General features: G+C 41.9%; 5 protein-coding genes and 1 long non-coding RNA gene across 7 annotated transcripts in view; 2 read left to right on the top strand and 4 right to left on the bottom strand.

The window, feature by feature from the left end:
- Positions 1–22,822: 22,822 nt before the first annotated feature.
- On the bottom strand, positions 22,823–50,670 carry CENPC (centromere protein C). Its single transcript, XM_088531500.1, has 19 exons — positions 50,656–50,670; positions 48,828–48,874; positions 48,156–48,217; positions 47,760–47,866; positions 46,598–46,688; positions 46,230–46,494; positions 45,427–45,621; positions 44,568–44,953; positions 43,077–43,911; positions 42,010–42,048; positions 40,856–40,935; positions 35,876–35,944; positions 35,053–35,157; positions 34,356–34,451; positions 32,350–32,445; positions 31,837–31,991; positions 31,226–31,316; positions 30,346–30,418; positions 22,823–22,934 (listed from the first exon to the last, which is right to left on the bottom strand). The coding sequence occupies exons 1-19, from the start codon at positions 50,668–50,670 to the stop codon at positions 22,892–22,894; spliced, it is 2,850 nt and encodes a 949-aa protein (XP_088387626.1). The 3' UTR covers positions 22,823–22,891.
- A 1,843-nt stretch (positions 50,671–52,513) lies between these two features.
- STAP1 (signal transducing adaptor family member 1) lies at positions 52,514–62,152 on the top strand. Its single transcript, XM_088531499.1, has 9 exons — positions 52,514–52,651; positions 55,312–55,383; positions 57,070–57,183; positions 57,864–57,920; positions 58,739–58,911; positions 59,387–59,515; positions 60,196–60,265; positions 60,779–60,890; positions 61,947–62,152. Exons 1-9 carry the CDS (start codon positions 52,529–52,531, stop codon positions 62,150–62,152), a joined length of 1,056 nt encoding a protein of 351 aa, XP_088387625.1. The 5' UTR covers positions 52,514–52,528.
- A 3,806-nt stretch (positions 62,153–65,958) lies between these two features.
- On the bottom strand, positions 65,959–91,157 carry UBA6 (ubiquitin like modifier activating enzyme 6). Its single transcript, XM_088531588.1, has 32 exons — positions 91,097–91,157; positions 89,702–89,796; positions 88,842–88,870; positions 88,099–88,193; positions 87,467–87,578; positions 86,709–86,789; positions 86,081–86,203; positions 84,077–84,200; positions 82,943–83,046; positions 82,035–82,097; positions 80,929–81,005; positions 80,437–80,503; positions 80,114–80,257; positions 79,468–79,535; positions 79,093–79,171; positions 78,400–78,480; positions 77,946–78,023; positions 76,419–76,600; positions 75,723–75,828; positions 74,557–74,646; positions 74,359–74,439; positions 73,607–73,735; positions 73,034–73,085; positions 72,868–72,931; positions 71,893–71,962; positions 71,165–71,236; positions 70,180–70,297; positions 68,324–68,517; positions 68,086–68,213; positions 67,162–67,249; positions 66,729–66,823; positions 65,959–66,248 (listed from the first exon to the last, which is right to left on the bottom strand). Exons 1-32 carry the CDS (start codon positions 91,135–91,137, stop codon positions 66,113–66,115), a joined length of 3,066 nt encoding a protein of 1,021 aa, XP_088387714.1. The 5' UTR covers positions 91,138–91,157; the 3' UTR covers positions 65,959–66,112.
- Positions 91,158–95,880: 4,723 nt separating this feature from the next.
- Positions 95,881–97,109, top strand: LOC148593263 (uncharacterized). Of its 2 annotated transcripts, none has more exons than XR_015913753.1 (3): positions 95,881–96,008; positions 96,208–96,385; positions 96,837–97,109. It is a non-coding gene; the product is annotated as an uncharacterized LOC148593263 (long non-coding RNA). The 2 variants fall into 2 exon arrangements; XR_015913752.1 differs by having other exon boundaries at positions 96,832–97,109.
- Positions 97,110–98,878: 1,769 nt separating this feature from the next.
- Positions 98,879–130,776, bottom strand: LOC104578396 (transmembrane protease serine 11E-like). Its single transcript, XM_010225952.2, has 10 exons — positions 130,598–130,776; positions 125,306–125,427; positions 124,473–124,591; positions 115,368–115,435; positions 112,145–112,308; positions 104,371–104,409; positions 102,315–102,510; positions 101,264–101,523; positions 100,392–100,534; positions 98,879–99,340 (listed from the first exon to the last, which is right to left on the bottom strand). The coding sequence occupies exons 1-10, from the start codon at positions 130,759–130,761 to the stop codon at positions 99,179–99,181; spliced, it is 1,437 nt and encodes a 478-aa protein (XP_010224254.1). The 5' UTR covers positions 130,762–130,776; the 3' UTR covers positions 98,879–99,178.
- A 9,122-nt stretch (positions 130,777–139,898) lies between these two features.
- The window catches only part of TMPRSS11E (transmembrane serine protease 11E), a 7,846-nt gene continuing 3,565 nt past the window's right edge, over positions 139,899–144,179 (bottom strand). The window contains exons 4-9 of the mRNA XM_010225950.2: positions 143,846–144,009; positions 142,877–142,915; positions 142,214–142,394; positions 141,729–141,994; positions 140,740–140,882; positions 139,899–140,226 (exon numbers count right to left, since the gene is read on the bottom strand). Of these exons, the coding sequence (XP_010224252.2) occupies positions 140,065–140,226; positions 140,740–140,882; positions 141,729–141,994; positions 142,214–142,394; positions 142,877–142,915; positions 143,846–144,009 (955 nt within the window). The 3' untranslated portion in view covers positions 139,899–140,064. The remainder of the gene's footprint in view (positions 140,227–140,739; positions 140,883–141,728; positions 141,995–142,213; positions 142,395–142,876; positions 142,916–143,845; positions 144,010–144,179) is intronic.

Here is a 144,179-nt window from a genome sequence, read left to right as displayed (position 1 = left end):
AGCAATCCATAAGTATTCCCGACCTTGGCACAGAACTCCTTTCTCCCTTGCCCCTGGGCTAGACAACACCAGGAATAGCAGCTGCCTGCAGATGTAGCTCAAACTGTCCTAGGTCTTTTATGGTTTATTGTATCAAAATGAAAATTTAACCAAAAACACATGAATGAACCCAAAGTTTATCACATTTCTGCTACTGGCTCCAGCTTCCCTGCAGTGGGCTGGCAGAGAGATGTGGGTTCTGCCCACATTTTGTCCTCAACCCAAGCCATAATTTAGGTGCCTCAAGAGATACCTATTTGGAATGTAAACCACTGAAACCTAACTGCCATCCTGAAACATCATCTCACGGCTGCTGCCTACACCTAAATTCTCCAGATGATATCTTAGTTTGACATAGTTTCCAGGTGCGTGAGTGCTGCTCCGCATGCCAGAGCCATTGTACAAGCTTGACTAGAACAAGCAGTTAAGTTTGTACTCACACGCAATCTCAAAAAATAGCCTAGAAACAAGCCGTTATTTCACCCCTCTCCCCTGGGAGGCTAAACCCAACTCCCATTTCACCGGATTTCATGCAAAATGTCATGAGATTGCTTGGTTTCTTCCCTCCTTCAAAACAGTAGAGCAAGTTAATGCAACAGAGGGGACTGTCACCTGGAAGGAACAGTCCCCTCTTCCCAAAGCTCTTTGCATTTTGTCCTTGTTCTTTCCATGGAGTAAAGATATAAATGCACTAACATAACTCTAGTCAAGAAGAACTGCTTAAGGGACTTCACATGCAAGTCAGCCAAAGGAGCTAAACTCTGAAAATAAAATATCAGCTGTGTGTATTGATGTTTGCAATGTGCATCACAGCCCAGCAGTCAATTCAGGCTTTTTGGAGAGTTTTGTAGGGACAGCCGAGACACTGCCACAAACCAGCAGTGAGGCCAGTGTCCCAGTGTCACCTATTCACAACAAGATTCATGTCCTTCCAGGTCCTGTTGTGGCGTAACCTTGCCTCAGCAGCACTGACAATTCAATGCCATGCCATGTATACGGGGGCAGCTTGGCAATCTTCCAGTGAGGCTTGGAAAAACCTGACCTGAACTCAGATCTCTGACCCAGCCTAACCCAGTCTAGTTAGTCTCCTTTGAGCCAAAGGCAGCTTAGTGCCTTCTTTCTGCCACTGCTACTATTTTGTACAATTTTCTCACTTTTCCCATTGTTTAGATTTGTGGAATTTGGGAGTATTCCTCCCTAGCTGACATTTGTTTAGCCGAGGCACATGTGGGTACAAAATATGCATGGAGCAGCCCCAGGGAATCCATGCAGGGGGGTCAGCTTCCTCTACACAGCACAGTTTGGGAAATGCAATCAGGGATGTTAACGGTGCCTGGAGGCGTGAAGGGATGTTGCTGTGGTCTGGCTGGGTGGCTAACAGGCCAAGAGGCTTATTCCCTGCATGCTTCTATCCCCCACACTTACGAAGAACAAAGCTTTTCTCCTTTGTTCAGGTGTAACCAGAAAGACCCCATATTCCTTCTTCTATTCCATAAATAAATGTACGCATTAAACATAATGCATGATTGGGCTGACCATTTACAGCTCATTGGGTGCAGAAAAGTATTTTTAAAATTACTTCAATACATATTTACTCAATGGACCAGAACGATTTGCTTTGGCATATGAATATGCCTTATTAAAAGTTGCTTACATCCAGGTTACTCAAGCTAGACATCTTTTCACCTCTGCAAAAGGCATCTGAAATATCATATTCATTACATGTGAATTCGAGAGACCCAAGTTACTTCCCTTATCATGTGCTAGAGAAAAGAGGAGGGGGCTAGGCTTAAAGAGAAAATAATAAAAATCCATACAGCTAATATTACAGGTGCAATAAACCAGCAGATGAAAGAACATTTGTAAATGAAGCTAAGCTGATGATCTAGCCTTGGGTAACAAGCCCAAGCATGGAAGTAACAGGCCTTCTTTCTACCCTCTGCAGAAAGAGCCTGGGCACCGGACTGAAGGGCAAGCATGGTGTTCTGCTCGTTGACCTTTGTAGACTATGGTGAAATGACAACGAATTCCAGCATCGCCGTCACTAACCGATCAGATTTGCAATAGCCAGTCTGGCTGATGCAGCTGTGCCAGGTGAAAGCCTCCAGGTGATAAATCCCAACCTAACTCCCAACCTCAGTTCCTTCAGTAGCGCCTCTTGGCCATCTATAGCTTAGTCATCTTGGAGAAAACAGACAGTTCAGTCTTGCAGCACGTGGCGATGGTTTAGGGATATAGCACTCTTACTTACAAAGCTCATTTTTCAATGCCAGAAGAAAATCTACCCATTAGCTTCAGCCCCTTTGACAGGTTCCCCTACCCGTTATGTGAGACTGCATCGTTTTAAGCGTTAAGCCAGGCAACACTTGAGCAGCCTCATGCCCTAATTGCTGGTAATGCAATATTGCCACTTAGCACCCACAAAGCAATTCAAAAAATGGAATCAAACACTTTCCTATTACACATTTAGGGAGCAGCAGGCTGTGCTGGCATGTTACTCCATTACTTAACCACTGGGTCATATATCCCTGACTACAGATGGCTTTTACATCCATGCCTCTTAAGCAGCATCTGATACCACCACAGAACCATGACCCAAGGGGAAGAAGGGATCTGTTCTGACCAGAAAGATTTTTTTTTTTGCCTTTAAATTGAACACTATCTTAGACCATCAAAAGGTTTTCTGCAGTCCCACTAGAGTCGTGGAACAAGCATTCTTCACCCACAGAGCATGAAGCACTGCTTGACCGCCTTCCTCCACAGCTCCGCCACACAATGAGCACAAAGTGCTAAATAAAAGTCTCCCATATCTGTTCTTCTCTCCCCAGGACACCTACACTGCTTACCACGGAGTATATCTGGCAGTATTTCTTATTTTCTTGAGCTCCCCTTCACCTAGCTCTCTTCTTGGAGGCATCTCAGAAGCATCTGCACCAGAAGAAGGGAATCTCTAACCTCTGTAACTCCATCTCTGTACCGCACAAATGTAAAAATCAGATACCACAGGGTATCTGCTTTCATGTTGTAAATATCAATATCCAAATAGCCATGTCACGAATCCAACTGTATGCTGGGGACTCTGTGACACAGATGAGAAACTCCCGATTCTTGACTTTCAACACATACACAGGCTTCAGCAAATGATGCTCTGGGTACTTGTCATCTCTCATCCACATCTTCAGCCAGAGATAAATACTGAAATGTCTGAAGTTCATTAGAATTAGTCATTTATCAAAACTGCTGGAGGACTGTGCTCTCAATGACCTGTGACATATTACTTGGCAGATCCCTGCCCATGCCTGCACCCATTTCCTCCCTTACTCTTTCCACCTTATCTCAGCAGGTTTTGACCTCTGGAGCTGGAGCAATCTATACAAAACATAGAATAAAGGAGCCTCCAGCTGCTACTATAATATAAAAAGCAAATACTTGCTGTAAAGTAGTCCTTCATATTTTCCCATGTTATTAAATGTCTACAATGCATAAAGTTGGGCATGAACAACACCATATATTTCAGGTTAACTAAAACAATTTGCCTCAGAATGAAACATTTCACTCTATTTTTCATGACAGACACTTCACCTTTCTGAAACAACTTGGTCTCAGAATTAAAAATAGAGGCATTCCTTTGTTATTGCTCATTTTTTAGCTTGTTCCTATATATTTATTGAAAACATCTATCCCTCTTTTTCTGTGGTTTCTTGAAGCTATGGAGTACCTCTCACTCTTACAGCAAATCCACAAAGGAGGGAAAAGACCTATAGAGGATACAAGCGAAATAAAAAACAAGCCATTTGAGAATCCTATGAAGAGAGAGGCAAAGAATGAGTAACTCTCATAATCTTCCTGGAGTTGCCTAAGGAGAGTAGAAGGAGCAGATTAGTATAATGAAGAGAATGGAGAAGGAGGATTTCTTTTTTTTTTTTTTTTTCTTCATCCAAGGGGTACAATTACACCTTTATTATGGGCTTACCTGGCTTGACTGCTAATAGGGTGAGTTAATTAACAGAAAGACCCAGGTTTTCAATGAAACACAACTCCCAGGCACCCCTGTTAACAACTGTAGGGGGGTTGCTGGGTACCCTTTTGAAAGTAAAGCTACTTGATTTAGAGGCTAAAATTAATGTTTCTTATAGTTTAGCATGGATAGAGAGAAATTTTCTATGCCACCAAAACGAGGGAATCTGGTCTCTGATAATGAAAAATCCAATTGCTTTAAAACCTTCTCTATTGAAAACTCATTCTCAAATCTCTCTATTGGAAGAGTGCTTCTTGCTAAAAAAAAAAGATCACAAATGAAAGAAAGGAATACAAACTCTATATTTCTATGGCAAAACAACATTTAAGTTAACATTTTGAAACAGGCATTAGAAAATATGTTAGGTTATGGTTGCCAGAGCAACTACAAATCAATTACTTTACGCACGGCTATTATAATATTAAAGTAAACAACATACACTGTCAAAAATACTCTGTAGCTTCATGGGGAGCAAGTTAAAATTGTTGTGGAGCCCAGAGCATCATAATATTGTAAATTGCAATGTAATCATATTGCATGATTACTCTTTTTTTTTTTTTTTCGCTTTGCATTTCAATCTATTTAAGCCTCTCAGCACTCAAGTATAGCAGTCAGATGGGGAGAATGGGATTAGAGGTGTTCCCACCCTCTGCCATCTGTAATGTAAACATATAGCATAATGACCTGTTGCTTCAGGACAGCATCTTATTTCTTAGCTCTCAAAGCAGCCCTATTTGGCCTTACACACAAGTGTAAACCTAAGACCAAGTTTCTGAGCCTTGTGCATCCAGTTCAGTCCTGATGTAACCCTTTGGACTTCCCCCAGACCAATAAAGGGTGAGCTCAGACCCATCTGTGTAATCTAATAGTTTGTGATGACATTCAGAAAGTCTGAAAGCTTATTGATTTGTTTTATAATCATATTGTCCATCCTTAGGAGATGAAGAAGTGCCTAATCTAAATGATTGGCCTTTTTATTTTTTTCCAAGTTCATTTTAGGAAAAGGTGATAGCAATTGCTCACCACTATTAGCACACACGCAATTCACATTTGGGCTTTCAAGTCCTCCACCCAAACAGAGGCAAATGGAAAAGCAAGAGGGGATGATGCCTGAAAAGTGCTATTCCACTCCCCTTTCCTCCTCTCCTGTTCTTCCACTCCTCCTCTTTTGGCATGAGGAGGGAGGTCCAATAGATCCCTTACAAGAAGATCTGTGCACCCAAACTACTTTCTTGGCTTTTTTTCTTTTTTTCTCTCTGTATTCTGCTGAGGGGAAATCTACATATCCAAAGGGAAAGAATAAGATGGGACACAGAGTCCCCACAGGAAAACGTCTTCAGCAGAAACGTTCAGCAGAACCTCCTAAGTGAGAAGAATCTCCTCTCTCAGCTAGCTCAACAGTGAAAATATAATACAATTTGGGTTCTACAGCTTAAGAAAAAAAAAAATCTTACCTAAACAACCTTTCCAGCACCATAAAGGGATTCTGTGATTAGCTTCAACCAAAAGACTACATACCTGCACCACTAATGAAGCTAGACAATGTTGTACTAGGGAAGCTGTATGAAACTTCTGCATAGTTACCTACATTCTGCTGGCTCTTGGGGCAAGCCTGCTCCTTGACCACAACTTTCCTAATCCATCAGGAAGCCTCTACTTTACGGGTATTCGGAACCAGTGAAGTACAGCACAGTCCCAGTTCCTCACTGGACTCGTCTTCATAACCTTCCTTCCCACTTCTCTGTACGCCAGTACTGGAATAGCACAGCACCAAGGTCCTCGAGCCACTTCTCTGCCACATTTCCAGATATGATCCCAATCCAAAGGTTATTTTGTAAATAAAGGAAGTTTCTAGCTTGTTTTCCTCTGGTTCTAAGAATTTATGCATGTTCTTCAGGCAAATAAACAGAAAAAAAAGTCAGGTTTCAGCCATTTAGCAAGGGTGACATTACACAAGCCACCTGAGCCAATCTAACAGCACATTGCTGCTGAAAGGCCTGTTTTCTTCTGCTGTCCCTCCTTTTGCAGTTACTCTGTGCCTGCACAGGAATAATCCAGGACAATCATCATCAGCTTTTATTTTCATTACAACAGCTTATCCAATAAGCTAGTGCTGTTCTTGCAGTGTACCTTGACTGTTTCTGGGAGCCTCATTTTTCAAATAGTGGGGCCTCATTTTTCAAATAGTGGGAAAAGTGCTGGCCCAAGTACTGATATCCAGAGGAGTCGCACAGAACAACATAACATCGAACACGAACAGCATCCACAGCATGGATGAACCGGGCAAACTCTTACCAAGAGGGATCCAGATGTTCACGTGCTACCTCTGGGACTCACTGCCACAGCTGTGCCGAGTTACAAGCTTTGGACAGTCCCAAGAAGGGCCATCACACAGCCAAACCTGCATCCCTACCCACGGAAACAAACGCAAAGGACCTTTGAAGGGAACATGCCCATGCTGAAATAGCACTTGCTCAGGGAAGAATAGTCTCATTGAAATATTTGCAGCCAGCTTTATTGGTACATAAATACAAGACCCTTTTAACTGCAGCTCTACAATTTGTTTGCTTTTCCAAGCACGACTGTTTCCACACCTCTTTTCCCTTATATACTCTCACATTCATGTTTATCAGTTATGCACAGATATAAAATTGTTTTATAGTCAATACCCTCATTAATGTGCTTTAAACACTGTTGACTTTAAAATGATCCACTCGAAAGCTCTAGAGGCATTTTGAGATTAAAAGTACTATTTCCCTTTTAGCACTAACAATGTAGAGAACCCAGGTAGAACGCTGAGATAGGAGAAAGCCATTTCCAAAGCTGAAAGGGATTCAGGAGATTTAGCTGCGTCCTACCCAGCTTAAAATAAAGTTACGGCCCTGTCCTTTCCTATGGCTTATGTCTCTGACAGCAAATGTAATTAAAGCTATACAGAGAGGAATCGCTGCTTGTTCTGAATCACTGAAACTTGACAACCAAGAAAATAATGCCAGCCAATGAGTCCCCCCTGGTCCCAAGTACTTTAAGCATTTATTCTCTCCTGACAGAAAATACTGTTAGGGGAAGCACTGTAAACAGAGGAGACTTCTCTGAGCACTGTGTGCAGCTTCACTGACATAGCCCCTCCGTTTGGGAGGATTCTGTCTCCCACACATGTAATGACACGCAAGTGGCTGTGAGGATGTAGTATCTAATGTCCACATCAAAATTTAGTGCTTGCCCCTTTCTCTGAGGATTGAGGCAATTTTTCCAAACAAGCTAAATTGCATTTAACTTCTTGGAGGCTTTAAATCTGGCTACCAAGATGTACCAAAATGACCTTCTACCTCCACATCTCAGAATAAGCCTTAAGCCCATTTGTGCATGTAGCCAAGAACAAAACCGCCTTTGTTTTCGAGCTAAGCTTCACTCTTACTAAAACCAGAAAATGGCATATTATTCATTTAGACATGAGCCACACAAGATTACTCTTAATCTTGACCCAAAGGTGCATCATAAGTGTCCCTCCACTTTGGGTTTGTACAAGGAGGCCAGCTACTGATTCTCCCCTTTCTCCCATTTGTTCTTTGTTCTCCCAGGAATTCACCCTTTACAGCACAGTAATATTGTACTTCCTGACACTCCCTGCTTCTGATTTTACCCCAAGCATGTGCAGGATGAGGAATAAACCTTGAGCGCTGAATCAAATCTTTCCATTCCTGCTGGCGTGCCCTTCTCCTGGCCCACTGCATTCATCACGTGTCTGCAGAGCAATAAAGAAGTTGTCAGCTGTGACCAGCCACTGCAGATTGCCGATATACAGTTTGCTCCTGTAAAGCCTCTATTAAGGATGCAATTCCATGATACATATTTAAGTCAGCTTCTCAGCACTATGGTCGCCCGTGTGAAAGAAACCTGGAAACTATTACTGTGAAATTGCCTCCAGCTCTCGAGCACAGGAGGTAGCGACTGACTAATAGTTTCTTAGACAGCCCTGGCAGATGTGTCAGGTTTCTTCACAACTGCGCACCTCGTGAGAGAGCAGTGCACACAAAGCTCCCTTTCTAATCATGTCCCCAGCTGCAATTAATCCATAGTATCATTCTATAGTGTCAGCGGCACCATATGGACCAAGCAGTATTTGAAGGACTAAGCACAGAGAACAAGTACTCTGAGAAGACTGCAATTAAGTGCCTGATTACTCTCCAGGGCAGCCACAAGGTGTTTTATCAAAGACATGAGTCAGGAGTGGTGTTGTCAGGGTCGTGGTCAAGAGGACACATGGGAGATAAACCAGCTGGCCTTTCCATGGGGCCTGCATAAACTCACCTCTCAACGTGTGGGCAGCTACTGTCCTACGTTACAGAGCTTCCAGTTCTGACAACGATTTTAATCCAAAAGCAGCTCCAGAGAAAAACACACTGCATTTGACATTAAACTCAACGGTTTGTGAGCAAACATTCAAGAAGCGTGCATGTACATAGCACACTTGCACAGACATAACATTCTCCTCTTCCCGAGGTTTGCAAAGAGGCTCCAGGAAGTTTCAAATCCAAGTTGAGGGCCCAGTTCCTCACAAGAATTTAGACTGGCTGAAATGATGAGCCTCAGGTGTAAAATTAATTGTCTTTGAAAGAAAACATACAAATATTTTTAAATGCAGAACTGCCTCTCTAACCACTTATTGAAATCATTTCATTGGCAATGCTATTATTTACTATCTGCTTAATTTATATGTCTATGTAATATGGTCTTATACATAATCAGATTACTTATAAGCTGATTTACTCAAGGATAGAACCACAAAAGATTAAACATTTGCGTTTTGCTGGTGGTGTCAGTTTTCCAGCAGCAAAAACACTCCAGAACTACAAAGGAGAGGACAGTTTGTCCTTAACACTCTCACAGACAGCTCCAGTTTGAGGAGAGCCATTACATTATTCATGATAGCAGCTCCTGTAGGAGCAGGAATGTGAGCAGGTGAGAAAAGGCTGGATTTAAAGAAAACCCAACCAAAATGTACAAGTTATATTATTTTTTTTTCCCCCGCTTCAGATTTGAAGTTTACCAGGATCTCTTTGCCATCCATTCAATGCACAAAAATAAAGTTTGCACTCAAAAAATAACAACTGGTTATATTTGACTATGCTTTATAGAGACAGTTGAAATAAAGCAGTTATGATCTCTGTGACAGTTGTTACTGCTAATGTCTATCATAAAAGCCAGTAAGAAGGCAGATATGTTGATTTATCACGCATTGCTGTTCCCACAGATCTACTTCCTAATAAAAATCTGTAGAATTATTACTTACTCTGAGCTTCATGTGCCCATATTTGTATTGTTAACCTCTCCTTTAAGATTTCAAAGCTGTATTTATGTGAGACTTTTATCTATGCCTCGGAAAAACGCCTGCAGTATGAGCTTGCCTGTCTCCAAAACTCAGACCCTTTACAGTTCAGATTTATACAAACTGACTTCTCTAGTGGAGAGACACAGCCTTTACCTGAGCTCTTGGCTGAAGCTCTGCTGCAGTTGGTACTCGCTACTGTTTGAGATGTTCACCTGCATGTCTGAGGAGCAGGAATTTCTCACAGGTCTTTCAGTGACCTGATGTGCAGCAACCAGCAACCTCTGAGCTCTTTCTCTTGTCTTAGCAAGTTCATCTTGGTCAGCTGTCAGACACAGGCCTCCTCCCAACCTCCTAACTGCAGAATACGCTGGCATAACTCAACCAGAAGGAAACAATTTGAGTTCACAGCCAACAAACAACCTCATTTTTACAGCTGGAGTACAGTGGAAACATGCACACCCTCAATTAAGATGTCTGAGAGAAGGAGCAGCAGCTACTTCAGCCCCTGAAAAACAGTTCACTGATGACTGCATTGCATACACATGCCTTTCTTAAGGTCTGCCCTTCTAAATACTCTGTGTCCTCCCTTCATAGGGTAATTTCCTTGTCTCCAGCACAGCCTCATGCTCTATATGGCAGTGACTATATGTCACTGCCTTCTGTCAGGACAGAGGATCAAGATCCTGCTCTAGCACAAGCCTGATTACCGTGCCAATAGGTGTCCGTTCAGCAGAGTCACTTGTGTACAAGCCTAGGCAAAGTTCTCCACCACAGCCTCTTTGGACCGCATATATTACATGAAGATTAAGCCCTCCTTCTAAAATATTTGTTTCACAGCTTTTTTTTTTCCTCCAAGACAGTATTTCTAGCTATTTTTCAATTGCATTTTATAAGGATTTCTTTTTTAAAAATTGTAGAATTGTTTTATTAGCTTTTATTAACTACACACAGCATGTGCTGAGAGGACTGATACGCTATTTTGAGGCAAACTGTGTTAGCTAACCTCTTGAGAACGAAGTGGTTTCTTATCTTTTCTGCCATTCTTGCAGAATATGATGAATTTTGCCTGGTTTTAAAACTGAAGGAGCACCTTAAGGGCCACGAGTAACAGCTACAAGGCAGCAAGACGGAAAGTACTAACACATTTGAGAAAAATGAAGATATTTTCCATGCAAGGCCTCCTTGAGGAGAGGGGTGGAGGTAGCGAGGAGCAAAGTTTCCAGCAGCACTGTGGGGCTGCATCCACCCAAAGTCACCCACGGAGCCCCTGAACGCGTGCTGAGGGCACATTACCTTGAACATATCAATCTTCAGCTGGTGCGTTGTCACAGTTTAGGAGATTTCAGTGGAGATAAGCTAATTACAGAGCTACCCTTTGTTCTTTTGACTCTGGTTACAGTGAGAGGTCAGCGCTCAGGGCTGAGCCTAAGTGGTTTCTTCTGGCACAATTAGCCTGAGCCAGAGCTCGCTGTAGAAGCGAGGGGCTCCTTTCCAGGGGTCTGGGACACCTTGTCCTCTGCATGGTTTTTGCACAATCCCAGCCATACATCATAAACACATTATCTTGCATGCACAGCACTGAAGGGGACACATGAAGGACAACATGTTTGATACAGGCCATAACTTCAGGGTCAGATTCATATACGGCTTGATCGCTCTTGTTTGAAATAGCAGGAGCTGATGAAAAATAGCACAGATCCTATCAAACAAAACACAACAAAGGCCTGCACATACACTGATTAATCAGACATTCTGCACAGGTGGATTTTCTGATCCATTGACGGCAACAACAGCCTGTAAGAAAACAAGGCTCGTGCACACACGCTGAATTGAGTCATTACTCCCTCACCAAAAGGGAAGGTAGAGTGGACCAGGGTCACTGCTCACCCAGCTGCTATCCAAATCAAGATGGAACAGGAATGAAACTGAGTAATGCTAAAAAACAATGGTTGTTTCTTTGAAGAGAGAAAATTACTTTTTCCTCCATCCCTGTAACACATCATGAGAAATCACTGCAGGCTATTGAGTAGGCCAAAAGATGAGGAGTCAGGAGCTTGATTTGTTTCTTACCTCTCTCACTGGCCCATGGCCTGGCCATGATAATGTGTGTGCTGCTACTTCAGGACTTCACGATGAGGGCAGTTAGATCCAAGGGTTCCTCAAAACGCTGGGAATATCCTGTTGATCTTGTAGACCTCTGCTCCGGGATGTGCCAGGAGGCTGTGACGGACGTTGAGGGGAGCCTGTCCCCAGTTACACAGAGGTGTAACAAGCAGGACATCTCTGGCAAAAGGACGGTAGCCACTGTTAAGAAAAGAGTGATATCGCCATTACCCAAAAGAACAAAAATTCCCCAAAGATGTTTAGATATTCAGCATTTCATTTAAATTACACCAGTGCCAAAAAATCAGTGCTGCTGAAATCAGAGCTCCACAGTGTTAGGTGCTCTGCCCAGGCACAGGTTGCCTAATTAATGAGACAGGGAGGGGTGAGGATTTGCCTGTGGTCACACAGATCACATCTAGGACCAGAGCCCACATTTGGAATGAATTTATTTTCTCTTTATTGAGTTAAAGAATGAGCCCCTGAATAATTTCATTTTTGGATTAGAGCAAGCAGGCAATGCACCAGCAAAGACCAAGACAGATACTCACAGTCATAATCCCATTCCAAAGTGATTTGTGCCAGTGGCCTGACAGAAGGATTGGAAAGCACTGCCCAGTTATTAAAACAACAGGCATAAATCAGGGTGTGTGACGCGAAAGGCACAAAGACTGAATGTGCTCTTGTGAAAATCATACGGTATTGAAAGGCAAATATTCACTTTCCCAAACCAGCGCACACACAGCAGACAACTGAAGCTCCTATTTAGCTTGTGAACCTGAGGTGAGAAAGATCTATATACGATATTATTTACCAGCAAGCTCCAGAGAAACCTAACCAGGGATTGTAACTGGTCGTGTATCACATAGGCAAGAGGAAGGGGCAGGCGGTCAAGGAGCAGTTAACCCGCCGGATCAGTCCTTATGGGTTGACTTAGGGTAGTATGTAAAGAAACTAGGATTGCCCTATAGGAGTCATTTATACCATACCAGAAAAATCACCACTGCCTAAGAAAAAAGCAACATAAATATTTGCAGGTGCTCAGAATTCGAGCCAGCCAGAAGAGTGTTTCTTGCACCTCCAACTTCTTGGCCAGTCCTTTGTGAAACACTGATGCAACCTGTGGAACTTGAGCCAGACTCAGCGGGAAGTCTGAGGTAAAGCACAACCCTGTGTATACGGCGGAGGAGATGCTAGGCACGAGTCACACTTGTGTTTATTCGCCTCTTAGTAACCTAATAACTGGAACTTGAAACCCCTGGTGAGAACAAGCTCTTGGAGAAGGCATTGGTTTGGGGGATGAAAATGGCCAGAACAGGACCCGTGAACAGGCACTGGACCCGAGACCTTATAAAAACACTCTTGTGTTGCAGATCTTCCCAAAATGAACTGCTTTTTTATCTGTGGTGGCAGAGACAGGACCATTGCCAAATCAGTGCGAGTTACAACAGTTGCCAAGCGGAGCCAAAGAGACCAATTTAATGCTCTCCAATCCAATGTAATGTTTTGATGAGGAAATTTTGGAAATGAACTGGGTGAAAGTGCCTCTCTCCGCTATAGGAACAGTTGACCACAGGAAAAAGACAGAACCTGTAATCACCCTCACACAAAACCTATTCTGAATATAAATGAGACAGTACCACAAGCAAAAAACTCTTGATAACTTAGCAACCCAAGCTGTGTGACATCATGGTTTCATTGAACTTCAGTGGAAAACATTTATTGTTGACTTCGATGATGCCATGAGTTTTCCTAGTCATTTTAACTGCAGAATGACTTAAAGAATAGGGTTAGGAAAAGAGTGAATGGCTTCCGTTCTCCCCACAAAAAGTTAATGTGGCAAGTCCTAAAATGACAAATGCCTTCGTCCACTTCAACTTGCAAAATCAAAAGGAGAAACAGTTTCAGCATGTTGTGTGTTTGTCTACTACATTTTATAGGGAGGAAGAAAAAAAAAAAAAAAAAAAGGAAAAACCATTTTCCCCTGAGACACTTTCATTTGTTATTACATCTACTCCTGATGTGCTCTGGGATGAAGCATATCAAGTTTATGAAATAAGTATGTGAGCAATTTCCAAGAATAAGCAGGATTTACCATGATCTTTTATTCTAGGCAAGCACTATGCTGTGTATGGGAAAGAATTACTGAGAAACAAGGAAATTTGCATCCAGTACCACTGACAGCAAAAGGGGAACTGAAATGTGCTGGCTTTACACAGAGGGATATAGTGTCGTGTTATTGCAGACAAATGAAGGGCTTGTATTAAAAATGCATAATTTAATCAAGAGAAAACTACTAATCAGATGGAAATATGCAGACCTGATATTGGTTTTTTAATATTAGTGTTATTAAATTCCGCTACAATTTCTTACAGAATCACCCAAATGTAAATTAATATAAGGAGAAACAGTTAACAAAATTAGGGGGCCAGATCAAACATTCCCGATCGTTCGTAGAATCTTGCTGACTTGTGATACTAGGTATGGCAGAAAAGACTCAGCATGAAATACTGCGTGGACTAATCCAATCATTTCCCCCTGGCCAGAGCAGCCTGAAACGAGTCTGTTCACTGAAGAGGAGCAAGGGTGACCGCTGGCCTCGGCCGAGTGGAGCGTCGCCTCCGTCCTGCCACAACGACAGACGCTCCTCGGCCTCCAGCACCCGAGCGCGGCCAGGGGCTGCGGGGGCACCCCCAAACCCCTGCTCTGCCCACACCGAGATGGCCAGGAGCTTATTCCTTCCAGTAATGGTATTTTACTCCCAACAGGAGCAAACAGATGCTGGCTTTGGGTTTGTGCAGGTAGGACAGCGGGCAAACCAATGCAGGACCCACAGCACTACCTATATATGGCAGTAGCAAAGGTAAGTGACCTCATCCTTTTTCCTTCCGAACCTTTCTTTTTAGCCAGTTATTTAAAGAATTGTTAATGTTATACATACTCAGCATCTCCAAGCACCTGATCCATGCTAGACCTACAGACACTATCCACTTTTTTATATGTGAGCAGGATATAAGTGCTGGAACAGACCGCATGGGAGTCCAGCCTCCTACTGCTCCCATCTAAGCACAGAATTAGCCTAAAGAATATCTGCCCTTAAAAAAACAACAGTGCTTCCAGGCTGAATGTTCTCCTGATTTAACATGTTAAAAAGCTTTAAAAACATCTCCCATTAACACAGACACAAACCAAGCACAAACAATGTGAGAATCACTGCGGTATTTCAACTATGCAGCTGCCTCAGCTTCTCCTGTGCAAGCAGCAACGTCAGTGCAAGCTCCCACTTACACCCAGGGCTCTGCCACGTCCACTGCCTAAGTGTGATTTACTAACAGCTAATAACTTCACTAATTTTGCAATAACTAATTATACAGGCAGGCAGAGCGGCTCTGCAAAAAGGGCATGTCACTTGCCAAGCCAAATGGCACCTCAGGGTTAAAGGCAGGACAAGAGCCCAAGTCCCACTTCTCATCTGAGCACTTCTGATGTGCCAAACGCTGGCAGAAAGAGGTATCCTGTGGGGAAACACTGCTAAGCAACTCTCTTTACTCTGTAACACTCTTTTTCTGCAAAATGAAGAATTATTAATATTGACTTAGTCTGACTTGGTTTGCAAGAGAACCTGACCTCACTGTTTCAAGTAATGTAGAAAAGCCCCCCTTCAGAGAAAAAAAGCCCACTTATACTTCCTTTTCCTTTGTTGATTAGGCTATAAACAGTCCGGAGCAGAGAATATTTTTCTTTTCAAGTTTGTATAGCACCTTGTACCACCAAGTCCTAATCTTTCTGGCATATCTAGAACACATACAGAAATAGGATCAAAGCAGGTACAAAGCATTTAAGGTTAACACCAATTCCTAGTGACATTTTATTTAATACACAGATAATAAGACAAGACGCACAGCAGAAAAGCTGTGGAAAGGAAAATTAAACAGCATGTGTGACCAGTTATGTACAAAGTTGCTCATTCTACAACAATGGCTGTAGACTTTTCTAACCAAAAACTGAATGCGTCATTGCCTTTCCTACTTCTTTTTCCTAGTTCTTTGTCCTTGTGATACCACTCGCACAAAGCTATAATAAAGCCAAGCCAGATTTCTTCTTCCTTTTGCTTCCCTCCCATTTTCAGCAGCTAGTACCTCCCCTTGATCACAGGTCCTGAAGAAGCAGGTAGCACTGCACTCCAGTAGCCACAGACAGCATCAGATAATGACCAAGAAGCTGTTGCTATTCCAGATTTCCTGCTATTTATATCAGTGTTAATGAGAAACAAATAATAACAATAATCATCTTTCTTTGGTTTCCAGTAAGACAATCAATATTCACTGCAGTTACCAGGAGCTCAAGAGAGGCTTCCAGGAGCCACGTGTCCTATCCCTAGCAGATCTGTGTGGCAATACTGCGAATTCCATCTCACAGAACAGCTCAGCGCTGCAAGCTTCCAAGCACTCCGTCGTGCCGGGCACCAAGGCTGGGAGATAAAGTGGGATGAAGCTGGAGGGCCTGTGCAGAGAGAGCCTGTGCTTGAGGGCACCCAGCGAGCACAAGCCCTGCCACGGCAAAGCCCCGCAGGCTCCGGGGGGTGGGATGGGGCCTGGTGGGTGCAGAGCAGCCCCGAGGGCTTGCAGACCCCTCACTGAGGGGGTTGCATTAAGCCCTTAGCAGCCCGCCTGCTCTGCAGTGGTTCCTCCACACGAGCACTGGTTTCATGCTCGAGCCTGCTCCGGCGGCCGCTCATTCTGCAAGAGCTAAAAGGCAACCCCTGACTCCCTCTAAAGGCAAGTCCCCAGCCGCGCTCAGAGAAGCCTCTCAACCTAGGAGAAGCAGCCAAAGCCCAGCTGCACGAGGAGACTCAGACGCGACGCGACAGGGGAGCTTACACATCTGCTCAGCTCACACAAGACACCCTGCTAAGCAGCAAAGAAATTCTGAAGAACTTTCCAGTTAATGCATGAAGCAGTGGCTGTGTCAGCCTATAGGCATTCCTGGCACTAAGCAACGTATTTCTTGCCAATTTGAGCCAGGAAACATGCAGGCAGTTCCCAGGTTTGCTTCTGCTGTCGAGGAGATACCTGGCCACATCATCCCAGTATTTGAGGGCTTCTACTGACATTAACGTCACCATAACTGTCAAAAAGGGCAGTGTCGTATGCCCAGGATCCAGAGAGAACCTAAGGAATGGGGAGGTTAAAGACTTGCTCAAAGACGAGATGACAGAGTGTGGGCAGGCTTTGCTGCTCAGCTGCAGTTTGACATCAGTGACATCTAGGATGATTCCCTCGTAAAACAGAGTTAAACAATGCCAAACATTAGTCCAAAACGATGCTTCATTGCACCGTGGAATAGCCCGAAAGCTGTGCTGCATAGTGGCTTACAACTGACAAATGCAAGGGCAAGGCTCGTGCTCTGGGACACACTGGGATTTGGCTGCAGTGTGCCCAGCCTGGGCCACCTTCACCACTGCCTCTCCCACAAGCTCCAAGTTCTAAATCAGCCTCGAGGGCTAAATGTAAAGGTTGTCTCAGCATTTTAAAAGCATATATACATATATATATATATATATACACACACACACACACAAAATAAAAAACGCCTCAGCTTTCCTGATTTCTTCATAACAGCAGTTGATCAGGGTGAGGCTGCACCTGGAGGACTGGGTGCAGTTCTGGGCTTCCCAGAGGGTTATGGAGCTTCTAGAGAGGGTCCAGCAGAGAGCAACCAAGATGATTAAGGGACTGGAGCATCTATCAAATGAGGAGAGACTAAGTGTTCTGGGCCTGTTTAGTCTGGAGAAAAGAAGATTGAGAGGGATCTGATGAATATGTGCAAGTACCTGAGGAGTGATTGTAGGGAAGATGGGGCCAGGCTCTTCTCAGTGGTGGCCAGTGACAGGACAAGGGGTAACAAGTGAGAGATGAAACACAGGAAGTTCCACCTCCATATGAGGAAGAACTTCTCTCCTGAGAGGGTGACAGAGCCCTGGCACAGGCTGCCCAGAGAGGTTGTGGAGTCTCCTTCACTGGAGACCTTCCAAACCTGTCTGGATGCTGCCCTGTGCCACGTGCTCTAGGTGTCCCTGCTGGAGCAAGGGGTTGGACTAGATGATCTCTAGAGGTCTCTTCCAACCTCAACCATTCTGTGATTCCGTGAACACACATTCTCTTTTACCACTACCAGTGAAAGTTACCAGCAATATCACCCACTTCCCATTGCCTTCTTGATGCCTCCCATGGTTCATGGAATTTGGAAGAGTGAACAACAGCTCAAACGGAAAATGTGGAAGGTACAAAGGTGAGGAATTATTTAATTCCTTTAAGTTTTAGATAAACAAACTCTAAAAGGAAGAATTTTTAGTTGAATTACAATTTGTAAGAGGATGAAGCATTTCCAAAAAAAAAAAATAATTATCCTGATGCAAACAGAGCAACTGAGCAACAGGTCTGTGACGAAAAAAATATGGGGCTTCCTGCTAAAGCCTTGCTGCAACACGTTACTGGCCTCTAGTGGAAAACAGAAGCTGTTACCTTGCGATGCCAAAAGTCATTCACAGAACGTGAGAAAGATACACCACTACCCATACAGTGTACACACACATATCTGCCAAACAAAGCAGTGCATACAGTTAAAACCATTGACTATTCTGCATCAGCGGTGTAAATAACTATTCTGCTGCTAACACTCACGGAGGATATTGAATAAAATCATATTTCTTATCTATACATGTGACTTCTCATTTAGGTGCTTTTCTTAACTATGTGTCATGAAAGAGATAAATAAAGCATTGCCTGGGGAGGCACAAAGTTTGAATGTGTTCGTGCTGGAATCTTTGGGTCTCTGCATGTGTCCCACTGAATATAACCCTTTCAGAACTCAGCCTGGCTATAAAGTAGACTCCAAGGAGTTGAATCCCCATCTTCCATAAACAGACTCTAGGAAGGCAACCACAAGAGCAGACAGCGATTGTCACGCCAGTCCTGCTGAAGCATAAATACACTCAGCCAGAACATTCGCTTCGGTTTCTATGGAAGACAACTTGTATCAATTCGTTAAAAAGAGAAATAAAACCAACAAACCTCTGAAAAGACAAGTCAGTGGAGGACAATAGGTGTAGTGCACACTTGTAGCTAACATAAAGAGCAAGGTATGTACATTTTGGAAAACGAAATGCACTCTTCTGACTTGTTTACTCTGCACTGTCGCCTTGGTCACTCCACACCCACCATCACAGAAAGGAAGCAAGAGACAACTACCTCCCAGAGACAGCACATTAATATTTTAACAAATAGAAGGCTTGATCTTCATGTCATAAGTTTAAAATAATCAACCAATGGACTTCCCGTCCATGAGTCATCAAGACTACCTGGACTCCATATCTAAATTCTAGGAATTTATTTTCTGTATTTATTTTCTCCAATGGTCAAAGCGGAAAAATGGGATGCATCTGAACTGGAAGCAGAATCTGAGATCCACAGGAGATTATCCTGTAGGTAAAACGGCTAGAGGGACCCATGCATCCTCGAGTTGGCTGAGGCAGCGCCAGAAGCAAAGCTTGGGCAGCGCTGACAAAAGCTTTTGCCTGTATCAAGAGAGGCAGCTGGAAAGCTCCCCACACATTTGCCTTTTGTTTTGCACACAGAAGCCCACACCTCCATCCTACAGTCTTAATTTCTTAGACTGCAAAATATTTAGCCCTGTTCTGATATATATTCTTTTACCTGATTTTGTATATGCAGGTCATACTCAGTTCAAAACAGAAAAAAAAAAGAAAAATCAACACGAACTTTAACAGATGAGTTAGTAGCAGCGGAAGCACATGAGAAAGTAATTAAACACCAGCACATACATACCAGTGTAACCAACTTTGCTTCCAAAGGAGAGGAGGATCCTTTTAAATACAGAGATATTTAGAACACATGAGGTAAAAATCAATCCAGAGCAGCCCAGCACCTGGGTGCCTGGACATCTGCCACACCTGAGCACACAGACAAGCACAGGAGCTCAGAGCTGACTAGATTACACCAGAGCAGTCATTTTGTAGCTCATGGCACATGCAGGTCCTCCAGCACCATCCCTGTAGCGGGGCTGCAGGGCAGCCCAGCACCTACCTAGCAACAACCTCAGTCCTGGTGGGAGAAATCCAGCCAGTGGGACAATTTCCAAGATCAATATTTATGGCCTGGAACTCTTCTGCACCGTCAGGTCACAACCATCCTGACATGAAATGAATACAGTTTTAATTTTTGAACATACCCGCAGGCATACTGAGCTGCCCAACGTCCCATCTCCCGAGCCAAGACCCCGACCGACCGTTAAACACAGCTTATATAGGGCCCGCCCTGCCCTGCCCGGCAACACGCGGAGCCCGGCAACCCAAGCAGCCAATCAGCGAGGGGATCACGTGCTGCCGCGCGCGAGGCCCCCCAATGAGCTGCCTGGTCACGCGCGGGCTGCCCAATGAGCTGCCTGGTCACGCGCGGGCCGCGTGGCTGCGGCTCCGCCCTCCTGCTCAGCGCGCGGTCTGCCGAGGAGACCCGCAGCGCCCCGGGCTGAGCCCAGCACCTCCCGCTTTGTTTGTTTCTTGGGCACTGTCGCCTATCTCTGTCCCTGTTCGGGCGCCATTTGCTGCACCTTGTGAAGGAACAGACTCAGTCTGGGCTGTTCCTTCGTTACGCATGAACCCGTAGTTTCCAGCCGCTTACCTCTTTCCTTTCAAGAGGCTTTTAGTGCACGCACAAAGGACGCTTCCTTTCAGCGTGATCCTTACGCTTCCTTTCAGCATGAACCCCAGAGTTCAGCTGGCCACTGCAACCAGAGACAGCTAGTCTTCAAGCCCCGCGTTGGGCACCATTTGCAGGCATAGGAGGAGCAGAGTCTCTGTGCTGGTGAGCCAAATTCATGTTTAAGACTGCAAGGTGGATGGCAGGCAGTTGACTTGAGGCAGGGCTGTTTCAGGTATGTGTTGCGGCCAGCCTGGGGCCGGTGCCGGGGAGCGTCTCCTGCTCAGCTCCCCCATCTGCCGAGGAGACACTCACATCAACTGCTTGCCATCCACCTTGCAGTCCTAAACATGTGCTTACGGTGTGATCAGATAGTTCATCTCTCCTGAACCTCCTTTGTTTTGCTCTGAAGGCTCAAAAGACACAACATAACAGCAAAAAAAACCCCTTATTTTAGTACCTGTTGCTCAGGAAGCTGCAATATTCTAGAAAGGGGAAGAATTTCACTGCATGTCTATAGAAGCATTTTGTTTCCAGTGGTTTATAAAGGCTTTGCTTTTTATCCACTAAAAGATAAAGAAGATAATTAAGACAAATTCTTTTAAATTCCAGAGAAATGCAGCCTCCCCTTCCTGTTGTGCTCTCTGAGTGGTCCACCAAACCTTCCTACAGCCCCTGAAACTCCTTAGGCCTTCCAGTGGCATGACAAACTGGGAACAAGAGATGTATAACCACTGGAAGACGTCTAAAAAACCCCAAAGAAAGCTTCCTCTCTTCCCCTCCACCAAAATACAAAAGGCTCCTTGCTTCCTAAATACTAACAGTGCGTCGTCATTTATATTTTAGTGAAGCCATCCTCCTGTTGTGAAGTTATGGCTGATTCTAAGTGGCATGAGAAGGGCATTAAAAAAAAAAAAACAGAGATGTATTAATTGACCTCCCTTCTTCATAAAATACACTACATGATGTGCACTATAGTGCATTGTTGCTTTCCAATGCATTGCTTTGACAAATTATCAAGAAATCCAATTAACAAGAAATCATTATGGACTGTTAGGGTTAAATGCATCCCCACTCCTTAAAATGTTTCACTGTGAAGAAAAGCAGCAACAGTTCCCTAAGTCAGACACACAGCACAAGAGAGCATGTCTTTTTGGGGGGAGTCTTCGTCTGGAGATTGATTCGCTCCTGCTTTAGTTACTTGTAACACTGGAATTGAGGGAAGGCTTTCAAAAATCACTAAAACTGCAAGTTAAAAGCCTGCACTTGAAACAAGGCCCTCACTGGCAAATTACTGGCAAGTGTTCTTGGGCAGGATTGACTGAAGTTAATTTGTTATAAACTGAGTTTATATAATATTGGAGTAGATTTCTTTTGCCCTCTTCTCTCAAACATTAAAATCCTTAAACCACAATCATCCATCGCATAGATCATTTGTTTTGCAAGTTGTTCTTAGCCATTCACCTTCAGAAATGCTTTCATTTCCAAAATTGTTCTGATTCTGATCCAGACTCCCAAGTTTTAAAGAGCGGACAATGCTACAAACAACATTCAATTGATAACAAAAGTAGTGGGTTCAATTGAGGGAAAGATACATATATATATATATATACACACACACATATAAATATATATTAAAGCACAACCCATCAGTATGGACTGCATAGCTGAACCCATTTTGGATTGAAAGTGCAGTGTCACGACTTTCAGAGAAAATGAACTCTTTGCTGCGAGATTAACAATAGATCTATGCAGATTGATATTCCCAGGAGATACAGGGAAAGGAAAAAAATATTAAAAGTTGATGCTCCTGGCAAATGAAAAACTAATGGACCAGAGTTTCCCAAAGGGATGGGAGGTGCTTTCATTTTATTTCTCTCTCATGACTATGTAAGACCTGCCATAATGGGTAAGGCACCACCAGGGTGCCTCAGGGAGCACCACCTCCTGCTAAAGGGAAACACCTTGAAAATTCCAGGGAGAAGGTGGAGGGTGCGAGACAAACCCCTGAATTCGAAGAGCACCGAATGCTCATGAATCTGCAGCAGAAGCGTTAGCTCCATTTATCATTTACTCAAAGTATAAGAATTCTTCAACACTTTCATTTCAGCCTGTGGTTCCTGTATGCACGTGAGCAGGAATAAAAGTTTTTTTTTTTTTTTTTTTTAGCAGGGATACAAATTGGAGCTAAAGCCTCTTCATCATTTAGGAACATTGTTTTTGAAAAACAATCAGTACTGGCTTATTCTACTTTCAAACTCACCTTGAGAGTTTTATTAACTCTGATACAACAGTTAAGAGATGGGCATCTGCATCCTCAAAAACACTCAGAAGTACCTCAGCTTATTTATAAATATTTATAGGCAGGAATCTGCTTGTTTTCATGCAATTAAAGGCATTCTCAAAATCTCACCAACTACTAGAAAATTTGTTCTTAAATGAATTAGGTGAAGAAATCAAAACCAATTTTCATTACTTAATATTTATTGATACAAAACAAACAAACAAACAACCTCCTAACAAACTACTTATTTACAATTTACACTGGAGGAAGATCCTTAAAGGTCAGTGAAACAGTGTACTCCCAGGACCAAGTCGCTTTCCAACTACTATCCCTTGGATAGTAGTTACAGTATTCTTCAGATTCTGTCACACTAGATGATCTTCAGTTTGCAGGTGAGTTTATGGGGAAGACGTCTCCAACATCTCCTTTTCTGATTTTGACCTAAAATACAAAAAAAAAAAAAAAAAAACTGAAGTTAGTTTATTCAGATTGACAGAATCTGTAGCAAAAAATCACAGTCTTCTCTGGTCATGCCATAATATTATAAAGTTACTGTAAAGCAGAAAAACAGCAAATTGTATCCACACCAGCAGAGGGTTATTTGAGCATACACACTCCAGGCACAAAGCAATAAAAAAATATTAGTATCATTTCAATTATGACTTTCAAAAAAGTGGATTACCTTAATAAAATATAACTAACCACGGTCTCTAATCTATTCCTTTATACAAAGTTCCTTTATACAAAAGTTGTCATAGTCACGCTTGCTTGTGGCATTTATACTTTGTAGATATTATTTGTACTGTCAATTATATGATTTTTTGTTTTGTGCACAACAAATAAAATTTAGAATAACAAGTAACAACTAAGAAGTAACTATATTTTAAAGTTTCATGCTATTTTTGTAAGAATCCAGTGCATGTTTTAATACACTTATATTCACTTCTAGACAAATGATCCACAATCCCTGAATTACAGTGCTAAGGCCATACAAAGCCACTAAGAGTCAAGAGTAGCACAAGGATCAAGCTGGTTGCCAACAAAGAGAATGAAGTCTGATGTAACCTACCATCAAGTGACAGCTAGGGACAGTTAGGGACTGCAGGTGTAGCTACATGGGAAAAACAGCCACATCATCATCTGGACTACACAAGATACCAAAATTTCAAACGGATTTTAAAGCCCGTATAAAAAAACTGGCATCATCAGTGGCCAAGGACTCTTTGGCACATCCCATACACTCTTTCAGCAGGTATGTTCTTGGTCTACTGCATGACCAAGATTGTTAAGATCTTGATGGGTACTTAGGGAATAAGAAGAAAAAGGCACCAGAACTGACAATTCTGTGTACTGAGCAAGATGATAGGAGGTATCAAGCAACTACTTCTCCCCAGGCAGCAAGTAGAAAGATTTCAAGAGTTAAGGGTTATCTGGGAATCTTGAACAGAAGAGAAGATCTCGTCCATTCCGGGGCCCCCCAAAATGGGAGATTCTGAGGAAATGTATCTGTCTGTAAAGAAAACTCAGGCAGCACGGGGTGTATGTGCACGCATGCAAATCTGCAGTGATGGGCACGTATCTCCATGCTAGGCCTCTGTGCCAAAACCAGGGAATGCCAAGCAGCATGGCCCTGGCAACGGGGGTGAAGGTATAAGAGCAGGTGAACATCTAGATCAAATGACAGGGTATGTCTCGGCACCCAGCTGGTGGCAAAGCCACAGCAAGATTGCATCAAGACGAAAGAAATCACCCGCATGCTCAATTAGTGCTATCAGGGTGGCAAAACACACAATCTTCTGATGTGCTACGTTAAGCTTAGCCAGGTGGGATGGTGCTGGAAAGGAGCTTTTCAGCACTGCAGAGCCAGACTCAACAGATGGATACTCGAGGGCAACCCTGTGGGCCTGAAGTGCTCTCAGTTCTGCTCCTGCAATCTGGAAAAAAAACAAAGATGATGACGATGATAAACATATTTCTAGAGATGTCTTAGGCCAGCCTTCCTGGGATTAAAACTATATTAGAGTCTTTCAAAGAATAGAATCCAAAGGAAGTTTTGCATTGCATCTCTGAACAAGAGAAATGGGAGCTTTACTAAACCTTGTATGAAGCTTTACAGAGAGGTAACCATTGAACTTTTAGGCCCAAGAAAACCTCTGAAAGAATTCAAATATTTGCAACTGGCTTGCAAACAATTAAACAGTCTTCACCAGTGGCACGAAGAAAGAAAAAAGGAATCTTTGATGAGGGCAATGAAACCCCAAATCAGCAAGATATTTAAGCAGCAAGGCAAAAAAAAATGTAGGAGCAAATATTAAAATTAAGTAAGACAGCTGAGAGGAACTGAAGCAGTGGCAGGTGAAAGCCTCTTCACATGGCTCCCTCCAAGGGAAAAGATGCAGCTTCAACAGATCCTGCGAGGAGAAAATTGCCAGTTCAAATGGCAGAACACTAAGCAGCTCATTGGCCACATGTGAATGTGCACGTTCATGAAGAAAAAGCAATTACAATACACATTTCTGTAATAGAAAAGTGGATCCTCTCTCCATAACTCCTAAAATAATTCAAATACTGTATGAGTGCCAAAAAGGTTGGATATCTAAGTAATTAGCACATGCATCCAATTAGTTAAAAATTTACTTCATTACCGCACTTGGATCCAGGGAAACATGTAAGGACGCATGTCATATGCTACCACCAGGATCTCACTGGAGAGATGAGCCTTGCGATGAAACAAATATAAGCTTACAGTACTGTTCAGAAGAGAAACTAAGTTATTTGCAGGAGAACAGAAGGGCTTTACTGCTAGCATTCTCCCCCCTCCCTTTCTCCCACCACAAAACAAAAGAGTGTTACCAAGAGTGAGTGTCAAATGTAAGCAAGAGAAGCCGTTTTATGAACAAGGTCGTGATTGCTGTGAATTTAACTGGGTTTAACAACCACATAAAATAAGACTATGCTAAATTCTAATGTGACAACTTACTCAACGGGATTTGCTTGAAGGGTTAAACAGAAGGCAAGGTTGGAATGTGTAAGCCACAAAGAGAAGAGGTGAATAAAGCAAACATTCAGCACAACTTTGTGTTTAAAAGCCCGGGTTGGAGGAGCTTGCTAGCCGAAATGCTGTTCCAGTCTGGCAGCTTGTCCTCATGCGCTCATGTAGCGACCTCTACGCTCTACCTATGAATTACCTCAAGAGCGTGCAGCAACACTGAACTCTTCAAAAGGGCAACGTCCGCTTTCACCAATATTAAGAAAATCAGCCATAATAAAAGTCAGAGAGCATTTGCTGGCTGCAAAAAGGCCTCTGCAATTATCACTTAATTGCCCTTCATGGGCCAATACAGCAAGTCTCGTACTTTTCCCTTAAGGTTGATGCCTCCTTCAGCACTTTTTCCTAAACTGGCTACCTAATTAGTCCTCTTTCCTGGACTTAATTATAAATCTGTTTTCATTAATTAGCCTCCGAGCTGACTTGGCACTTACTGAGATACAAGAGAAGTGCTTGGCTTCTTCAGTGTACAGGCTACTGTATCCTAAGGGAGTCCCCTCACTGGCAGCCATAAAGTTCAAATTGTGTTTTGGAAAAAAAAAAAATATAATTCCATAGGTTGTAATTGCCCACTCTGTTCTACAACACAGAAATGATGTTAACATGAAAAAAAGGATTGAATTAATTAAGTTCAGGCCTCTCTTTCAATGGATCATGTTCAGCAATTGAATCTTGCCATTTTAGGTAATATAGAATTACCAGATGCCCTTAAATGAAAGTGATAGTAGCATCTCTTTAACTCCCAGGAAGGGACTGCCAACACAGACAGCTGTGCTCTGATGGCACTAACGCTGTGAAGGTAACCCTCACCATCCAAACACCATGTTCAGTTCTTCAAGAAGTCATTGAACTTCATTAAAATTCCATGTGCCACCGAAACAACCCAGTCTGCTACATCTTCTGACCCCAGGACACTACAAATACTGTTGTTGTGCATTATGTTAACACACCATATTGCTTGTTTCCAATTGCTCTTTATGGTGTGTCAATGCCAATCGACACCCAAACCACTTTTTATCATACACCTGCAGTCTTGATCAATTTTCATTTCTACTAGTGATACTAAAAGGAGTGGGAAAAAAACAACTTCTAAAACCTGTAACCAAGAAACAGGATGAGCTAAATGAAATAACATAATATAATTTGTGTTACCAGCTATCCTATCAACCTCTCAAGTAATTATCATGAACATTACTGTTCTTCAAACTTAAGCTTTTAAAGTCCTTACCTATTGTTTCCTTCTTTTAGGAAGCTACAGTTTCCTTCTTTTAAGCTCATGTTTCATTCATTGCCCTCCTTGGGTATCCAACATAAGAAAAGTACTTAACAGGTGTAAAGCAAATGTGGCTTTACAACGTTTTGCAAACCCTTACTCAGGCAGAGCAATTTAAATCCAGCAAAACAAGGAAGACAAGTTTTGTGGATGAACTCAATAATACAGAAGATTTTGGCAGGCATTTCATTAACACAGATTTTCCCCAATAAGCAGTTGGCTAGCCAGCTCTTTTCCCTGATGATCAAATAATGTTCTAATCTTAGAACTGAATATCAATAATCAAATTTATTGTCAAATCCTAAAATAGGCTTTCACATGCAACCAGAGGAATGCCTGAGTAGGCTTAAATTCATGAACGCCATGAAGTGACGGGATATTCCAAAGAGCTGATGCACCAGTTTGGAAGGAGTAAGATACTCTCTTACAATAGCTGCCAAGAAGCAGGTTCTCTACCGTTCAGTTAGATATATTATCTGCAGTCAATCACCACTTAGAACAAATTTGGTATTACAATACACCATAGACAGAGTCTGCATCAGTAGAAATATAAATAAGATTTTCTTTTCATGCTGATTTTTTTCATGCCTTTCATCTGTTATTAAAATGAAAATATAGCTCCTTAGGTTTATTAATTTCCCCAATGTGGATTTAAAATCATCTGCAGATAACTGAGTTATGTATTTGAAAAAGAGAAAGAATTGTACATATGCCCCAGATTGTTTTATTTGCACTGTTTATTTTTCTTTAATTACTCAGCTCACATTCTGCCATTTTTTAAGTTGTATAAATATGTACGTGCACACAGATCTGACCCATTTGCAATCATTCTTCTGCTGCTCTAAACTGCGAAAACCCTTGTTCAGTAAAACAGGAACAGCTTTCTGGCCAAATAAAACTCCATTTTCAAAAGAACCTGCTAATCAGCAGAGTCTTTTTTTTTTTTTCTCAAAGCCTTTGAAAATCACACTTTTACATTTAGGCGAATAATTGTCAGTAAAGCTCTTTTAAAGTATTTATTATGATAAACACTAGAGGCAAATTTTAAACACAAGCATGTATTTACACTGAATATAAGCAAAAAGTTATGCCATCTGCACCGAATATATATGACACTGTAGTCTATGAAGAAACCTAAAAGATGTATTACAAACTCACACCATGCAAATGACATTATATAAATGCTAAGGATATATATTTAAGCTGTGGGACACAAAACAATGTGCATGGGCTATTATCTTAGCATTTTTGAAAGTCACATTTGTAGGCAAAATCATCATTAATCGGCTGAGGAAATTAGATTACTCAACACAGTAGAAAATATGCAAGAAGAATCACATCTTGGGCAAGGAGTAGAAAGGGATTTATGAAAGACAATTTCTCAGCTGTCAGAGAAATACCTGCCAGACTTTTGTCTTCTACAGAATTCCACTTTGTAAAATAAAAATTTAAACCACCAAAGGTCCCCCATGACTACTAACAGCCTGATAGACTCTAAAATACAGGAAGCAGAAGCCACAACAAAACAAAAATGAAACCTAGTGCTCTGACTAATGGCCAATTCTTGTTTGCCACCATTTATGCTGCAGAACACAGCACCCTTAGGAATAATGAAACTCAGACTCACAACAGAACTTCACAGAAATTAGGATCTGTCCTGCACCTGCTCACATGACATTCAGGCTAAAACCAGGGAAGTGAGTTTTGCACAAATGCCAAGCTGAAAAAAAAAAAACAGAATTCAACCCAGGCCAAGGTAAGCCAGCTTGCTCAGTTCAAATCCTTACACACTGTGTGCTCGTATTTTGGAAGTTTCAAGCGAATGGCTACAACTGTTACAACAAATAAATTCGCAAGGTAAAATGTCTAGTCCTTATGTGCATGGAAAATGATTTACATTTACTGGCAACAGGATTCAACTGAATTTTTATCTCCATCTGTAACAGATGCTTCTTCCTCCCTTTTAAAAGTCAAACCCTATTAAATATGGGTGCACAAATGTTTTTAAGGTGTGCTTAGAGCCCCATCTAATGGTAAATACTGAAATTGTTCTATAGATAAACTAGGCAAAAATCGGCATGTTTTTAATTCTTTTCTGCCTCTCAAGGATATCTTTTCATTTTTCATTATATCCTCATGAACCAACAGAATTCCACTTGAAAGGTTGCTGCCAAGCTGCAGTATAGTGCAGCGGGGGAAGACAGACTGGGGTAGGATACAGCAAGGCTGATACAACCTGGACCTACCTGTGTGCAGTGCTGCTGAGAAGGGCCAGGCTGCACGGACTTCCGTAGCAACACACACCCAGGCTTTCCATCTGAACTGTAAGCTATTGTGTTCACCAGCTCCTCTCCAAAGTCACCCTACTCTCCACCCCTGCAAAGTGAAGGGATAGCAAAGGTACACTCCTTTGCAAGGCCTCGCAGCGAGGCTTCTCTCATGGTGGGATAAAGCAAGGAGGGGAAAGTGTCTTCCACTTTCTTTGTGGAAGACAAGCGGTGCTTCGGGTCGCCAGTGAGCTCTTGGGCTCAGAGATCACATCCGTGCCCTGACTGCTGACGCACGTGAGAGAGGAATAATGATCTCTGGTGCAGTGCTGGCCCTGTACTGGCACGTTTCTCCTCTACAGGCCAGAGGAGTGGAAAGACTTATCCACTGAGCATTTTCCCAGGTGGGATTCCTTCAAGCAGGGGAGACAGCATGTGCGCCCATCTGGTAGCTAGTATGGCTCCAAAGAAGGGACAATATATGAATCTAGATGACTTTGAAGAGACCAACGCAAGCCCAGATTTCAAAAAAAAAAACCTGCCAACACCAAATTATCATTAGCTGCAACTGAATGACATCTTTAAAATTTCATGTTAAACTGCCTACTAAACTAGAGGCAGCAAACAGCAAATAAGTTGTATCGAGGCAAAGGATGAACTGAATGGTGTCTAGTGTATTCCTTTGTATTGCCTTCTCAGAGCTAAGCATGACAGTCATAAATACATACAAGTTACACAACTTCCACTGATCAGTATTTCCAAAGTCAGCCTATACATGCCCTGATAATAGGAATAAAAGCTCGAAAGTGCATGTTAAAAAAAATATCCATGACCACCCAATATGGGAGTGATCCTGCATTTAAACAGAGATTATTCTGATAGGTTTGTACTAGACACAGTTTAAGTCTACCAGATGTTATCTGAAGATGTCAAAACTTACTCAAATGCTAAACATCTTTGGAGTTGTTAAGCATATAAATACAATTTGGAAGAACAATATCTTTTACTTGTGAATTCTGTAAGTATACGTTTTTATTTTTGGATGAAAAAACAGCAGTATCAGACCCAGAGTAAGTTCTCTCATTATGTAATTTCAGTAAATTTCCGAACTGTTTAAATCATTTTTTACATTCACCTGCTCTGAGTTAATTTGTAGTGTTCAGCTGGACAAACTCTTTTTATATAAAAAGAATCCGTGAAAAAATCTATTATACAAAAGCTTGAAAAATATTTTAACAAACTTTTATATGCAAAGTTCTTTACCTATTTTTCTTCACTTGTGTGAACAGAAGAATGCTTTCTTCGTTCAGAATATTACGTATGTTATATCCATTTCCTACAAAGAAAAGTTTGATTTAGAAGCGATTAACAATTTTTGAGTTTTACACGTAAGAGCATTTTTCATTATTTCATATATTTTAACAAATAGGGAAGAAGAGCCCTTATTTTAGGATGCCACCCTTAGACCCGAGTTCACTGCATTTCGCAGTGAAAACATGTAGTAAACCTACATCTTGGGCCTCTTTCAGAACTACCTAAAAATTCTCCTGATTTCAGTCCTACACATGAAAGATAGCTTCTCTCATGAAATTCCTTCTTCAACTTCCAATTCAAGAAGGAAAAGTCAGAGGTACCTAATAATTCTTAAGCAGTATAAAGTTATAGCCCTTTCCACACATAGGCTGCACCTTCTGTAGATCAAGCACAGAGCATAATAGATATCCCAAATGATCCAGTGATTGGATTTTGATAATTTTATAGAGAAAACTATTAAAAGATGAAGACCAAAACAGTCATATTAATTACCACTGTATTAAGCTCTGTGTGAAGCTTCACAAACATTGTATTTTGGGATAGAAAGAGTATCAGAAAGGAATGTAACACTGGACTTGTCACTGGATTATGTAATCAAAAAGTTTGAAGAGAACCCCACAAAAGAACAGGCACTGTTGCATAACTGCCTTCAAACGTTAGGTCACCAGCCTATGTCCAGTGTTGGGTCCAAATCCTCCTTTCAAAATCCTGTTCTTTCCATTCCCTACTCAAAATCCTTTGGAACAACCGTTCTATTCAGTTTAAACTCCTAGCCTGCTAATTCAGTCTGTTCCGTTTCCAACAAAGTTTGTGAAACACACATACTTACCTGCTGGAACATAAAAAAAGTCCCCTGCAGTCAGATAATATGACGTCTTATGCAGGGTAAGAACGATTTTGCCTTTGAGAATATGGAAAGCCTTAATATAAGCAAAGGGTTCAAAGATTAGCAGTGATTTTCAAATATTTAAGAAAACTACTCGAGAAAATAAGCTCTTCGGTTTTCCAAAAAACACTTGCAAATGAAGGTAAATAAATAAACAAGTAATGAACTAAAGTAATAAGCACAGCTGCAACTGCTTTTCCCCACCTCTGTTAAAAAGTTGCACAACTTAAAAAGCAGAAAATACTATTTTCCTTTTGTTTATTTTTCTTTTTTTATACTTCTATTTTGCTCACACGTTCCAAATACTACAAGCATAGAAATACAGGCTTTATGTCAAAGAAAGCAAGGCAGTGTGCATACAAAACACTTGAACTACTTGAGCTAATTTCTATTTGATTTTCATAACTCAAATGATTATTTAATATTTCCTGTATTTATTTGTATTTTAAGACAGGAAAAAAAAAAACCACAAATCTGTCAACTTTATATGCAACTTTTAACCTTTCTAAGCATACACACAGTCCACCATATAAACAGAAAAAAGGCATACTTACTATTGTATCCATGTGAACAAACTGATGTCCCTTTTCTTTAAGAGGTTTCAAGATCAATTTACCCATTGCAAAATCAGAGGTATTCAGATTTTTATATACTTCTATTGATTCATCCTGAAAGAAGCAGGAATGGCTCTTTCCAGTGCCAATGCACTCTACAAAAGAAAAAAAGATTAACATTAAAGCCAACACATAATCAGTTTTGTTACCAGCTCAATAACCACTTTTTAAATTATATCCACTCTGCACGATCAGTGCAATACCCTAAAGAGCTAGATTCAATATTAAATGAAAAATCAGGACATTTCATCCCCAACTCTCTCTTTTCTGTCCCTCAGACTTTTTTTTTTTTCCAGAAAAAGAATTAATAATTCAACAGCTTTTTTTTTTATTTTAGAGCTTAAGGAGACACAGAAAATCTTTTTTTTTTCCTAGATCAGTCCAGAGGAAGACTCTTTTCTACATACTTACTACAGAAGTCCAAAAGGTCCTTTTCAAACCAGCTCAACTTACCTAGAACCACCTCCTTATTTGTTATTGGGTCCAGTACAACAGTTGGCTTAGAAATATCAGCTAGAGTTTGATCGAAATTTACAGCTATCTCACTCCCTGAGGAGAAAAAAGACCAGCAAAGTAAACACTCTATGTGTTTATACCAATGTTTATGTATTTATACTATACCAATCTATCTATCTATACTCTATATATACTATATACATATACACTCTCCATATATACTCTCTCTATGTATATAATACTCTCTATATATGTATATACTCTATATATATACTATACCAATACTACACCAATCACAGCATATACTCAAAAGAATGTACATTTTAAGAAAAGATCTTTTCCAGCAACAAATGCTGTTCCTAAATAAAAGAGGAATATTAAACACATGATGAACAAGGACAAATTTCCTTCTACACACTGTTGATGTTAAAGAGATGAAATGTTCCCAAGAATAAACACATGTTCTTTTTTTTTTTTTGAGAAATACCATTAAAGGAATCTAATTTAAGTTCTAAATCAGAAAGTTATTTCTATAAACGAAAAGGTTCTTTTTCCAGAGGAGACAATAGCCTAATAATTGATGTCAAAAGTAAAAGCAGCAATAGTGGCAATTTGGTAGATACAATCACTGATTTTTTGTAGTATCTATAACATTTGGAAAAATCTATTCCCCTCTTTATTTGTAGACCTTTTACATTTCCCTTAAAATTCAAGGATGCCAGCAAAAGAGCATCTCTCAAGATAAATGTGGCTTAAATAGCAAATCCTTCACTTATAGAGGCAGTTTAAATGCATTGAAAGCAGCAAATAATCTTACAAGATACAGTATGAACACTCAGCACCAGGCCAAGTTTACACGGACTGCAAAATGATTTGCATAAAAACTTAACAGTTGTGCTCGGAGCAAGGGGTTACCTAGACCAGGATCCTGACTCCAAGAACAAAAAAAGCAGGTACCTCTCCAACCTCCCAGAACAGTGTAATGAAGTAATGGCACTTCTCTGAAATCCTTGTCTCTAATAACATACAGTTCTATTTAAGAACTATCAATAATTAAGTATTCCGCTGATTTATCCAGCTCTCCCTTTGAATCTAAGTAAACTTTTTTTTATCCACAACCTTGTGTGGGAAGCAGTCCACAAGCTTAACTACACGTGGTCAGAACCACCACTTTATTATCTTTGAAAAACCTGGCTCCCACTAAGTTTCATTTGATCCTTTCTAGTTTTTAAAAAAGGAATAAAAAAGTGTTTTAGATTCCCCTTCTCCATGCCACTAAGCATTTAAAAGATCTTAGTTGGATCCCTACAATCACCTCTCTTTAAGACTAAGGAGCCCTTGCCTACATAGTTGCTCCTTGCACAGAAATCCTTCCATATCTTTGACAAGCCTTCTCTGAACCTTCTGATGCTGCTACTTTCTTAATAAGTAATTTCTCTTGTTGTTCCATCACACTTCAACATCCCGGAGAGATTTTGATATAAGAATCTGTCAAATACCCCCTGCACATCTCAATTTGTATTATCAACCTGATCTCCCTTCTCACACCATTGCTGACTTCCCTCACAGAATACCAACATTTAGCAAGGCATTATCTCCCTTCTCAAAACCATTTCTGAACTCAGTGTCCACTTATGCTATCCTTTAGCACGGGTTCTAATTCATTTGCTACCTCCACAGATCTCTCAGAGTCTTTTCTTTCCCCGAGAACCTATAGCAAAACACCATCTGACAACGCACAAGAACCAGGATGATTTTAATCAACAGACGAGACAACAATTAAGAGTATCCTCATCACACAGCATTGCTATAGCTACAGTAAAATCTGTATGTGTTTCTCACATCAGATCACATTAACAAATTTCATTATGTAAGGTTTTCACTTAGAGAGAGAACCTGTAAGATTTTTTCACAGGAAAAATCTTAAAGCAATACTGTGTTTGAGTATAGATTTTTTAAGCATTAAATAAAAAAGAAAGAAAAGCAGAAACCTGTATTTATACTTGTCTGATCTCTTTTTGGCTTATGACTAGGCTTCTTCCGTTTAATCTTCTTGCGAGGTTCTGTTTCAGGACACACTATTCCACTGATCACAAGTCCTGAAACAAAAGAAAGTGAAGTTCACTGACACATAATGATTATTCTAGAAGAACACAGATTTGCACAGCCTAAATCATTTTAGGTCAGAATACTGCAGAAATTTTCAGGCAGCTTAAAAAAAAATAAGAACAAAGAGAAGACCAAATTTGTATAAATTATCAGAAAAAAAAAGACTGAGAACAAGATGTATTCTAGCACTTGGGCACTTAACACTATGACTGGATAAAATATTATGGTATCTTTTCCAGAAAGGAATCCACACACCAAGAGAAATGTTCCAATGAATGATCCCGTAAGTTGGCTCTTTTCCCTACTTTCTACAGCATATTAACAAACACACTAATACTTAGAAACTATTTTGCTCTTCCCATCGCACTTAAAACAACTGTGCTTAACACTCTCTACTGATAATACCTCTATCTGAAGATAACGTCAGGAAGAAAATAAACACGGAAAGATGACTAAATAAGCACCTTAAGACTATAAACAATTTAACTTAATGAGCGAATAGCTAGTGTCTCAAAGCTCTTATGGCACAAAGTCTGCCCACACTAATGAACCCTTATCATGCTGTCAGGACAAAACAACTAGGACTAATACCTGAAGGCCCCACTGTATAGTTCACACGCTCTCCTCGCCAATATTCCAAAGGTCTCAGCCGTATCCTTTTTGTCCGACGAACATTAGGTGTGTTGGAGGGCATTACTAATTTAAAGAAAGGAAGCGGTCATATTGAATTAGAAAAAAATAAAAATCAAAAATAGAAAGCAAAACGTATTTTGTCCATTTGTTCTATATCAGCTGAAATAACCTAGCTGATATTTATACCACATTGTTTTTACGACAAGGGAAGAAAATCAAGAATCACCAAGAGTCTTCTTTCGCATACATCAGTACTTCACCCTAGTATTAAAACATACATCACACTACCTTTCTATCAAATGACATTCTACCTTGGTGAAGCAGTGAGATGGGACATTAGGGGTTTAAGCACAAAAAAACAGCAAAGATACTATAACCTTAAAGACAAAACTCTATGACAAGGACTAAGAATCCTACTCAGATCTGAGGGATTACATCAGCCACAGTGAAAATGCTTTGCCTTGGTTGTGGCAAAAAGAGAGTTATAGACAAAATGCACGAGTAGCCTCGTACAAATGAGGGAAGTAAATACTTTCTTCATTTTCCTGCCTCTTCTCCAAATATTTTTCAACATAAAATTAAAGTTTTGAGATGCAGCATTGCATAAAGTAATAACGATGCTTTGCTTAATAAATTAATACATGAGCCCTTTTATATGGGTTTTCCTGCATCTCCTTTAGTGTAATCTTCCTGCAAATCCTTTAGTGACTATACTTCCATGTAGTCAATATGGAAATGCATTTGCATAGGCTTACACAAAGGTATTTTAAAATAATCTTACCTATTTTATGTCTTGCTGTGTTGTTTGACAGCAGATCGTTGATTTGATAATCCATGTCTTCAGAGCTATCTGAAAATGCATTCAGAAAAAAAAAAATCCCTCACCATATTGCTCAATATTCAATTATCAATTATTACTGTGGCGACGCAGACCGATCCACCACAGAAACATGCGTCAGTCCGGGTCTCTGCACGTGGGCAGTGTCTGAGCCCCTCCGTGTTATCAGGGAGCAACAAAAATAACACTGCCTTAGGTGTGAGCAGGTGGATAACCTGCTTAGCCTGGTGGTGGAGGCGAAGGAGGAGGTGGAAAGGTTGAGGAGCATTAAAGAGTGTGAGAAACAGACTGGTGGAGCCACACTCTGCAGTTGTCCCAGGTAGTGTACCCAGAGAACCCCCTGGTTTGGTCTGAGAATCCACTACTCTCTTGCCATAGAGCAGAGGGGGCAGAATTAACAGTGTCAAGCCAAGAACAAGAATGGGAACACATCCCTCTTCGAGGTGGCAGGAGAACCCTTTCCCGGCCCACCTTGCCCCTGCAAGTGACCACATCCAGCAGGTATGAGACCCTGGAACTCGAGGACCAGACAAATGAGGTCAGTGACCAAGACCCATCTACAGGGTGGCCTAGGGTGAAGCAGTCAAATCCACACCTTAAGACTGCCCCCACTAAGGAGAAAAGGAGCACCCAGAAGAAGCAGTGTATGATTGTCGTGGGTGACTCCCTGCTGCAGGGCATGGAGGCACCAATCTGTAGACCTGACCCCTTGTCCAGAGAAGCCTGTTGCCTGCCATGGATATCACGGAGAGACTGCCAAGGCTTGTTCAAGCATCTCACTATTATCCCCTGTTAATGTTTCATGTGGGTGCTAACGATGCCATGGGGAAACTGAGTAACACCAAGCAAGATTTCAGAGCCCTAGGGAGGGCAGTCAAAGTCGGGGTGCCCAGGTTGTGTTCTCCTCTCTCCTGTCAATGAGGGGAATGGGTATGAGGATGAAAAGGCAGCTATTACAGGTTAACCACTGGCTGTGTCAGTGGTGTTGGCAATAGAGTTTGGTTTCTATGACTATGGGACCCTGTCTGAGGATCACCAGCTAGTGGGGAGCGATGAGAGCCATCTCAGCAAGAGGGGCACACGCATCTTTGTCAAAAGGTTGGCCAGCTTGGTTAGGAGGGCTTTAAACTAAGCATGAATGGGGACAGAGAATGTTATATGGACAGGGCAATCAGTGGCATGCAGCCAAAGCCAGAAGGCATCCAACACAAATATGCTACTGGGGAAGTGAGTATAGGAGATGATTACAGAGGGTCCACTTTCACTCCTCCAGGGAAACCTGCAGGCTCGACTACTTCCCTTAAATGCCTGTACACCAATGCACACAGCATGGGGAATAAACAGGAGGAACTGGAGATCTGTGTGCAGTCGCGGCATCATGATCTCGTTGGAATCACAGAGACACGGTGGGGCAGCTCACACGACTGGAGCGCTGCCATGGAAGGCTCTGTGCTCTTTAGGAAGGACAGGCTGGGAAGGTGAGGTGGTGGAGTTGCTCTTTATGTGAGGGAGCAACTGGAATGCATGGAGCTCAACCTGGGAGTCGAGGATGAGCGAGTTGAGAGCTTGGGGATAAGGATTAGAGGGCAGGCTAATGTGGGAGACACTGTGGTAGGCATTTGCTATAGGCTACTTGATGAGAAGAGGAAGGTGATGAGGCCTTCTACAGACAGCTGGAAGTAGCCTCATGGTCTCAGGCCCTAGTTTTCATGGGGGACTTCAACCACCCTGACATCAACTGGAAAGACAACATAGCCAGGCACAAACAGTCCTGGGGGTTTCTACAGAGAATTGATTATAACTTTTTAACACAGATTGTGGAGGAGCCAACGAGGGCAAGTGGGCTACAGGACCTCGTACTAACAAATAGAGAGGGACTTGTAGGAGATGTGAAGGTGGGGGGTAGCCTCAACTGCATGACCATGAGCTGGTTGAGTTTAGGATCCAACGAGGAGGAGGCAGGGCTAGAAGTAGCCTTGCAACCATGGAGTTCAGGAGGGCCAACTTGAGCCTCTTCAGAGACCTCCTCAGAAGAATCCCATGGGCTGGAGCTCTAGAAGGAAGGGGATCCAAGAGAGCTGGTCGGTATTCAGGCAGCCCTTCCTCCATGCTCAGGAGCGGTGCATCCCTGTGTGTAAGAAGTCAGGAAGAGGGGGCAGGAGACCTGTGTGGATGAGCAAGGAGCTGCTGGCAATGCTCAAACAGAAAAAGGCACCATCAGAAAGTAGAAAAAAGGATAGGCTCCTTGGGAGGAATATAGGAATGTTGTCAGGGAATGCAGGGATGAGACAAGGAAAGCTAAGGCACAACTGGAATTAATTCAAGGGATGTTAAAAATACCAAGAGGAGCTTTTTCAAGTATATCAATGGTAGAAGGAAGATTAGGCAAAACATGGGTCCGCTGGTGAATGGTGCTTACGAAAGACAAGGAAAAAGCAGAGCTCCTGAACGCCTTCTTGGCTTCAGTGTTTACCAAGGGCAGCCCTCTGGAACCCCAGATCCTAGAGAAGGTGCCTGGAGAGAGGAAAACCTGTCCTGGGTAGAGGAAGATGGGGTCAGAGAGCACCTAAGGAAACTCGATACCCACAAATCCATGGGCCCTGATGAGTGCTGCAGGAGGTGGCAGAGGTCATAGCTAAGCAGCTCTCCATCATCTTTGAAAGATCCTGGAGAACTGGGGAGGTGCCGGAGGACTGGAAGAAAGCCACTGTCACACTGATCTTCAAAAATGGCAAGAAGGAGGACCTCCGTCCCTGGAAAAGTGATGGAACGGCTCATAGTGGCTGTTGTCTCCAAACATGCGGAGCATAAGGAGGTGCTCAAGAGTAGTCAGCATGGATTCACCAAGGGGAAATCTTGCTTGACTAACCTGATAGCCTTCTATCATGGAATGACCAGCTGGATAGATGAGGGGAGAGCGGTGGATGTCGTCTATCTCGACCTCACCAAGGCTTTTGACACCGTCCCTCACAACATCCTCCTGGGCAAGCTCCGGAAGTGTGGGATAGATGAGTGCACAGTGAGGTGGATTAGGAACTGGCTGGATGGCAGAGCTCAGAGGGTGGTGATCAGCGGTGCAGGGTCTAGTTGGAGGCCTGTAGCTAGCGGGGTCCCCCAGGGGTCAGTCCTTGGTCCAGTCCTGTTCAATTTATTCATCAATTACCTGGATGAAGGCACAGAGTGCTCCCTCAGCAAGTTTGCTGATGATACCAAACTGGGAGGAGTAGCCGATACCCCAGAGGGACCTGGACAGACTGGACAACTGGGCAGTGAGAAGCCTCATGGAATTCAACAAGGCCAAATGCAAGGTCCTGCACCTGGGGAGGAATAACCCCAGACACCAGTACAGGTTGGGGACTGACCTTCTGGAGAGCAGCTCTGCAGAGAGGGACCTGGGTGTCATGGTGGACACCAAGTTGACCATGAAGTAGCAGGGTGCCCTTGTGGCCAAGAAGGCCAACGGGATCCTGGGGTGCGTTAAGAAGAGCGTTTCCAGCAGGTCGAGGGAGGTGATCCTGCCCCTCTACTCAGCCCTGGTGAGGCCGCATCTGGAGTACTGTGTCCAGTTCTGGGCTCCACAGTACAAGAGGGATGTGGAGCTGCTGGAGAGAGTCCAGTGCAGGGCCACAAGGATGATCAGGGGCCTGGAACATCTGCCCTATGAGGAGAGGCTGAGGGAGCTGGGCCTGTTCAGCCTGGAGAAGAGAAGGCTGAGAGGGGACCTGAGCAGTGTCTATAAATACCTCAAGGGAGGCAGTGAGGAGGATGGTGCTGGCCTCTTTTCAGTGGTGGCCACTGACAGAACCAGAGGTAATGGCCACAAACTAAAAGACCAAAAGTTCCACAGGAACTTAAGGAAAAATTTCTTAACAGTGAGGGTGACAGAGCCCTGGAACAGGCTGCCCAGAGAGGTTGTGGAGTCTCCTTCTCTGGAGATCTTCCAAACCCGCTTGGACACAGTCCTGTGCCACGTGCTCTAGGTGACCCTGCGTGTGCAGGGGGGTTGGGCTAGATGACCTCTACAGGTCTCTTCCAACCTTAACGATTCTATGATTCTATGAATTATCAATAGATCCGTTATCCAATAGATCTGCAATAAGTAACTGAAAGTGGGGACTTGAGAATTTTCCTCGTAACAATTTCTTTAAACATGTACAAAACTCTTAATGGAAATAAACAATATATGTAATATGATTTTATGTAGAATAAGCTTGAATATTATATGAAAATTAGGCATTGAAGTAAATATTCGTCAGATCTATTCCTCTGGGAAAAAAAAAGTATTAGCAAATTACAACTACACACACAGTTCTAGAGATCAAAGTGCAAGATCATTCAGCTTTATGTCACTTAAGTCTAGCTTCATAAGAAAGTTATTTTCAAAACATGCACAACACTATGTCTTTGAAGAAAGCATTACATAAAGTAACTAACACAACTGGCTCTAAAACATTGAAGAGAAGACTTTATAGCAAGTTTATACTTGCTATCGCAAGTGTATGTGTATGGAAATTCAATATAGAAAATGAAAATATCCTCAGCTAAATAGGCCCTGATTCAGTCAAGCTTTAAACTTTGATCTAGGGTTGTAGGAAGTGGTCAAAGACAGTACTACCACATGACAACACAGCAAATTGGTACAAACTGAGAATTTCACGTCTGTTCAAAACATTTTGGAAATACAATCTTATCTTGGTAGGCTTTATGTCAAACCACACAGTGCTTGCCCTTGCATAGCTAACATAATATAAAGCTGGCATCTATATCACATGACTGGACAGCAATGTGATCACTGCCTTTCCAGTTTGCATTTGCTAATCTGGACAAGGCAGGAGACCAGAGGTGCAAGAGAAATTACTCAAGAATCATAACCTAAGACACTTATATGGGAAAAGTAGGAAAAAAAACAACATTAAACATTACCTGAAGATGAATCATCCTCTTTAGAAGCCAAAGATCTTCTTCCGGAAGTAGATTTAACATCATGTTCTAGTAAAGGCCCACTTCAAAGTAAAGGAAAATGGCTTGAAAATGTTACATATCAAAGGAATATTATAGCAAAATGAGAAGGGCAAGTTAACTTTTTCCACAACACAGGGTTTTGCCTTTCAAATGGCTGTCTGTACTGACTAGGCATGGAAGGAAATGACTGCTACCTAGAAACCACAGGTATCGAATCCATCCTATAGAGCATCCCAGAAACTTCTGCTGAGCCAACACACAGCCAAATAGAGTATACATAACATCTTTAGCCAGTCTTAAAATCTCTTTCTTTTCTCTCTCCTTTTCTGGAAAAAAATACATCTTCTCCTTTTCTCTGCACCATGATTATAATAATCTTTAAAAAAAAGTTTTACATGCTGTAAAGGCAGAAAATTTGTTTATAGTTTAGCTGCACGTATCCCATCATAAAATCTCCAAAACTTGACAATAATTAATACATATGCACTTCTACCAGAGAAGAAATTCTTCAGAAATCAAGTTATTTATAACAGGACTTGAGTAAACAGACTTAGCATTAGTATCTCTTTCCCCTCATCCTTGGCTGCACTTCACTACAAAGTCAGAACACAGGCCCAGTTTGTCCAGTCCAAGTCTGCAGTAGGGTCATTTAAATTAAAATACCCAAGTTTTCAATAGAATTACAAGAAATCAGTAAATCTAGATGCAGACTGTCACTTCCATTTGCTTTCTTATTAAATTCCCTTCCCATGAAGGAGAAGCACATGCCTGTCTATCTGCGCAGAGCTTGCCTTCAAGATACTACTACATATTCTACTTAAGGGCAGCAAAGTTATTCATACAGTTGTTGCCAGATCCTGGAGTACAATATTTCTGTTTAAAAGCTTGCTTCCACATCAAAAAAATCCCTAAAGGAAAAAGCTTACTGTGACAGCTTATTCACCACAGAGAAAAAGGATTTTATTATTTCATTAGCTGTAAAAGAACAAATAGCTAGATGCCTCAAGCATGAATCATGATCCCTTTCTACTAAATTCTGTATTAATAAAGAATAGAACATAGTAAGTGTAACAGGTGGATTAAATGCAAATTTTACAGACAATTGAGGAAATTACCTTCTATAACTCACTGAATCCTCAGCTGCAGAGAAACGCCTAGAAGAGAGAATTATTATTACTGCGGGTACTGGAAGTAAATAATTTTACTTAGTAAAGGGATTATATTAAAGATATTTTCAAAAAACAGCAATAGAAAGAACACTAAGTACTCAGCTATTCCAGCGGGCAGAGAGTTCCTATTTTGATCAAAGTCACTTCCATTAAAAAATAAATAAATATTGTACAGTCTGAATTTATAAACAAAGTAACACACAGGCAAAAAATATTATACTTTTCTACTACTATGAAAGCTAATCTCACATAGCCATTTTGATTAGTTTTATCAATATTTACATTTATACTGAAGGAGTAGTTTCTAAACACATCCACATATCCAGAGCTTACTGGAAGGTGCACCTACTTGTCCCATTGCACTCCATTTCTCTAGCACCATTATTTCAGATTCTAGACATCTCTGCTAACATCCAAAGGCTCTGATTTTCTCCCAATTCTGCCTATCCTGCTAGAGGGACTGCCAGAAAAAAAAATAGATATGACAGCTGCCCACAAGGCAACAGAGCTCCAAGAATGTACCTCCTAATGACAGGTTATTCCTCAACAGTGCTTTTTAACTTCTGAAACCTTGGGCACTGGGAGGTTACTAAACTTGATGGATGACTCATGTCAGTTACCTGGCATACATTCACTGTTCTGAAAAAGGACTTCCCATGACCTGTATGAAAAAAAGAGCTCAAAATTCAACTGAATGGTACCACTCAATATCTTTGTGGTTGACTGAAATACAGCCAATAACATGGTTGTAATATTTTCTCTTGAGAAGTCTCCTCTGTGAATTTCCATACAAGCTTGTTTATGCAAGAGTGGTTACTGGATTCGGCAAACTACCTGCAGTAACAGGATGTTAATTACACCATTAAGTTTTCCTATTAGCTACTTTCTATTTAATCAGCTTGAAGCTGTCCTATATTTCAACTATGCAATTACTGTTTAAAAGTTGAGAAAGCAGGTTCCCTTAACTTTCAAGGTACACCACATTTTTTAAAGGAATTAAATACAGCACTTACTGTGAGCCACGTTGCATGTTACGTTTTCTTTTGTTGCTTTTTTTATTTGATGACACGGGGTTTTTTTCTACCTCGTCCTGCACAGGAGAACTCTCAGATTCCATTGTATTTTGAGGTTCGATGTCATCAGAGTTTGAACGCACATTTTTACGGGCTTTGTGATGAATCTTTTCAGGCTTCTTCCTTATACTCTTAGCTGATGATCTCTTCTCAGAATTCTGCACAGTGGATGTCAGATTCCGCAGTAGCTCTTTGGCTTTTACAGGAGTTTTGTTACTTGCACCACCAAGTGATTCCAACGAATGCAAAACATTTCTTCGTTTTTCAGAGTTAGCCAAATTCTGAATTTTAGAGGTCTTTAATTTTGAAGGCAACGGTGTTGAAAACACTTTATTTAAATCCACAGATTCTCTTTCAAGTCCTTCTTCACCAAGTTTACTTTCAGAACTCTCTACTGTTGGTAATAGTAGCCCTCTGTTGCTACTTTTCTTGCCAGAGGCTTTCGTTTTTTTCCTGGAGCTTTCTGCCAGTTTCTTAGATACCGTATCTTTTGAAAGTTTCTGCTTAACATTTTGTTTCTTGTGAACTAAATGTCGAGTTCTTAAGTTGGACTGCTTGTAGTTTGAAGACTTAAAACTCTTTTTTGACTGAAGCTCCTGTTGACCTCCAGCTGAAAGTATAGACAAATCCTCACTTGGCCTCACCCTTTTTTTACATTGCTCTGCATCAGAAGCTTTTTTGTCTAATTCGAACAATTCTTTGTCTTCTGGTTTCCAGGATGTGCCTCTTCTCTGTTTTGGAGAGTCTTGCCTAAGTGCTTCCTTTTTAGTCTTTTCTATCAATACACAAAACGCATAGATATTAATATTTTTTCCACATAATACTTTTGGAAGTAATACGTCTACATGTGAACACACAAAATTTAGTCAAAGATCATACAAAAATAAAGCATCACAAAAATAGGCTTTTCCCTAATGAATAAGGCTTTTTCAGCACTACGGTTCATGGAGAATTCAAAATAGATTTTTTTGGTGAACTTTCATATTTTGGGGTATTTCATGGCAGAAAAAAAATGGCAAGAAATGCTCACTTTCAATCTGCAATGAGCTTTTCTTGCTAAGAAACCCTTCCCAACTAATACTCACAACCTGAATCTCAATTCACAACACTCATCTTAATCTTTTTCCTAAAGTGATGGGGTAAAGGCTTGAAGGTACCATCCTTCCTCATTCCATTTGTAAGAAAATGAGGAAGTCACAGCTAACAATTTTTAACCTCTTAAAAAGGAGGAGTGCAAAAAGAAATGCGCAAAGACATTCTCTCTCACTGCCTTACATAAATCCAGAACTTCTAACTGTGCACCTGCAACAGCAATTAAGAAGCTGTTAACCTGTCTCATCTCCTTTATTCCCCATTTCTCATATAAAACCACAAAGTCCAGCAACACGATGACCTTAACATGTCTTTGGGCTTTTCCTTTAAGTAACTCACCCCTGGGAGTGCTGCTTTGCCTTTGAGATTTAAGAACTTTCCCCTTCTTGTCAGAAGAAGCTGTCTCTGATTCTGATGTAATTCTGAAGTCAGGTTGCGCTCTGACATCAAAATCAGGCATTTTCTGCTTATGAGGTGCTTCAGACTGCACCTTTCTGTTCTTTTCTTTCCTACTTTCTGTCTTCCGCCTTTCCAAGAACTGGGATTTCAAAGCAGGAGTTGCAGGGCCATTTGTTTTTGATGTTTTGTTCTTCTTTGGTATTGAAAACCAAGAATTAAAAGACACATCATTTGATTCATCAATTAAAAATTCACATTCATTTTCTATTTCTAAATCTTGATCTTTCACAAGAGGAGGAGATGGTGGCGATATCGAGGCCGAACACCTACAGGCAGGAGGGACAAATGATATATGATATATGAATTGGAAAAAAAAAATAATGAAGACTTTCAGTCTCGTAAATCCTGGTAAAGACTGCAGAACACAAAAGTCTACTAAAAATACTCTGCTCAGATCCATACTGCTCTAAAAAAGAGACTGCTTGATCACCACTAAGTTAAGAATCACATGCACTTTGTCTGCATTCTACATATAAAAACCTCTTAGGCTCACTCTTAAAAGCTTTTTAAAAGCTGTACACTATTTCACTGGCAAACAACAAAAATAAACCATTAACAAACCATAACTGCACAAAAATCTCATAAAACAATTTATAACTTTCCTGAAGAGGAGCTTTTCAGTAACGAGGGACTATTCCATCACATCATCCCACATCATACTTATTAGTGATATTACGTTATTCCAATACCTAGGACTGTATTACTTTACCAACAAATTATGTTCCATGCTAAGCCTCACCTTTTTCCAGCAGTTGTTACAGCTGCCAAGAATGCTGAAGAGAAAGACTTATTTTTCTGTAGAGAGGATATAGCAATATGGCCTGTTCCTTGCACCAGAGCAATCTGCTTTTTCCCACTTTGAGGCCCTCGCAAATTTTCAACTTCCACATGGCTCTTAACCACAGCTGCAGTATTTGGCTCATCAGACTGTAATCTAGATATGAGAAACAGTATTTAAATGCAAAGCTATACAATACAGAGTGCATACTGAAGCATCCTGGTGGCTCTCATTTTCTCCTAATGGCACTGTCTCACTTTTTATGAACAAATTTTCATTTGGCAATCTGCTGAAATGCAGGTTAGCATTGTGATTTCCAAAGGTAGCAGCTAGCGTCCTGATCACTACGGCATCAAGGGTAAACCTGAGACCTTGAGCAAAGTAAGGACTGCTCAAGAATTCAAATACCCAAATTTAAGACAAAGTGCTTCAAAAACTGTCAGGTCTCCTAGATCCTGGGTACATTCTTGGATAAGACTCTTCCCAGTCTCATCACACCATGGGTAATTTGGACCACTGCCTCTCCCTCTCTATGAGCATCCCAGAGATTCAGTCCTCCAAGAAAGCAAAACCATGGCCACAGCAGCTGGGCTGCCAACTTCCTAAGGAGGAAATCCCTCAGCTGACGATATTCTCCTTTTTTTCTTTTTAAATTCACAAGCCAAACTAATAAATGAGTAAGAACACTGTGTTAATTTACCCTAAAATGGATGGGGGGAGGGAAGGGAAAAAAAAAAAAAAAAAAAAAGTTCAACTCTACTTACATATGGACAGGAGAAGTTACAGCTTCCTTCACAAGGAGAGGCAATTCCCCAGACTCATGATCATCCCTAAAGGCCGAGAGGTTGGCAGGGCTTCTGCATTGTGCTTCAACATCTTTTAAAATGCTTCTTGTTTCACCAGGAGATCTAGCAAGTTCACTGATGTCTGCAGTGCCATTTTCACTTGGACTTTCTCCTTTGGACAGAGGACTCTCTATTTTGTTAGCATCACGTATTGCAGTCTTCGAGTGTGATTTAAGTGACCATCCTGCCATATATTTTAAATAGATTTAGTTCTTTCCCTCAAAACTCTGTAAAATTCCCAAGAAACAGCTAGCCCAAAACCTGAATTGAGTAATAACACTACTAACCTTTGCTGTTGACTGCTTTTAGTGGTGATGCAGATAGAGAGTCTGAAGAATTAGAGGTGTTTTTCAGAGAGTTAGTTAAACCAGCATTTGGCTGCCATATTTGAAAGAAAATAATGAGAAAAATATTTAATGCAGCAATAGAAATATTTTGACAAGAATATAAACTTTTAAGGACACAATTATCTTGCTCAATCCCTACTCAATGCCTTTAAAGCACAATTCTAATTCAATTAGATGCTTCACTTCCCTATCATTTGAGACTTTCAAGAAAGTAACTGTAAATTTCAGACAACAGGTGTATATTCTAATAATAAATTTGCATCCTTCTAGCCCAGAGGCAAGCTATTTATTCTCTTCATTACAGTGAATTCATTTTAACAACCTGATTTGCCTTTATTAAACATCATGCTGTGGTTTTGCAAGATTTACTTGAGAAAAATATAGTACTGTATCACTAGACTAACACACACAAATTCCATTACAAAAGCTGTTTTAAACACTCATATTAAAAGAATATCTCACTTAGAAAAACACTATATAATCAAAATATTAAAACCAGGTAGACCAGGCTGCAGACACAAACAATGATATTTACAATATTTGCTCAGGTAAGATTCTAACAAGTCCTTTGAATAATTTCTTCAGCTCTCAACAAGTTTACAGACATACAAGTTATTTTACAGATGGGCACCATTATCAGGAATTGACAGGCGCCTTTTAAAGAAGGATGATCTTTCAATTTTACTCTCTGTTTGCTAAAAAGAGAGACTTCTATTCATCTGGTTAAAAAATGGCTGGGGCCAAGTTCAGTGGATTTCAAAACAGCCATACTCAACACCTGCTATAAAGCAGTATGCTTGAACCTGAGGAACTTACTCCTCCCAATGAAACACAGAGAAAGATTCTCTTGGCAAAAGTCCATAAAAAGAGCCGCCCCCCACCCCCAAATGGCTTTGTTAAGTAAAATTTTCCTTTTATAATAGCGAAACATACTAAAAAAAAAAAAAAAACATTACCAAGAAGGACTAGTCCAGCCAATGGACTAGTACTTATGAGCTGATTCGCTCAACGCTCACAGGTTTCATCTCAATCCTCTTGAGCTATATACACACCACAGTAAAACTATGCACAGTAGGCTATGGCACCAACATCACAAACTTACCTTTTTGCTTTGTCCTGAAGCGCCCTTTTTGTTTCTAACAACAGGAGTTGAGCAACATGTTGTAACATCATTATTTTCAGAGTTTATTGTAACGTCATTACCACAACCTATAAAGAAAAATCTGTAAGTACAGGATACTTGGAATTGTACACAATGTGAGTTTGCTTCAACAAGCCACCAAGACTTGTTAAGTTCAAATAAATCCAAACAAGAAAGAAACCAGACATTTAAGAAAAATTACCTTCCAAGATGGCTAAACCCCTTTACCTTTTCTATTGATTTACCACTTCATTCGATACAGGAAGGATTTTTTTTTTTTTTTTTTTTTTTTTTTTAAAAAGCTTGAAATTTACTTGGCAAATTAAGCACAAACACAGATCACAGATAAATACTTACTTTCAAAGCAATCCTGTATGATTTTCAGTATATTCTGACCTGGTCGAACATCAATCTCTTTCCTAGAAAGAAAAGTTAAAACTTACTTAAAAAAAAAAAAAAAAAAAAAAAAAAGGCAATACTAAGTAGTCCTATCTAACCTGGCAATACAAGAGTATCTGCACCAAAACTAAAGTTGTTATAACTTAAAATTTTACACTATCATTTCTTTCCCCAGTCCAAAAATCCAAGAGCTTTCACATACCATTTTCACAGATAGACGCACACACAGAAATTTGTCTAAATAAGCACTGCAGGAGAAAAATGGATTCCAGTAACACAGAGCTTCCTCACTTCAGACATACCTTTTGAAAAGATTACACCAAAACAAAAACTCAAAATATTCTTCAACATTTATCAGGAATGGCCAAACAACAAAAGTAGGAACTCTGCACACACTTCATCATCTACCTCCTGAAAGGAAAACTGTTTGCACGGACTACTGTTTCTGTACTCCACTAGCCTAGCTAGGGCTAGCTTCGGTACCTCCAAACCAGAGTCTAGCCCTTAACACAGTCAGGCAAAGAAAAAGCAATATAATGAAATGAAGGGTCTAGGAAGAATAAATAAATAAATACAATTTTCCCGAATAGCACTCTCTAAAATGAGAATTTTAAATATAAGCGTAATTACCCTCCTCCATGGCAGAATCTTGCTCTGTAGTCTTTTTTTAAAAGATTCTGTTAAGAAAGAAAAATCATTTTTTTTACCAACCATGCTGCTACTTGATGAAAAAGCAAACCAAAAACAACTTTCCTCTTCTCATATAAGCAAATCTTGGGGGTTCTCAATTCATCATAAACTAGCAGGAGTTACTGCAGCTCCGTGATTCCAATAACCCCGCAGTTCTGAGAGATGTGCCTACCATCTCTCTAATAGCTGCCAGGAATTTATCTTTCCTTAAGAATCATCAATGATATGTTGTATTTAAATTAACTGTGAGATTTAATGAGAAAAATGTTACATAGCCTGAGGGTTTAGTTAACTTTTAAAACTATTACCAGTGTAGAAATACTCACCTTAATAAAGAAAAAGAATCAACAACCACAAAGTAACCTAGGAAATAACCTTACAACCCAACTACTGCTCTTTGGAAACTGCTCACAGGGAGATTCTTTATTCTTTTATATTCTTCTGTATTTATCGTCAACAAGAGCATGCTGACAGGCATTTATGGCTTAACCTATGTCTTCCAATAGTTGGTCAACTACTCAAAGACTAAATATAACTAAAGTCACTTGATTACCATGAGTTCATTCATCAGCTATCACAATCTGAGCATTAGCAATCCAAATATCAATTTATTAGAAGCATAACTCTCTACATCAACAAATGAAATAAAGCCTACTGAATTAGAAGCAGGGAAATGCTGTATAGAGAAAAACAGGAAGATAAACAAGTAAGATAAAATCACCAGGCTAAACAGAGTGTACTTTTTCACCAATGCGACTACGTGTATATATTTTTTTAATCTATATGTTTAACTGCAAGTTATGACCTCTTCCAATCTGCTGCTGCTGAAGCAAGTGTACATGCAGTATGAAGATGCAGTTTTAATGCCACAGAATTCAGCATGTTCTCCCTAATGGGCTCCACAGTACAAGAGGGATGTGGAGCTGCTGGAGAGAGTCCAGCGCAGGGCCACAAGGATCATCAGGGGCCTGGAACATCTGCCCTATGAGGAGAGGCTGAGGGAGCTGGGCCTGTTCAGCCTGGAGAAGAGAAGGCTGAGAGGGGACCTGATGAGTGTCTAGAAGTACCTCAAGGGAGGGAGTGCAGAGGACGGTGCTGGCCTCTTTTCAGTGGTGGCCACTGACAGAACCAGAGATAATGGCCACAACACCAAAAGTTCCACAGGAACTTAAGGAAAAATTTCTTGACAGTGAGGGTGACAGAGCACTGGAACAGGCTGCCCAGAGAGGTTGTGGAGTCTCCTTCTCTGGAGATCTTCAAACCCGCTTGGACACAGTCCTGTGCCACAAGCTCTAGGTGACCCTGCGTGTGCAGGGGGGTTGGACTAGATGACCTCTGGAGGTGCCTCCCAACCTTAAGGATTCTATGACTCTAATAATTTTGCCATACTGAAAACACTTCGTATCTTTCCTGACAGAAAAAAATGGTTTCTGAGAGGATTTATTTCAGATACTTCTGCAGATTTGCTTATGGCAACAAAAAGAAGACTGAAAAAGTAATTTTATTCCAACAACAACAACTGGGGATTGCATCAATGCACATAAGCAGCGTTTAGAACCCCACCCGCCCCTTTCTGACTGCGGTCCGCAGAAGTCAGGTACCTCTCTAGCGCGTTTAGACGAGAACCACCGACCCCTCACAGCGCCGCCCGCCTCGGCGCGCTCAGGGAGCTGGGGGAGGGGAGGGCGGCGCGCATCGACCGTTAGGGACGGTAACGGCCGCCCGCGCGCCCGCCGCTTCCCGCGCGCCCGGCCTCGCGCCCTCTCACCAGCGCCTCCGCCATCCCGCGCTGCCGCTGCTGAGGGAGAGCCGGCCCGGGGCGCGGGCGGACGCCGGCCACGCCGGCCCCTTCCCTCCTCCTCCTCCTTCCCCCGTCCTGGCTCCCTCCCGCCACTTCCCCCTTCCGCCGCTTTCAAACCCGGGGGCTCCCCCGCCGCGCGCGCGCAGGGCCGCGGCGCCGCCCCGCCCCCTTCCCCCGCGCCCATTGGACGGCGGCGGCGGCGGCCCCGCCCCGGCGAGGGCGGGTCCTCTGCGCGCGCCGGCCGTTGCCGCGCGTGCGCAGCAGCCTCCCTCGCCCGCCTCACGGGGGCGGTGCCTCTGCTCCCCTGCGCCGCCCTCGGGGGCCTTGTGGTGCCCCGAGGGTTCCTCCCCATCCCCTCCTTGGAGAGCTGTCCTGGCAGTCCCTCCCTCTTCTCCCTTTGATCCATAGTACAAAGATCCACTTCAGGAAAGTGGGAAGAATCAGGTTTCTAAACGCCCCAAAGTAGCTACAGTCCCCACAGAGTTTTTGATACTTTTTTCTTTAAGCGCAAGATTGCCCTGAGGTCTATCCCTAAACAAACCATTTGGGAGCAAATGCCGCTACCCAGCTTAAAAAGTATTTTTAAAAGACACTTTGAAGAGTGCACAACCCAGGACTGTTCGTCTGTTCCAGTGTGCGGTCATTTTCAGCATTGGCAAGATGTGACAGTGTTTATCTTCATGAGATCTTCTGCAACAAATCAGTCAGATTCTGACATTTAAATGAAATTGAGAACGCATGTGAAGTCCCACAGTCTGAAATGTGTATAAAACCTGAGACCATGGACCTGGCCACAGCAGTATTTAGATGACATGGACATCTGCACCTCTCATTTTTCCTAAGACTGGTGAGCAAGCAGCTATGTGATCCATCAAAGATCCCTTTATAGGCCAATGATGTACTCATTTTCAGGTACATACTGCTACTGAAAAGCAACAGCAAAAACAAAAAAAAAACCAAACAAACAAAAAGAAAATTTTCAGCAACAAGCGATCCATAGAAATTTCCTATGTTCACTTTGTCTCCTGTAGCACCAAGCACCAAAATACCATCTCTTGTTTCTAGAAAAAGGCCAGAAAACAACTAAAATGTAGTGGTTCTGTGAAATCAGCAGAAATTTCACCCATTATTTCAAAAGGACCGATGTTTCACTCCAGAACTACAATGGCCCTTCACAATTTTTAGAAGGCTTTGGTATATTAGTTCTTTCACTCCTGCACACTCATTAGAAATTTGACTGCCAATTATAAACAGCAGTGGGTAAAATTATTTACATATTATTCTGGGGTCCTGTAGTCCTGCTAGATGTCCAATTTCCTCAAGGAATTTCAGGTGGTCTTAAACACATAGTCACACAGAAAAATTGTAAATAATACTACGAAAGCAGCTAGGAACACAAGCAGCCTCCCTAGGTGGCAGGTAGCTCACGTAACTCTCGTGAGACCCAAGTCCAACTTTAAGTTGTCATAAACAAGCTTCTCTGGCATTATCTCTGAGCTACAGCGGTCATGGTAACGATGTCGGTTTTATACCCACAGAATCATCATTTGTCTGTTCTTCCTCGAGCAAATTGAGGAATTAACTCAAAGACACCAAGAGAGCTGAAAAAAATCTTTCAAATCCATTAAGTCTGGTTCCTCCCATGACGACATCTTGAGTAAAGAGTCTGCGGCATGTACTGACCTGAAAGTAAGCACAGAGACTTCCTCTTTAAGCTTTGCTTTTTCCCCCCTCTCACCAGGGCAAGTTCTTCTCCACCTGAGGCTGACACAAGGCAGACAAGAGCAGGAGAAGGGGGAGAAAAACCCTGTCTCATATCTGGAGGACACAGAGAAACATTATGGAGGAGTCTGAGAAAATTCCTAAACCAGCTCCCCGGCGGATCTTCCATGAGCGACAGAGGGTCACCCGGCTGCCTTTATACTTGGAAGGTTACCTGTGGGTCCGGCATCCAACATGCCAGGTAAGGTGACACTCCCCATCAGCAGATGCATTTAGATATTTTGGATAAAAGTCTGTCATTGTGAGCTAAAGACTAGGAGGAGAAACGTCTCCCAGTTCTGCCCAATATATATAGTTGCACTCGAAAAAAAAATCTATTTTAATTTGCACTTTCAGACATTTCTTTTCATGGTTCTTGACAAAAGTAACCTAAAGTATGAAATGTAACCATCCATATCACCAGGATCCATTATGATTTACTGTTACCTACTGAAATGCAGCCCGAGTGTCTGATTTCATAGTAAACACGACGGTAAAAGGTTAGTGTCATATTTTCAATATCAAAGGCAACGTTTGACATGGTAGTGTTGTTCTGATGCATCCTGTATTTACTGGAAAAAAATGTCCACGCTGAAATATCCAGTGACACACCACCTAAAGTATATGTGAGGTGTTCCACCACACATACCTCGGATATCTACTTTTTACTGTTTGTTACGGGCTGATCATTTAACATAGGCCGCCTAACTAGAGAAAAAAAAAATAGTACCTCGATTTTTTGACAAGAGATATACATTTAAGACCCAAATCCATAAATGCCTTCTTACTTTTCTGTGTGCTACAATAGCGTGTATTTTCAGAGCGTACCCTTAATGAAGTTGTCTTTGTTAGCCCTTGACAATGGTGATTCCTGCACTTGGGTTACAAAATAGTCTTTGCACTTATCCTGCCCTCATTCTCACCTCTGTAGAAACAGAAGCACAGACAGAGAAGAGAAAATGCGAGTTACAGAGGCTAAAGATGGACATAGTCATAGGACAAAAATAGCACAGTGGTTCACAAACACCAGAACAAACAGGTACCGCAGAAAACAGGAACTCCAAGAAACAAAAAGCAGCCAAAGGATGTCTGCAAGCACTCAAAATTATTCTGTGCATTGCTTTGCTGTATCAAACATGAGAATACCTGCATGTTTACTAAAGCACCCTCTCATATTGCTCCACTTATATGCGTCTGTGTAAAAATACAATTTTTTCCTGAAGATTACTCCTTCTGAAGCATATTATATGCTCTAATGGAATATGGAACAATACCAGATCAGAGCAGTAACACACAGTCTAGAGAGGGTTATGTGGGATCAGAAAAAAATAACACATTAATACATATTTCTTAACCAGATCTGACTTTTAAGAAATACCATGTTACTATCAGCCACTTCCAATCTTACCACACATTTTTGAAAAAAAAGGACGGATTCTGTGTGTGCATTACTTTTACAAATACTACTTTATTTTAAATATCCACAGATATCTTTGAATAATGGCCAGCTTCAGTTTTGCATAGGGCTGTTGCAAGTACTAGTTCCTCCTGTGATAATCGTTCTGCTGTCTAATTTGACAGAAACCACCAGAAAATCTAGTTAGGAGTTACCAGTGTAGGGACCAAGGATCACCTGCAGGCTACTCAAGGAAAAAAAAATGTTTTGTTTCCTCTAATTCATATGATCTTGCAGTTTTGAAGACTTTGTTTTTCCCTATTTCTGTGAAAATCTCCAGCTTTGTGTCAAAAAGAAAAAAAAACACAAAGGAAAAAAAGAAAACAAAAGATAACAAAGCAAAACAGGTAAGTAAACTTCAAACAGAGCAGAGCATCTCTTTTATAGGTTGGTATTCCCAATTCATAGTCCCATAACAGATAGATTTTTCAGTAACATAAGAAAAAAATATGTTTCTCATTCAGGGCATGATTGTATTAGGGAACATTTGTGACAGTGGGTCATACTTACCAATGGTGTGCTATTAATTTACAGACATCATCACATGTAATTTAAAGACAAAATACATAATATATCTCTTCAAGTGCAAGAAGTCTAATTACTAGGTCGGACTATTGACAAACTTTACAAGAAAGATGTTAACACAATTTAATCCCAAAAGCAAATTAACTACCATGGTCAAAACTAAATGCGGGTAAGCAATTCACGAGAAGAGTGTTCAGAAGATTGGTGAGATGTTCACCTCATGCTATTTTCTGCCTTCTAGAGAATGATGTGCTGAGGAAGTAGTTTGCTTTTTTTATATTGTCTGTTTGAAGCAGGATCAAGATCTTGCTTTTTTTGCCTTTCAACTTCAAAATTAAGCAAAAGTCCAACCCCCTTCTGTATTCGTGCAAAGTATGGGGTGTCATTTTTATGAAGAACAACAAGAGTTTTAAATGGTAATTGAAATACAGTTTTCTTTCATTACTCACAACTTTTAAATTAGCAAATGTTAAAAAAATTGTCAGTGTTGGTTAACTGGTAACCAGAAGAGAAAGTGTTTCTCAGGGCTACTCAAAATGCACAGATGCCAAGTAAAGGGATATAGTTTACTCATTGCCTAGATCAACATTATAATGATCAAGATCAACAAATGACAGGAAAATTTTCTCATTCCATGGCAGATTAGAACACTAGAAGATAAAGCCAGGAGTCTGTATATCTTTCTAGCTATCAACAAATTATTTAATAGACTTTTTTTTTTCTTACCTTGCTTGCAAAACAAATATATCCTCACTCTTCAACACTCTTTATAACACCGATATAAAAGCAAATGATGGCAGACATTTTTTATCAGTACTTTAAGCATTTGGTGGGAAAGGAAAAGATTATCTTGACAAACCAACATTTGCTCCTTTCAGCAGGATTTTAAAGTGTGTTGGACAGAGCTCAGAGGAACTACACTCTTCTTTTACAATGATAAGAAAGCCCCAACAGTGAGTAACATGCTATCTGTGTGATTATGCATTTAATGAAGTGCATCTGTTATTTACATCAACTAATCCTTTGGTGCTCCAGAGATTTCGCTGCATTCTTTTTCTCTCTCATCTGCATAACCAAGCAAATAGTGTCTGACATTGTAATGGAAAGACTGGGATTAAAATAAAGAAGAGAAACAAGCAACAACTTATTAATTTGTCTGTTGAAAAGAGAAACAAGGATTTTTGGCATCTGGGCTATAAATGTAACCACAGTGCTCCATAACGATGTTGAGTGCTCTTTCCTCAGGTTTGCAAGAGTGTAATATGTCTTCATGTGTAATATGACATTTTTTATGCAGCTAAGGAAAAAGTGCTTGACATCCCCCAGTACTGAGGCTGAGGCCTTAGTTAGAGTCACAGAACAAAATACTCAGGTGGATCTTGTGGGTTTATCATGCCAGGAATTATGAAGACCAGAATGGGAAAAATCCATCTTTAGTGGATAGTGATGGGCTTTGAGCTGACCATTGTCACTCAGGAACAAGACCTTAACTTTATAATAGATAATTCTATAAAAAGATCACGTCAGCACTCAACATTGGTCAAGACAACAAAGCAAATATTAGGAATTATTGTCAAGGGAGCACAGAATAAGACAGAAAAAAGATCATGAGGCCGCAGTAAAAGCCCACTTTTCACTTACACCTTGAATATGGCATGCGATTCTGACCCCTTCATCTCCAGAATAGGGAAGTAGACCTCAAAGAGATTCAAGCAGGGCAACACGACGGCAAGGAACAGCTCCTGCAAGCAATGACTGAGCAGGCCAGGACTGAAAAGAGGAGCTTATGGAGTATGGGAGAGAAACGGGATGTGATGGGAGTGTCTAGTTCCATTAACTGTTGGGAGGGGAGTGATAGAGATCTCCACTGCCTCTTCCCAGCGCAAGACTCAGGGGCCACCAAAGTTACGAGCTGAAGGAGGTGGTTCTTCACACGTGCCCAAGCAACTCCATCCTACAGGATGGAGGTGCCAGCAGTTCCCTTGCGGAGACTGAACAAGTCCCACAAACAAAACACACCCACTTCAAGAAATCCTCTGGGCGGCAAGTAGCAGGGGACTGGAAAAGTGCCAGGGTGCAGCTTTCATGTGCCTGTTTCGTTCCTGTGCAAGTGACCACCCCAGCTGCCATTACAGGAGAGGGAGCACTGGTCTGAACTAGCACAGCCATTTTGCTCTCTCTTGCTCCCAGCAGGCTCACAGGGGCTCCTGCTCTTGTGTGAGAGGCAAAGAGTCACTGTGGCCCATAGGGAGAGCCAGTAAAACAGGAGCATTGAAATGAGTCCAGCTGCTAGGCCCTTAAACAGCATGTCCCTCAAACCAGTTTTGGTGATGGGCAGCAGAGAGGTTATGCCCCTGTATTGTACATGAGGTAAAAGCCTTCCTGCTGACAGGAGGGCTACAGTAGGTGCTCAAAGTGGGGATGGATGGCCTGGATACCCAGAAAGTACATTGTTGCTGAAAAGAGCTTTTGTAAGCAGGTAGAACGGGCTAGCTTTGGCATGCATGCCACTGAACCTTAACCCAAACTCCAGGAAGGAAAAAGTCTTAACATGTTTTCTGCTAAACCAGTTTCTTTGGAACAGCTCGATTTTTGGTGAATTTTCTAACTTGTGTTATTTCTCTTTTTTTCCTCCTTAGTACTCACAGAAATTAGATATAGCATCTTTGATCTCAGTAACTAATATCCATCCAGATGAAAATGGCTTTGCACAGTTCATCCTGATGCTGTCGGATGAAGAGCTAGAAGTGAAGGTAAGAAAGGGAGAGCTGTGATTTGTAAACCACCCAGTGCTTTGCCATATTTCTTGCTGAGCTGCGTTTTAATATGGGGGGTACAAGCTGCCTTTGTGGTCTCACCATGTGCAGCCTGCAGAGAGAGAGTACCCAAAGGTAGTTAAAGGTAGAGCAGAGGGAACTAATATCAGGGAAATTCCCCCTGTAGGCATTGGAGAGTTTTATTGCGAGTATCTGGAAATATAAGTAAAGAATTGAACAAGAAAATATATGAGAGAAACCAGGAAGATCCACACGAATATACAACCCAAATGACTATAGATGCCTATAGCTTGGGTCATCTGTAAAACATAGAAGGGCAATAAAACATATATCTATACCCCCATCCAGAAGCCATAGTGGTCGGGTAGCCATAAGACTAGTTAGAAAGTTTTCTGCTGAGCCCCATCAGTCTCATTAGCTTTTTCTCCTGTTTGGATCCATACAAACTACTCCTTTTACACCAACACAGTCCCCGCTTTCTTACCTTCTCAGACCTGAAATTGGAGTATCAGGGAAGCAATGGGTTTCGGGACGTGAAAAAGGCTGGTGTGGTCCTTTTAAAGGGATGAGGGCTATGGGAATCTCCCAGGTGAAAACACGGTACGTTTTTTTATTTACTGCAGCCATTCTTAAACTGTCATTTTCTCTTCTCTCAGGCAGAGGACAGTGAACTTGGGAAAGAATGGAAGGATTTTATTCTCACTGTAACAAAGGTAGGGAAGAACATTGTATCTCACTCTATGTCCAAAGTGTCAGTGAGGGGTTTTTGTCTTTGTGCCTGCCACCAGTTGGCTTCCCAAGCCATGAAATCTTGCTGCTAAGGTGTTTGCACACACTAAACTGTTGGGTTGGTTATAACCACACCTAGGGTCTTTTTCTGAGGAGATCAAAATTCAAGATGATTTTATCCCACCTCATCTGTCATGGTATCTAATAGACATGTCCCAACCCACATCCCACCCAGGAAGAGTTTTAGCAAGTGTCTATTCCCCGGCAGAAAAAGTTTGTATTTCCCATAAATCTTCATGTGGCGCTTTTGAAGTGACTCAACTTACCTGCTGTTTCCATATTATTCTCCCTCAGGGCTGCTTTTATTGGTCCGACGGACAAAACTCACAGCATTTTGCCAGCCAAGCATTTTAAAATGAAAGGAACTAACATAAGTCATGCTAGTGCTAGAATTGCTTATTTGCTTCAGTCTCCTTAAATAGCTACATGTTTTTTCTCCCCTTTCCTAATGCCTAGGGAGTGGAAAATCTCATTTACGTGTTAAAAAAATACAATCACTAATAATTACTGTGGAATAACTATTCCAAAATAGTTTCATATAAACTCGTTCTTACACATCATCTTCTTCACTAAATGCTCTTTGAAAACAGCAAAACTCTCATTGATAATTATCAGTGGGAAACAAGGTTTCTAGGTGCATGGCAGCTGCACTTGGAAAGTAGTTGTGATTGACATAGAAACAATAGATCACGATGTTTGTCCACTCTTTCATTTCCTGTTTAACCTTGGTGTTAATTTGCAGATGTCAGTGCCCCTGGAGGAGTCATTATTGCCTAGCCAACTTACAAGAATGCATGAAGTGCTAGAGAAAGAAAAGAAGAGAAGGATGGTGCTTAAGGACTGTTCAAGCACATCCTTGGATGAAGAAGGCTCTCCTAACAGGAACTATAGCAGTATATTGACTGCTATGCCAGCGTAAGCTCTGACTGAACTATACCAACCCCAAACTGCCTGGAAAGCCTTCCCTTCTTCTTTCAAAGGACTATTTTCCTACAGAGGTTTAGCATTCAACTGTTGTGCAAGGGTTGCTCACAATGAAGCAAATGTCCCTTTAAATCTGATTCTACAGAGATTTCCTAAGGGAAGGATTATTGTTGAAGCTTTTCTACAATGCATTCTTGTTTTGAAAACATTGAGAGTGTAGCATCTTTCTGCTCTTCTAGAAGAAAAGCATCCCTGAGCCAAAGGTGCCATTTTCTCTTTGAGAAGGCCACTGCTATCTTTAATTATATTTCTATAATAGCCTTGTTCAGTGAGAGCCATTACAGATGTCCTGCAAATCCTCCCTGCACAAGCCTAGGACTGACAGGTTGCATTAGCCTGGTAGGCTGCACCACTCTGTACAGTGCCTTCCTAGCACTTATTTGTGCTCTTTCTCTCTTCTGCATAGGTGTTTCCACGCAGTATCTCGGCAGGAAGCAATAGAGATGTTAGGAAAGAATCCTTCCTATGGGAATTTGATCCTGCGGCCTGGCAGCAACAGTAAAAACTTCGCAGTCACCACTCGACAAGTGCTGGAGTAGGTAGATTGCACACGATATTATTCCAGGCTTAACTAGCACACGCTGTATTCAGAGCTGAAAGGGTAATATGCAGAGAGGATGTGTGAAGCATATCCCCTGCCCTCTGCCTTTGAGGAGGGCAATTTGAAGCAGCAGGGATGGGCCTGAGACTCATTTGTTAGTCCTCTCCCCTTTTAAAGCTCATTCAACTAAGCAAGAAGGCAAGAAAAGAACCAAAAGAAAAATAAAAATAATCAAAAATTGATTTCCTGGGCTGAGTGGCCTTTCCCTGTGTGCTTTCCAGCCATAAAAGCTTCCTGAGTTTAAGGATACATCACCAAGAACAGGTTTAAGAGTGAAACCAACCATATTCCTTTCTAAAATGAACAGCAACATTTTTCTTCTCAAATGGATATGTTTTCATACAGTAACTTAGTCTAAAACACACAGACATCAGCACATTGTAGCTTTTGCAGAGCTTCAAAACAAGTGTCTGAGAGACAGGAAAAATCACCTGCAATTCATAGCGCTCCTAAACTAGAACAAGGTCATAAAAAACCAAACCCTTCAGCAGACCCTGGGGATATTACAAAGCAGATCCATTGCTTCTATAAAGGAGTTGGTAATGACAGCAATTGTTCATCAAAAGGGATTTCATTTCTGGCAGCACACTAACTTCCCTTTTATTTCCTTTCAGTGCCCCATTCATAAAGCACTACAGAGTAATGACCAAAGAAAAAGGTTTTGTCATTGAATTGGAAAGACAGGTAAGTGAGCAGATCCTTTGCTCCAGATTCTTAAGTGGGTATAAGGAAAATTACAGAAAATTCAAAAAACTGGAGTAAATTTTTATCTCTTGCTGGTGTAACTTGATCATAAAGAACTCTTCTTCTAAGGACAGGAGAGCTGGAGAAGCAGAAAACAAACACATCAATCTCTTCTTTTTTTTTTCTTTTTACCAAAAATAAAATCATACAACCACCAACACCATTAAGACTACTTGAAAATGGCTTCAGTTCTTTCAACTCTTAACTTCAGTAATAAGTCTGCAAAGTAATGTCCTGTCCCAGCTGGACAAAGTTCAAGGTGCTTTTAATGTAGCTTTGTAAATGTAAATATAAATCCAATACACACTGTTTGAGAAACACCATTAGGAAACCCAGCCTGTCAGCAGTAGTAGTTTGTAGTTTGCAAACTACAAACTGTAACTTGCACAACGTTTTGAGTGCAGGGTGTCGTTTTTTTTTTGTTTTTTGTTTTTTTTTTTCTCCATGAAACAGGTGACGGTGATGAACCTTCATGATGTCATCGATTACTTTGTGACCCAGACCCGAGGGAACTTGAAACCATTTGTCGTGCCTGCAGGTGACAACGCGCTGCAGAGGGTCCCGTGTCTCGAAGGTGAGTCACTGCCGGAGGCCTGCACAGGAACTAGCTCACTGCAACACAGACACAGCAGCAGCACGCAAGGACCCTGCACTAAGGCTAAACATGAGGGTTTTTCCAAGGTTCTTGTTGCAGGATTTCTGGAACAGCTTTGTTAGCCTTAAACCAACAAGGCAGTGCTGATTCTCCCAAAAATACTTTTGAGATTTGGAGAAGTCATCACACAAATAGCTCTCAAAGCAGGGAAGCACAAATATCAATAACCCCCATTCCTACAGAAAACTAATTTCTAAGGAAAAAAGTGGTGCAGAGAGAGGACGCACTGCCCTGGTGAAATGTGATGGAAAATACTGCCTTGCAATGAGGAAGAGAACACCTTGCAGGTCACAGTGCAATAAACTCTTCATGGGACATCCCTGTACCCCGTCAACGTACTTGTAACAACAATAACACCCCACAGGGACTGCAGGGATGCCTCGTAGCTGCTGAGGCTTTCGGCACTGTCAAAGAAATCTGGATTATCCTAAAGCAGGGCTCCTCTGACAGCACTGGGGCAACAAGCACAGGGCTCACCTGACGACGGCTCCGTGTAGGTGCTCAAGCAGCTAGCAGCTCCCCTGCACCAACGGGGCATGTGCTAGGCTGGGGTACTCTTACTCACAGACCAAGAGTGAGCGTGGTGCACCCTGACAGCAGCTGGAAAATACAAACGTATTAACAGCTGCCTCAAGGATTGTGGAAGTCACTCAGGGTTGGGACAGTTAGTTTAGAAGAATGTCTGTGTGCTTCTAAAAAGTAAATAACATGACTGGAAAAAAGTGGACCCACTCATTTTTAAGATGGCAGCATAACATGGAGTGTGCAGTACTGTTGCCAGTATAAAAGTATTTGAGTTTAGAGTTCTTTATATGTTTTATTTGTAAAAACTTTAAACAATTGTCCTATCTCATCAATATTTTCACCAGAACAAAACCTTTACCCTTATGCAGCCCCTGAACCCTTCAAGGAACATTTTTATACGAAGTGAAATATTAAGACTTAATTCCTTTTTCCTCCATGCAGCTGTGTCAACCTCAGAGCAGGTGCCAACAGAAACCAAACAGGAAACTCTCCACGATCCAGGAGAAAGACCACTCATTGCCCCTGTAACTAACCACAAAGTACCGCTGAGTCAGGAATATACTGGCCCTACATCAAGAGCATCCAGAGAAACAAAGGGTAAGGAAAGAGCAGCTTTTGTTCCCTTTTATACTGAAAGGGATTTTTAGGAGACAAAGCGAGTCTACTACCATTTCTGAAAGTTAAGGGCCACATGCACTAAGTCCCACTGCTTATTTTAGACATCTGTAGGTATCACCACCATAAATATCATCAGGCCCTGTTTCTAATGGCCTCCTTCACTGCAACCCAAGGACTGGTGTAAAATTGAGGCTTCTAACACTGTGCTGTGACTCCTCCTACTTTCCCCCCCACCTCTTGTTTTTCCTCTCTGCTCCCAATTTAAGGTATTTCTGCAGCCTGATGTTATACTGAGTCCCCATTCTCTTGGGTACAAGGAGACAGAAATTGGAGAAGGACAGGTGCTCCAGGCCAGGGTGCAACTTTCTGAGCAGGGCCTGACACTCTGCAGCCTTTAGCCTAACTGGGGCCTCCTGCCACTGCTTTGCAGATAACAGACCCTATTCCACAGCCAGATGCAGCCTTTTCTTCCAAGAACCTAACAAAATATATTCAGGTTTTCTAAACAGCATGGCAACCATTTACAGTCCATAAGCTGGCACTGGCCCTACAGTTTTTGGGCAGGCAACTGCAAATCCGCAGTGGAAAATGGAAAGTACAAGCTCTGACTCTAGTCAAGTTGAGGCGATCGCAACGCATCTTACAGGGCATTTTCTCATTCTCTGATTTTGAAATTCTTCTCCTTTTTTCCTCCCCTCCTCTTCCAGAGTTTTCCAGAAGAGAAATGAAAAAAAGAACAAGACAGAGGCAAGAGGGGCTGGAAAAGGCATGAATCAACCATGAGTGCTGCAAGCAGCATCTCTCAGCAAGCCCTTGAGCAACAGCTCTGCTTGAGGCGGGGTGGAGAGGAAGGTGGCCTTGTCTTAGCTTTTGAAATCCCTTTGGTCCAATTAAAAACAAAGGACAATGACAACAACAACAACAAAAAATCAACCAACCAAACAAACCCCAAGATTCTTCAACTGGTGGAATGAACTGAAACCACTTTTATTCAAATCATTTTAAATCTGTACAACAAAACTCATAGCCAGTTGTCCAGGGCTATTTTGAAGCTCAACAGTTTTTCTGAGAGTAAAAAGGGGTGAGAGGTAAGGGAAAAAGAAGGAAAAATTTCAGGTTCACTCCTATAGAAATCTGAGAATTGCAGAACACCTCCCCAAAGGTGTAAGCAGCGTGTGTTACTAGATGTGGAAGCCTTCGCAAAGCATTTGCCCATCATTATTGCCTCCACGCCACACGCAAACAGAAGGGACCCGCTAGTGCAGTCTGTTGAAGAACAGGGCGCCAGGGGGTAGAAAAGCAGCACCCTCCTAAGTCTGCAGGCTACCAATTTCTTAAGCTCAAATGCCACATAGAAATCAGGCACCCAGTCTTCTTCAGGTAAGCTGCTACATTACGATGAATGTTCATTTCCAACTGCTTTAAACAACCCCAAGCCCCCAGGCCTCAGTAACAATCCCCTTGGAGCAGCAAAGTCTACCCTGGCACCATCACCCCACCCCACCTGTGCAAAGCACCAAAGATTGCTGTGGTTTTCCATCCAAGAGCAGCTCTGCCACTTCCAGCTTGCAGCTTCATCTCGTGCAAGAGCTTCCCTGCAGCTACATCCATCTGCTTTAATAAATAAAGCATATCATGTCAGATTCAGAATTTTCATATACTGGTGTTGAGAAATGATTTTTTTCTGCAACATTACAGCTTTCTTTTCATGAAAATACTTAGTTTTAGTGCTGCTCCACATGGACAAGGTTAGAGGCACAGCTTTTTCTTAGCAGGAAACTAAAACTTGTATGTTGCTGTTAGAAGTGAAAATATTTCTTTACCTTGCCTTCACCATGCAAAGTGATTCATTTCCTAACAGGATAAATAAAAACTTGTTCTTTTTTACTCACTAGATGCATAAAGTCTTAAATTCATTTGAACCAGGCTTTATTTATCAACAAAGTCTTTCTAACAGCAGCATCATGTTCACACAGAATCTCCGTGGCTCTTTGGAGATCAACCATGGAAAACAATCGAGCTGGCAGCAGAGTGCCTAGTGCTTTATATGCACGAACAATCCTGAGACTCTTAAGAGCTGTGAGAAATTAAGGAAAATGGAAAGCTAGCATGGAGCAGATACTGTAAGAAAGCAGAGGGGCGAGAGAGAAAGATTTTGACCACTGCTATTAAATTTGGTCTCTGCAAATCAACTTCTGTTGCCAAGAGTAATGTTTTGAAGGAAATATGTATAAAGGCTCCTTTTACTGTGGATCCTGCCAAACATCTGCTCAAACTACTGGTAAGAGGCAGACTTCGAAATGGAAGTATCCAGCAAATTCACACCGAATCCGCTCACCCCACTCTGCCAGCCTCCAACACGAATGCACTCACACATCACCATTCGCTTATCAGCAACTCACAACATTTTGAAACATGAACACTAATTTTTATCAGCCGCTTGGCAACACCTCACCAGTGCCCTTGCTCAAAATTTCATTAGTTCCTCACTCTCTGTGACAGATGATTGTGCTTTTGATTCGCCCTACATATTTTATATCAGTAATCACTGATTTCAGTTAGATGCTACACTGCAATACTGCCACAGGGAAATATGCTTCTGTTGCTCCTTAGAGGCAGCAGCTCACCTCCAGCTCGTGCCCTCTCTGCACCGCTCTCCAGGTGGTCCTCTCCTGTCCTCAAAAGTGTCTCTAACACAAATTCTTAAAAAATTTAAATAAGGTAGTTTACAAAGCAGTATTATTATTCTATAAAACTTTATCTATAAACAAAGACTGTAAAACTATACACACCTTCCAGAAGATATACTGCACATAAGATTAATTCCCAAATATTGGAACAATTGTGTGGATTCCAGCATTCCAGTTCCATGTGTCTTAGTGTCCTAGTGCCCAGCTTAGCGGCTGTTGTTCCTGATCTCACCTCTCTGAGAAGGAAAAAAAGGGGCAGAAGGGGTGCGTGTGTGTGTGTGTGTGTGTTTAATATTGACCTATAATGTTAACTAAATGTGAAAACATTAATAAATTATAATCAAGGATGAATTATTCTAAGCAGCCAAGAGCTTTAATAGCAGCTGCATGAAAATACTCTGCATCTGCTATTTCCAAAGCTTAAGAAAATTAAAAGCTTTTCCAGTTCAGTAGGTTTTTATTCTAATCTTTTTTCACTCTATTATCATCAGGGAGAGGAAAAAGAAACCAAAAAAAACACTAGCAGCTCCAGTGTTTAGGGAAAAATCAGGTGTTGTCACAGGTACTTCTGTATTTCACCTCCTCCTCAACACATCAGCAAAATTAGTCCTTAATTACTTCCAATTAAACAGATTATTGGCAGTCAGATAGCCGAGCTTGCTTGGCTTCAGGGGAGCTATGCCAATTTACCCCTTGCTGCATGAGAGCTGCCGTCAGCTCTTCCATGTCAAGGCTCACATGAGGGAGCTGCTCTAGCACTCAGCTTTACTATGAGTGCAGTTCATCTGCTTCCCTGTGCCATTTTTAGACATCTGGATGGATTATTTCTCATGTGTACACGGCAAGGCTGAAAGTCTAGTTTTAGAAGGACACAACACAGGGATTTGAGATGTTCTCAGAACACCAGAAATATCATAAAATGGCAGTTTCCCCAATTTTTGCACTCTTCTCTAAGCAGTGCTTTATTTGCACATGGGGATAATTTGTTAGGTTCACCATTCTTCTTATTTTCTTCAGCTTCCCATAAATTAATACAAATCTTGTCTTTATCATAAGGACTGCACTAGACATCCCATTTCATGGAATGGCCAATCCTCCTTTCAAGGAAACAAGTACGAAGAAAACAGGAGCAGATGAAACATAAATCCAGTTTGTCTTCAGTGCAAGTCACTGATTTTCACTGTTTGCTTTAATTAAGGCTTCACCAAAAAGAAACATATAGTACCACCTTTAATAGCTGAAAATTAGCACACTCCCTTCAAAACAAATGGTCCTGGAGTGACTTTTGCATCTCTACCATCAATTTTCTTCCTGAACAAAGTAGTATCTCACTGGTGGCCCTGGCAAGTCTTCATCTCCATCGGTCTCCGGAGCAAACGATACTGTCAAATCCACGTACTTTTTATCAGGAGATGGTTTCACAAGCTTTTGCATCCTATAAAGAAACAAAGAGTGGATCTTTAAGATAGCAAAAGGATTGTGTGTGGGGGGGGGGAATCTGTGCCATATTAAGATGTATTTTGTTCCTAGCTATGAAGTCCAACATTCAGATTAAAAGAGGAGAATGAGCCTTCTGCTAGTACAGACACACAAGTTGTTATTGTACCTGAGGCACTGCAGGTGGACTCCCACTTTTCTCACCAGACTTCTCAGCCTGTTACTGAGCTATTACACTGCTTACTAACAAGTACTCCATACAAAAGAAAAGATAAAATGGCCACACCAGTATGGGATTCCTCACCTGCGTGGTTTTTCTTTAGCTTCCTACTAAGGAACAAGGCCAAAACCAGCTTCTGCTGCAGGATTCTGGACAACAAGTATGACCAAATTCCCAGCCTACCAACAGCAGCAGTTTCAATACCTCTCCTGCACAGAAAGAGCCAGAGCCCTGTATCCACTGCTCAGTTATACTTACGTCAGCTTTAATCTTTTAATATGACCTGGCATCACAGGAACATAAAGCATTTTGACTCCCTGTACAACCATAGTTGGTTCAATTCCATATTTCTCCTGGAATTCACAAATTAAAACATATTAGAACAGGGTCATCTGTACAAGCCAGCAGAAGCAACTAGCACTCGCACTACGAGCTAGCTACTCAAAAAACACCAAATCCTAACCAGAAAAAAAAAATCAAATGCATAAAAGATGACAATCTAATAAGATACATTTAAATAAAAGGAATTACCAGGTTTGGACATGTTTACTGAGAGACTAATGCTACCACTGCTATTAATTCTTCCTAGAATTATTCTGATTTCAACATTAACTTTAGAAAGGCCTAAACAACAACAACAAAATCTTTCTCTTCATCTTATATTAAACCAGTGCAATAAATGATATCTTACTCTGACAGCATTGATGAAGTCCAAGAGAGTAAAATCCTCTTTCCCATAAATTGTCCACCTGTCCCAGATTGTAAATGATATGCCATTTCTGTTTGAAAAAGAAAATACTGTTACTCTACAGTGTGAACTCCAGCATTTCCTTTAAACATATATTGAAGATTTATTATCTCTTCTGGAGACTTGCTCTTTTACCTTGAGCAAAAAAATAATCTTTTCCCTCCCCTGGTGCCCTTCTTCTGCCATTTGATCCAGCTAAGCATAAAACACAAACTTTAAGCTCTTAGTTCTCACAAAATGGCAATGAATTTATGCAGTCTTTCAGACTTACTGAAAAATAGGCTTTACATTGAGCAAGGTAAGAAGTGTGTCTGGTCTGAGCATACAGGATGCTTATTAATAACCTTGTTGCGTGTCTAGCTTGCCTAGATTTTTAGAGCCTGGTAACACACAGCTTCCACTGAAAGCAAAACCAGCCTCTTAAAACCACCAGTTTTAAAATTAGGACAGAAGAATGCATGCACGTGCTGCATTCTCCAAATAAGATGTTTTGAGCTATGTAGTGTGAGACAACCTTGCTAGTTCTAAGAATATCAGTTATACTTTTAGTAGTATATAGTAAATAAATAATGCTTGCTATCAAACTCGATTAAGTGATTTGGAATTGGGGACAAAAAATGCAAAAAAAAAGAAAAAAAACACGCAAAATTGAATAGCTATGTACCTATAGTGTTAAACTGAAGCAGAGCCATGTAGTTGCATTCCATTTGTTGTGCATTTGTATGAGCAAATAAGGCCTAAATATGATTATCTGAGGGCCTTAATATGATTATCTGGATTTAACACTACACAAACTTTGCACTTGACGTAAGGTCACACTAAGGATCAAGGGCTGGCTTTCTAGGATAGTGCTGTTGCCCTTCCTACCTTATTTCAGTTCTTCTTACTTCAGCAGTTTCTGTGAAGACTATTACTGGAATGGCTAAATTCAGAAAACAGTTCTTGTAAGCGTCGGCGGCATAGCCACCCACAACTTTGATGAGCTCCAGTGCAACCTGCAATAAACACAGAGCAGAGGCTTCCAGGAGACCAAACACAAGCAGCACAAGCTACTCGTGCCAGGAGTTCAGTCCGAGAACTCCCAGAGACCCACGTGCACACTCACCAGCCCCGACACGGCCGCCGTGGCCGTTGCGATCGCAGGGATGATCTTGCCAGCGATGCGCTTGGTTTTGAAGCGATCTGCTGGCTCAATGTTGTACATCTTGGCTCGCAGGTTTGACGCGGCCGTTATGAAGTCGATGTGCCCATTACTGTCGTCATCCTTTTCAAAGGAAAGGGGCTTCATCTGCAAGTCGCCTGCTCATGGAAAAAGCAAAGGTTGTCGTCAGAAAAATAAAGGTGTCCTCAACATAACTAGAACCTTAATAATCAAAAAAAGAGTAAGTACCGGAAAATGGTACAGGAATTCTAACTTGCTTTTCCATGCTAGAAGGGGAAAATACCCTTCCCAGTGCCAATGACAATAGTTGTTAGACATGAATATTGAAAGAGAATTATCAGGGAGGATAGAAGAATTCATTTGCCTTGCACCACCAGGAATAGATGTTGGACTAGTCTGTAAATGTTTCACGCCTTTGATAATTCCCTCTATAAGCCTTGCTTGTCTTTAGCCATTTCAGTATGGGCTCAGGCACGTGAACAGATTATCCTCACGACTGTTCTTCAGGGGTTAGTTAACCCATGGTAACTAAAAGCCCACGTGCTTTTAGCACTGGGGAGATGGTTAAAGTCAAGTTAAACTTTCTCCCCTGTAGTCAAGGGCTATGAACATGCAGTTGTTACTCAGGGATCTTTCTCTGTGGCAAAAACATGCACATTTTAACATATCCTAGATGTGGGGGAAAAAAAGCATATTAGCCTTCACAACTATGATAAATTGTCATATGAGAAGGTTGAGAGACTTCTTACAGGAATTGATCTGAAATTATTTCAGACTCTCTGGGATCTAGCTCAGAATCCCGTGGGATAGGACCCTAGAAGGAAGCGGTGTCCCAGACAGCTGGTTAACATTCAAGGATCATCTCCCCCAGAGTCGAGAGTGGTGCAGCCCAGTGAGCAAGAAGGAAAGCAAAGCAGGCAGGAAACCTGCATGAATGAGCAAGATACTCCTGGCTGAATTCAAGCAGAATAAGCAAGTGTAGAGAAGGTAAAGCCAGAACAGGCTGCTTGGGAGGAATGCCCTCTGAGTATGCAGGGATGCAATTAGGAAGGGTGAGGCCATTTGGAGTTGAATCTGCCAAGGTGAGTCAAGGAGAGCAAGAAGGTCTTCTATAAATACATCAGTAACAAGACGAACACTGCGGAAAATGTGGGCTTACTGCTGAATAAGGCAGGGGCCCTGGGGACAGAGGACACAGAGATCAAGAGATGCTGAATGTCTTGTTTATGCTTAGTTTTGCTTTTGAGATAGGGTGAGAAGCATCAGGCACAAAAAAACACAGAAATTTCAGTCTGAGCATAAGAAAAAACATCTCTTCACTGCAAGGGCAAGTGAGCACTGCAACATGTTGCCAAAGAGGTGGTGGAATCTCCTTCCTTACAGAAATTCAAAACTCAACTGGATTAGTCATGGTCAACATGCTCTAGGTGTCCCTGCTAGAGTAGGGGGTTTGGACTAGATGATCTCCAGAGATCCCTTCCAACCTCAACCATTCTGGGATTCCGGGGGATCTTTCCCCTCCTTAGAGCTCAGTGCCCTGCTGTCTGCTCGCAGTCATCAAGACTATACCTCTGCATAACAGAGAATCCTAAAATTTGCAGCTGCCTCAGAAATAGAGAGTACAGGGCAATGTCAAACCAGGAGAGTTATCTGCATGGCACTCCAGAAAGCTTTAGTAATCAGCTACCTGCTTTTTGCAGAATTACCAAATAAGCTCTATTCAGAGTCTTGAGTTTCAAGCTACAGACAGTACAATTGCAAGCCATTACTAAACTATAAAGCTAGTTTTCACTACTCACTTTCCAGAGTTTCATTGGACAGTATAGACTTCTCCAGCTGGAAAATAGCATTTCTTTCATCTTCACTGCTGACTGGAATATGGTCTGGTTTCCTTGCAGTTTCATCTGTCTGCACGACCTGCAAGCATAAGCATTGCTTGAGTATAAATATATTATCCTTGCACCACACAGAGTGAAGCACATAGATTTGGTGTCTTCTCTGCACTGCTATTAATCCCTTCCCTTTAAATATATTCTACAGTGAAATGCAATAAAATTACACAGTTACTTCAGGTTTAAGACTTTCTTTTCTAATTACACCACTTAAAAACATCTTCCAGAAGCATGCAGTGCAACACACCTGCATGTAAACAAATTCACAGTTCCCAAGAGTTACATCAAGAACTACAAATTAATCTTCACTGCCAAATATTTTACCCAATCGCAGCCCACTGCAATAGTAAAGAGTCAGAATACCAGTTTTGTTTCATGAGGCAAGCACCCAGGAGACAAGCATTAATATAGGGCAAGGAAATAGGAAACTTAGAATTAACAAATAAGTTGTTCTAAGTGATGACAAATGCTAGCCACTACACAATAATACTTGATATTTTGAATTGAACATTTCAAATACAAATGTTTAAGTTGTAACACTTTCTTAACAGTTGCTTTTGAGTGATTTTACTAGTTTCATTAACACCCAAAGCTACTGTACAGGCCTGGAAAAGCTTATAGATTTAAAATCACACTTCTGCACAGTAAAAGCCAGCACACAAGTTCATTTGCAAGAGTGCCACAAAAACTCACCTTGTATTTAGCATATGGTGCATGGAAACCTTAGCTACATAAAATTAAAGCAATCCTGTATGACACTTGTTTCCCCTGGTAACTTTTTCATTCATCTCCACTTCTGATCAGTATTAATGCAAGAACTAGTGGCAAGCCTGGGGCACTGCATGTGGGCGTTTTTCCTTCCTCTAAATTAACAAAACAAAAAACCACTTACTTTATTGGAAGGTCTGAACTCCGGTACCTTTACAGCTGAAATTATCTTCAAAATAACTTCTTCTGACAAATCCTGTTTTCAAAGAAAAATAATTTAAATTCTCATCAACTCAACCGTTCCCACAAAGCAGCTCTATGCCCAGTAGCGTTTCAAATACTCAAACCAAAGAAAAAGAAAGTAGTCAAAGGAGAAAAACTAAGTGTAACCCTTGAATAAAGATTCTTATCATCATTTTGCTATGAAAACTAAAAATAGGCAAAACATGGTATATTTTTGTACAGAATGTAAGATGTATTTTGCATATTTTTATAGGCATGCATGTAGAAATGGGTACTGGAGTTAAAAATCAAACTTAAGAAAATATCATCATCTAGCATTTAAATGTAGTTTAAAATGTCTGTATTGCCTTTTGTCCAAGCATCCACATACTGGAATTCAAACAAAAATAACAAAAAGGCCTTCAGGATATTTTCTCTCAGTTCAGTTGCTACATTATACAGCAAACAGATCCATCAAAACAAGAGTTTGAGTTCCGTGCTTCCTGAAATTATTTAATGTGTTAGTCATCTATTTTCCTCATTAGGAATTCAGATAAAGATGACTAACAGTCAGAACTGGTTCTTTTTCAACTGTTAATGACAGAACATTTAAGAATCATTTAAATCAATACACTGAAAGCGAATACCCAAGTTATGAGATGCACATGTAACATTGAGAACAGGGATTACCTTTTCTGTGAAAGGAACACAGTACACTGTTGCAAAGAGCTTTGCTGCACTCACAATGAACGCATAGTGCCTGTAGAAAAGAGAAGGTTGGTTGTTTTTTTTTATTCCACTTCTATTGCCATATGAAGTTTTGGGTCACATTGAAGCAGGTCTTGAGAAAACACACCAAGGAACAGAATTTCTGCCACTTGGAGCACGCACAGTCCAAAATGGATGGCAGCTCTAGATTCAGAAGTCCTCCCCAAAACTGAGAGCCTTTTTGATGAGCAAAGAGGGACTTAATCTGGAGTAAACTGTATTTCCTTAAAATCTGCAGTCAAGAAAAGGACTGCAAACCCTCCCAAGAGATCAGCATGGTCAACATGAAATTTCACCCGAGAAGGACTTTGATACTTCCAATAATCTCAGTTTTTATGCAATCTAAAAACAGAGATGAGGACAGTTTCTTAAGGCAGACATAGGCATGCAAGAGACAGAGCTTTCAGATGCATCGATCACACCAAGCTTTTAAATTATCTGGAACACCCAAAGCAGCCAGAATCAGACGCAAATCACTATGAATGAGAAATGACTTCCCCCCAATTTGTTCATTTTAGGTAGTCAGTTTGACTTGGCACATCCTCGGTTTTATGATGCAGCAGTGGGAGGAGTGAGGGATGCACAAGGACCACAGCTCAGTAGCTGTGCAGTTACACTGTAAATGAGCAAACAGCCCACCTGCCAACTTCATGTTAGCTACTGGTAGAACTTCCTTAATACCCTCCTATTCAATGTTAGACAAAGTTAAATTACTTGCAGTCAAAGTGAGGCAATTTACCCAATCTACCACAGCACAAAACCCGCATGAATCCCTACCACCAAGTAACCTCCTCTAACTTCTAGCGCTATAAAGCCATAGCCTCACACTCTCCCTGCTGCTGTGGGATGTGTTTTAGAGCAGGTTCTGAGAAGCCCCAGTGGCAGGATCATACTTACAAAGGATTGCTCAGTTCAAACTTCACTGGAAAAGGTGGCCTCTTCGGCGACTGCCAGAACAAACCTGGTAAGAAGACAGACTTGAGATGAAATCCTAAGCTTTCAGAAACAGTAACACTCCATGGCCATGAGTTTGCAGGAGACACAGACAGATATCTGTACTCACTTCCATCTTTTAATCGTGTGTTGAGGGGAAATGAATGAAGGAGCTGAAGAGCCTAGAGGAAAAGCAGAGTAGACTTAGTGATTTGTCATACACAGATTTATATTAAACACACTAAAATAAGCCTTCTTTTTACTAACTGTAAAAAATTTTAACAGTTTTTAGTACATTCCAATTGCAGGGTTGAAGCCATTTAGAGTGAGAAAAGAAAAACTGTCAAGGTAGAGAGTTCAAAAATGCAAGTACTAATAGACAACACGGTGACTCGTCCCTTCACCCACCACAGGAGGGTGACGATGTCACCTCATCTTTCCCGTGTTCAGAAGGTTACTTACAGCCAAAATACTTCCCCACCTCAGCATCAGGCAGCCAAAAAAAAGATAAAACACTTGAACCAAGGCTGATCAATAAGCAACTAAGCTCAAGTTGCCAGGCCAGTCCCCACCAGGCTATAAAAACTCAACAGTAGAAAGAAGAGATGCAGTTTTTCCAAAACACTGTAAGGTACGTTATTTACTGAGAGGAGATGAAGCATGTGCAAAAAACTTCACCTAATTATCAGGGATATTTGCATACCTTATGGCTAAAATATTTCTCAAATTTTACTCTTGCTAATTCCACGCACTGAGTCCAGTCTCGGGGTCTCCTACCGAGTGTTTTAATAACATGAAAACAGCCTTCTAAACTCTCTCCTGATTTTATTCTCTAAATATAAAAGAAAGCAAGAATTTGTTAAAATAGACAAGACTTCACACAATCCAGTTACACAGTAAAAAAACATTTTGCTAAGTTACAGTCAAAAAAGAAACTGAAATTTATCTTGTAAAATATTAATCTTTATGTGATCCTTTCCACCAGGATTTTCCCCAAGTGTTGTGGTCTGCTTCCTTCACACTTCCAGCCAGTCCTAGTGATGATGAGCTGTTAGAGTCTTCAAAGGAAAATATAAAGCAATAAAGTCTACCATATCTCTTGAAAGTGATTCTTCCTTTGAGTTTTTCCAGTTGGCTGTATATTCAGTTGACAGTGCAGTATCCACTATTTCCTAGTATGCTGGCTAGCAGCATCTCAGTATTTTTGGGATTTCTATACACATTTACAGAAGGCACATAAGCTAGACAAGCAGCCCACACACAAGATTTTAGCTCTTACTTACTAGATATGACAGAAATACTGTTACTATGACAGATCATCTAATTAGTTTGCCAAAGAAGCCTTCAGATTTACTAAGCAAGTCAGAAAATTACCCAGAATCTCAATGAACTTAAACTGAAACACATTCCATATAGCTTTAGTTAAATTATTTTATCATAGCAATTTAGCCCTACCTGTAAAACTTCTTCTGCAGATTGATAGGTTTGCCAAAATTTGTTAAACAAGGAAGGCTTGTGAGAAAATGCACTTTCAAACTAGAAGAAAAAAAAAGGAAAAAGAGCAAATACAATATTTTGCAAGAAGGGCAACAGAACCCTCATCTTCCAAATGTACAGTAAGTTATTCAATAGCCAATGTACTCATTGTCATACCTTATCCCTTGCCCACTGTATCGTATGCTCAATAGCAGCTGGGAAAGACTTCAAGGTGCAAAAAGGTATTTCTTCCTCTGGTGGATCCCGCTATATTTAGAGAAAGTTGCAGGTAAATACAGGCATATTCAAGTTTACTGCAAACAACAATACCAAGAATATGCAGATTATTTAGGCCTGAAATTCCACTGATGTTAAACACATCAAGGTATATTTATGAGGTTAATGGACTGACTTAAAACAAAATCTGGTTTATAAATACTAATGTGTCACTTCCTGTTTATGAAGAACCACCTAAACTCAACACCATTCACCAAAAACCTCAGGGACAGGTAATAGGATGGGAGAAAAGCAAAACTGAACCCACATACAACTGAACTTGGAAAAAGTCATCTCATAAGGGCTAAAACAGAGAAATTATACTCAAGTGTCTGAGGGTTATTCACTCCTTTCCCCATTCTAAGGGAGCTGGTATGCAACCTTGGAGACAGACAGACTAATGCCTACCACAGGCTTCTGTTTCTTCTGGCAAAACATGGGTTAAGAAGGAAATCCATGAGCACAAAAACAGATTTCAATCCCCTAGTAGGACTGGATTCTTATTTAGAAGTGAGACTTTAAAGAAAATAAAAAGTCAATGCTTTGAAAACACATGAGAATCAGGGCTTATTCCACCCCAAATTCTATTTAATAGCCGTCTTTTAAATATGTGATAGGAGAGACTCCTCTAACTCATAATAACAACCCAAATTTGCTACAATAAAGCACATGGGTCCATGAAAAGAGCACCCTTTAGCCTTAAGGGATATTCAAGCAGATAAATAAATAAATGGTGTCACTTCAAGCATGAGAGGTTTTATTACAAACTCATTCTCTTCCCAATGCACACCCATTCAAAAGAAAAGATACCAAGGTTTGTGCTTCATGATTTATATTGCGGTTGCTCTTAATTATTAGCCTAGGTGTAGTCACCAGCTAGGTGGCCATCTCAAGCCTGCTCATATATTTCTTCCTCTGAGCTTTTTCCTTGTAAAGCAAGGAAATAATTATTTCTAAATCAGGCTGTAACGCAAATAAACTGCTTATTTTATATAGGTACCTAAAAGATTATAAAGAACCAGAGGATGCTGTTAGGGAAGGTAACATGACGCTCAAATGATACTTACATGACTGTTATAGGATTCTGTCAGATGAGGTACAATAACTTCTGTGTGTCCCTTAGTTCCCATAGTTCCAGAGTCTATCAGGGGACGCAGGTTTGCTACACAACGGCTGACATGGATAGACATGACAGGCAATCAGAATGCAGAGCAGTCACTACAGTCTTGACTTGTATGTCGTACCAGAGGGTAACCAAAAATTAATCTAGGTGCCTTCAGAGTAACAAAGCTTACACCAGACTCAGAAACAAAAGATGCGAAATACAGAGAGTTATTTCTAGTTAGATGGGGAGGCCACTTGGGTCAATCCTATTTTGTATTAGGAGCTTTAATCATTCTCTTTTACTCCCCTACTTGCAAAGTCTAAGTACTCTTCAGTATAAATAATTCAACTTTAAGACTATTACTATATTCACCCTCTTAAAAGACTTTGACAGCCCTTCATTTCTAAGGAGAACTCACTCCGAGGGTTTCGGACACGTGAACAGTAACAGCAGAGCAACAACAGCTTCTCTCCACCATGAACATAAGGCCCCTGCTTCCCCTAGACTGCTGTCAGCATCCTTGTCAAGGATAAAAGATAAATCCAAGAAAATGGCTATCAAACCTCATAAATACTTGCAATTCAGACAAATTAAGAACAGGGAAGGGAGTTCAAATAAGAGAATCAAAAGCAATCCCCACTTCCTTTCCACTACCTACCTATCAATGTATCTTCTTGCTTCGACATTGTCCAAAGCTGTCACGATCACATCTTGCTTGGTGTAGAATTCATCATTGTAAGTGTTCTCAGTGGCTGGGCAAACTTTATTAATATATGACTCAATCTTTAAGTGAGGATTGATGTTCAGAGTTGCTTCTGCTGCAGTATAACTTTTAGGTTTCTAAAAATATAAAAATATATACATATGTAGGTATGTATTGAAAGAGTTATTAGAGTTATTAATATCTGGGTCACAGAAGTAGTGCCTTAATTTGCCCACCAGGCAACAATTCACTACTATGGAAATGCTGGCATGCAAAACAAACACTTTTAAAAGTACATAGCTCCCTCACAAATAATTCTCTTATTAATCTAGTTTAATTCTAATTAAAAAAAAATACTGGGTCAGATACCACAAAGGTAAAGTGCTTCAAAGATGCAGCAGAAAGCTATCAAGTAACTGAAACAGGTTATGCTTCTCATGCTTTCAAAATGCCATAAGCAGTAGCTCAGCACTGTCAAAGGACAAATCCACTAGTTACTGCGACTAAGTCTATGTAGCACAGACATGACAAACCTATGAACACTCGCATTGCTGCAACACACTTCACACAGTCTAAAGCTGAAGTTCTGAAGACTTTAGATAAATTTCTAAAAGGTAAAGTTCTAGCGTGGAACTGAGTTCTTAACCTAACTGATGTTTCTAGCCACTTTAAAAAGCTATATTCGAGTATCTATAGAGCAGCACTTAGAACATGGGAACTCAAGACCTTGTGGCTTGTTAAAATCTGCAGTGTTTGCTTTTCATTCATTTAACAACCCAAAACATAATTTGGTGACAGATTTGCTAGACCTAAACAGCAGGTAGAGAATTCAGCTTATGGGTTGTGGCTGAGGAACCCCATTTCCCACTGCTGCCCAAATGAGTGCTGTGACAAGTACTGGGATCTCTTTCTGCTTTTAAGAGATTAACGATTCCTGCATCATCCATTTACTGAATGTATATATTTTTCTCAAGCTATTTACCTGTCTAATGAAGACTGAATTGAGACAGGATATATTTCTTATCAATAGGTCATACAAACACGGGACTTAAACTGCAGCTCACCATAATAGACATCTTGGCCCTGGAGGAATCAAAGCTGTTGAACAGTATTTTAAAAACATCCAGGCTTCTGCATGCAGCTAACACTTACGTAAAGCTCCATTAATAGCTCTTCTGTTGAGGATATCACTGGCACTGCCATCTTTCCCTCCCTTTGAATTTCAATGGTCTAATAAAGCGTTTCAGGCATATTAATTAATGGCAGCATCTTATGCAACACAGCACTTTTGATCTGATTCCTTATTTGCAAGGTGAACACAGACAGACTAACATAGTCTAGGTAGTGTTTCAAATTATTCTGGATGAGAGCTGTAAAGCCTCCTCTACACAGATGCACACACAAGTCAAACTCTCAGTGAAAGTACAGAATAGGAAAACAGAACAACAGCACAGGAAAAAAACACTGGACAAGAAAGCCTACCTGTATATGATGAGGTCGAAAAAGAAACTGCCTGTTGAGGTTGGATTTCTCTATCAAGTCAGGATCTGTAATTGTAACCTAAGTCAGAAGGGGCAAAAGCAAAAGCTGAAGTTATGACTTAAGTGTAGTGCTGAGCAATACTCCTCACAAAATCTAGCAGACTTGTCAAAACCAAACACTGCTGTTGCCTTCCATTTTATCTAAAACCTCTGCCTATACCAGTGCTGGCTGACTAAAATTAAGCACAGTAAGGCTACTACAAGCATATTCCACTCCTAGTTACACACTTAATTCTACTTAATGCTGAAGACATTTTCCCTCTACTTATAGCTTAACCTGAAATGAGGGCAAAAACAAACTTTTAACAACAATTTTTGTAGTCTTCTAAGAATTCAGTCTATGTCACATTAGCGTTTCTTGGGCAAAATGAAGTCAATGGTTGCAAGCAACTTACCAATCCCCTGTCTTGCCCAGTACCAACACCAAGAAGTGCAAAATTTTTTAACATTTCACAGCCTATTGCTCCACAGCCAACCTGAAAAGAGTAACATTTTTAGAGTCAGAAATGTGAGCAAAAACCACTAAGTGAAAGTGAAGAAAGCAATCCAGAGTAGGTAAGGGATAGCTTAACACTGGTCCAGGACCAGCCACATAGGAGATGCTTCCAGATCTGCTACTTACAAATACAGGAGAGCTGGTTAGGAATTAGCTGCAGGGTCAAGAAGGGAGAACTACCAGTAGCTGAGAAGAATCAAGTAGGGGAGCCCTGCACACACACAGAAGCATAGGACCTGCCAGGGTGCATCCAGACATACTGAGAGCTGATTGATGTCACTGCAGGCTGCTCTACGCCGTCTTTGAGAAGTTGTGGAGGGCAAGGATGCCTCCTAGTGACTGCAGAAAGGCCAATGTTACAGCCATCTCCAAAAAGCAGCGCAAACTAGGGAACTACTCATCTGCCCTATTTTGGAGGACTGTGCAAGAGACTGTGCTCCATGCAACTTATATAAGTCCTGTGACAATTCTGGATCATTAACTCCACAATGACACATATTCAGGACTACTCTCCCTAATCTGAAAGCAGTTGGCATTAGCTGTGTTAGCAAAGAGTATTTGCATAAAGTCTAACAATGTCAGCCATACTCACCAGGAAAACATTTAAATCATGCAGCTTCTGGCACAGAGAGTCTCCAATGCAAGCCCTCAAGGCATCATACCTATCTCCCCTTTGCAAGCATAAGGGACAAAAACAGAAGAGTAGCAAGTTGTCATTTATCAGGTTAGTACCACTGATGCTCAACTCTGCTTGGATGTGAACTGAGAGAAATCAGACTAAATCCTATGATAAATCCTACTCCTCCTGTGCTCAGAGTTAAGACAAATATTCTCACCTCAGAAACCTGTCCTTCCATCAGATTACACTGAACTAACTTTAAATAAATAAATAGATAGATAGATAAAAAGGAAGCCTGTCTGAGAATCAGATATAGTACATAAGACAGCAGATTGTATTTATATTTACCGTGGGAGAAATTCTTCACAGCTTGTCTTTTCCAGCGGTGTAACAATGTCTAACATATCTATATACAGCTGCAGAGGGGAAAGCAAGCACACAGAAAAACATTCATGTTGATTTAGCTTAAAAAAATTGTAGTATTTTCCATATAAAACCAAATCTAGAAATTTAAAAAACTAAGTCTGTACTGCGAATGAAAGACTATACAGCATTCAGTTCATTATACATTTTTAGAAGACAGGAAACAGCGTCTGGACTAGAGAGAAAAAAAGGTCACCGAGATCTGAGCCACAAGCTCGGTTTTGTGACCAGCATATTACTACTCCAAACCCCCTCAACAGGGCTGCACAATTTTTAAGATAACTTTACTCTTGCCATTACATCTGGGGTGATGAAAGCACTGCTGTTGCATGCAGTGGCTTGATGCTTGCCTTAACATATAGCAAGCTGAATGCAATGCCTGGATCCCAGGTGTGAACATGCACTTTCACTGATTGCATAAAGCCACAGTATTTTTCCCCACATTCAGTCTCAATTTTTTTTTTTGTTAAAGACATTGCTCAGGCTGGTTTGCTCATATACCACTCACACACAGCCTCTGCCATCCATCCATAACCTCACTGTCAAAATAAAGGTACAAAATCAGCTTTACCCATTGTTGCAATGGAGAAAACTTTCCTGTTACCGCCTTCAAGACTTCCTGGCTAGCAACGCCACCCACTGCTGCAGCCAGAGGAGCTAGAAATCCCTGAGCAGTCCTAGAAAGCCATTTCACTACATCTCCATTCACCTGAGGCTGAAAAATAAGACACGGTAATAACAGATTTATCCCTCCAACCAAGCAAGTCAGGGCTTGTATCACACAATCCCGTATGGTATTTAGAAAACCAGCTAACCAAGCAAGGGTCAACAACAGAAACACGGTCTTTAGACAGATAAATGAGCACATTGTAATGCTGCTTATTCACTACTCACCCTGCTTTCCAGTGTTTCACTTATAGACATGGCTATTTTCAGCATTTCCTCAGCATCCTGAAGGCATCTAGACACCACAGTGGGAACAATAATGATCGTCTAAAAATTCTATATCCCTTCTAGAAACATGATAAACCATGAACAAAGTGCTTGGATATGAATGGTAGAGAGAGTTTAGAAATATATATTGGCTTTAACAGTGCACGTTAAAGATGTAGATATCTACGTTAAAGACACATAAAGCTTTTAAACATTAAGCTTAGGTCAAGAACAAGAATCTCATCTTTTTCTGTCTGCCAAGGCTCGGAAGGTGTCACCACTATATTGGTAAAGCCCTTTTTCCCAGACAGACACAGGGTGACATTTCCCAGCTAGGAAACCATTTTAGGGTTTCAGTTCTGTGTCATCTATTGTTGGATGGATCAGGCACTATGTCACATGTCTATTCAATAGTACAATAAAAGAGAGAGATCTGCAGGACTGCTGCATTACCCGATGTTCGGGAGGCGGCCAAAGCTCTCTTGGAAGTGGTTCAATGCAAGCATGGCAACGTGGATCTGCAGAGGGACCTGTCAAGACAATAGCAAACAAAAACAATTGCTTATTTGAACAAAAACAATTGCTTATTTGAACTATTGCTACCATTCAGGGCCCCTGCTCCTTAACTGCACAGTTCCAATAAAGTTTTTATCTAAAGAGCATTGATACAAACTCATTTTACTAACTGACAATGTAAAATACTATACAGTTGTAAAGTAACAACCTTGACACACACTCAGCATCCACTCTGACCAAAATGTCCCTAAACGAATTGTGTCCTGAAACTGGAAAACATGGAGGCTGTTTTAAATTGGAAATTAGAATGCATTGCATTTTGACAAATCTTAATATCAAAGCCAAGCATTAAGGATCAGATGTATAAAAACAGAAAGACAAATCAGAACATATATTATACAAAAATAAAAATATTTTTTTAAAAAATCATTAAATAAGTGTAATTTAATTGAATATATGAGTGGGCCAGAAATTTGTATGTCTTGCTTGCCCATAATAAATTACTAAAATCATGCTGAAGGTAAATACTGCTAAATTCCTTTTGAATTTTAAAAATACCTCTCAATATCTTTCCTCAAAGAAAAAAAAAAAAGTATCCTCGCACTGTTAATTCCGATTTCCAACCAACCTATGATTGATCTTTTCCCTTTAACCCTGCTTTGATTCCAGCATGCTTTTTATCAACCAAACATCATCAAACACAGGTTTAATTGCGTTACTTGCAACATTTGTATTCCGCTGAATTAAGGGTTTATCAAAACCTGAGATTTTAAGTAACACATTTACAGAGACAGTCGAGCTTAGCACCTGCAACATTCACAGTGAAATTCATGGGTAACAAGCTTCCAGTGGGATGTGGGATTCCAATGTGGCGCCACATGTGAACTGATACCCCGCTCTGATTTCGCACCTTAAACTCATATGTAGCTATTACAGAATAAAGAATTACAGGTGCATATTTTTATACTTAAAAAGCTGTAGATTACATTCTATGTAGTTATACCATTAAAACAGTCACACACAAGTCCTCACACACTAATTACCTCAGGCTTGCTAAAATCTGGAACAAGGCATGCTGGATTTGTTAGCTGCTTCTCTAACCGTTCCTGGAACAAAAGAAAAAAAGAAAGAAAAAAAAAAAGAGAGAGTTCATAATAATTATACACTCACTTAAGAACATGACAGTCATGACAAAACAACATGACAAAACAACATGACAAAACAACATGACAAAACAACATGACAAAACAACATGACAAAACAACATGACAAAACAACATGACAAAACAACATGACAAAACAACACTCACGCTGAAGAGACTGAGAATCAAACACCCTTTCCTGCAAACGACACTTAAAATAGTAAGCTACTGTAAATTTGGTTAAGTAAAATTCCCTAACAGAGTAACTAGCACAACTGGTAAAAGCAGACCAACTTTCAGGCGTATCATGAGGAGCACAGGGTCTTTCTCCAAGATCTCCAAAGTGGGGGTCTGCTTAGTTTCTTGGAGGGGAAGCTAATTTCAGAAATCACTTGGAAAAAGGGATCTAATCTCTTTGAGACTTGTTTGCACAGGCAGCAACACAGAGCTGCATCTTATTTCCTTCTTTGCCTTCTCGTTTATTTGTTTTAACTTCTCTCTTCATTAAGACAAACTCTACCTAGGACAAGTATTAACATGTGATCTAGCTGGATCTTCTTCATGAAGGCTGCCAAGACATCACAAATTTGGGGTGATTCAGTCTCTACAATTTGATCTCTATACTTCTGGGTAACTTTGAAATTGAAGTATTCGATATTCTAAGCCATTTATTAATCAGCATTACTATTCTTTCCCTGAACAGTCAGTATAAGACCAAACCATGAATACCCAAATGACAGCTGAACTCTGCTTCCATTCCTTAGCTGAGTTTCACCCCAAGAACCTGGTTTTGCCCCCAAACCACTTACAAAGTAAAACATCTTGGGTGTCTTCACTTGAATAGCTATGCCTCCATGTAAGTAAGGCTCCATATCTGTAGTATCACCAATGCTGAAGGAATAAGGCGACACCACTAAAAAGAGAGGAGAATAAGCACTGTGACAGTAACAGCTAATTTAAATTTTCCATGCATACTACAATTCCATATATGAAAGTGAGTTTTTTTACAAATGCTTTTTATATTGCAATTCTCTAGTGCAGAGGTTTTTTTGAAATCACATGCACAGCTGATCCTCCTGGCTGTAACAAGACTGTCGCTCCCTGGGAGGTTCTGGGCTATGGCTTTAGTTTCACATGATGGGTTATGAAACAAGCTTTTTAAAGCGGCAGCAGATTTAAAAAGACTTATGATGACCACAGTTCTACAACAAACATGAAATCGTCACTGCTTTTCTTCCAGCTGCCCACAGCAGCACCCAGTATATTGCTCAGAATAACATTTTGATCCAGGGACTAGAACTGCAAAGGATAAAACTGCTCTGCAGGGCAACTAGGCCACTGCAATCAAATTCAGTTAAAGAAACAGGACCCCAAAACAAATGTTCTGTAGATTAAATCTCAGGAGCTGAAAATGGAAACCAAACATTGGGCTTTAAGAGAAAGGAATGGAACCTGGCATCTGCACTGCTAAAACAAAACAAAGTAGCTCAGGAAAAGCAGACTCAGCCACATATTTCAAGGGTCCCACTTTCATGCTACACCACAAAGTCATTAAAACCAAAAAACAGATGGGGGCAGGGGGGAGACGCTTTGAAAAGCAGAGCCCAAACGACAACATCAGGGCCTCCAGATAACTTCATCAGCATAAATAGTTAGCACCAAATACTTTGGTCAGCAAATTGAGGATAGCAACCATAAAGGTTGCCAGCTAGTTTCCAGCTCTTCAGATTTGCTTGCTAAGCAGCAAATGGAAAATAATTCCATTTCCATCCAAAAATTAAGATACCACTAGGATGACCTCCACACCAGGAGGAGTTTTTTTGTGTGTGCGAATTCACTGTGGGTTGCATAATCCCACACTTCTCTCTTTGCAGTAACTATCACTGCAGTGAGTTAAAAAGGGTAAAAATAAACACATACACAAAAAGTTAGTAACAGTTTACCTGTTATTTGGTGTGTGGATCCATTTAAACATGACATTCCATTAACTTCCCGGAAGGTTAAAAACTGTCCTGTTTCAAGCCTGTGTGGATGATTTTCAAGGCAAGTGACAATGCCAGGATTTGACTGAAAGCAAAAATGGGAAAGTTAGCAAAGAGAAAGAGAGTCTTGGGTGAAGGAACTGTGCTTTATCCTTAACACACACTTTTTTTTTTCTGCTGAAACTACAGCCACTAACACATTTACTACCTAGGTTCTGTCCTAAGTAGGGAGTTACCTATGATAATTTTTTTCACTTCAATTATTTTCAGTTGTACAGTTCTTTCCTAACATAAACTTACTCATTTTTACCTTTCGCAGTTCTCAGCATGTTTAGTAAACTATATTGTTGTTGATTCTAAATAGTCAGATTGTTTTACTCCATAGCAGTAGCAAATTGGCCTACTTTTTCTAACTTCAAACTAGACTATACTTCTGAAGTAGCTTTCATAGATGGCAACAGAAGTCTCACACAGAAACCCCTCTGCAGTAGGAGGACAGTTTCTTTAGAAGACCTTGTGGTGCAACTCACATCAAAAGACAGATAGTGGATTTGCAAGCAAATCTGCAATGTAGAGACAGCTCTCCCTGGTCTCCCAGAAGTGGAAGGACTATCATGTAGTATAAAACTTTAATTAAAGATTTAAAAGCAAATTTGAATCATAAATACCCATCTTCCTATGCATGGTTGCTAGTCCATTAAAACCAATATATCAGCAAGCTTATCTTCAAAGGATGCAAGTACCATAAAGAATCAGAGAATTATCCATCTACAAGCTTCAACAAGAAAACAGGACCACAATTTTTTTGCTGTTCAGTTATATAAATCACTCTTATTTTTTTGACAGCAATAACTGTCAGGTTTTGTGGGGCTTTTGTTTGTTTTTGATTTTTTTTCTTGCAGGTATTTTTATTTATTTTTCTTTTCAATTTAGCAGGCAGGACTGGAAGAAGTGACTTTGATCGATGCCACCCATCTAAAGGCTACATTATCATAAACCTAAGAGGCACTTAATTCAGAGAGCTTACAGAATATTCATTGCTCTCCAGAGAGAAACAGACTACAAGAGGAGATCAAAGAAAACAAGGACATCACCAGGATTCCAGATTCACAAAAATTAAACCCAAATATCAAGTTATGAATCAAAAGGAAAAAAAAAAAATTTTCCTTGCCTTGACAGGCAATCAGCACAAGTCATGAAACGGTCATGTATGGTTCATGAAAATCATGGGAACAAGTGAGTCTCCCGTTCTTTTTGGAGAGACCAAAGAACAGGCCATGCAAATCATAATGTCACAAACCTTAATTCAGATCAAATCCAACTTGTTATACAATCCTTTCTAGTTTGACTATTAATATATCTAGACTGGAGATAAGATAAACAACTTGCTGCTAGATGAGTACGCCTCTAGTAAAAACTTCCAGAGTTGTGAGATGGAGCTGAAGTTATCTCCATTTTATAAAGCACTAATACAAGAATGAAAAGATATCCTCTCCAACATTTTACAGCAGCACTAATAGCAATAATATTTTTTGCAGTCTTTGCTTTCACAGGTTAAAACAACGAAGCGCTCAAGTTTCTTCTCAAAATAGGTTCTCCATCCACTTTAGCATTCTAATAGTCCTCCTCTATACCAGTCCATGTTTATAAGAAGAAAGTCTAATTCCATACCTACTTCAGGGTGTTCCTAAGCCAGTCCTATCCCAAGGCTATGCCTGCTTCTCTCCTAATCTCCCTATTTCTTTCACTTTCAAAAGAGAACCAAAACATTATTGTGTTACATTTTAAGTAATGAGCTCCTGGTCTTAGCACTCACCAATGATTTCTTTTAGGTGGAGACACTAAAGGGATTTTATTTCAGATGTATAACAGGCTGCTAAAGTGAAACACTCTACACAGCTGTGTAGTAAATAACAAGTGATAACAGTGCAAAGTTATAGCAGCTCAGAAACTTCTATCCCTTACTTGTGTGATGTTTGAGATGAAGATTTCCTTGGACTCTTCTCCTGTAGTATCCAGCACTTCAAATTCATCACCAAAGTCACAAAACAAACGTGAACATATTCCATACACATCTGCACTGATGAACTACAAGAGAAAGTAAAAGCATCAGTATTCCTGATACAGCAGAAGCCAAAGAAGTGACTTCCCACATTCAACTCTGTCCAATGTTAGAAGATACAAGTTCAATCCTGGTTCAAACCCATCACATGCACCCAGGCAACTGACTAAATGGCCAAGCACTACTGTTTTATTCAGGACAACTCAAAATTGAGTTGCAGCAATATGCAGCCCTGTGATTTTTACTACTCTTAAATTTGCTCCTTAAGAACAAAAGCAGCAGACATTGGTTAATAGCAGAGAAAAAACGGTAGGCATTCAGGTAGCATCAGACACACGTACAGAATTGAGAAACAGGGAAGAAAACAGTATCACTGGAAGCAGAATGCTCCCAAAATCCACACTTCTCCAAAAGGGTATCTGTGTAAGACTATATACCCCACAAGCTGCTTTATCAATTTCTATGAAGAACATGAGGGAGGTCCAAAATGTTTGCTTTAGGGATTAATCATGGTTTTCACCTCTGTATTACCTTAATAGGTGGCTGCTGAGCATGACAAAAGTCATTAATCTTCTTCTGCAGCAACAGGCTTGCTTCAGTCAAAATGACACACTGTCAACAAGAACACAGATAAGGTTAAGACACTGAGAGCAATCAACATCTTCAGGCAATGGAAAAAAGTAGTAGCAACAGCCAGTTACTTGGGTGCCCTGAATCCCTAAGCTTCCCATCCTTGCAAGCAGCAGAAAAAGCAGTCTTGAGCCATCAGAGATGGCAGATGGAACAACGGGAATAGCTCCTCATTGCAACACAGAATTGCTCACGTTTCATTAGATTCATACACACAGACATACACAACACGTATATAGACTGCGTTCCTGCTCTCTGGAATACAAAGCACAAAACACATTCTGAACATCCATGCAGTGGGACTGTAAAAATCAAAACAAACAAAAAAAAGTCACTGTGTTACCATGGAATAAGAAGCGTAAAAAAAAATGCATGGATATCTCAGTTATTTATTGTCACAACAAATGTCGGTACCAGGAACATAAAATCATAGTTTCAGCCTTAGAAAACAACAGTCACCAACCAACAAACAAAAAGACAATTTGACTTGTCTAAGACAAGACAAGAGCTATCTGCTTTCCCACCATCATCTCAAAATATTTTTGTCTGTTTATATTTTCTTGACTTAAATTATTTAAAAAAAAAAAAAAAAAACAAAGGGGAGTGGGTATTGTTCTGAGGAAGGTCCCCTGTGTGGCTCCTTTAAATACAGTAAATACCTGGTATTGCTTTAGGAATGACAGATCTGTGGTTTCATCTAACGGCATAGTTGATGCTGCCACATGGACGTATGGATTGAGTTCTGCAATGTGATGAAGTGTGGCCTCAGCCCTGAAAGAAAGGTAACTTTCAATTTTTTATCCATTTATAAATTATATTTTCAAGACAATTCCATGCCACGCATGACCTACAAGAGTCCCTTGGGAATTCAGCTAGTGATGGTGACTTCAACTCATTTGGTCAGATTTTCATTCCCAGTGGGTCTGAGGAAAACAGCTCTGTCCAACACACATGTGGACCCCACCGTTTTTCTGGTGTCACAGCTGTCTGCTAGTCTTATGCAGCTGGCTGAGGAAGCCAAAATAAATAAATAAAAAACCCTCCTTCCATCTTGCTACATTTGCATGAGAGCATTTGATGTTTATAAATCTGCTAACCACAAGACCTGAGATATAGGACTTGGACAGGGTACCAGATCCAACCTACACTTCCCATGATACCTATCTGGGCACTGTAGTCAAAGGCAGCATTTAATGAGCACCTGATGTGCGTTAACATTTCGTAGACAGTGAACTCAAATTGCTACTTCCTGCCAAGTTCAGCCCTTCACCCTGCCAGAGATTTCACCAACCTGTTCTTCTGACTGGTAATATCATCTTCACGGATGAAGAAGTTGATCCCTAAATCCCGTTTCATACACTGCTTGGTGTCATGAACTGTAAGAGCCTAAGGGAAGTCAGGCAAAAGCATTTACTGGAAGAAACATACATGGTCACAGTACTCAAAAGGATTCACTAAGCCCCACATAAAATGCTGGAGGACTAGAATTGCAACAAGGCTCATTGTATCATGGCTAAGCACTAACTTCACCAACTTCTTTGCAAAGAAAGCTCTTAGTGTTTGAGAGATAAGGACATATCTGGAAGACGTATTTGACTAATGATTTCCTCACAGGCTACAGTGATGCAAGAGCATTTAAAAAACTTACAAGATTATTTTCGTTACCCTGCAATTATATTGCAACCTCAAGCTATAAATGAAAGCACTCCAAAAATGGAAACAAGTTTTTTTAAAACAAAAAGGAAGGGTTTAAAGGGCACTTGTCTAACAAAATTAATATCAGAAGGAAAAAAGTACTTATTGGATTAAAATACCCAGCCACAAACAGAGCCTACTGGGTAAAATAAAAAGACATATGTTGTGAACAGTTTGGCCTTTAAATTTGTACTACTCAGTATATCAGAATGTGAATAAAATCATTCAATGTCTTATTAGCAGTTGGCTAATATGAGATCTCAGAATGCTTCTCCTCAGCATTTCAAAACTCTCACCCTTACCCCAAGAATTCCCATACAACAAAACTGTTTTACATACCTTTACCCCAGCTAGTACTATATTTTTGGCTGGAAGAAAGAAAAAAAGAAAGAGAGAGAGAGATTGCTGCAGATTTCTGGCAAAGCTATGTAACTTTTTTATAGGTGGACAATAACAATATGCCATTCCTAAGAACTTTACAGTTGAAGGGTTTGTTTTCTTCTAAATGTGGTTCAAGGGTTCTCTAGTACCACTGAGAGCTGAAGAATATGGGCACGGTTCAAAAGGCTCTCTACAGCTGTTCATCCTACAAAGACAAGTATAACTAACACACTAAAGACAGGAAACGGTAGCATCTCACAGCTCTGTTCTGGCCTCTGGTACTGAGTGACATGAAGCCAACAGAAGAGGTAATATCTTGGATAACAACTGACCAAGACAAGTCTTGTTCTCAAAGAGCAGAGGAAATTATTAAGTGGCCCTCAATACCAGAACAATTTTGCATCTTGGGTCAAATCACATCTATTCACTCTACCCACCCCCATTTCCTGCATGGGAGCAATTCAGCCTATACATGTGTCTTTATTGGGATCAATACTGAAGTCTAAAGGAATCATGTGGATTACCCAGACTCAGCTTCCACCAAAATTCAAGATTTTGAGTAAAGTGAGTTGGTCTACAGCTGCACATTTGCAAGTAACATTTAAAATATTTCTCTATTAAAAAGCTTACCAAATAAAGTTCAGAATTTTACTGTTTTCATGAATATATTGTCTATGTGCAACATAGCACAAATATATACATATTCATTCAGTAACTGAAGATACATTTATTATTTCTAAAGTAAATTTTAGATGCACGCTAGGGCAGGATATTTATATACTCTTGGGTCTGCTTAAGAAAATATTGCCTAAACTTACCAATCTCCACACCAAGACCACCTATACCACTCAGGAACACGTGGGACTGAGCCATCTTCTGCATTGCTGTATCTCCAAGCACATATCTCTGGCGACTACAGCCAAGATAAATCAAATCAGAGCAAGATATAAACGAATTCAAGAACATAAGAACAGAATTCCCAGGGATTTCAAGAAAGTTAACAGTCTTAATTAAAAGTTGCTCTTGCTTTTCTTCTCCCATCCCAGTAAATTTCCAGTCAGCAATATCAAGTTCTGATGATGAATTTGTGCCACTAGTGACACATGCACATTTATAGTTAGCAGCCCTCCATTCAATAAGTATTTGAGGCTATAACATGCACACAGTCACACTACGTAGCACTTCAGGAAATACACTTACAACAAATAATATCTATTATTATCATAAAATACTAAGATAATAAATGGATTAAGCTATTGAAACAAACCATTACACATATTTGTCACAGGCTATATAAACCTAAAGCAAGAGGAGCAGCTTCAGTGGACAAAATGACAGGTCAGCTCTCCTTTGTTAGGAAAATGAAGCACAACAGCCAGGTTTCTGGGGACATGAACATTCAAAGAGCACAGACATCTTAAGAGGATCACACCCTGAGGACCACACAGATCCACAGAATATTTAAGCTTTCTGCACATCCCCAAAGGGCATTAACAACCCCCTTGGAACAATCAGGAAAAAAGTCATGGACTTGCACAGCTTGTGTGGATCTTGTCCCCTTAGCTTTATCTACCACCAATCATCTCAGTGCAATTTCTTAGCAGAGTCACAAGAGAGCTCTCCACAGTCTTGGCTAAAATAGATGCAACTCATCTGCAGGTTGTTCTCTTATCCAGATCTTTCACACAAGTCTGAAGATACTACAGTTATTTATCTCAGAAGATAAGAGAAATGTTGTTGTTCATGAGGACAGAAAAGTGAAAAAATTGTCAAAGCATAAACAAGCTGAAGTCAGAAAGCAGAAGCATCAGTCCAAAAACACATGCACTATTGATACTTTCCAAACTTCATTTCCAAACTTCATTCAACGCTAGTATATAATTGTGCTTTTTACTGGCAACACTAATTGACAAAAAACAACTGTCAAATTACCAGTAAAAGCTTAGTCTTACGGGAGGATTTGCTTACTTCTGCAACTCAGTTAGTTCTCACGGTTAGCTACAGGTTTCAGAAATCTGGGGAGAAACTGATTCCATTCTATATGCCAGACTGTTTGTTTTTACCTCCTTTCAAAAGCAGGGACACAGCAGCATTAGTGCTCACACCTCTAACAGGCATCAGATACTGTTTTCAAGTTTTGGCTTTAACAGAAAAGCATGTAAATGCATATATCACTGAAAAGTCAGGAGTGCACACAAATCGGATAGTCTTACCTATATAAAGCATCATCAATTTCCATAGAATCTGTCGCCATGATGCAATGTAATTTATTTGCACTAGGAGGATTACAAAAAGGAAGAATATGGTTATCCTGGAAGCAACTTCACAGATTGTACCCGTCCCCCTTAAATTATTCCACAGAAGAATCATAAAATACAAAAAGCGATGTTACATAATAGTCATTTTGAACTTGAAGAAACCTACAGATCAAAACAGCACTGAAGCAATTAAAACGCACAGGAGCCAAAAGACAAGAACTCACAAACCTTCAACTGATGATTTCAGAAGACAGAGAGTATTAATTGCCCTACTGAGAAGTCCCAAGATTTAATTCTTGTATTTGTCACAGTTGGATTTAGTAAGCCTAAAATTGCCTTTCATGTTACCAGCTGCAAGTTGTTCAACTTTCATCTGCTTGATTGCTGCTTATTTGGAAGAGAAGCCAAGCATCTCAAAACAGCTAGGCATAGCTATTCATGCTGTGTTATTTCTATGCTAATCAAAAAATACTTACGAAATTAGCTACCGTTATACCTAATTCAAGAGTAAATACTTTTTACTCTTTGAAAGCACTTTTGAAAAGCAGCTAGGGAGAACTATCTAAAAAGTAATACTTTTCTTAGGTCATCCCATAAACTTTGCATTAAAGCAGCATTTAATTGAGACATTAAGCTGAAGAGTTAAACGGGATTTTAAGAGTATAGCATTTGCACTACTAAGGCCTCAGTCAGCAAATATCTTTTCATTGCTAGATTACCTTAGCTGGGCAAGCACTAGGATTAACTCTGCCTCTGGGCAGACTGTTCCTTAGTTATGTAGTCTGGGAAGCAGCTAGCAGGGAAGTGGCACCAAGGAAGGTGCCCTGACCTGCTACTGGCCGTCACCATGTGCGGCGTGAGCACAACCAAGCCTACAACTACCTGGCGCATCCTCTTACAGCTCCCTACCACCCACCTCGAAATGGAAGATTTGGAAACAAAGCTAACAACCTTCTCTCTTTGGAAATACTATGTAGCTTTTTCCTGCCAAGATCACGGATGTGAAGAGATACCAAGTGACAGCTTTTAAGGTCTGTGAGGGTTAACGCTTTCTCTTTTTTTTTAAGGGGGGTTTTTGTTCGAGAGGTGACTCTGGCATACACAGCATTTGTTCTAAAACACATCTGCTGCACCTAACTGCTCGGACCAACTTTCAGACCCCAAAAGTCATAGCCCCTCTGGGTTTTCCAAGGGGTCGCGCCGCAAGCGGGCACTAAGAGATGGAGCTAGACAGGAAAGCAGAGCCCAAACATCCCACTTTGAGTTACTTCACAGGTTGGAGGCCACCCACCGCACACCCAGTGGTCCCCTCCGTCCCAGCATGAGCTCCCCAGGAGGGCTCCCCAGTTGGCGATGGCCAAACACAGCCGGCAAAAAGGGCTTCACGGCATCACCCACCAACTGCCTGTGCCAACCTACTCCTACAAGCCCCGGGCAGCCCCTGCTGAGCCCGCTTCAGACAAAGGAGTGTGATGCGGTCAAATATAAAAAATACATATTAAAAAAAAAAAAAGGCGGGGGGAGGGAAGAAATCATTCTGATGCCTCCTCCTGTTCCTTCTTCACCACGGGCTTGTCCTTCCTGCAATGCAGGGCTCCAAGCTGGGCAGCGCCGAGGCAGGCTCACGGAGCCGGGGCCTGGCGGGGAGGACCGGGCACCTTCCCCTCCTCGGGCGAGCGGGGCCGCGGCTGCCACTGGAGCCCGTGTCCCCCCGCCCTCCGACCGCCTCACGGCCGCCCTCACCGCCCGGCCCGGCCCGGCCCGCCCTCACCGCGCCGCGACGAGGACTCGGCGCTGCCGGCGGCGCCGGGGAAGAGGCAGGAAGGAGCCGGGAAGCTGCCGCCGCTGTCCGCGGCGCTCCTCCGCCTGCGCCGACGCGAGGGGCCGGCCCGGCCCGCCTGCCATGACATGACGCGGCGCGGGCCGGCGCCTCCCCCTTCACAACATGGTGGCGCCGGCGGCGGCAGCGGCCGAGCTGCGTTTGGTTCGGGGCTCGAATCAGCGCACTGCGCGCGGGCCTTCTGTCCTTCTCGAAGAACGCGTGCCCCAATAATAATAACAATCATTTAAGCACCGTGGTTTTTAAAAATGCCATCGTTGTGCTTAAGGGTAGCCGATTTTCAAAAGTCCGCTTTGATTTCAGTTACTCGTGATGTTCTGTTCCTGCCCGGCAGGACCGAGCCAGATTTAATGCTTCCTCTTGGCTTCTCAAAAAATAACCAGAGTCATTTCCCGTAGGGAAAAAGAAAAAAAAATAGCACTCCAAATACCCGAACATATTCTAGACTGTACGTGATCCTGTTCAGGGATGAAAATTTGGTTGTATTTTTGTGCTACCGTGAAGCAGCTAAATAAAGCCTAAAGAGATTGTTGATTGCTCTTGAGAAAAGTGTCATGTTTGAAGAATATTTTGGGCTGAGTCATTCCTCACTTGAGAAGAGTTTGGGGCTTTCTTGGTGGGGTTAACATAATTCATGTAGAATATGAGATGCTTCCCGCTGTGCAAGCCATGATGATTGGAAAAGGTCATTGTGGAATTGTAACATTTTATTTGAAAAAATATATATAACTGAGGTAAAATCTCTGTCGGCATCCTGTAGTACACGAGTAAAAAATAAAATAAGCCATTTCTCTATGTTGCTTGGATTTGGAGGAACTTCTCGGGAAAACAACATCCCAGTTTTGTTCTCTCTTTGCTTGCCTTTATATCACCCCATCACCATACATTATTCGGACATTTCTCATATGATTAAAAATAAGAATTCCAGGAACCTTTCAAGTCTTCCTCAGGGTTTTCTCCTCAATACTAAAACACACAGATTTTGTACTGACTTAGTAATAAAGATTAGGGGTGGCTGCACCGCACTATGTTCATTCAAATCCGGGATGTGCTTTGGCAGGATCAGGGCAAAAGTACTGGTCTAGACTTCTTCTTCTTTTTTTTTTTTTTTTTCTTATGTCTTTCTCCCATCATTTGGCTCATGTAATTTTGTCTCGCCTCAAATGAAAGACAAGGTGGAAGGAAATTTCAGAGAACCGCTAGAGGCCACTAGAAGTCTAAAATGCTGGGCTTGGTGTTGGGATAAAATGAAAAAGCAATACGTTTTTTTCAGAAGGAAGAATGCAGTTCTTCACTGATAATGCAACTGATGTGAAGCCCCATATTTGCTTTGCTTGTTGCTTTTTCACAGACTACATAAAGTCAGAATATACCAATATATTACTTCTGCAACTTCAATGACTTTTGCAGAGCAGTGCACCTACGTGGTGAGCAGAGAATCTCTCCTATAAAAGGACACAAAGGATACTTCAAAAGCAGCCAAAACTCATGCTTTTGGCTAATTATTAGTTCTCTTGGTGATTTACCTTTAACTTTCTATTTTCTTTCTCAGAAATGAGCCTGCCTCTAACCTTGAAACTAACAACTAAACTAACAAATATTATTTTTAAGAACTTAATTAATCAAATGTGGTATGTAAAATGCAGTCTTATCTGCTACATACCATCTCTCCATCCTGGTTATTGCATTTTTAAGATACCAGTCACTCAGATATGCAATCATCTCACAGGAAACAGATTTTGCATAATAACAGTGAATACTGAAAAACCCTTGGCTTAAATGGAGAAACAGCAACAGCCAATTAGTTCATGCCTAGTAGTTTAGCAGCAATTATACACAGGCAGACCAGCAGTGAAACTGTAAACATGGGCATTCTAAGGCAGGTTGCCAAATCAAAGGGGACAGATTTTGTTTACCCCAGAAGCCAAAGAAACTGGCCACCAAATGCATCGAGCAAGAGTAGGTATATTCAAGAGCCCTCTAGGATGATGGCATCAAATTGTGAGACATACAGGTTTGCTTTTCCAGGCTGCAAAATCTGAAATACCTGGAACATCTGGAGCTACTTGACCTTCTTTCCCCCCCGCCCCTTGCCTCCTCTTTTACCACTATATATTTATTACCCTAAAAAATAAGGAAATTGAGCATTAAAAAATCCCAAGCACATATTTGCAGTATGCAAAAGGTGATCTGTAACTTGTGAGAGCTGCAAAAACAACCAAGCAAGGCTGTCAGGGTACTGATTTCCCAAATCGGTCAGTGGCATCAGGCATCAAACGGAGTTGAGCAGTATTAAAAACAGCTCTGCATTCAAGCCTGTTCATGTCCAAAGTCCCTTAGTGACTACAGCTTATGAACAGTGTTGTGGATTTATTTGGCATGATGTTTTGGACTATATCTTTGAAGCAGATATTTTCAAAAAGAGCTAAAGTTGTTAGCTGCAAATCCTCTTTAAAAAACTCCTTTAAAATCTCCTTGATAGATCTCTCTGAAAATCCCACCCATTAATCCTTACAGAGTCTTGTCTTTTCCATGATTTCAAGGTGTGATTTCACATTCTTATTAAGAGGGTTCAAAAGTGGGAATTTGGGGAGAGCATGCATTTGTTTCTCTGGTTCATTTAGCTAGTAGGCAAAAAGCTGAAAAACCTCCATGTAATTTTTGCCCTAAAACAGTGTTGTTTCAACGTACATGACCTCTTGCAGCAGCAAGGTGCTGCCTGCTCGGGCTTTCTCTCCTTCCTGGCAGGATGTGCAGTGCAGGAGTGTTTTGCTGGCAGGCTTAAAGGACTCTAGCTTCCCAACAGCGTAGGCCAAGGGATCTTGATGCTTTGTGCTTCGTCAGCCAGTGGCATCTTCCTAGAAACCATGTTAACAATATTCTGAAAATCCTGATCCAGATAACCAAAGGCACTGATTACCTAAGCTGAATCCACTCTGATATGCTCATGAGCACCTGATAATGCTCAAGAGCAAGAGTTAACTTTCCTATGCACGTGCATCCCTAACACAGGCTGCAAGTTGTCAGGTAATATTCATGGGGTTAAATAATCACTTTTGGCTCCCAGCTCTTCTGATTTGTCAAGAGGAGCAGTAGGTTTGGAACTGCAGTTTCTACAAGCTTTACTTACGTAAGGAACCTCACTGGCTGCTTGATGTAATTCAGCCAGAGCTCCTCATGTGAGCTACGCAATCAGGCACTTATTTCTTCCCTATTTATGCTCCAGGCTGAAAATTAGCATTGGGCAAGCCTCAAAGAACTTTCTTTGAATAACCAGAAGTTTGGAACTTCTCTCTTGAAGCTGTAAATCCGCCTGGGAAATCTCAGGAGAATTGCTGCGTTAGCTGTATCAAACTCCCAGCAGCCGAGTGCCAAGCATTTCATTAAGGACAGGTTTTTGCAAGGTCAGACACAAGACAGTTGACTCTGGAACAAAGGGTCAGATTCATTCTCAAATTTCTGTAGCACTAGCTTTACTGAAGATCATCTTCGAGCATTTTAGGTAAGTAGATGACCTGCTTTGTAGAAACATCTTTAAAGCTCATGGTACTGTGAAAGACAAACAGTTGCTAAAATGGGAATGGACAGAAAGAACTGTGGTTCGAGAACAGCTTTATAGCCAAAGAAACAAGATTAGTCTATTTAGAATCTAATAAAAATCTTAGCTTGGTTATTATTAAGCAAAAAAAAAAAAAGATAAAAAAGAAGGAACAATTGTTTTAAAATACGTTTAATGTTATGAAATATATTACCTTTATATCATTAAAATCCTTGCTAAACCCTAACATGAATAATAATAAAAGGTTTTAAAAAACTTTAATCACACAGTATTCTCTTTGCTTTATTCTAGCACAGAAAACAAACAAGAGTCATCATAAATAAAACACTGACATGGAGTAAAGACAAAACCAGGCCAGATAGTTTGCTAAAAGTTTGTGAAGTCCATCTGGCTGGCTCAGGACTCCCTGAGTAAGGTAGACATTCTTCTCCCACATGCCTCGTGGTTGTTTGGCCTCTCACAAGAAAATCTGAAATACAGGCTGCCTTTCTCATTTTAAAAAGGGTTTTATATATACATATCACTTTCAGTGTGAGGTAGGAACCAGTTTATAGGGATTACATTATCTGGGCCTGCCCCCCTTGTTGCTGCCCCTCCATTTCATAAGCAGAAGACAGGCTTTAAGTGCAAAACAAGCCTTTGCTGTTTGTGAAAGTGAACTAACAGTGGCAGTTCACATTCAGTTGCTTGTAAGTGCATTTGTCATGATTACAACCTTGAAAGCAAAAGAGGCACAAAAACCTATGTGTAACTTTTTTCAGCCTTTTTCAGTTTCTGGATGACATAACTGAACCTGGCCCACAGTAAATTCCTAGTTGAAAAATAGCAGCAACTCAAAAGTGCAGAAATGAAAAACTTCATCAATAAATTAAGGAAACAGATTTGCTGCCTCTACCTATCTCCTAACTGTGCTGAGATCTTTTCCTTTTTTTTTTTTTTAATGGACGTGGAAAAAAACAGAATAAAGATACACCTATTTTGAAAGCAATACTAAACCTTCAAGAATTTCTTTCTGAGACAAGGTGTCTTCTTCTTTTTCTGAAATTCAAAAGATAAGAAACACTTTTCACTATGAAAAAAAGACTGGAAAGGCCTGAAAATAAGACAGTCTCCCTCTCCCCACCAGAGTCTTAAACTTAGGCTTTTCCTTCCATAGGTAGACTTGTAATTCAAGGCTTGAGGTCACAAAAAGAACAAAATGCTGAGCATCCCAGTCCTGTGGTTTCCAATTCCTGCAGATGTTACCCTGTGGAAAGGATGAGGAGGGACCCAGTTCTGAGTAGAAGAGGAGGCAGGGCGCTTCAGAGAGACTCGCAGCTCTGGCAGATTCAATAGGAGGGGGTTGACATTTTGGTTCCTCATATTGAAGGCCTGGGTTCTTGGGGACCCTCCCTACGAACCCCCTGCCAGCCCACGAGTCGTCATGCACAGAGGTAGGAAGAAAAGTGCTTAGTCGGCATATAAGGACAGCATTCGCCCTGGAGTTCTCATCTAGGTTATTCTTTAACATGAAATTACTCTTCAGCCTCATAAGATGGAATCATATTTCTTCATGGCAGAGATGGGTCCCTCAGTGAAGCATGATTGTTTTTCACTATTTCTTTGCAGTGAAATGGTTTCTGTTGGTGGGCCTGCCCTCAGAAGTGCACGTTATTTCTTGACTTGAAGAAAAAGGTAGTTTCCAGTTTATTTGTCATGAATAGTTGTTTTTCTTCTAGCACATATTTAAATGCTGGCTTGAGGGTTTTCTTTTGTTAAAATTTCTTTTCAGTGAGGTTATTTGCAAGGTTATCAACCAATTCTGGGTAAAGCTTATGTTTCTGCTTCTTAGGCACATTGTAGGCTGACCAAAATCAGTCTAGAAGGGCATTGGTACAGAGGTAGCAATATAGTGCTGCACTTCCACAGTAAGATCTTCAAGTAATTTGAACTTTATAAAATCCACCAAGTCCCATTAAGAGCATGCTTCATAACTAGAGTATCAAGCTTTTCTCTCTTCCCTTCCAACCTATGGCAAGCATGGCAATCATCCTTTTCCTCAGGCAAGATCTGCCCTCAGGCCTGACCTGACTGGCTCTTGGCCATCCAGATGTCTAGAGCAGGGTAGACAAGGCTCTCAGTAGCAGGGTGGAACATGCCCAGGGTCTTGCTACAATCTGCACAGATGATCTCTGTTCTAAGAAGAATAATCAAGGGTTCACATGGCTAGAAACAAAATCATGGCAACAGTTGCTTCACTGGAAGAAGAAGGTTTGGCTTCCATTAGGCATCTTCAGACCTCAATCATGGCTGAAGAAAAAATGTCTTCCTTTTTCTCTTTTTCCTGGATAGTGGTGGTACTTACAAAGCAGATAGATTGCTAGCTCTTAAATATTTGGTGTCTGATGGCATTAGTTCATCATTTTCAATAAGTAAGAATGTTTCAAAGCTTGGAGATGAGGCAGGGCATCTGATGTTTAGTATAAATTCACAAGGGATTGGGGTGTTTGACAGTGAAGTTACCACTTGCTGTGGACAAAGGCTGCTTTGACCAAAACTACATAGGAACATATATATATTAAAAAATAACTTCTCAGAATTACGGACAAACATGCGTTACACTTAGCCTATGTAGCTTAATCCATCTTTGACTTTGGAATCAGATGCCAGTTTTTGAGGTAATCCAGTCACGGAAGTAAGTCACTCGTGTATAAACTCCAGGTTTATTTGGTTTGGCACATTCATCTCCCCAGCTCACTATTCCTACAAGGTACCACATCAATCTAGAATCTGGAGTAACCAGCGGTCCCCCAGAGTCCCCCTACAGAATGAGGAGAAAAAAAAAAATGGTTCATTAATCAGAAGGTAAAATATAGTTCTCTCCACAGACGAGAGGCTCTGTCCTGTAAGAGACAAAAGCGAGGAGTATTTCAAGAGCTGCCATCCGTGCAGAATCCAGGCCACTTCTGAAATTTAAATCAGAAGCCAGTGGCCATTTCCTATTTGCCACGGAGTTTGAAAAGGTGTGTTTCTTTGCAACATTTGCAAATCTGAATCACACAAATATCCTGACCATTCAATTTACACCTAGTGTCTTACAATTATCTTTATTCATTATTTCAGGCAGTTCTGCTTGTGCTGAAATGGGTTTGTTTCCAAAGATCATCTCATAACAGAGATTTCTGTTATGAGGTGATCAGTCCAGAATTTTATTTCAGTGCATGGTTGTACATTTTTTTGCTAGCATCTCAATTGCTACTTTCTTCTTCCTTCCTGGAACAGGATACTGCCTGTTTCAGGCTCCTTGAGGCATTTAGCTTTTTCTCACATTTAAAATTTCAGCATTTAGTATCTCTGATGATGTCATGCTATTTTGAAAAAGGGAGGTCAAGGACCAGTTACGCTCAAATCCGACAAAGGTATGATGCAAAGTAATCAGTTTTGTCTGGGGCCAGCTCACAAATTCATTAGTCACTTCTATACACGTTTTTAAGTAATTATCCTGGCAGCCCCTGCAGAATAATTTGCTGAGATGAAGGTACACAAGCACTGGAAGAGCAACTGGATTTCCCACAAGGTATTATGAGAAATAAATGGGCTTGTATCAGCTATTTTGAATTACAAAATGAGAATTTCATTTCATGCTATCAAAATCTTAAATACTGATTACTATACTTAGTAATTTATTTCTCTTTCTGAGGTTCTTATGTGCTGAGGTGTAACAAATGTTATTTTGCTTCAGGTTGTAATTCTTGTTTGAATGAGCCTGCTTAGGGGGTGAAAAGGGTGAAGACAATATCAGTTAATATCTGATGAACCAAATCCCGAGCCAGCATTAAAAGGATTTTCCTTTCTAATTTTCAGCTAGTTACCTGACAAGCATCTACTCCTCCTTCCAAGTATCCAGCACACAGCATCCTGGGTGTTATGTCACCATCATACACTTCTTTTCGGTTGCAAGTGTTTGAGTCTATAAGTTTCACTGTTGCTTCCTGCAGAACATTAGGAGTTGGACCTGAAGGGAAAGAAAGGTTTGGACATTTATCAATATATTTGTTTTGCAGTAATTAAGAGACATGAAGAATATTTAATGTTCTCTTCCAGATGACCAGCTCGTTGCTTGTTGCAGTGTGTGTGTTAGCCTCTCACTGCAAAGGCACATGCCCATCTTCTCACTTAGGAATTGTACCATTAAGAGGGCACTGACGGTCATACAGACGCACACAGTGCCTGAAGTGTAACACCACATACTATATAGAGCTTTATATAGTATCATAGGACAGAAATTACATAGTAGTTTGGACAGATGACTCAATATCTTGGTTTCACACAAACCTAAATCTATACCCGTCTTGGCCTGGTAAGTGTAGGAACTTTGGTAAGCTGACATCTGCATCTCACTGTGCACCTTTTCTTGAAACCCCAGAGAATTACCTGTGGATCCTGGATAGGACTAGAAGGACTACATAAACATATTCACATCTAAACTACCCATCTCAATAATTTACATTATGAAGTGGAAAAGCTGGAAGAAGAGGACAGTCTTCTTACTATTTCCTGCGTTAGTGTTGTAGCTCTGTCTTTTTCCAGTCTAATATGAGGGGTGTGATTAAACCAATTATTACTTATACACCAAGAATTAGCCTCATTGCCATACACTGTATGGCTACACATATGGTATCAGTCCAGCGTTAGAGCAATTCTTCATGTAACGTCTTGGTTGCGTGTTAGACTCGGGACTCACCGTCATTGGTAAGTGCTCCCCAGCCTGTGATGACAGCATAAATATTATATGGAAAAGTCTGAGATGGTTCAGGCAGACAAACACGGTGTATGTTACTTGTAAACTCAACTTGTTTAGAGAGCTTCACAAGCGCAATGTCATAATCATGTTCTGGGTAGCGGTACTTTTCATGAATAATGATAGTCTTGACTGATCGCTTCATGCTTGGTGGCTTCAAAAGAGCTCCAAAAGTGGCAGTCCACTTGTGAGGGTGACTCATGCTGAAACAGTTAAGAGTGCTGTAAATATTTAGTACATATAAAATAACATGTAAATACAAATATTCAAGTCTTTAAATTTGGTCAGATATCTTCATCTTAAAATTCCTTTGACCCTGCTCCTTACTTGAGTCTCAAGGCGCCTGTCACTTTCCATAACATGGTGCTCCCTTCCCTCCTCAACCACAGGCTCATATTCCCTCCCTGGCCCTGATCTAGCCAACATGCGGCTACAGGGTGTATCAAACCAAGCGCTCCTCTGCTAGAAGACTCCTCATCTCCTTTTCTCTTTTTGCATGTTAAATAGCCTGTCTAATAAACTGTTTGATATCAAGGCCCCTGCAGCTTCATGGTTGTCATATCTGGAATAAGAAAATACTGGGAATACGTGGCTGAATGGAGAGCCGGAGGTGTGGGACTATCACTTTGGGTACCAGCTTGCAGCTGCAGCATCCTTGTTCCAACACAAACGAGCACCTTTGGAAGCTCTTTGGATAACAGGAAACAAGTCCTCCGCCATTCAGCCACATTATCTTTTAAGCTTTATTTTGCCCGATATGCCAAAAAGACCACTTATTCCCACATGTATCACTGTCAGTGCTGTGACACTGACAAAATCAGGCCATGGCTCACGAAACATGAAAATGATAGGTTCATCCAACCCTGACTTTTCTAAAGCAGAGAATTCTTCTGATGGGAAGAGTCAGAGGGGCGGTACAGATTTGGAAAGCAACACATCTTGAATGCATGGGGAGCACGTTGTGCTGCAGAGTCTCTCTAAGCAGGGAACTTACTCTCTGAAGCAGTGAGCTGCAGATACAAGCCATGTGTTACTGATGAGTGTTGCACCGCAGCGGTGGATGTTATTGTACTGTAAACTTGCTTGCCATGGCCAGTCCCCTGTCTCTGCAGTAGTCAATCCACCGACTATTCGCAAGGACGACGGTTTTGCCATTGACCTGACCGATCTGTTCTGCCGTAACCCACAGACTGTTGGAAAGGAGAAAGAGACTATTAGTTATATTTTCCACTGCACCTGCATGCCTTGGAAGGCACGCTTACTAAGTGGAGGAATATGTAAAATCCGACACCAAGCAAGTTCCCTAACAGCCTAATATCGATGAGAAAACACCCCATCTACTAGCACCCCAAGTCAGAGATCTTTATGCACAACCCATTGAGATAAAATCCTGAATGAGGTAAGCCATGATGGTCAACCACTTCAGGCTTAGCTGCGTGAACAGCTCAAAAACTGAGGAATCAAAATCCTTGACTGTACTTCCAGGCCAGTTCCTGAATACAGGGATTGCCCACCTGAATGTCCCAGGTGATTCAGCATTAGAATAAAAAATGAGCAAAGGCAGTCTCAGAGATGGGAATGCTCCAAGCCACATTTTTTTTACAGAACATGCATGCAGATCCCTTCAGGAAGGTGTCGCTTGGAGGTAGGCAACTGTGTATTACACAAATGGGAGTTTCCAAGCAGTCACTGAAAGCCACTTCAGGCAAGGAGCCTCTCACACTAAGCCAGTGGTGGATAAAGGCATGGATACCTCCAGCAAGGTGTGCAGCCATGAGGAAAAGCTTAGGGATACTCTCCAACTTTCCAAACTCCCCATGTAAAAGGAAAAATAATTCATGAGACTGTCTGCATGAGCATGAGCATCCTCCAAGCTGTGAGTGATCTTCAATAACTGGTCTTAGGGCTGTATAATCCTTTTGGCCTGTGGAGTGGTCAATGTTCGGAGTTGACACAAGCTGACTCCTTCCCCAAAGGCTCAGAAATGTCTTTACAACAATCTACTTCCACTGTACTCCTTCAGTAACATCTTGTACCAGCAACTGGAAATTTGCATTGCCTTATATTTCTGTAAGAAACCCTTTTGTGCCAAAAGCCAGAATATTTTCATTGAAAACATAGACTGATGTCAACTCTATACATTCTTCCTTGTGCTCATACCCGCTAGACACCAAAGAAAATGACAAATTCCCAGTTTTTAACAGCACACTTAAAGCTGGTATTCCAAACTGCTCTGCCCATGCCCAACCCCATCAGCTTTTGGGGCATTTAGGCTTTGCAGGCTGTGTTCAAGAACTCAACATAGGTTGCCAGCAGAGAGAAGTTGTTACGCTACAGTGTGCAAGACATGCACAGCTGAACCTGCCTGTGCTGCTGGTGCACAATTTCAGTACTTCACACCAGGCAGATGGATTAGGCGTCAGCCCGTGAAGGCAGGATTAGGCTTGACTAAGTGCTCTATTTAATTCCATGCTTTAAGCTATTTTTAATAGTGATTGCTTCTAACTATAACTTGCTGAAGTTGAAAATGTAGTTTAATTCCTGCTAGGGGCCTGCCTGCCTTGAGAATGCTATTTATAGTGCAGCCTAATGTTAAAGCAGTCAGCCAGCCCATCAAAGTCCCTTTTATTTATTAGAAATCTTCAGTACTTGCTTGGTTTTTCCTACGTACGCCTATGAGGTGCTTGAAAAGTCTTTGCTTTCACACAGAAACATGACCAAGGCTCTGCATGTGCAAAGAAAGGCACCTCAAAGCAGACAACCTCCAAAGGTTGTCCGAGGTGAAACCGAGGTGAACAATGACCTTCTGAGAAGGGATCTTTAGTGACACTACTTGCAAGTTGGCTGCTTCTACAAGGTGCCCAGGAGGCCCTGACACCAGGCTTGGGCATGGCCAAGCAGGGCTTCCAAGCACACTGTGCATCTGGTTGAAGTGCAAGGTTTTGTTTATTAGCTAAGAGGAAAAGAAAAGGGCCCAGAAAACTGCTTGAGACTCTCAATGCTAATGAAAGCAACAGAAAAACTGCCATACTTAAACAGCTGCCACTTACTGTCATTGAAGAGGGCTTCTGCTTTCTTCTTCTCCATATCTGAAAAAAGAGAAAGAGGTGATGAGACTAGGACACACCAGCTAAGCTACTCACTGCACAGCCTTCCGGCTTTCGGCTTTCGAGCGGGGATGGAGCAAGAGGCAGGGCAGAGGCCTCTAGAGACTCTCCTGCAGCTCCTACACACTCATGTTCTCATGTTTGCTATCATGCTTGTCTCCAAGGTGTAATCTGCTGCTTTCCGACTGGTCAGCATCCTCTGACTACCAGCCCCCAGGGAACATGGCCAGAACAAGCCTACTCGTTAACACTGCAGTTTTGCCAGGGATTTTTTTTGCAATGGAAAATTTTGAAGCTCCTTGCTGCACACAAGCAACCAGCCACATTTTACACCAGGTCCAAGGAGACCCGGTGCCTACTGGTGCAGCCTTCCAGATCAGAAGTCACCAACTTTGCTGGCGCGAATGCCCATTTACAACAGCAGCAGCTCTCTCTTCTCCTACCTTATTGATGAGCAGATTGCCTAGCACACAATGAATATTAAGAAAGACAACTAAGAGCAATTTATTGCATGCCATAGCAATAATTCTCCCCTCTAATATACACATTAACACGTGTTAATGGACAATACCATACACTTCCAACCAACAGAAAGGAGCACTGGCTCAAGAAATTAGTCTGTGCCCTTCTTCCACCATCTTATTTTCACTAGAGCCACTCTTCTAGTTGCCGGCAGTCAAGAAGAGGTAGCACACATCCAATATCATTTTTAAGTTATCCAGGAATTCCTGTACAGAGCTCATGGCTTCCTGTTTCATGTCTGGATAGTCCTTTGCAGATCCCAGGGATTACTCACTTTCTTTATTTCTACTTTCTCATTACAGCTACCAAGGGTAATCCCGGTTTTGGTCCCAAAGTTACTAGCAGACATTCTTTTAAACACAAAGAGCTCCAAATCGCACTTGCTGCTTGCTGTAGCTTTATTGCTCAAATTCTGCTTAGGGGCTCGACACCCCTTTCAGGATGCAGGGTGAGTTGCACATTTGCAATCCACCATTGCTAGATATGTTCTCATTCATTTCCTAATATCACCGTAAGCAGACTATGATACAGAAAGGAGGCAAACAGAAGGCAGGGCATACCCAGCCTGCTGGGAAGGTTACAGAAGCAAGGCAGCCTGAGGGCAGCACAGGCAGCTTCATTTTGGAAGAATCGAAGATGAGTTGATTGAAAATATATATAGCGATTCTGGATTATTTACTAGAAACAGGAAATGTTAACGTAATAAAGACAGAGAAGGTTTGTGGGTGGCCAAGCAAAAACTCATGAGCTTCCTTTCCTGTAAAACTGCTCACTTGTACTTTCTCAGTGTCTGTAAAACAGGAAAGAGAAAACCCCAGCACAGGATATAGGAATGTGGGTTAAATTCCATGGATTTCCATGGATGATGTGGGTGCTTGTTGCCAAGATGTCCTAGATCAAAGCACAGTAATTTTGGATAGTAAAACCTAGGTCAGCAGAAAGATACAGGACTGCTGTAAACAGTAGTACTTGGTTAGTCACTAAGTGCAAAAAAATGGGTGCTGAGCTCTGCTAAGGTTTTTTGGCACCTTCACCTGAATATTTAAATTAGCCAGACAAGTTTTGAAAAATTCAGTCCTGGCTGTTTATTTCAGATACAATAATCATCCAGTATCTACTAGTAATTAAAAATGCACTGAAAACTAGCTCAGTATTTGGGCCATTATTTGGGCCACATTGCCTGTCTGGAAACTGGTAAGAAACCAGCCAATGCAATCAACAGTGAGCACGCACCTTTTGCCTTCAAGTGCAATATCAATAACAATATTTTTTCAGCTCCTCTCTGGGTGGAGAGACCTTTACCTCATAATACCTAATTATAAAGCCTGCAGTCAATTATTAACACTTATACGGCGTTGCAAAACTAATCAAGAAGACAAAAGAAGCAAGCAGCCTGTTCAAGCGCGGTGCTGGAAGCAATTCAACCAGCGTGTTCTCACCGCACTGCATCTCTCGGTGAGTCACGCCGCTGGGCTGCGAGGCATCTCTCTACAGCTCTGTTCACCAGCTTGCCAACCACCTGGAGAAACCAGCCCCACACGGGCCAAATTCTGCTCTGAGATAGATCCACCATCTCCAGCTAGACTGTCTCACACACCTTTAAAGAAAGAGTTTTTCCAGACACACATATCACCTGGCTGAAGTAGGATGCCTGTACAACTCTCGTTTCATTTCATATTTCTATTATTTTCATGTGCTTTCTTTTTGTGTTGCAAACCTTGCCTTGAAGCAATCGCTTCTAAGGCACAAGAGGCAATTTTGCTGCTCTGCTCATTTACTAGTTGCCCTACTTGCCAAGAAAAAGCATCAATTAGTCCCAATTAAAATGTCATATCTTGTCCCAGCCACACATTGCTGCAAGTATAGTTGTTTGTGCTTGCGTTTAGGAAAAGAGTGTTCAGGCTTCCATTGTAAACAAGAACAAGTTTAACTTGAACACGTGCTTCCTATCCATAAACGGGAACTGGCTATTAAGTTAAAGCTTGCCTAAGTTAAGAGAAAAAAAAATACTTAAAAACCACAACGATCTGCTTGGGGATTCCATCTTCCACAGGAGGACTTCATTCTCCAGCTGCACAACCAATTTTCTTAATAGTTACTTTGCACATTTCATAAAATAAATGATCATAAGACACTACTTAAATTATTGTTCTCCACTGCCTGTGAATGAGAATAGTGATTCGTGTAGTTACTATTTAAGATAAAGATGATATCTTCTTCCTACTGCTTGAAAGTATCTACCAACTGCAGTGGGAATGTGACCATTCCTCTAAGAGATTCACAGATACCTGCAGAAAAACGTGCTCACGTTGTAGTGTCTCCAGATGACATCTGGGTCACAGCATCCGAAGAATTAATCTTCTTCCTATTGCCACATTTCCTTTTAGTCACAGACATCACTGCTTATATAAAAAGGAAAATAATTGGCAGAACTCAAAGCACCAGAAATAGAGTTTCCTATAGTTTTCTACACATCGAACGGCACTGCTAGTTTCAAGGGTAAATGGAGTGGTGCCTGTTCAATGATATCAGACTCCTACATCTTGAGCAAGTTGTTTTCTTCCACAGAAGCAAGGCAGTTTGTATTATCATAAACAGGGTACAGAGGGCAGTGCAGATTGTAATATAAAAACTTACAAAGAAAAATACGTACTTTAATAACACCACTAGTACTGATACTACTTTTGTTTGGACATGAATTGGAAGCCAAGTTATTAGAACTGCATCCTTATTTCTTTCTTTCAAATACGAGAAGACTCGTCACATGGGACAGGCAATAGCATAGAATCATGGAATCATTATGGTTGGAAAAGACATTCAAGACCATTGAGTCCAACCGTAAAGCCATCTCAAGCCTGCCTGGTAAACCATGTCCCCAGGTGCCTTATCTACACGTTTCTTGAACACTGCAGGGACTGGTGACTCCACCACTTCCCTGGGACGCCTGTTCCAATGCTTCCCCACTCCTTCCATGCAGAAATTTTTCCTAATATCACACGAAACAGCTCCCCACCAACCTCGTGCCACTACCCCCACTCCTGGAAGAGGAATTGCCTCCCGGGAGTGAAGCGCCCTTGTGGAAAAAACAAAGTGAGGCCTGGGTGTGGGTGATGCAATTGTCATTCCTTAAACAGGGGAGAGTGACCTGGTGGAGACAAGACAAAGGCTCTGCACCTCCAATTAGCTCTGTCACCACCATGCCCTTCTCTCATTGCTCGTGTCCACAGGAGCTGTCCTCACATCACCGGCTTTTTCCTTCCTCAGCTACACCTTAATTCCTCTAAAATTCCTGCTTTGAAGAGTGGTCCTTGTCTTTAAATCAATTTGTCAGTCCAGACAGAAGAGTGAATGAATTATCAGCCTACATACAGGTTTCTGACATGAGAAAAAACATGTCCATATGTTGCCAGACACCCACTGAAGAAGTTGGCATGGTATCAAAGAGTGGGAATAACAGATCTCCACTGTATTTCCCAAGGTGCAGATTCATGTCCTGCTTCACTGTGAGGGTGATTGAACATTGGAGTTGGTTGCCCAGAGAGGTTGTGGAGTCTCCTTCCTTGGAGATATTCAAAACCCAATTGGACACAGTCTTGGCCAACCTGCTGTAGATGACCCTCCTTGAGCAGGGGTTGTACCAAGCGATCTCCACCTTCCAACCCTTCCAACCATGATTCACTGCCCAAGCTTGCTGTTACAGCTTGTAGGCTACAAAAATGACAGCTACAACTCAACGAAACATTCCTCGCTAATCCAGGTTGGACACTCATCTGCATGTCTCCCAGGGAAGACTTGATAAAGAGAAGTGAGAACCTGGCCCCTGGATTCTTTACTCTGTATTTGTAAGGAGTCTTCACAAGCCCCAGATGCCAGATAAACAGAAATAATAACAGTTGACTTGTTGATCAACACCAATTCGTGACTCACTGTTCATGGTCAAAACCCTTGGCGGTGCAACAGACAGGAATACTTCCTACTCACTCTGAGCAGTGCCAGGGAACTTGTAGCCGGGCTCCTTCTGACATCAAGCGCGCGCTCCCAGATGCACATTTTGTGAGACTTTCCACCTCCTTGAGAGGGGGCAAGGGCTGGCAGCTACTCCACGCTCTGACAGATGGGGCTGAGGCTGTGGGCTGGCTCCACCTCTAACCAGGAAACCCTGGGGAAGAAACTCAGCCTTGCAGGAGATCACTTTGGTGCCAAGACTGCGCAGAGGACAGCCTGGGACATGTTCTTCTTTCCATGCCAGTGGGAGAATGGGCTTTAACTTAGGTGTTGCTATCTTACCTCTGACTTTGACATCTCACTCTGCTATTACTCACAGTGTTGTTTAGAGAAGACAGGATTTAAAAGTGCTTGATCTTCTGTTGATGATAGCTGGGCTTCCAGGGTGATTTGGCCTCTTTTGCCTCTTCTATTTACTTATTTATTTTTTAGTGAAAGCTATACTGAATGCTTAGGGATGCCACTGTCTTTTGCTGTGGGACTGTGAAGTATAAGTAGATAGGAAAGCAGGGACTTCAGTAACAACACACCTGGAGATACCAACATATCTATGTATTTTGCAGCCCTGTGTCTACTGGCTAATATCTACTGACTAGTGATGATACAAAAAAGGGTTTTTTTTGCTGTTCTTTTTTTCTTTTAGCTTTGCACACTTCCTATCTTTTCACATCTGCGCCATCCACTTCTCTCTCTTTTTTAACACAAATGAGCTAATTGTCAGTGGAGAGTTCAGGTCCTCAACGCTCTTCATTTCCAATCTTCAGCAATGAAGAGGTAAAGCCAGTTTTTGCTCTAGGCCAGCAAAATTCTTAGTTTTATACAGCTGCCCTGGACAGCAGGTGAAGATCCTGTGCATTGCACCCAGCTTCACTCCTCAAAGCACACACTCTTCAACGCCATGCGAGTTGAGACACAGTGTTGAATAAGACTATTAGATGCTGGGAGGAAGAATTACTCATTCTCCTTATCAGACCCTCCTAGCACACCATGTAAATCAGGGCCTGACCTGGATTTGTTCAGCTGGGTAGCTGTGCTTGTCTGTATCATGGCTGTCAAATTAGAATATTTTGATAAGGTGATTGCAATGAATAGGTTAATGATTTTTTTAAGAAGCCATTATGAAAACATTCTGGGGTTTCCTCAAGATAAAAAGGGACTCCAGCTGGCAAAAATCTGCAAATTACTCTCAGGCAAAAGTCACAAAATTGCAGCAGAGCATGAAAAAAAATCTTGGCCTTCTCAGTATTCCTTGACTTAAATATTACAGTTGGACAGCACACTTTATTCTGCTGGCTATTCTGGAGGAAAGAGAAGTTGGAAATGCAAAACCTGGATCCCTGTCTGTACTTCCAGGATCTGCTTCTAGGCATGTGGAGGAAGGGCTAACTTTGAACAGCAAGACTTGCTTCCCCTCATAAAGCACAGGAGTGCTCTCTGCCATGCACTTCACTTGAATCAACCTGCTATTCTTAAATGGTCTCACAAATCAGAACCTGCTTAAGCCTCATAGCACTGTTGAAATCCTATTACCAAAGAAAAATCCAAATGCAGCCTTTTATCATTGTCTCCTAGAAATAACAGTCTTGTTTGTGTTTCTGTCATGCCTAACAATTGCACAACTCCAGCCCTGGAGTGAGTAGCAGACCCATGTAGTCATCTGTGTTTTATGGGATGGCTGGGAGAGCCAAGAAAATCAACATGATGTTTATCACACAACTTCATCAAACTGATACAGAGATGCCTTCTTTTACTGAAACAGCTTAGTTAATGAAAACACTGTGATTCAATTAAAATCAGCTAATTTTCTAAATAGCAACTAATAAATTACAGTAATATGCCTGAGTGCAGGTCAAGGTCGACTAAAATAAGAGCTCTGAATCACTTCCATTGTTTACCAGACTGAATACAAGCAGCTAATCAGATAACTCAATAAGATAGATGGTTCTAGTCATTTTCTCATAAACATTTTTGTACTCCATCCAAAAGGAGGCATCAGATGAAACTAAAGCTTCAAAATTCACTCAGTCATAGCCTGACTTTCAGTCTCTCTCTTTTGATGGAAACACACTATTTCCATATGGAAGGAACTAGATGTACACTTTGAGCCAACAACTTCCCAATAGGAACCACTGGACTATGCGTGATGCTGCAGGGAAGTGGTGCTTTTTCACCCAGAGGGATGTCACCTATCATTCTGAGCCATCCCAGGGATGGAGACAAGTTGGCCTGTCAAGCAACAAGGGGCATGTGACAGCTCGCGCCCAAGTTTCACTGTGTTGTCCAAATGCAGCTTCTCCCTTTAAAGTACCAAGGGCCAGGACAAGGGGTTGTCCTGGTCCTATCTGAGTGGGAGGAAGGCTGGCTCTGCTCAGTGCAGAAGCTAACTCATCGTTCTTGTTTTTGCCACACAACTGTCTTGCCTATGTGCATCTCTTGAGATTTCAGTAGCCCAGTGATGGTGGCACGCGGACGCTCGCAATACCAAACAGAACAAGTACCTACCCCTTCCTTCTCATTAGCAACTCCTTCTGGGGAAGTCTGACCCCAAGAAAAATGCCAACCACATGCAAAGACAAGAGTCCAGCCCTGTCCAAAAATTATCTAAGAGATCAGAAATGCCAAAGAGGAAGGACATGGGCTAGATCCTCATTTGAGAAAATCAAAATGATAAAAATATTCTCCCTTTCTTCTCCTTTCACTGAACAAAATCAGGGAATTCAAAAGGAATTTAGTAGGAACCCTCCTACTAAAAATATATTTTTTCAATGAATTTGCTGTTTTCTCTGCCAAAGACCTCACCAAAGCATGATTCCTACCCTTTCAGGCTCCTCAAAAAAGTAAAGACCTAGGGAAAATACAGATCACGTTCATCTGTACTGCCACATACTGAAGCATTGTGATGAGGCTCCAGCTTGCTCTCCTGATAGAAATATAAGATGGATCCTGCAGGCAGGATCAAGTGGTGAGGCAGTAGAGAGGCCACAAAGCAACTGCTCCTGTTATTCCTTATTTAAAATCTATTTTAAAAGTTCGAGCGAGGTTTATACATTTCCACAGATTTTGTTCCAACTCAAGGAGCAGGAATGACTGCCCCTCAGATTCAGTAACAGCCCCTGTCAGAAGGTAAGAAACAAAATTTGGTCCCATTAGTCGGAAAAAAGGGACTTTAAGGGATATATAATATACTTACCTGAGACAGTAGAAGATTTGACATTTATTCGCAGGGGCCCAGTGTATTTTCTTAGGCCCCTCCGCAGGATCCATTCAACCCTTTCTCGCAGTGCTTCTCTGCAGTCCGTGGAGGAGAACGAGAAGGTGAGCAGGGTCTCCGCCAGCACCCCACCGGTATCAGGGCTACAAACCAACGAAAAAGGTTTGGTTACCTTCAGCTCATTGCTGCATTGCTTGGTTTTATCTTAGCTCCTCCGATGGTGGCAATTTAACATGAAGGATTAAATCAATTTTCAAAGATTTTGCCTAAAAAATTCGAAGCTGCTCCTAAATGGTCAAATGCTTACATATGTAGGCTAGGAGAAGGCATGATGCTGTTTACGAATGATTGGCCAAACTAATGTCATAATCCTGGAGTTTAAAAAGCATCATTGGAACAGCAGGGAAGGAAGTGATTTGGTAGCAATGGAAAGCCAGATATGCAGGAATTCAAAAACATCAGGCAAACAGTGGTGTCTAGACAGACCCTTGCAGGGCCCTGGAGATGCACAGAAGAAAAATCTCCTAACATTCTCCAAAAAGTAGTCAAGGGAATAGTGAAAGGCTACACAACTCTATTACTACAACCTAATGTGAAGTCAGTGTATCTGCTTGGATGTTTTTGGAGAATATGACTGATAACATCACGTTATGCATTGAGAAATGAAACACTCAGCAGTGTGTTCACAGTCTACTTATCACAACCCAGAAGATGGGCAACAAGGGGACTTTCAACAAATTTTACTGAGATGAACGAGCAGAATGCCTGCTGAGATACACAGTTCCCCAATTTGAAGCTGTTATTGCAAAGACCACATAGATCAGAAGGAAGGCAAGAAAGAGAATTGCTCATATAAAGGTCTGAAGTCTCCCAGTGTCTCCCTAGACAGAGCATCAGATACCAGTCTCTCCAAGAGATTGAACACTGGACTGCAAACACCAAAGTGTGTAATCCTATTGAATCTTGCTCTGTGCTTGCAGATGCCTCACGCCTGGCCACCACACTGGCAAGGTTGGGGTGCGTACTGAGAGCCTCCTCCTTTCCTTTGCCTCTTCTTTTCACTGGAGCCAAGAAGCAATGACACAACTCACAACAGATGGAAGCACAGTTATCTCACACTGTGTACAGAGGGTAAGATAAAAGTGTCTCTGAAGCATCATTAGATAGGAAAAGAAAAAGAAGTCTTCTGGTTTAATCTGGAAAATTTGGAATTACATAAAGGAAAAGTAAGAAAATTAAAAAATAGAAGGCTAGTAGTTTATACACCAGCCTTGTAATCAGTCCCCAATCTTGGGAAAGAACATGTAGCAAAACAAGACAGATTTTCCTGCTGTCTCCAGAGACGGACAGGAAAAGGCCATGTGTTACTAGCACCCCCAAGGTATGGCAAGTACATCATAGCTGAGCAGAAGGACACGTTCTTGGCCTCCAGGATCCCATAATTGAGACTGAGTAGCTATATGTGAACTTTGCAGCAGGTTGTTTTTTCCCCCGCAGTGCCAATTTCGGCACGATTGCCACTCCGTTCATTTTCCAGATATTATCTGCTCCAGCTGTGGGTGTTGCTCAGCATTTCTGAGGTGTTCCCTCACCTCTCCCCCCACTCCTCTTCCTGTGCTGTGCCACACTGGAATTACTATACCAGCTCCTGAAAGCACACCACACCTCTGCAAACGCTCCGGGAAGAGCAGCCAGCCTTGAATCACTTGCTGCCCAGCGAAGGGCCCGAGCCAAAGGCACCTAGTCTAGATACGTTTTGCCTTTTTAGGCAGCTCTGGGTGTTATTACCAATGTATTGTTTATACTGAACCAAAATTATGCAAATTCATTTCCAAGCATTCACAATAATGACCCTACTTGGAGGAGCTGGCAGTCTAAGCACTCAGCTTGTACAAAGAGATATGATCTGGAAGATATCTGGAAAAAGGAACAAGCACTGGCACAGATACACCTGACATCAAGCATCACAGCAAGTATATCTGTCTGTCCTCAGGAATAACAGTAATGAAAGATTTTACTTTTCCCTGTCTCTCAGTGTCTACATTTGTATCACTCTAACAAGCATCTAACAACACTTTTAAGGCTACATTTAAGTAATAACTTGCATGATTTGCCTTACTGGGGATTAACATAAGATAGAGCAGGAAGAAAGGATTTTGTGAATAGCTGAAGGAGCAACACATTCACAGCAGTAAGATCTGCAGGCTGCTTTCAGTCTGGTAGGTTTAATGTGTCATTATGAAAACTAAGCCAGGAAAAAATCCATCCTAGGTTCGTATATAAGGTGCTCAGCTTAGCTGACCATTGCCACTCAGGAACGAGACTTAAGCAGTAGTCAAAAATGTAAATCTTGTAAGAGATCCAGAGCGGGGAACAAGGTGGCAAGGAACAGCTCCTCCAAGGGATAACTAAGCAGGCTGGATTTGAAAAGCAAAGATCTTGTTGGATACGGGAGAAAGAATGGATGTGATGGGAGTGTGCAATACCATTAACTGTTGGGAGAGAAGGAATAGAGATCTTCACTGCCTCTTGCAGTCCAAGAACTAAAGACCATCAAATGAAGCAAAGACCCAAAGGAAGTAGTTTTTCCAGAAGAAACTTTTCTCTAAAGGGTGGACAAGAAGTTGACAAGTGCAAGGGAAGACTAGACAAGTCCTTTGGAGAGATCTACTGGGGGTTACTAACCACAGAAACCGCAGCTACCTCAAGCATAGCTGGGGGCAGGAAGAGTACCTGGGAGCAAACATTGTACATGTCTGTTTTGCCCCTACTGTTCCCCAAGTGCCTTCTTTTACAGTGTCAGACTAGAGGAACCTTCATCTGAATCACCACGGTGGTACTTGGGCCTTCATGAACAAGCCCAGCACAGCAGAGAGCACTAGAAGTAAAATGCCACCTGCATTATAATGAAGGAAATAGAGGCTTGGAAATGCTTTTGTATTTTAGGATGACTAAAGTTATATTTGCTTTATTAACTACAGCTTGCTGAAAATTTGAGCACAAACGCGTATTCAATTTGGACTATTTATTTTCTGCATCAAAACTCAGAGGAGGACACAGTTCAGAAGAAGGTCACGTTCAGTTGGATGTCATGCTCTGGCCATAAAGCACCATGCCCAATCAGATCAGGTGGCTCTCCAGCTGGGCTTGGTGAGCATTTCATTGCATCTCTGCTTTGGGTGCTTATTATAATTTCACCTACCTCACTCTGACTAAGCGTGCTCGTATGTATTTTTTCCTTAAAATGGAATTGTGAAATGTCTTGTCCATCTGTTGAAAAAAGAAAAACGCAAGTTAACAACAGAAAAAGAGAAGGGTGGGGGGGCTGGCAGGTGCTGGGAGAGGCACTCGGAACATGGTATTTGGTTACAAACTCACAGATTACAGAACCAAGAAAGTCCATCACGCCCAGCCTCTGAGGAACATTTCCCTTCCCATTCAGCCCAAGGCACATCATAAAGATCTAACTTGTCTTTCTAAATACACTCTGAACAAAACAGTGTCCCATTCTGCTACTGTCCCCTCCATTCTTACATGGTTTACCACACGCTGGAGAACCTTTCAAGCAAGTCCCATCAAAAACAGGGAAGTCCAGGCCTTGTTCTACAATACTTTAGGAATTAATCCCCAAATAGGCTCTTTGCTGGTGCCTGCTTAACCACATCCTGCTTTAAATGAGATGTTGTTTCTCAAGATTGTGCGATCCATCTCAGAGACAACGTCACGTGATCCAACATGGCATGAAATTCTGCCAGGAACAGCTCAGGATCACTGGAGGATTGAGAAACAGCAAAGTCACCAGGGAGTTATGCAGTTCCTGGTATCAGCAAGATCCAATAAATCAAGTGCATGTGTCATGTAAACACCAAATGTACTACAGAAGAACTGCTTAGAAATATTTTACAAAATCTGTAAGAATTTGCAGCCTTTACAGACTGTGTCAGTGAAGCATCTACATTCATCTCAACCTCCTTGCAGTGATTCAGAAGAGGAGCTGCAATGAACAGTTCCCTGACCCTGACTGAACGCATCTCACTTATTTTTCCAGTCTTTGTCTACCAGCTGCTGAACAGTAACAGTTGTTGCAGACAAGTGTGCTAATTCCTGCTTGTTTTACCTGGATAGCATTTTCCTGACAGCCTTCATTTTAGCATTCTTCCAAACAAGATTTTATTTGACTTCATATTTTCTGGCTAGTTTAGCTTAGTGTTCTTAATTCAGTTTCAAATCCTCCAGCGTTTTACAGAATTTCTCTTGATTCAGCACAATTTTCCAACAGAAATTGGACTTCACTCCTGAACACTGGTCTGTCTATGCCAATACAATAGCTAAGCATGGCTAGTACCATTGCAGGATCAAGCACAGGTTATAGTAAATTTAGTTTGACAGAACACGTCCCTGGGATATTTTCTGAGCCCACTAAAATGCACGTGGCAGATTATCCACATTATCTGATGGGTTTGGAAGCACAAATCCACTCACTGTTCAATACTGCTATTCTTTTGCTGGCCACCAGTTTAGCTGACCATCTCTGGTCATACTGTAGTCTTCCTTTTACCTCTTTGGGACAGAAATTCCATTTTCAGTGACTTTTTGATTTCTCCATCTTGAATATTAAACGGACCATGTTGGCTGGTCCAGTGGCATTCTCCAGCATCTTGTAGTAACAATACAGTATGAATTACTATGCATCAGTCACATTAATTCTGTATCTAGTGCAAAACTCAGGGGCCAATTTGTACCCAATCCGCAGCATAAAATGTTGACACCCCCCTACAAGTGACCAAAAGAGCCACCTGGCCATAATCCCAACCCAGAAGCAGCTCACTTGGGAACTTGAGATGTCTCAGAGATTACAGGAAGGGGAAAGAAAGGCAGAAACGGTCGGAAAAATGGAATCTGGCACCATGCAGAATGAGGGTATGGACATGCCATACTCCTCATCATTTTACAAACACTGATTACTGCAGGCACTGCTGAGCCCAGGGCCACACTGCTTTGCCCCAGGTGAGGAAAATGGGCCTGAGGGAGCGTAACAACCCGTGGGCCTTGGGCAAACCAGAAGATCCATCACAGAAACCACACGCACAAAGATGTCCTGTGTCTTACCCAGCACAGCAGGCACGAGCACGAGCAGCGCTGCCCCACACAGCCGAGAAACCTTGCACAAACTCCCCAGAGTTTAAACCGGCTGGACCACTGAAGCCAGGAGGTGAGGAAGCCCTGTCAGAAATAACTGGCCACATAAAACCATTCCTAAAAAGATCAGTCTCTTCAATATGAGATATTTTCAGTGGACTAATACATGGGATAACCTCAGGGTTTAAAGTACCATGCTCATCCCTAGTACAACCCTTTTGAGAGGCATGTCCTGGCATTACAGTTTCATTATAGCCACCGTAATGGCAACATCTGGAATTAAGGTCACCTAGGTCTCTCCATTCCTACTCCCTGCTTTCAATTGTCCATAATTAACTTCCTAGGACTTTCACACTGCAAGTGAAATTTTGTCAGCTTGGGGAGGAGCTCTTGCCAAAATCTGGGGCAAACATGGGTCAAAAATCTGTAGAAGGGCACAAAGGCTTTTGTGCCTATCCCATGACACATGGCCTTTCTTTTATTTAAGCAATGAGTAGAGCTAAGGAGTTGAAATCCAGAATGGAGCAGTTCTTAGTGACCTAATGAAATCTAGAAAAATCCATTTGGATGTAGTCGGGTTACAAGTGCCCAAGTATCATCAATCACACAAGAACTGCATTGCACATGGACCCTCCCTTTTGACAACAGTAAGCTCCAAACAACCACTCTCTCGGCCAGCCCGTTCTCCATCTCATTGACACTTGAATCACATCATTGATTTAATTACCTGCAAACAATGCCGCAATTCTGGATCCACAGAGCTATAATTATGATAAGATTCTACCCTTAATCATACAAACTATCAATACTTGCCCTTTATTTCATTCTAAATTCTTTTTTTTTTTTTCCAGCTAAGGTTTCTATCCACTCCTCTTGGCACATTTTAGAACTTTTGTGGCCGCATTTGGGTCATACATCAGAACTAAATTTGAGTTATTTTGACTGGAGGAAAAGGGGAAAATCTGACATCTCTCCTGTTACAGCCTGTACATGCTTACTTGACCTTCTGGTTGATGAAGGAGGAGGGAATCATTTTGTAGACCTATTATTTGAGAAAATTACTTTGTATTAAGAAATTGGAGAATTAGTGAATTTTAAGTTAGGGGAAACGAACCATCATGTTAATTATTTCCCATTTTAGCATGCAGCATGCAACATAAGTCTTTAAGACCACACCTATAGCCCATACTAAAAGCTGCAGCTGTTATAAACTTTTAATTCCAGAGCTAAAAAAGCAGGTCAAAATGTCATCTTGTCCACCCGTTGCCTTGCCAGCTTTCCTAGTAGGTTCAGTTGTGGGGAACGCTGTTTTGGGCTTTGCTCCTAGTCCTGGACACCCATAGAGGGCACCCTCACTGTACAGTGCGAGGCCAAAGGCAGCACTTCCAACCACAGGGACCCGACCCTTAAAATAAAGTTTTTAAACAGAGGTCATCAAAATGCCCAGGTTTTGTTTGTTTGGTTGCTTGTTTCCTCTCAAGATATATTCCTTAATCTCAATGATCTCATACCTAGATAAACCAACATTTCTTTCCCATTGTATTATGCAGGAAAAAAAGGGGAGAGTAGAGTAGGAAAAAAAAAGGAAAAAAAAGTAGAAAAAAAAGAAAACACAGTCTCTGAAGATCTTCATTTAAGGAGCTTCACTTTTGAGGCATTTAGACTATAGACATACTTGTAAGTAAACTGCCTTCAATGAAAGGTAAGAAAATGTCAGTAGACCTTCTGACTTTCTCAGCTCACATGGATATTAGGCAAGTACTTGAACAAGCATGTTGCTGAGTGTTTACATATGGTCAGGCTTAAATAAGGACCTAGGGTTTTAATTTTGGAATCCACATCTGAAAACAGGGCAAAATCTCTTCCTGAAACTTATTACAAGGAGGAACATCCTTAACTCAGTTTAGCTGGAGTGCTGCAGGACCTGAGAAATCCTTCAAAAGATCTGGCTGCTGCAGCTACCATAATATCATAATCATAATCTGCAGTATTCTTATACAGTTGAATGGGGAGAAGAGGGGATTTGCAGGGAGGGTTGGAAAGAGCATCTCTGCAGCAAATTAAGCTATGTGATACATAACATGCCACTTCAGTCCTCTAGGGACTTCAGAAAAATGTCAGGAGACATTTGTACCACAGCTGCATTAGCCCTCGCTGCCCAGGCTCCCGCAGCAATTACCGTCCTTGGGAGCATTTCCAGGACCCACTAGCATGGGATGCTCTCCTGTTAGTTTAGCCCCCTGACAGCACTGCCTGAGCAACCTATGCGCTTCTAAGCTTTCCTGTGGCCCACGTGTGCCCAATGCACTTTGTGGACCTCTTGGCTCTGAGGCCATCTCTGTTCTGCCTTCCTCCATCTCCCCACTAGACACATTTCTACTGTGGGATGACGGGTGTAATGACTGGCCCTAAAAATGCCATATATCATAAAACAGCCATATCATCCATTCACTCCCTGCTAGGAGGTTTTTCCTGAATTTGGATGAAAAGCTGGGCCAGCACTCCTCACTTTGACCCCATGGACATGGAAGTGAGGTATTCACAACCCAAGCAATACAAGGTCCTTCCTGATAAGCAGGATGAGAGCAAGCTTATCACTAGGTACAACAGAGAAACAAGCTCTCCAATCACAAGAAACGTCTGGGCAGACAGGTTAGCCTTCAACAAGACGAAGTACCAGGCGTTCAAGCTCTGCTTTCTCATGGAGCATGGTGTCTGCATGGGAGATGGAGGCAAAACTGCAGCATCACCCAGCTGTGTCAGAAATGCGCTAAAGCTACTGTAGAAATCTGCACTGCCCTGCTGAGAATGCCAAGGTCACCGAGCATGAGCTCCAGTTCACCAGTCTGAGGCCTATGGGGCTAAGTCCCAGCACCACATCACCTTACAAGCCCTTCTGCAAGCCAGCCCATCTACTTCTCTCCTCTTGGTCTTCAGAGAAATGTAATAACAGCCTCTAAAGACATGACTGGGGGCAAAGCTGTCCCTCGGGGGCAAAGCTGCCTCCCTTCCTTGCCACCATCATTACAGGGATTCGTCAGCAAGGCTTTACAACAACAGCCCTCAAAACCACTCTGCACTTGCTGGTGGTCTCCTAAACGCCTCCGCAATGCTTGGTGTGGAGCTCTGCATCTATAAATTGAAAACATACAATTCACTTCTATCTGGTAGGTCATGTTTCTAGAGCTGGATTCAACAAATCTTCCCCCAGTGTCTACACTTAATGACATAGAAGATTCTCTTATCACTTGAAATCATTTCATGAAGATGTCTTTTTTTTTTTTTTTTTACAGAGTCTCAAGGTAGGAATTTCTAAGTGCAAAGCCATGACTTCAGTAGGAACTTGGGGACAGCCAGTGCTTACCCAGTCTTAGGGACTGATTTTTAATGATGGAAAGGATGAAGAGAGCCCAGCTGCCCTGCAGCACATGAGAAGGAAGATAGGTAAAATCTATGCCAACCCTGTGCCGCTTGAGGCACTCATGGACAGACATCAGGTCTCACAATTAGGCCAGTTGTGCTACTCTCCTTCCTGAGAAACATCTGGGCATCAACCTCCAGCCTGGCTTATCATCACAAGCCAGCAGAAGAACACACAGGACGAGGGGCAAAGCAGTCCCAAAAGCACAGGAGGTACCACAGCTGCCACAAGAGTGCACGGATGGAGTTAGATACATGGGATAGGGCAGCAAGAAGCAGCCCAACAGTTGGGTGGGAATAGCTCTGGCCAGAAGAAGAGGCAGGGAGGGCCTGGGTGCCTGGGAAAGGAGGAGTAGGATGCAATAGGCTGTCCCTGAAGAGAGGAAACTTTCTCACAGAATATATCTAAGAGAAAGCATGGGAAATTTGCTGTAGCAGCAAGAGCAGCAGACAGGTAGGTTTGCAGATCTGTGGTGGACAGGATAAAAGCTGATGTCCACTTTCGCTGAGCAGCCTGTCAGGCTCTGAAAGGTCCATATGCTGTGGCAGGTTCAGTCTCCACTACTGTCTCTCAGCCCCACAGCTGCCAGCCTCCAGCTGGAGCAGCTCTCATTAAGAGGTGCTTGATGATGATAATGGTGCCATGTGCTCTGGGTGACCCTGAGTGTGCAGGGGAGTTGGACTTGATGACCTCTAGAGGTCCCTTCCAACCTCAACCATTCTGGGATTCTGGGGGATTCTGGGATGAGGTGCCCGTTTCGAGCTTCCCTGAACACAAAACTCCTTCCTCTGTGGTCAGAGCTCATGTCCCACTCGTGGCACAGACATGTTCCTCCATCCTCCACCCAACACACGGGATGGTTTCTGTTGCTACCCAGGATCACCCTCGCTGGCTCTGCCCTCTCCCTCCGCACTTCAGGATGCCATGGGGCTCCTCAGCTGGAGAAGCACCACCACCAGCAGCCCTTCCCAAGTCTCCTCCAGGAGGCTGTTAGTGAGGGGGTGGTTGAATACGCAACAAGAGCCTCAAAGAAGCTCTTTGAAAGTGGAAATGAATGCAGCAGCTAGGAAAAAGCTGTGGGTTATGTGGGAAACAGTGACATTTACGATGCACCAGCAGATCATCTAAGCAGGAAAGGAGCACACAGTGAAACAGAGGCTCCTTGGGAAAGGAGCCCTTAGCTGTGCAACTGCGACCTATGTAGCAAGGGTGGAGGCTCACGCACAGTGCATTTTCAGGTGGGAAAGGAAGGATGACTGCTGCATCTAGAAAAACGAGGTGGCTCTGGCAGTCTAGCTCATCTCTGCCCACTGCGGCCTTCGGTGGGGCCTGCTCTTTCGAGACAGCTCAAAGGGAGCCCTTGCGGCCGCTTGCAGGAAGGCCAGCAAGGAGCAGAGACCTTTCATCATGTGTTCCTCAGTCCCCCCGCCAGCCCCACCCCACAATATGTTTTCCAGACTTTCCAGTCAGCCCTGCGATGTTGACTGGTGCACTGGCTTCATCAGCTCTCTGGCATGATCCCTCTGCATTCCCTCCCACCTTCAGTGAGATAAGGGAGTTGGGAATGTTGTTCACACCATGGGTGTTGCTACCCAGCTCTGGAAACCAAAGCCAACACTGGGGCATTTACTGCTGGACCCAAGGAAGACACACGGTGACCACTGTATTGGAGCCAAAACGTCTTCCCTGTCGATATGTATCCGCTCCAAATTCAGCTCCTTGTTGGCTTGTTCTGGGGCCAAACGAAGGAGGCTTCGTTAAGGAGGGATCAGAGAAGGGAGAGCTCGGCAGGGAGTTGCATGCCAGGTAATGTGAATGCTTCTGATTATCAGAGATGATTCACTTCTGTTCACTTTGCACCAAGTGTTGTGAAAGACACTGCGTTTATCTACACTGACTCACTATTTCACAACATCAGCACAAGGTATCGTTCCTACTAATGACAACGCGAAGGCTTGGACATTCAAAACCTGACTCAAGCCAGGAGAAGTCCACAAAGGATTTTTATAAATCCAGACAAATCTGGTCAAATAAAGGAAAAAAAAACCCTCTACTCCTCTGCTTTCTCCTCTGTTAACAAAAGATGATGTTAAAACTGTCAGAATGAAAATGCAGATGCTGTGAGCTGGCAGTCTTAAGAGATGAAGAGGTTATTTTTGCCCCTAGAAAGGATGTTTTGATTTTTAGTGCTATGAACTGAGTTTTGCTTGGATAGAAGCAGCCTCGTAGGGAGCACATTGTTATTCATTAGTGTACGGAGGTGCTTTTAAAGCACTGTGGACAATTTGTCAATCTCATCCATCCTTGTTTGGTGGAATATATGGAGCTAAAAGAAACAAAGGTTTTGGAAGGGACAATGTACACTAGATGACCTAAAGTACGGCAAAGATCCAGCCACCTTTGAGAGACGGGTAGACGTTCATGTCCGAAGCAAAGAGAGCTCTTAAGAAAAATCACAAGAATGAAGAAAAGGCAACACAGGTCTCTGTGTGTTTGTCATGCATTACTTCTCAGGTACAATTAACATTCTCCAAAATTATGTTTCTCGCTGCTCAACCAGCACTGGTATTTACTGTCACTATTGTCAGAAATGCTCAACACCCACAGGGAGACAGGGTTTCCAAAGCATTGGCTTGCATTCAAGCATCTAAATTAATAGCCAGGCTCAGGGAAAAGTTGACTGCATTGGACACTATCTGAACAAAAGTCTTAGCCAAAATAAGAAGAGTGTCCTTGTCAAAGGAGCCACATTTTTTTAAAAAAATGGAATTAAAGGGGACAAGAGATTGAAGTTATTCCTCAAAGATTTCTCCCCAATGCTGTCCTTCCTCCCACCTCAGCAAAGCACTCTTGTCTTGCTCCAGGACATTAGTCCCTCTCCAAGGTCCTATGACAAGGTTAAAAGGCTGTAAGTATTAGCTAATAGTTGTAAAGTGGTAGCACCTAAGTAAGCTCAGCTTATGCAAGACTCCATAAATAAAGACAAGCACCAAGAGCAGTTCTTGTGAAATGCAGTACAGTCCCAGGTAGGCAAGTAGGGTAAAAGGGAAATAAGCAGCGAAAAGACAACAACTAGATGGAGATCTTTGGGGTCCTCAGCAAGCCGGGAAGAGATGCTGTGTAGCACCCCACTGCTCCGGGACTGTGTTTGCCATGGCCCATGTCTCCTTGTGAACAAGCAGCACAGCCCCCAAGTAAATGCCAGTGGGCAGCGAAGCACTGATTGTCCCATTAACTGAGCAGGGTTGCCAAACAGGAGGCAAAGAGATATCTATCAGACCCTGGTGAATGAAACACAAAAAGATACAAGCACAATCACATGCTTATTGCTGTAAAGAGATGAACTCTGTAATTACTATGTGCAGGGAAGTGCAATTTCCTTTCTTGTTTTCTCTTGGAGACAATGCACCTATTTATTTCCATAGCTACTATATGAGTGAGAGCCTTTCGGCAACATCTGCTAGGAAAACACAGCAAAACATTAAGGGGCAAGAGAACAGCTTGTGTGTTGCTCTCTCAGCACCCAGTCTCAGAGTGAGTTCCTCAGCCCATAAAAGTGTGGGGGATAAAAACATATTCTTTCCTTACAGAGAGTGGGAAAGCATGAAAACCTGCAAGCAGTGTTGAGCAACTAGTTAAAGGGCATATAGGGTACACCAGTGGTCTAATGGCCACTGTTTGTTTTAATGAGTCTTGAGTTACCACAGTGTTTTTAATCAGAGAGGACCACAAAGGTCCCTGACTTACCAGTCTCTCAATCCTCTCACCCAGATCTCTAAACTCTCCCGAGGTCTGTCGGGACAGCTCATTACTGTACTGGATACTGGTGATTTTTATGTTGCCTCTGTAGTAGAAGAGCTTCTGATCTGTAAGGGAGAGGAGAGGAACAGGCGGCACTCACAATTCACCCAAGACCCACCAGCTTCAGGAGAAGTCTGGTGCTCTTTATATATCCAGAAGCCAAAGGAGTCAGTGAATCTTCACCTGTATCCAAAACATTCAAACATAGCTCCTGAAGGAAGGAGAACTCAATACGGTTGGGCAACCCAAGCACAGAGGACTTCAGAGCTCCAGCTTCCCACCAGTCACCTTCATGGCCAAACAGCGCTTTGGACCCAACTCATTCAGCACAAGAGACTGAGAGGCATCTCCCTAGTGTGGTACTGGCCTGCAGGCCCACCCAAAAGTGGGCCCTGGTGGCCTGCTGGTGACCCAGGAAGGGAAGACACATGGGGAACGCCATGGGAAGAGTAAAGCAGAGGCTCATTCTGTCCCTTGGTGAACGGAGACCAGCAGGCCCATGTGTTGACCTTATCGCAGAAGAAGATCACAAGGAAGATGTGAAAGGAGTGAAAGCAAGTGAAAGGCAGCAGAAACCACAGCCTTAACCACCCTGCACAGCAGGAAATGAGATCTGCAAATAAGGAAGGAAAGAGTTCTAAAGAAGCCAGTGGGGTTCCCCCAAATGAGCCTTAATTGGCTTGATGGAAAATGAACTCCCAGCATTGCATAGCACTACAAGCCCAAAGGAGATGCACTAAATGAAGGACCAGGACTATAAAGAAATATGTAAAACTTACCATATTCCAGAAAATAAACCAGGAGGCCAATGGTGATGGCTGCTGCCACTGCTGCTCCAATAACAATTAGAGCAATTTTCCAGGGCTCGAGATGTCTGATTTTGATGGCGGGCTGATGAATCCTATACAGAGAGGGAGAAGATTAATAAAAGATGCTGTCTTAGGTAAAATTGACAATTTTAGGCTTTCTGCCCCAAGCTTTGTCACTTTCTAATATGCAATGCCCAGAATTAAAGATCCCGAAAGTAATGGGAACGGCCTTAAAACCACTGGGCTTCTAGAAGTCTCACTGGTTTCTTCTTCTATGCTTTTAGTCCTGTCAGTCTGTAGGGTCATCTTTGTATTCTGCTGGGACGAAGGATGGGAATTTATTGTCTCCTTTTACATCTTCACAATCACAAGTCCAGCATCTGAGAGCAGAAGAAAACTATAGTACAGTGACATGAGCAGCTTTCCATGGGATGAATTAATTAGTTGCCACTGACATTCTGGTACCATTGCTTCCAAAAAACCTTTGTCCAACAAAAACGATAAAAAAAACATTCCATGTTTTGCATAGCATCTATCCTTTACCCAATCTAGGATAACTATCCAAATTAACTCTAAGAAAATCAAGTCAGTAGGTCAGGATAACATTGGAACAATAACAAAAAATGTCCAGAGATGCTTACTGAGAGCAAATTTTGCCTTTGGCTATAAACTCCAAGGCATCTTAAGATCTTCAGGTTGTATTTTGTATGATGTTATCAGCCATTACAAAATGCAGAACAGGAAGTCAGCACTTTTGGCAAAGAAACTTTTATTCGAGAGCCAGCTGCCTTCCTTGCTCAAACACATACACACACCCTTTGGATGAAGACACAGCCATTCCCAGGAGAGCAGGGTGTAGAGACCCTCTCCTGAGGGCATGAAAGGATCTCAGCACATTCCCACATTCACACCAAGTCACCCCTGGATCACAGGCCCCATGAGCCACAAGCTTAAGCACACTAAAACAAAATGAAAATCCCTGCAAGCCGCTTCTACAGTTGGGTGTGTGGGAGTAAGTCAATGGGTCAGCAGGCAGCAAATCCTGTGCATCATATATAAATATCCAAAGCTAGTCCTTTTAAATCAAGTTTAGTTTAGTCTAGTTTCAGACTAAAGTAATTAGTCTAAAAATCACAATGCTTGCTTCAATGAAAAAGGGAATGCTCATTTGCCACTGATATCTGTTCTGGGTTACCCTGTCTTGAAAAGCTCTTTCCAACTTGATGTTGTCCTTCACTCCTCCTATCCTCTGAAAGAGATTTATTTAATCTCACATTTTTTTAAATGCATCTGTGTTTCTGCACCAAAAAATAAAAGACTGAAAAGACTGAAACTAAGCAATCTGTTGGTAATGAACAGCTCTGGGGTTATTTCTGTGCCTGATGAAAGCTCCCTTAAAATATTATCAGCAGAAATGCAACACGTGGCGGTGGGAAGACTCAATAACAAGAATATTTCCTGAAGATGTTAATTCAATATATCTGCTTACAGTAATACAATAATCTGTAAAACAATAAACAATAAACAATTTACAGTAAAACAATAATCTGTTTTCAGTAATTGAAGAGGTTTTTGGTTGCTCAACCTCTCTTTTATAATTTTTATTGTGTCCCATGTTTCTCTAAGCCTCACATTTCTAGGCTGACTGACCAAGATCACAAGTATTTAGAATCAGGCATAGGAAAATGCTCAACTCCCCCTAATTTCTTCACAAGTGGACCCTTCTTTCCAAAGGACGTAATCACTTTGCTTATTGGAGAGTAAGCAGGAAATAGGACAAATTAAGTGATTAAAAGAGAAATTTCCTAAGAATTTTGATTAAAAAAGAAGTCTAGGAGAACCACATCATAACCTGTAGGAGTGCTGTGCCCACTGTCCATGTCTACTCGCACCTCAGTGTGAGGCCTAGCTCAGCTAAACTAGATAACTCACCACTGCAGGATATGGAAACTACCACCCAGGGGGTGAACCTACGGGTTTACTGGAGCCAGCTTCACGTACGTGAAGTGTTCAGGATGTAGAGGGACTGAGCTTCTTGGCTGAGGGGTTTCACAGCCTCCTTGGGTTTGGAAGTAGATCTTCGGTGAAACCATGCATGCACTGGCTGCTTCCCATTTAATTTGTAATGGCTTTTTCTTTTTTAAAAAAATCTTCCCACCGCTTTAGTTAGTGATCAAAGCTAACAGAGTCCCCTAACAGATCTAAAAGGCAGTTGTCTTCCTAAGGTGCACAGAAGGGCGAACTCCAGAAGCTCTTTCAGCTGCAACAGTGCTGGCATAGCCCCAAACCAAAATGCTGGGTTTGAGAAGCCCATTGGAAAGGCTGAGTGCCACCTCCTCACCGCAGCAGGCGGCTGTGAAGAAATAACTGCCCTGTGTAGCAGTGGAAAAGCAATTCGAGACCAGCAGTAACGGGGCAGGGAGACCATTAAATAGGCAATATTATGTATTTGAAAACACCTTTAGTATTCTTTTATGCACAAGATATAATGCATAAAAACTTATTCTGAATTTCTTCCCTTGTTATTCAGTAAACAGCTTCTCACAGGTGTAAGATTTTACTCACACACAGAACTTTCGTCTAATCCATGAAATGTGTTTGGGGTCACCATTTCATAGAGCTGCAGGAAGCAGAGCTAGAGCATCAGGTTCTGAATTTAAATCCTTTTAATAAAAAGCTTTTTTTTTCATTTTTAGCTATTAGAGGCTTAGCAGAGTGGAAACTTATTTTCAGAGGACCTGGGATGTCTTTTTTCTTTTTTTTCGTAAACATCCACAACATGAAAGTATGGTTAAGTTCCAGGAGGAGGTTTCTTCAGATGCCTTCACCAAGAAACTGAGAGAGGACTCTGACAGTTCCTTGGAAATAGCCACCAAAACATCAAGACTTTTCCTGCAAGATGGTAGGTGTTTTTGAGCCCCTTGTTATTTATCTGGAGTCAAGTATCTCCCTGCATCATGAGCAAGGAGAAGTCCTGCCAGAAACCTGGTTAATAGGAAGAGGACTCACATCAATAAACACTGAGCTGGGGGGTAAATTCTCAACTTACAAGCCAGGCACAGGAAGGATGCTGTAATCGGCCAATTAAGTCTGTGGGTTTTGGGTTTGTTTTGTTTTGTTTTGTTATTTTTTTAATATAGGGATATAGGAGAAAAGCAATCAGTCTCAAGTGAAAATTCAAACTTTTATCCAATATGCTGATAGGACTTTGAAGCATACCCTTCATTAAAGGATGTTATAGTAAAGGACGTTATAAACAGCACATCAAATAAATCATGTGCTTGTCTCAGTGCATCCTGAACCTATCCAGTTTACAAAGGAAATAACACGTTTCTTTTGCACATTGGACTTTATGTTCACTTCTTGCTCTCACATGGAAGCAAAATTAAAATTGCTTCTTAAGAGCAAAAGCTCCAAAGCCCACAAAACCCTCCCAAAAGCTCTTGTGTCTCTGTTTTAAACAGGGACAATATTTCTCTCTTTTATCCAGGTTCTTTGAGCATTATTAAGGAAATACACTGGATCTAATACACTGAACTGGATCTAAAGATTGTTTACGCTCTAGCATACACTGTTATTAAAATTATGTACACCACTGTTGACATCCACAAGACATAGCAACTAGATCACATCTAACTAGGAAAAGAAATGGGTTGGCAATTCTCCTATTCAGACACCCCACACTAAGTTTTCCCTCTTTATGTAACATGGGCAATAGTTTCTGAGGCTGCAATGGCAATTTCCTCCTTACTGAACTTCAGAGCAACACAAATTTAAAGGTATTAGTATTTTTCACAGAACCAGATCCTTTGTGATGTTAAGCAGGGACTGAAGTGCCAAAACTAAGTCTTATCTTGCAGGTTCAATATTGTATTGTTTGACTCTTTATTGTCCTTACAAAAAGAGAGAAACACTGGCCATCAAGAGCAGATTTTGGCACTCCAGAAATGACGTTTTTAGTTCAACATGCCAAGAATTGTTATTGAAAATACATGAAAATAAAATACTGAAAATGGAAGTTTTTTAAAAATATTGAGGAATAAGGAATACTTGTGACCAGCCACAACCATTTGTCCCATGCCCAGACAGACGCCGGTCTATAACATTGCTATAACATTGCTATCTTCAGCATTCACACAACAAAATTCAGCCATCCAGACAGATTACGAGGGTATTAAAGAAAAATACATTACACTTACTTAAGACTTTTGTTTCCTGGGGGTCAAAATTTTAAGCTTTGTCAACCACTGAGGCAGTAACAACAACAGAGAATTTCAAAGGAGACTTAGCATTTCCTATAGCCACGTGAATCCAGAAGCCAGAACATTAAACAGAAAACTGTGAATTTCAGTAGGCAGACAATACTTTTTTAAGAGCAGATACTATACTGAACAAGGAAAGACTAGCAAAGCATTGCAGCTCAGGCACTAAGTGTCTATAAAAAACTCCTTTGTAAAAATAATCTGAAGTTTCTGGCAATATGTTCTATATTAGGTTACTGCAAAACAAGTCCAGCAACTCTGTCTGCAGAAAATGCTTTCAAAAATAAAAGACTTTATCCCTAGAAATCACGGCTTTTTCCTTAGAGCTTAAGAGAGAAGATGGAATGATGAATGTCTGGATGGGCACCTTCTCCTTAAATAACTGTACTGACTTCACTGATTTAGCTGGGACCGTTGGCAGGGTTAGGAGAAATAACGGTGCAGTTAGAGCTGACCAAAACCCTTCCCCCCCCCCAGAATTATCTTATTAAAATTAGATATTAACTCAAAAGAGCTTCCTGGATTCCACACGAGTGCAACAAAATCCTGCTGGGAGTAGGGCAAGGCAATTACAGGCAGGGAAAGGAGGTTGTTGACCTAAGCCTAACAGGAATCAAGTGTCTGTGCTGATGGCCATGCTGGGGAAGGATTTTCCCCTGCCCATCTCATTCCAGCCATCCATGCTCCCGTTCAGTCAAACCACAGTGCCCAAACCCCCTGTTGAACCTGCAGCTCTCCAAACAACTTCCCGTCCTTCTATCGCCCCCTTTCATGCCATGCCTTTCAGGAGGGTCCATGATGCACCCTCGTGCAAAAATGAAGGGGATAGAAATGAAGAGGGGAACTCTGAGGACAGGAAAAAAGAGGAAGAAAGAAAAGAGAAAAAAAAAGGAAATTATTTGGGGATCTATAAGTCCATCGAGTTCTAAAGTTTGCCTGTAGTCCTTTACTACCGTCACACCTCCAAATGAGACTTGCACAGTTAAAATGTGTCACCTACTTTTGAAGATCCCATGGCAGGTCCCGGTAGGTCTGATAGCCCTTTTGACCTCCGACCACAGCTTGACTAAAATCTGGGCTGCGAAGCGAGTGCTGCTGGAAGACACAGGAGTCGCATGGACTGGAGTGACGGGAAGGGAAAGGTGTTGAATGCAGATCCTTCATTGAGGCCCGGCTGGCGCAACACCCAGCCCCGCGCAGGTTGTTGCAAAACGAAGGAGCAAACTTCTGAATAAAAACAAACAGAGGTAAGCGTGGAGGTGATAAGGAGACTCTAACCTTCCGATCGGCTCGGCATCAAAGCGCTCCCGGGGCAGAGATGGACAGAGGAGATAAACCGGCCAGGGCGAGAAGAGTCATTCTTCCCCACAGGAGAGCAGGAAGTGCTTTAAATTTCCCTTTTCTAGCACTCCCTTTCTGCCCAGCTCGTTCCCCTCCAGCCGGCTTTCTCCGGAGCGGCAGCACTGTCTACCGTGCGCTCCCCGTGAGAGCCATGTGGGAGAGCTACTGCACTGTGAAGCCACTTGCCTCCAGAGGCAGCCACCACAATGGCCCGGCACAAAAATAAATACAGACATAAATGGCTTGGCCAGCCAAGGGCTGTCTCCCTCAGTGCTCGCTCCTCGTCGGCCGGCCCGGACTCCCTCGGCATCAGGGACATGACTACTATAAGTATCCAGCCTCCTAATTACATGTTAGTCATTTAATGGCTGGCATAACCCCGCCTGTGCAAAATGCTTACTCGGTGAAAAGGGCCACCAATCTCCCTGGAATTCCCTTCTCCCAGCACAAACAGGAGTCTTTGGAGCCAGCAGGAGGATGGGGGGAAAGGGGAGAAGGAATATTTGGAGGTGAGAAATTTCGCACTTTCATCTAGAACCCCAAACAGATAAAAAATTACTGGAAAGTGACTTTCTTTTTCCAGTCTTGGGTGGACTTGGATGTGCACCAAGAAGACCTTTAACTTCCAAATTTTTGACACTTTCCAATGAAGTATCCCAATGTCACTCTCGGTTTTGTGAGAAATCATTTTATTACAGCAAGAACCTCAATAACCAGGGGGAAAACACAGCAGTTGGAGATTTGCACCTGGCCGTATCCAGCTCTTTTCCCTCCTTCTCCAACAAAAATATCTGTTGTCAAGGTCTTCAGCTCAATTTGAGCAGTGTGAGCCTGGACAGCCTAATTCTAGGGCAGCAGGAAAAGCTGAACACTTCAGCACTGTCTCTGCTGTTTCTCCATCACTGATTTCTTCCATGGCTTTGATCATATCGATTGCTTTTTAGGCTTCTGCTACCTCCTTGTAAGAAACGCATGATTGCAGTGACCTACCTTATGTGGGGCTTTAGTGGCTAATCCACAGCATCTATAATGTGTTAATACTCCTTGGCCTTTATGTACCCTTCCTTTTGCCACTTGTTATTCTCTTTCTCAAGATTGACTAAAGAAACCCCGAATCTTATGTGGAAAGGCACTGGGGTAAAAGGAAGTCCCTGCTCCACCCAGAAACAGATATACACCCTCACAAACTCCCACATACCATCCTTTTGATCCAAGTCAGTCCCAAAGCCATGAAAGTACCTTAAAACTCTTCAGTTTAATTTTCTTTTGCTTTTAATACTGCAGCGACAAAATGTGCCAGCCTTACAAAATACACTGTTAGGATGAAAAAAAAAAAAAAAGAATTAAGTAGGGGATGAAAATTGAAGAAGCACGTAACAATTTCTCCCCAGTATGGTCACACTGAGGCTGTGCACAGTGGTCTGCTCACACCGATAAAAGTTATCAGTGCTGTTAGTGGGTTACTAATTTTAGTTTCATCATTAACATTTGGAGGCCACTAATAAGGTGTCCTGTGTACCTAGGTCAACCACACTGGGAAAAAGTAGCTCTGGAAGTGTTCAGGGTCTAGGAAGCATGGACTTCTTTCGATGATATGCCGACAGTCCATCTCTGCCCACCTGGGCTAGAGAGATCATCATCTTGATCCTGGCAGAAAGAGGTTTCAGCAAGTAGTTAGAGGGCCATGCAGAAGCTACCCGAGATCTTGAGTTCTGCAGTAAAATTGCTCAGGGAGAAAGAACGGTCACTGGGCAGGTGGCCACAGGTCTCAGGAGGTTGTACCAGAGGAAGGCTTGGACTTGGACAACAAATGAGTGAACTTCTGGTAACTTTCAAAGCTCATCTCAGCATGACAGACCTCCACATCATTATCCCGGAGAAGGAATAACAGAAGCTATTCCAAAAACATAGGCTGATTTTTTTAGCATGAAAATTTTGTCAAGAACTGCCTGATATAAATGAGAGTAGGACTTCTAGTTATCAAAATAAACCTGAGTTTCTTGAGTCAGAACACAAAAAACCTATTTCCATACACCTATTCTGTGCGAACAGTGGCACAGCCAGATCAAGAAAGCGTCATTTTTTAAATTTATTTAGAATAAATTAGAAAAATGCAAAGTGCTTGGTAGTAGCAGTTATTCGGGGAGCAAAAGCAGTAGTATTTATGGTTAATACTAGGGAACCAGTACTGAGTCCACAAGGTAGAAGTCTGCAAACGTGGGTGCACAGGATTTGGGGAACAAAAGTATAAAAAGATGCAACAGCAATTCTCTTCATTTAACCCTGCAAAGTCCGCCCGGCCAGTCAGGCGGATCGCTTGCTTAATAATGGTAATAATAAGCTAGTGTGGTTTATGTTTGCATGTTGCCACGGCCTGCACGGCCCTACACATGGGAGCATGCCTTGAGAGAAGCCCACTGGCCAGCCCCACAGCAGTAACATCTTCATAATTTAAGAGCAAAGGTGTTTCACATAATTGTATACCAGTTACTCCATCCTGGACATGGATTTTAGACTCAAGAGAGTGGTCAATCACTACTCTTAAATTGAGAAGTGAATGTTTTCCCAGTGATACTGAACAGAACTGGCCAAAGTTCTGTTAAAGCAACTTGATCTAATTAGAACTGCTTTGAGCACAGGGCTGGGCTGTCTGACCTGCGGACATCCCTTCCAGCCCAAATTATTCTGCCAGTCTAAAAGCATCTGATAAGACCAACTGGGCTGACTACAACAAAATCCTCACTTTCCATCTGCTCACCTTGATAGCTCAGTTGTGTCTTCAGGTTTTTGATATGAAGAAATAAGGGTCTCTTGAGGTTGGCATTCAAAAATCAGAGGAGCTCTAGAAGAGCTAAACTTCTTCATACTTTCTAATGTCATCTGTTGGACAAGCTACAAAACTTTTGTGATTAAAAAGTCCCAAGCTTATTATCCCATCCTTTCCTTGGCCACTGCAATTCCCAGACAATAGTTTTAATAACGCACAAGGAGAAAAATAAAACCATAAAATCCATGAGAAATGTAGAATGACTCTTCAGAGATAGCTGACCCGTGCTGCTGGAGAAGTCAGGTTTTTCAACCTGAGCTATGAAAAAGGTACTCGGGGCCAGACTTTATTATGTGCCCCTGCAGGTTTAAGGCACTAAATGTACCGTGGTTTCCAGACACTATAGGAATGGCCTCAAGCTCTGAAGTATGCGAGATCCTGCCCTGGTTGGCTTCCAAATAGTCCTTCTTTCCAAGCCCTTATAATAGAAACTGCTACACCCGTCTAAGCTGCAGCCAGAAGGGCCAGCCCAGAATACTGACAACGCCCTTAGACAACAGAAATCCCCCAGTGCCAGAGTCGTTAAAGAAGAATTCATAGCCCGTCGCCCCGTTCGAGCCCAAAGGGTAACACACGGGTACCCGTCCTCGGCAGCTGCTCAGCCAGAGCTGCGACTTGGAAAAGCCAAACAGGCCAGCCCACATTTTCTTCCAGGTGTCGCTTAGCAAGCTGGCTAACAAGCCACTCGGTCCAGCCGCCGCGCAGATCCTCTGCTCAGTGCCAGATACACAGCATCACAGAACAGGCACGAGATTTTCATATGGGCTGGGTCTCTAAACAAGCAAGGCACTTCCAGAAAAGAATAAGTCCAGCTTGTCTTTTAGAGCTACTGCCCATCTTAAAAGAACAACACATCATTTTGCACGTCTGAAATGCCAGGGAGATTTTTGGGGAGCGCTGGTGTAGAGCTGCCAACCAGTCTGAAGGAGACACCAAACTTCGGATGAGACTTTGACTGTCTCCATGTCCCCAGAAAGTGGCTGCTTTCGATTTGTTTTCATATTAGTTCTTAGCAGCTAATTCCCCTAGTGGAAGGCAAGCCAGCTTTGGGTCTTTGAGGTGCTTTCTGCCACAGGTACGAAGCCATCGCCTGCCCTGGCCTGCTCTGCAGCAGCAGAGGACGGTATGTGCAGTTCTCTTGAACAACCACCTGGGGTGCCCTACACTGCGTTGGCTTCTGAAACTTCTAGACCAAACCGAGGACCATGGAGCCCAAGCCCTTGGTCCTACAGTCAGAGCCTGAGTTACTCATCGGAAAAAGCAGCTCAATTCAGGCAGGTGCTAGGCACCCAGTGGGTTTGCAATCTGAGGATCATAGGTCGTCTGCCTCTGCTGGCTGAGCTCATGCTTGGGTAACACCTACTCTCTGCCTAGCAAGCTTGGAAAGTACTTATTTCCCCCCTCTCTATGCCCTAGTATGTTTATCTGTTACTCAATAGGTGGTAACAGAGCCAAACAAACTGGGGAAATGGCCTCCAGTTGTACCAGAGGAGGCTCAGGTTGGATGTTAGGAAAAAGTCTATGTGGAAATAGTAGTCAAGCATTGGAACAGGCTGCTCATGGAAGTGGTGGTGTAACCACCCCTGGCAGTGTTAAAGAAAAGTATAGATGAGGCACTCAGGGACATGGGTTAGCAGGTAGGGTGTTGAAGGACTGGTTGACTCGATGACCTTGAAGGTCTTTTCCAATCATAATGATTCTATGATTTTATCCTAGTCCAGAGACTGAGGCCAGACTGTCTGGGTCACAGCTCAAAGGGTTGTGGACTGCAGGGCATCCCAAAAGTTTGGGCAAGGTCAGAGCTACACAGCAATTCTGGGAAGCTTTCCTCAAAGCCCATCCTGCTCCATAGCACAGCCGGAAGGGAAAGCACAGGAGCTGAGGGGGGCAAATAGGACTTAGCAAACACATAATTAATGCACTAATCAAGTGAATCAGCGACACATCTCACATTCCCTGTACCTCTCCAACCCTACAGAGAAGAAAGTTATCACATTTCTGAATAATGAGTTCACAAAATTATTTCTGCTGGTTTTATAGAAATGGCATATTTTCTTCTGAGAAAAAAAATCTGCTATCCATAAATGGTGATTTGCAAACAAAATATCCTTCAAAGCTACTGCAAAGCAAAGATAGTGTCACTGAAGAAACAATTCAATTAGAAAAGAGAGTATTACTCTACAATAAGGCACATGAATAGCCATTTGAGGTATTTGCTCAGGTACTCTAACTGGATGAGCAAAAGATTTTATTTGAAGCAATTAATGGATCCAAGACCCCAGAGCAGCTGAAATCAGGACAAGTTAGGTTTTATCCCCAGAGCAGCTGAAATCAGGACAAGTCAGGTTTTATAGAAGGATCTAGGTTTAACCACACATGGAGAGAACAAGTCAGTAGTTCCTCCATCCAGTTCTTGCATTTAAACCCTCAGACAGAAACTCCACCCACATAGCTCCCCCAGCCAGATACAACCACACCAGCCGAACATATCCTTGGGTCATGGCACAGTTGCCAGCTACCGAATGCTCATTAATGCTTTAATTAAGTCTCATGCAAACAGCATGTGCTCCCTAAGAACTTACCAAAAAGCAACTTTCCTTAAGCCATAAGGAGAAATAAAAATTGTAGTAAGAAAGAGGTCAGATGCACCTTAAGATGACTGCCCCTAGTTTAAGGCTCCATTTACTGCTCTTGACCCATTAAAATGTAACCAAAGGGCTACTGTTCTTCAAATAAAAACGCCACAGTCTCACCCACAACATAGTTTATACGTCCTCTATTTCTAGACTAAAGCTACTGTACTGCTTTTCTCTCTCCAGATCCCAAGATCTCCTCCTTAGCTTGTAGGTATTACAGAGTAGGACCGATGGCCTCCAGAATGTCTGTTAAGAGCTTAATTTTCTAGCTCCAAGTATGGTATAACTTAGACGAACTTCCTGATGTGATAACATGGTGCCTTCCACTTTTCCGCAATACTGTGACCTTGGCAGAGGGAAAAGCAGGCAAAATCTGCTCAGCCTTCTGCTCATTGCCATGATATACCCAGTTTACACGTGTCAAACCCAATGTGTGTGGATGCAGGCTTTCTGATGGGGAGAGCGATGAAAACTCACTCAGTGTTCTAAAGGGCCACACTAAGGGCAGCACAGCCATGGTCTCTTCAAGCTTTGTAAGATAATCAAGCAGCATCTCCAATGCAACCTGGATAGAGCACCTCATTCTCCCTAGCAATGTTCAAGAATTGCATAGATAAGACACTTAGGGACATGCTGAAGGTTTTATAGTTGAAATCAATGATCTTGAAGATCTTTTCCAACCATAAGGATTCTATGGTTCCAAGTCATGTCCACAAAGCTGAGAGTCAGCAGAACTGCTTTAAAGCTTTCACACAATGTCATTCACCCTCTAGTGGCTGGTTTTTGCTGTACATCCAGAGCTCCCACTTGTACACACAACTGGGTAACCTCCAGACAGCCCAGCCCAAGACTGGGTGCTGAATTCAGGGGTCTCTTCCAATGCCAAGTCTGTGAAACCAGGGCTATTGCAACATGGCAAGTCAAGGACATTTGAATTCGGGGTGGTGTTGAGGGGTCACCCACTCTCATTCCCACTAAAGCAGGTTTGAGCCTCCTGGGAATGTCGGTGCTCGCTTCCCAAGACACCTGCACCCAAATCAAGAGTCAGTGGCACAGGATAGTGCCTGAACAGCAGACACACATAGAAAACACACCTTTTGGGGCAAATGAAAACCTAGGCCAGAGCGCAAAATAACATAAAAGCCAGGGAATAGATGCCTGTGTGTCTTGCACAACTGTATCATTAGCGATGTCATGTCTGCCTCGAGTGCTGATGATAATTCCAATGAAAACAAGTTTATGTGCAGACAAAGCCCGTGGCTTTAAGTAAGCAAGATTTCAGTTTAAAGGCAACACTAGTCTGCGAGGCCATCTGACCAAATCAAAGGCTTTTTCATCTGTATTGCTTCAGATTTTCACAATTTCCCGCAGGTGTTGAATTTGATGGAAGTTTTGCCATGAGAAGGACATGAATTCAGGTCCACTGATGCCAGCACCATTCACTGTGGTCAAGGCATGCTCTTTAAAGTGCTGCTCCTGTGTAGGACAAAGATCCTGCACTTGCCATCACCAAGAGGCATCCAAGCACACAAACTAGATTTCTTCCACAAGGAACTGAACCAGAAGACTTTTCCAGCTGCTACTAGGAAAACTCAAAGTTCACGGGGCCAGGTTATAGACAGTTAAAAATAAAGACCCCCAAAACACATATAGTCAAAATATCAGGTCCTCTTCAGTCCCACAGCTCCTGTCTGCACCACACTGGCACCAGAAGGAAGGTAAACTGGATTCTTGATCTCTCTGAGATACAGAAACGGTCACTCGAAGCAAATGATGAGCTTAACTTTTCAGCCATACACTCACTAGTCTGGAGAGTGATACCTACTGCTGCCCTCTACACAAGGCAAAATACTTCAGACTTTCTGATTTTGGTTCCCAAGATAGGCGCAAAGTTCACAGATGGAAAAGAATTATTGAGACTTCTACTTAACCCAATTCTGGGAACAAATAACATTAGGATTTACAAGCCTAAAATATTAGATTCCTAAATTACAACCAAATTCAGCAGGAACCATCATGCCCTTTGGCAAAAACAAGCTTGAAGTGCTTTGGAAACTGTAAGTACAGTATCTTGCAAAGAGGCTCTTTGTCATGAAGTTTCCTGACTTTACTCACTCTTCATTCACAGAATTTCTTCTGGCAAAACACTCAGGTATACCTGTCATGGACCTCTACAGACAATGTTTCAGGGCATAAAATGAGATTTGTTGAACAGACTTATGGAACCAGCAGGATACTTGGTGCCCTATATAAAAACCAAGCCACCAAGGTTTTGTTATACTAGGGCTCACATTGTTGCACAGGAGAAGTTCCCTGACAGAAGACTTTAAGTGTCAGTTCTTCCCAAAACACACAAATGCAGAACATAAAGCTGTTTCAGATTCTTGTCCTTCATATTAGAATTGACTCTGCAATATCAGTTGACTCTTACTCAATTCAGACAGCTCTTTCATCATGACTGATCACTGAGGGGTGGTTGCCACCAGATCTTCTGATCAGAAGGACGCACAGAGCCTCTCTACTTTTGGCCTCATCTAGTCCAGCATGAGTTACCTGTCTGCTTGCCACAGTGGATCAGCTGCAGACCTTGGCAGTGCGGCTGGCATTTCCTTTGCCGTTTATTTTATTTTTGGACCCAAAGGGAAAAGAAATGCTTGTGTCTTAGGTGATTTGAAGACAACACTTCTTCCTGTTGTCCAGATCAGCATCTGCACAAAGCACTGAAGAGGATCTGCGTACATACACATCCCCACCATCATAGATGTGTTCTGCTGTGAGGTGTTGGTGGGACTAAGCTTTTCCACCATTCTTGCAGTTCCACTGTGGATGGGGAAACATGGGGACACGGGCAGTTACTTCCTGCAAGAAGAGATATTTACATTGATTCCTGGGTTGGACTGAAGTTCTGTGCTGTCCTGAAGGAGCCAGTTCCCCCATTACTGTATTTCTACAATAGGCACAAGGTCAAGTTTTTAGGATGCAGCTGAAAATACACATGCTAACTTATAGAACACCATTAACAAGAACTGCAGGTTGGTCAGCTCATTTGTTTAGCAACAGCCCAGGTCAGATTGTTACAATCCTCCACACTGCACAAAAAGCCAACAAGACTTTTATTCAGAACCATACAACAGAACAAAACAGAAATTCAATCAAATATTATGATATGACAATAGACTGGCATGAAAGGAAAGTGTTTCCTGATCTCAAGCCCAGCAGTTGAGTCTGGGGCTTGATTCTTGCTCACCTACAGCAAGATGGAGCCTGGAGAGCACACAGCAAACAGATACTCCACATTTCAGTTACAACTTGTCTAAGACACTGGTGAAGGATCATGGCACTTGAGTGTTTTGCCTGGGTACAAAAGCAGTTGCCAAGACATTTGGTCACAGTGAAAAGGGGAAGCACAGAGCAGAGAGGCCAAGGTCACTGCCCCTTCAGCAGAGTACTTCCTGAACAAGCAGCTCCTGGTCATACAGCTAAAGTCCATTCTTCTCTGGCTGTAGGCCAGAGCAATTTCAAGTCCTAGACCACCCTGAGCTTGCTGGCACTTGCTACGTCACCACAAGCTAAGCCAGCAGGCAATTAGAGGGTAACCACAGAGCAGAATGTGTCAGAGGAATCGCCTTCACACGGACCGCAGAGCTGAACCCACTGCAGGCCTCAGATGTTCGTTTTGGAGGTGATCCAGTCTCGATAATAGGTCACTCGTGTGTACACTCCGGGTTTATTTCGCTTGGCACATTCGTCTCCCCAGCTCACTATTCCCACGAGATACCAGATTCCTCTGGAGTTTGCATGCACCAGGGGCCCACCAGAGTCACCCTAAGGAGAGAAATATCCACAGGCAAACAGCGAGCAATAGTGCAGCAAGCATCAAATCCTTATGTCCTGTTACAAGGGATAGGCATTTCTGGCTGCAAGCTACAGCTGTAACACAACCTCCACACTGCTCATGGAGAAGACAGGATGACAGCTTGTGCCTAATTTAGTGTCTCTCCCATTCCACACCCTGCATTCTCTCACATGTGCATTACATGCAAAAATCACGCACAGAAGCAAACTTCAGCCCAGAAACAATAAAGCCATTCATTTACATCAGTCAAGATCTTGAAGCCCATAACTTTATCAGGGTTTCCCAAAGAATGTTTATGTCTAGACAAGATCCCGGACAACTTGTTCTAGGTCACCCTCGTGGAGGAGGAGTTTGGATTAAATGAGCTCCAAAGGTCCCTTCCAACCTCAGCTATTTTGTAATTCTCCAATTTCTTTACTAGGAAACATCACGTCCCATCCAGCCTACCACTTAATTCCTATATTAAGTAGGGTGACACTTACCTGGCAGGCATCCACCTGCCCCTCTAGGTATCCTGCACACAGCATTCCAGGTGTTACCGCTCCGTGGTACACATGCCTCATATTACAAATCCCGGTGCTTATAATTTTCACTTCCGCTTGTCGAAGTTGGTTAACACTATAGCCTATAAGGAAAACCAGCATTAGGGTGTGCACAGAGGGAGCACCTAAAACGCATGGAAATTACGAGTAACCAGACTTTCCTAACAGCTCTTCTGCCACTGCAGACAATAAGGAGATATACCCAAGGTCTCAAGAAGAAAAAATTTCTTTTCTCCTGAAGTGCTTTACTTGTCCCAAACAAAATCCTTTCTTCATCTTTCATCCTCACCAGATACTATTTAACATAATTGCTTATATCAGTGATGGATTTTTCTGTACATATTCCAGAGTTCAATTCCCTATTGTAGGCTACAAGATATGCCCTTGATGCCAGCGGAAAGAGCCACTCTGTGAATTGAAATGCGGCTCTGGACAACTACTCAGCACAGCAACAGCCTAACTCAAAACATGGCTTCTAGTCAAGTGGCTCTCATATACCAAAGTCTCAATTCTTTAACACCGCTAATTTGAAATGAAGGTCATTCTCAAGTAATTTGAGGAGCTGAAGCCAGATGAGGACCCAAGAATGAATAACTGACCAAAACAGTTGTAATACATCTATGACTAACAAAGCTGGAGGGCAAAGAACTTCTATGAAAATTAAATCCAGAGAAAGAGGCCAGCGAGAACGGATGATCAAACAACAACAGAAAAGCTATTCTCATCCCTGCATGACCAGTCTGTACTTTTTTCCAGCTGCCAACTGAAAATCCCCACAAAGCAGTGAACAAAGTCAACGGCTGCACCATTAGCTAAGGCATCTATCAAACAAGGTCTGATCAACTCAAAATAAAGGAATAACAAAAATCCAACAGAAGAATTTTCCAGTAAGTATGTGGGGAGGGCATGGGAAGAAGAGAGACACTCACCATCATTGCTCAGAGCTCCCCAACCCGTGACAAAACAGGAGGCGTTGTCTGGGAAGTCATGGGATGCTTCGGGAAGACAAACGCTGTGCACATCGCTTGTGAACTTGATAGGTGAGGCCAGCTCCACAAGGGCCACGTCATCTTCATGGTTATGGAGGTGGTCATTGTATCCCTCATGAATTATAATGTTTCGGACAAATCTTTTCTGTTTTGGAGGTCTCAGCAGAGTCCCAAAGCTGGCAGTCCACCTCCGAGGGTCTGTTCCTCTGAAAGACATTGGTGGTTAAGTCACAGGGGAACAAGATTTCCCCAAAGAGTTCAGCTTTCCTATAGACCATTAAAATGCAACATGTCACCTAAGGAAGACAGCACAGTCAAACTGCATTATGCCTCAGCAGATGCAAGTGTCAGCAAGCCAAGTAAGGTCTTACTAGAGCACCCAACAACCCCAAAGCCTGCAGGGCCAAGAAGGCACCGGGGCTTACCCTCTGAAGCAGTGGGCTGCAGTCAGCAGCCACGTAGTGCTGATCACTGACGCGCCGCAGCGATGGATCCCATCGAGCTGGATGCTGGCCTGCCAGGGCCATTCTCCGTCGTGTGCGAGCTGCCCACCAGCTATTCGCTCCACTCCTGAGAAGGTTGTCACCTGCCTCCTCAAACCGCAGCCTGCCAAAGACAGGGCAGCTCTGCCTTAGCTGTCATTCACATGCAAGGGCACCACAGTCTTGCTTCAAATAGAAACTACCATTAGACTCACAGAGCAAGCAGCACAGAAAGAGAGGAATAACAAGACTGCTGCCAGGAAGAGATCCTCTGCTTTGCCAGTGAGAAGCAGAGGGCCAGGAGCTGAGGCCCTCTCGGAGCAGCTGTGGTCCTCACACAAAGCTCACCAAAAGCAGCCCATTTACATGCCTTAAAGGAACCTATTTCCATAGCTAACATCAAAGCAACAGCTAAAAAAGTCTGACAGTCTGAAAGTCAGTATAACTCAAGAAAGCAAGAAGAGTCTTCCCTGGATCATGCATTATCCACTGCTTTAGCAAATTTTAAAAGTTATTTTTCAACTTTGATCTTAAACCTAGAAATCTGGTAACCACAGCACTTCTAGTACCATATCCCTAGACTAATTTTAAAGTGTTTGTACTTACAGTTGTTTAAAAGGTTTTCTCCCTTTTCCTTATTCAGCTCTGAAATGGCAAGCAAACAAAACACAGTGAGAATATCTTATGCTCCTACCTGAACCAGCACAGATACTCTTCCTGTAGCCAGCAAACACAAATGAAAATGGCTGGGATTGTTGTGTACAATGACAGGAGAATCACAGGAAAAGTGCGCTCTGATACAGAAGTTCAGGCAACCTTCCATCCATCGCTAAAAATATAAGGCCTAAGGACGTACTTTTCTTGCCTTAGCTCAGAGGTGAACAAGAGCAGATACTTGGCAAATAGGTCCAAATAACATGTATACATGCTGGGTCCTGTATCATATAAAAGGCATCATGTAAAAGCCTATATATATTTGCTCAGATTAAGCACAGCAAGGTGCTTAAAACAGTCTTCACAAGTTTTCAGTGCTGTGATTGACTGGAGCTAAATTGTAATGATACACGTTTCTTCCCAATAAAATCTCTCCCTGTCAGACTGTCATGGTAGACGATGACAGATGCTACCAGACAGGATCACTGCCCTGAGAAGCTCAACACTAGGCTAGGAACAGACTTGGTACAGCAACCTGTTCACACGAGGAAGGAAAACAGCAGGTGACAGGGAATCGAATGATCTCAGCTTTCTTTTTTTTTTTTTTTAATGATGAAAACAGAAAGCAAAGTAATTGGTGAATCCACGATTTCAGAGCCAGGCCTTTTTCTGGTGGATATGGTGGGATGTGACCTGGCTCAAGGGAACTTGGTCCCTTCATGGTTAAGGAAGCTCATTGTGCCATGGTTCTTGGGCCATCAGCCAATAAGGCAACCTGACCTGTCCAAACTACCATTTTGAGACAGGAGAAGAAAACAGCAGTGACACATGTTTGCATAATAAAGTGAAACTCATTACACCGAGGACAGTAAAGTATGAGGAACAAATTCCAAGCTAAAAACACAAACCTATGGCACTTGCCTGTGAGTCTAAGGGTAGACTGGTCAACTTCCAAGAACGTAGCGCTTGCTTGCAGCCCGTTGCGTAACACTCTGTTGATGTGACCCCAGGTTGCTGCTTCATTATCAGTTGAGGCAAATTTAAATACCAGAACAACATATGCAAGCACTCCGCCAGGATCCGGGCTGCAAACCAACATCAACAAAGTCAGTGGTGTCATCCTCTCTTTGCCCACTAATCCAATTTATTTTATTTTGCCTTGTCTGCCTTCCTCATATGATAACAGGTCTAGTCTGCACAGATGCACAGAATGAATAGCATAGCTGCATACAGAAAAAGGATGACTACATATGCC

Source organism: Tinamus guttatus, unplaced genomic scaffold (genome assembly GCF_059628265.1).
Source record: "Tinamus guttatus ecotype Peru unplaced genomic scaffold, ASM5962826v1 Tinamus_guttatus_pri_ptg000423l, whole genome shotgun sequence".
NCBI lineage: Eukaryota > Metazoa > Chordata > Aves > Tinamiformes > Tinamidae > Tinamus > Tinamus guttatus.
This window is presented reverse-complemented; position numbering and strand designations above follow the sequence as displayed.

Bases quoted from the DNA above. Each gene is read 5' to 3' on its own strand.
- LOC104578396 (XM_010225952.2), bottom strand. From the start codon at position 130,761: ATGAAGGATCTGCATTCAACACCTTTCCCTTCCCGTCACTCCAGTCCA. The intron at 125,428-130,597 runs GTAGGTGACACA...CTCTCTGTATAG, and splicing joins CTGCCATGGGATCTTCAAAA to GATTCATCAGCCCGCCATCA. The intron at 100,535-101,263 runs GTGAGTCCCGAG...CTTTCCCTTCAG, and splicing joins GGGAGCACTTACCAATGACG to GTCCAACTCCTAATGTTCTG.
- STAP1 (XM_088531499.1), top strand. From the start codon at position 52,529: ATGGAGGAGTCTGAGAAAATTCCTAAACCAGCTCCCCGGCGGATCTTC. The intron at 55,384-57,069 runs GTGAGTAACATG...TTTCCTCCTTAG, and splicing joins ATGATAAGAAAGCCCCAACA to TACTCACAGAAATTAGATAT. The intron at 59,516-60,195 runs GTAGGTAGATTG...ATTTCCTTTCAG, and splicing joins ACCACTCGACAAGTGCTGGA to TGCCCCATTCATAAAGCACT.
- CENPC (XM_088531500.1), bottom strand. The intron at 45,622-46,229 runs GTAAGTAGAGTT...TCTCATATCTAG, and splicing joins GTAACTTCTCCTGTCCATAT to ATTACAGTCTGATGAGCCAA. The intron at 34,452-35,052 runs GTATTAGTCCTA...CTTTTGTTTCAG, and splicing joins CTATACAGTGGGGCCTTCAG to GACTTGTGATCAGTGGAATA.
- UBA6 (XM_088531588.1), bottom strand. From the start codon at position 91,137: ATGGCGACAGATTCTATGGAAATTGATGATGCTTTATATAG. The intron at 89,797-91,096 runs GTAAGACTATCC...TCTTGGCTGTAG, and splicing joins ATTGATGATGCTTTATATAG to TCGCCAGAGATATGTGCTTG. The intron at 80,258-80,436 runs GTGAGTAGTGAA...CTTATTTTTCAG, and splicing joins GTGAAACACTGGAAAGCAGG to CCTCAGGTGAATGGAGATGT.